Genomic DNA, 144,179 nt, shown 5'->3' with positions numbered 1-144,179 from the left:
ATCCCATTGCAGTGCCCAGCACAGCTGAGGTACTGTCATGTTAAATGCAGGTGGGCTTTGGCCCACACTGCATGCCCCAGTCAGACTGGGGTTCTTTATAAGTAGACACATGCAGTTACAACTCCGTGTGGACCGACAGCATGGGTGGGTGCCAGGAAGCCACCGGCGGTACGTAAATATATCCCATTGCATTGCCCATCACAGCTGAGGTAATGTCATGTTAAATGCAGGTGGGCTTCGGCCCACACTGCATGCCCCAGTCAGACTGGGGTTCTTTAGAAGTGGACACATGCAGTTACAACTTCGTGTGGACCGGCAGCATGGGTGGCTCCCTGGAACCCACCGGCGGTACATAAATATATCCCATTGCAGTGCCCAGCACAGCTGAGGTAATGTCATGTTTAATGCAGGTGGGCTTCGGCCCACACTGCATGCCCCAGTCAGACTGGGTGGGGTTCTTTAGAAGTGGACACATGCAGTTACAACTCCGTGTGGACCGACAGCATGGGTGGGTGCCAGGAAGCCACCGGCGGTACATAAATATATCCCATTGCATTGCCCATCACAGCTGAGGTAATGTCATGTTAAATGCAGGTGGGCTTCGGCCCACATTACATGCCCCAGTCAGACTGGGGTTCTTTAGAAGTGGACACATGCAGTTACAACTCCGTGTGGACCGACAGCATGGGTGGCTCCCTGGAACCCACCGGCGGTACATAAATATATCCCATTGCAGTGCCCAGCACAGGTGATGTAACGTCAGCTTTAATGCAGGTGGGCAAAAAATTAATTGGATTACACTGTAGGCGAGGGCCCCAAAAAATTGGCGTACCAACAGTACTAATCTACCTCAGAAAAATTGCCCATGCCCAACCAAGAGGGCAGGTGAAACCCATTAATCGCTTTGGTTAATGTGGCTTAATTTGTAACTAGGTCTGGAGGCAGCCCAGTTTAAATAAAAATTGGTTCAGGAGCAAGTTTCAATGCTTTAATGAGCATTGAAACGTATAAAAATTGTTTACAAAAATTATATGACTGAGCCTTGTGGGCCTAAGAAAAATTGCACGTTCGGCGTGATTACGTGAGGTTTCAGGAGGAGGAGCAGGAGGAGGAGGAGGAATATAATACACAGATTGATGAGGCTAAAAGGTCCACGTTTTTGATGGTGATAGAGAACGATGCTTCCATCCACGGGTGCAGCTTACGTATTGTTTAGGTATCGCTGCTGTCCGCTGGTGGAGAAGAAAAGTCTGGGGTAATCCAGGCTTTGTTCATCTTGATGAGTGTAAGCCTGTCGGCACTGTCGGTTGACAGGCGGGTACGCTTATCAGTGATGATTCCCCCAGCCGCACTAAACACCCTCTCTGACAAGACGCTAGCCGCAGGACAAGCAAGCACCTCCAGGGCATACAGCGCGAGTTCAGGCCACGTGTCCAGCTTCGACACCCAGTAGTTGTAGGGGGCAGAGGCGTCACGGAGGACGGTCGTGCGATCGGCTACGTACTCCCTCACCATCCTTTTACAGTGCTCCCGCCGACTCAGCCTTGACTGGGGAGCGGTGACACAGTCTTGCTGGGCAGCCAGAAAGCTGTCAAAGGCCTTAGAGAGTGTTCCCCTGCCTGTGCTGTACATGCTGCCTGATCTCCGCGCCTCCCCTGCTACCTGGCCCTCGGAAGTGCGCCTTCTGCCACTAGCGCTGTCGGATGGGAATTTTACCATCAGCTTGTCCGCCAGGGTCCTGTGGTATAGCATCACTCTTGAACCCCTTTCCTCTTCGGGTATGAGAGTGGAAAGGTTCTCCTTATACCGTGGGTCGAGCAGTGTGTACACCCAGTAATCCGTAGTGGCCAGAATGCGTGTAACGCGAGGTTCACGAGAAAGGCATCCTAACATGAAGTCAGCCATGTGTGCCAGGGTACCTGTACGCAACACATGGCTGTCCTCACTAGGAAGATCACTTTCAGGATCCTCCTCCTCCTCCTCCGGCCATACACGCTGAAAGGATGACAGGCAGCAGCATGGGTACCCTCAGTAGTGGGCCAAGCTGTCTCTTCCCCCTCCTCCTCATGCTCCTCCACCTCCTCCTCCTCCTCAACACGCTGAGATATAGACAGGAGGGTGCTCTGACTATCCAGCGACAAACTGTCTTCCCCTGCCTCCGTTTCCGAGCGCAAAGCGTCTGCCTTTATTCTTTGCAGGGAACTTCTCAAGAGGCATAGCAGAGGAATGGTGACGCTAATGATTGCAGCATCGCCGCTCACCATCTGGGTAGACTCCTCAAAGTTTCCAAGGACCTGGCAGATGTCTGCCAACCAGGCCCACTCTTCTGTAAAGAATTGAGGAGGCTGACTCCCACGGCGCCGCCCATGTTGGAGTTGGTATTCCACTATAGCTCTACGCTGCTCATAGAGCCTGGCCAACATGTGGAGCATAGAGTTCCACCGTGTGGGCACGTCGCACAGCAGTCGGTGCACTGGCAGATGAAACCGATGTTGCAGGGTGCGCAGGGTGGCAGCGTCCGTGTGGGACTTGCGGAAATGTGCGCAGTGCCGGCGCACCTTAACGAGCAGGTTTGACAAGCGTGGGTAGCTTTTCAGAAAGCGCTGAACCACCAAATTAAAGACGTGGGCCAGGCATGGCACGTGCGTGAGGCTGCCGAGCTGCAGAGTCGCCACCAGGTTACGGCCGTTGTCACACACGACCATGCCCGGTTGGAGGCTCAGTGGCGCAAGCCAGCGGTCGGTCAGCTCTGTCAGACCCTGCAGCAGTTCGTGGGCCATGTGCCTCTTCTCTCCTAAGCTGAGTAGTTTCAGCACGGCCTGCTGACGCTTGCCCACCGCTGTGCTGCCACACCGCGTGACACCGACTGCTGGCGACGTGCTGCTGCTGACACATCTTGGTTGCGAGACAGAGGTTGCATAGGAGGAGGAGGGTGGTTTAGTGGAGGTAGCATACACCGCCGCAAATACCACCACCGAGCTGGGGCCTGCAATTCTGGGAGTGGGTAGGACGTGAGCGGTCCCAGGCTCTGACTCTGTCCCAGCCTCCACTAAATTCACCCAATGTGCCGTCAGGGAGATATAGTGGCCCTGCCCGCCTGTGCTTGTCCACGTGTCTGTTGTTAAGTGGACCTTGGCAGTAACCGCGTTGGTGAGGGCGCGTACAATGTTGTGGGAGACGTGGTCGTGCAGGGCTGGGACGGCACATCGGGAAAAGTAGTGGCGACTGGGAACCGAGTAGCACGGGGCCGCCGCCACCATCATGCTTTTGAAAGCCTCCGTTTCCACAAGCCTATACGGCAGCATCTCCAGGCTGATCAATTTGGCTATGTGCACGTTTAACGCTTGAGCGTGCAGGTGCGTGGCGGCGTACCTGCGCTTGCGCTCCAACACTTGCGCTAGCAACGGCTGGACGCTGCGCTGAGAGACATTGGTGGATGGGGTTGAGGACAGTGGAGGTGAGGGTGTGGGTGCAGGCCAGGAGACGGTAGTGCCTGTGTCCTGAGAGGGGGGTTGGATCTCAGTGGCAGGTTGGGGCACAGGGGGAGAGGCAGTGGTGCAAACCGGAGGCGGTGAACGGCCTTCGTCCCACCTTGTGGGGTGCTTGACCATCATATGTCTGCGCATGCTGGTAGTGGTGAGGCTGGTGGTGATGGTTCCCCGCCTGATCTTGGCGCGACAAAGGTTGCACACCACTGTTCGTCGGTCGTCTTCACTCTCAGTGAAAAGCTGCCAGACCTTTGAGCACCTCGGCCTCTGCAGGGTGGCATGGCGCGAGGGGGCGCTTTGGGAAACAGTTGGTGGATTATTCGGTCTGGCCCTGCCTCTACCCCTGGCCACCGCACTGGTTCTTCCAACCTGCCCTGCTGCTGCACTTGCTTCCCCCTCTGAAGACCTGTCCTCAGTAGGCTTAGCAAACCAGGTGGGGTCAGTCACCTCATCGTCCTCCTGCTCTTCCTCCGAATCGTCTGTGCGCTCCTCCCTCGGACTTACTGCCCTTACTACTACCTCACTGATAGACAACTGTGCCTCATCGTCATCGTCCTCCTCACCCACTGAAAGGTCTTGAGACAGTTGCCGGAAGTCCCCAGCCTCATCCCCCAGACCCCGGGAACTTTCCAAAGGTTGGGCATCGGTCACGATAAGATCAGCCGGGGAGCCACCACTACCAGCATGCACAGACATATGATGGTCAAGCACCCCACAAGGTGGGACGAAGGCCGTTCACCGCCTCCGGTTTGCACCACTGCCTCTCCCCCTGTGCCCCAACCTGCCACTGAGATCCAACCCCCCTCTCAGGACACAGGCACTACCGTCTCCTGGCCTGCACCCACACCCTCACCTCCGCTGTCCTCGGCCCCATCCACCAATGTCTCTCAGCGCACCGTCCGGTCGTTGCTAGCGCAAGTGTTGGAGCGCAAGCGCAGGTACGTCGCCACGCACCCGCACGCTCAAGCGTTAAACGTGCACATAAGCAAATTGATCAGCCTGGAGATGCTGCCGTATAGGGTTGTGGAAACGGAGGCTTTCAAAGGTATGATGGCGGCGGCGGCCCCGCGCTACTCAGTTCCCAGTCGCCACTACTTTTCCCAATGTGCCGTCCCAGCCCTGCACGACCACGTCTCCCGCAACATTGTACGCGCCCTCACCAACGCGGTTACTGCCAAGGTCCACTTAACAACGGACACGTGGACAAGCACAGGCGGGCAGGGCCACTATATCTCCCTGACGGCACATTGGGTGAATTTAGTGGAGGCTGGGACAGAGTCAGAGCCTGGGACCGCTCACGTCCTACCCACCCCCAGAATTGCGGGCCCCAGCTCGGTGGTGGTATCTGCGGCGGTGTATGCTTCCTCCACTAAACCACCCTCCTCCTCCTCCTCCTCCTACGCAACCTCTGTCTCACAATCAAGATGTGTCAGCAGCAGCACATCGCCAGCAGTCGGTGTCGCGCGGCACGGCAGCACAGCGGTGGGCAAGCGTCAGCAGCCCGTGCTGAAACTACTCAGCTTAGGAGAGAAGAGGCACATGGCCCACGAACTGCTGCAGGGTCTGACAGAGCAGACCGACCGCTGGCTTACGCCGCTGAGCCTCCAACCGGGCATTGTCGTTTGTGACAACGGCCGTAACCTGGTGGCGGCTCTGCAGCTCGGCAGCCTCACGCACGTGCCATGCCTGGCCCACGTCTTTAATTTGGTGGTTCAGCGCTTTCTGAAAAGCTACCCACGCTTGTCTGACCTGCTCGGAAAGGTGCGCCGGCTCTGCGCACATTTCCGCTAGTCCCACACGGACGCTGCCACCCTGCGCAGCCTGCAACATCGGTTTCATCTGCCAGTGCACCGACTGCTGTGCGACGTGCCCACACGGTGGAACTCTATGCTCCACATGTTGGCCAGGCTCTATGAGCAGCGTAGAGCTATAGTGGAATACCAACTCCAACATGGGCGGCGCCGTGGGAGTCAGCCTCCTCAATTCTTTACAGAAGAGTGGGCCTGGTTGGCAGACGTCTGCCAGGTCCTTGGAAACTTTGAGGAGTCTACCCAGATGGTGAGCGGCGATGCTGCAATCATTAGCATCACCATTCCTCTGCTATGCCTCTTGAGAAGTTCCCTGCAAAGCATAAAGGCAGACGCTTTGCGCTCGGAAACAGAGGCGGGGGAAGACAGTATGTCGCTGGATAGTCAGAGCACCCTCCTGTCTATATCTCAGCGCATTGAGGAGGAGGAGGAGGAGCATGAGGAGGATGAGGAGGAGGGGGGGAAGAGACAGCTTGGCCAACTGCTGAGGGTACCCATGCTGCTTGCCTGTCATCCTTTCAGCGTGTATGGCCTGAGGAGTAGGATCCTGAAAGTGATCTTCCTAGTGAGGACAGCCATGTGTTGCGTACAGGTACCCTGGCACACATGGCTGACTTCATGTTAGGATGCCTTTCTCGTGACCCTCGCGTTACACACATTCTGGCCACTACGGATTACTGGGTGTACACACTGCTCGACCCACGGTATAAGGAGAACCTTTCCACTCTCATACCCGAAGAGGAAAGGGGTTCGAGAGTGATGCTATACCACAGGACCCTGGCGGACAAACTGATGGTAAAATTCCCATCCGACAGCGCTAGTGGCCGAAGGCGCAGTTCTGAGGGCCAGGTAGCAGGGGAGGCGTGGAGATCAGGCAGCATGTACAGCGCAGGCAGGGGAACACTCTCTAAGGCCTTTCACAGCTTTCTGGCTCCCCAGCAAGACTGTGTCACCGCTCCCCAGTCAAGGCTGAGTCGGCGGGAGCACTGTAAAAGGATGGTGAGGGAGTACGTAGCCGATCGCACGACCGTCCTCCGTGACGCCTCTGCCCCCTACAACTACTGGGTGTCGAAGCTGGACACGTGGCCTGAACTCGCGCTGTATGCCCTGGAGGTGCTTGCTTGTCCTGCGGCTAGCGTCTTGTCAGAGAGGGTGTTTAGTGCGGCTGGGGGAATCATCACTGATAAGCGTAACCGCCTGTCAACCGACAGTGCCGACAGGCTTACACTCATCAAGATGAACAAAGCCTGGATTTCCCCAGACTTCTCTTCTCCACCAGCGGACAGCAGCGATACCTAAACAATACGTAGGCTGCACCCGCGGATGGAAGCATTGTTCTCTATCACCATCAAAAACGTGGACCTTTTAGCTTCATCAATCTGTGTATAATATTCATCCTCCTCCTCCTGCTCCTCCTCCTGAAACCTCACATAATCACGCCGAACGTGCAATTTTTCTTAGGCCCACAAGGCTCAGTCATATAATTTTTGTAAACAATTTTTATACGTTTCAATGCTCATTAAAGCGTTGAAACTTGCGCCTGAACCAATTTTTATTTAAACTGTGCTGACTCCAGGCCTAGTTACAAATTAAGCCACATTAACCAAAGCGATTAATGGGTTTCACCTGCCCTCTTGGTTGGGCATGGGCAATTTTTCTGACGTACATTAGTACTGTTGGTACACCAATTTTTTGGGGCCCTCGCCTATAGTGTAATCCAATAAATTTTTTGTCCACCTGCATTAAAGCTGACGTTACATTAGCTGTGCTGGGCACTGCAATGGGATATATTTATGTACCGCCGGTGGCTTCCTGGCACCCACCCATGCTGTCGGTCCACAGGGACTTCACAATAGGGAGTTGTACCTGCCTGTGTCTATGAATTAAAAACCCCGGTCAGGTTGAGGCATGCAGTGTAAGCCGAAGCCCACCAGCATTTAATCTGACGTTAGATCTGCTGTCCTGGGCACTGCAATGGGATACATTTATGTACAGCCGGTGGGTTCCAGGGAGCCACCCATGCTGTGGGTGCACACGGAATTCCCATTGCGGAGTTGTACCTGCCTGTGACTATTTATAAAAAACCGCGGTCTGACTGGGGCATGCAGACACCTTGACAGAATGAATAGTGTGTGGCACATAGGTTCCCCATTGCTATGCCCTCGTTTGCAGCTCCTGATGGAGGTGGCACAGGATTGGATTTCTCATTGCTTCTGTACAGCATTGTGGGCTATCGCCCCGCCCCTTTTAAAGAGGGTCGCTGCCTAGCCGTGCCAACCCACTGCAGTGTGTGCCTGCGGTTCCTCCTCATGGCAGATGCACTTATAAATAGACATGAGGGTGGTGTAGCATGAGGGCAGCTGAAGGCTGGGCAGGGACACTTTGGTGTGCGCTGTGGACACTGGGTCGTGCGGGGGGGGTTTGGCAGCATGTAACCCAGGAGAAGTGGCAGCGGAGTGTCATGCAGGCAGTGATTGTGCTTTGTTGGAGGTAGTGTGGTGCTTAGCTAAGGTATGCATTGCTAATGAGGGCTTTTCAGAAGTAAAAATTGTTGGGAGGGGGGGGGTCCCACTCTTGCCGCTATTGTGGCTTAATAGTGGGACCTGGGAACTTGAGATGCAGCCCAACATGTAGCCCCTCGCCTGCCCTATCCGTTGCTGTGTCGTTCCCATCACTTTCTTGAATTGCCCAGATTTTCACAAATGGAAACCTTAGCGAGCATCGGCGATATACAAAAATGCTCGGGTCGCCCATTGACTTCAATAGGGTTCGTTACTGGAAACGAACCCTCGAGCATCGCGAAAATTTCGTCCCGAGTAACGAGCACCCGAGCATTTTGGTGCTCGCTCATCTCTAATAATGATCAACATTTCTATTGTTTTTACTTCCTGCTACAAATTTGCAAATAATAGTCTGCACAGTCTTCTGACTTCAACATTAAATTTGTTATTTTAAGACATTGCTATGCAGCTATGGGTAACTTATATGGAACAACTGCATAAGTGCTCAACAGCCGTCCGATGGACAACTGCCTGACTGCCGCTCCCACGGACAACTGCCGTCCCCACGGAAAACTGCCCAACTATCAGTCTTGTGTTTTATACAAAATCGACAGACATTCAAGTGAATTGCGGTGGAGTGGACGAGGATAATTCTGGCCTCGTACCTTCTTTCTCGGTAAACAGGAGTCGCTCAAATATTGAGCAGCTTCCGTATACATGGCCTAATAGTTGATTGGTTTTTAATTCCGTTAAAAAACAAGCGACTCTTACGGGTGAGCAATTTCTCATTCAGTACCCTGTCGGTAGCCGCATATACATAGGACAATTATTGCCCAAATTTTCTGTTTACAGTGAGAATTCTGGCACTAATAGTTTAGTGTAAAGGTACCTTATACTTCAAGCCATGCCTTCTTTTGAAGACTGCAGCAGGTTTTCTTTCTTTCATTCCTTCGTAAAATTTTAACAAATGAAACTAGATCATGATAAATGTGTCATGGGTTAATAGTAAAACATTGAATTATTGTAAGTTTGCTAACTATATTGAGTGCAGTCTATTTTGTGAAGATTTGCCTTCAATTGGAAATTGAAGGGCTAAATCTGAGTTTAAAGGGGTATTCCGGTGAATCAAAGTGCACTTTCTATGCTTCACATGACAGTTAGCAATATAATGTTATATTATTTTCCAAAGCTGCAGAGGTATTGTTTCACCTCTGGTCTCCCCCCGACCCCTGCTTAGTTCTCCATCAGAACCCAATCATTATGGCCGGTAGGCTCCACTGTTTTACTGGTCAGGCATGTTCAGTACCTTCAAATTCTGTAATGACGACACAGTTTGTACAGCTGTGAATGCTCATTTATCAGTAACTAGCAATGGGGCATTTTGGGAGTTGTAGTTTTTGCACTCCCCAGGGGCTTTTTACAGTGTTAATCATGCAGCATAAATGACACAATACATTTTTTCTGCAGGTCGGTACGATTACAACAACGCCAAGATTTTTTTTTTAGGTTTTCCACTTTTCCGCAATAAAAATCCTTTTTTTAAAAAAATTGTATATTTTTCTAAATTGCTGCATTCAAAGTCCTATAACTTTTTTATTTTTCAATGGATGGAGATCTGTGAGGGCTTGTTTTTTGCACGACAATCTGTAGCTTTTATGGATACCATTTTGGGGTACATACAGCTTTTTTGATCACTTTTATTGCATTTTTGGGAGGCAAAATGAAAGAAAAGCATTTTGCTTCAGTTTTTAGGGTTTTTTTTACGCTTTTCGCTGTGCAGGATAAAAAGTGTGTTTAATTTGTTGTTCAAGTTGTTATGGATACTACGATACCAAATATGTGGGATTTTAATTTTTTTATACTAATAGGGGGAAAAGCACAGAAAGGGTTTTTTTTGCTTTTTTTTATATTCTTTTTTTTTTTTTTTACACAATTGTTATCCTTTTTTTGCACTTTTTATGTCCCTGTAGCGGATTTGTACCATAACACCTATAATCAATATGATAAATTATTGCAGGACTTCTGTCCTGCATTTGCCTTATTGCTAGTAATAGCTATTATAGGCAATGGCAAAGCAGGATGCCTGTATATGGCAACCCATCGTGTAATCACGGAGGTCCGATAACATCACAAAGGGAGCGCCCTTCCTCTGTGAGCCCTTTACATGCCGTAATCTACATAGATTGCTGTGTGTAAGGGGTTAACAGCGGGGGTTGCTGTCCTGATGCAGCGGGAGGTCGGCTATCAAGATCTTCTGATCTTGTGCTATCCACGGGGCGTAAGTGTACGTCCTGTTGCGTTTAGTAGCCCACAGCCAGGACATACAATTACTCCCTGTGGTGTTAAGGGGTTAAATAGCAATGTGGAAATTTTAAAGCCAGCTCGAGTCAGTGGTGGCGCAGGTCAGCAAAAAAGGTATTGTTTCTGGAGTTCAGTTTGATAATTTAGATAGGTGTTTGGAATAATGGCAATAAGTGGAAACATTTGAAAAATTTTGCCCAGTCTTTAGAATACTCAAGTTCTAAAGCTGATCTATTACATGTTGCAGTTAAATTTCAGGAAGTAAGCATGGGGAGGTACAGAAATATTGTACATAAATGAAATATTTAAAAGAGCACAATAAACATGATCATGTATAATAAACATAGCTGTTATTGAAGCCAAGCTAACCGTGAAGCAGCAATCTGTGACTAGTCGTTTCTGATTAAAAGGGTTTCTTTAGTTGATTCTTTTTAAACATTAGGCGTTAAAGATATAACTCACAGAAAAAGAAACCAAATATGCATCACCTGATACTGCAGGGCAGACTCAATCACCCTATTCCTTAGTAGCATGCATTCAACTCAACTCAACCCAAGATTGGGAAGCCCTGCCAGTGTGGCACACTGTGGGGATACAGGGCAATCCACTGCTTTACCAGTAGGGGTTGTATTCCTGTATGGTGTGATGCACGTATCTATGGCTGGCATCCTTGGTATCAGTTCATATTGATCTGGAACCTAATTTCTCCAGCAGGTTCTGGGGTATTCTGTAGCTTTCTAATTATGTAGTATGGCATGCACACGCCTTATAATAACCAGTCAGACACAAGATGTAAGTCTCGGATCTAAAACTGGGTCTGGGCGTACAATGCTTAGACTCTCAGTTTTATTAAAACACGTAATACCTTCCCTTTATGGGTGTATAACATATTACATACATGGTCCATGAGCATAATTATTGGGACTCCAGCTAACTGACTCCCCCCCCTCCTCCTAGCATCCGTCTCTGTAAGACCATGAGGTCCTTTGTTCTAGGAGTTGAGGAGGGGGGGGAAGGTGTGAGATGCCCAAGCTGTTATTCCCAGCCAACTGAAGACCTATGCAATTTTAACCCTAGAGAGGCTGCACTAGAGCTTTACATTAGGCTAATGTTATAGAACACATCTTTCACCATGCCATTGTCCAGCAATTACCATAATAAAATTATGTGGCCATTAGCCTCTACAGAGTTAAAAATCACTACAGCTGCGTAATACATCTAGTTTATACAAATCGATAGACATTTCACGCTAACTAATCATCATTTCTACTACAATATGTGCAGACTATGTAGCCTGCAATCACCCCTCCCCCAATCTTGGGTTGAGTTGAGTGGCTGCACATTGGTCTGCACTGAAAATTTAGCTCCCTCATATTGCAATCTGGCTTTCTGCATGCTACTAGGGGATATGGTGATTGGGCCTGTCCTGCATTATCACGTGATGCATATTTGGCTTCTTTTTCTGTGAGTTATGTCTTTGTACATTTTTTCTCTCAACTTTGTGATTTTATTAGGCAATAATGAAAAGCAATAAAAGAAAATATAGTCACGGTCTCCGAACCCCTACAGCTGCAGCACTGCATCTCCCGTTCTCCCCATTGACTCTGTTTACAAGCTGCAGTCTGGGATGTGGCAAATACAGACCACTGCAGCAACTAATAGGCTTCAATGGTGCAGCCAGCCTGTATATAGAATATCACCTTCTGCAGCTTGTAAACAGAGCATGGCAAGGAGAATGGGAAATGTGGAGGTCCAGAGCTGGTGAGCATAGGTTCTTTAGTTTTTCACAATTGCCTGCTGTTTAAAAAAAATCAACTCGAAAAGCCCCTTTAAGTACATTCATACAGGTGCAATTTATTGAATTTTGCACCGCAAAGCTCAGTAAATTCCACACCAAATTCCACATCAAAATTTGCAGCTAGCCTTGTGGATTTTGATGTGGAATACCACAGCGGCGAATTCCGTTGTGCTCATGTGAAAGGACCGTAAGGAAAATGAGGCTGAACCCTTTTATACCCTTCCTTTTACATGTATTCTAGGATAAATACCATACTATGCAAGTCCCAAGGCTTTTCTGTCTTCTGGCTAGCATAGGAAAAACTTTATAAATGTATTTACACTACAGCTGTATAATGCATTTATTATAGATTTTTACTTAGAAAAGTGAGGAAAAGCAACTTCATTTCTTACCTAACATAGTTTTTCACCTACGGAAGATCAATGAATAGAGCATGCACCCTGTTGATTAACCTAGTGCACGCTGCTCTGGGGGAAGAGACTGGTGCATCACTTGAATGGTACATAAGCATTAACAAATCTCAACCAATACATGTTACTAAATTATTTATTTAAAAAAATACAACAGAGGCTTCTAGGATGTGAATATCATAACTGTTTATGGCACTTTAGGATCAGCTCATGCACAGTATGAAAAATAATGGGTTTAAATGTATAGAACATAGACATAGATGTTCAGTCCTGGTTTACTAAATATGACCCAGTTGTGTCACGAGCAGACATGCTTCCCATGGAACCAAACGTTTTCATCAATTATAGTTTAATTCAAGGCCGCCACATCACCTTTCTGTGAAAAAAGACTTAGGAGAAGAGGGAATTGGACTTCTGATGAAACAAAGACAACCTTGAAATCAAATGGGGACATATCTCTGAACATTCCAAACAGATGAGCTTTGTGTTAAGCATGCTATTTCATGTATGACTCTTCATAGCTCAAGTATCCCAAGATGCATCGGTCATAAAACAATGCCTAGATTTCAAAGCATATTTAGGATGCAAAGTAATCCGTATAGATATAATGGTCATTTTCAGTTGCTCTTCTGTTTTTACAATATTTTTTGCAATATTTTTATATTATACCTTGTAACTTGCTACTTCAAATTAATTTCTCCTGGAAACATCAGAGCTTCAAAGAATGTTTTAATAAATGTTTTTGTCACATTTCCTAATTTAAACCATAAACTGTAAAATGTAACTGAAAAGTGTAGACTTTTTCTTGTGAGGTATTTAGAAATATTAATCAGGAAAGAAAATTAGTATGTATAATCCTGAAACTGGAAATTTAAGGGACTCTCTCGGCACCCATGACCCCCATAAATTACATTATCAGGCTCAAAGATGAGGGAACAGAGAGTCCAGAGAACTGTATTTCATACTTATTGGGCAACCCGTTCCAGTACTCCCTGGACTTCCCAATTTGTGAGCCCAATGACATCGTTTAGGGAACTCAAAGGTGACGCACATAAAACATCTGAAGGAAAGTGCTAAACAAGCAAAATAGAATATTTGTCTAATTGTATGTTTTGTTTGTCTGTTGAACATCTGTAAAGATATGCTCATATCAACCATTAATGGCTGAGAAGGAATAGCCATCTAAATGTGGAGTCAACCAAGGACTGGGATGACAGAAAAAAACTAAACTGGCTGTTTCTGTGCCTTACTTAAAAGAGAATTGGAGATACAAAGACAGAGTAGAACAGTGAGTTATGTTGTTTCTGTAAATTCTGAGATGCAGAAACAGCCTATATTGCTCCAGGCCAAGTTTCACTGCCAGTAATGCTCAGTCTCTGATAGAACAGTTTTCCCTCGCAGAAGAGAACTCCTTGGAAAAGAGGTTGCACAGGGACTTGTAGCTCACTGCTGGAACTAGGGGACATGAGTATTGTTAAAAATACTGCAATAGCAAAAGATATAATGCAATTAATTTGGATATATATATATATATATATATATATATATATATATATATATATATATATATATATCCAGCACCAACATGTTTGTAAAAACCTCAAGACCAAATGTTTGGTTTTCATTATGAAGTATTCAGACAAAATTCAAGCTTAGCATGATTTCCACTGAAAATGTGCCAAAAGCAAACTTTTTCAACTGTAGGGCGATGAGGAGTGATCCCTATTATGTCTGATACAATACCAGCTTATCCTAGTCTATTGAGGCCCTAGTAAAGACATGTGAGGAATCCTACTCGTGCAATGCAGAGTGCTACGGCAGCAGAATGCAGTCCTAAGCTCTCGCTCACGACCTGAAGGTTGCAGGTTCAATGCCCGCATAGTCCAGTTAGCCAGCGCAAGGTTGACTCAGCCTTCTATCCTTCTGAGGTTGGTAAAATGAGTACCCAGCTTGCTAGGGGGTAATAAATAAATTACCTGAAAGCTCTGCGGAATAAGTTGGCGCTATACAAATAAATCCCTCCCCTCCTACATCTTTTTGCAAGGAAAAATGAATAGTTGAGTAAAAAATAGGCTGTGTGTCATAGAAAAAAAATTGCGCAGCTTTAATACATTAACATAGATTAACAGTCTAACAGCAATGGCCCTTCAGCAACTACTGTACAGTGCACAAATGACAGTTCCACCTAGTGCCAAAATCATTCAATTAAACCTTGCAATTCCTAAATGACTGCAATACAAACCAACACCGTTCGAAACTAGCACCTCAGAAATAAACCAACAGTACTCAAGGAGCAAAGATCATGAGCCATGCATTGCCCAAATAATACTCTCATCCTGTGTTAAAATGAAAATGGTTAGCCTCTGTTATGAGTGTTTTATGAACACTTTTATGTTATATATTCTTTATAAAATATAATACATTATTTAAAAAAAACAAAACTCTGTGTTTGCTAATTTTTCCCCCAAAACCATTACTCAATCCTGTGGAAAATTTGTGGCCAAAAAAGCTAATAGCACAGTAAATGGGCCACAGCATTCTCATGAAGGCTCTATTTACTTCATTGTTTTCATAGTCACAGTGCCTCATCACTATGATCTACCATGTCAGGTACTACAGCTCATTCCAGTCTCCTGAAGTTAAACCTCCATCAATCAAACATTGATAGCCTTTGATTTATTGAATACATTTACAGACCATCAATGTTAACATGTAGGATGCCTTTAAACACATTTAATCCCAATGAGATAATTAAAACACTTTAATAATTCATATAAATGACAACAGGTTGAGATAGTGAAGGTACATTCCATATTAACAGTTATGTTTACATTTTGGAGTATACCGTTTCTATTACTTGACTGTGTTGAGACACTAGATTCCCCTTATGATGATCTCGGTGTAATTCTGATTTGCCTAATACTGTTGTATCTAATTCTATACAAGATGATCTTGGCTTGCTTTCCCCCTCAATAAATAGCAACATCTGAATTGAAATAAGATTATAATTATAACCTACATATTCTTCTCATTGTTCTAAGTCACATTTCAAATACAGACAGTAACAATTATTTTGCTGTGGAAGTAACAAAACATTGTCAGTCCCAATGCCAGCCTTGAATTAAGCTATTGTGCAGCTTGAGCAGATACCTGACCCATGAATTAAAGCAAAAAAAAGAGAAACTAAAAGTTTTTCTTATTGTTCAGCTTCTGTGAAATAGTGACACTGTGACATTACACAACAATGAGTTTAATATGCTAATCAAAGGGACTCTAGATGGTTGTCATATCAAAGATTACAAGGACAACACATTTATGTTTCAGTCATACTTTACTAAGTTCGCATTTAAAGATTTCCACCCAAAATGTACAAATCGTTATTTATTTGCAACTCGAAAGATACAGTAGAGCGGTAGTTAAAGTTTGCAAAAGTGACAACAGAAAGTGCAGTCCTATGGGTTATAACTAGAGATGAGCGAACACCAAAATGTTCGGGTGCTCGTTATTCGGAACGAACTTCCCGCGATGCTCGAGGGTTCGTTTCGAACAACGAACCCCATTGAAGTCAATGGGCGACCAGAGCATTTTTGTATTTCGCCGATGCTCGCTAAGGTTTTCATGTGTGAAAATCTGGGCAATTCAACAAAGTGATGGGAACGACACAGCAACGGATAGGGCAGGCGAGGGGCTACATGTTGGGCTGCATCTCAAGTTCACAGGTCCCACTATTAAGCCACAATACCGGCAAGAGTGGGCCCCCCCCCTCCCAACAACTTTTACTTCTGAAAAGCCCTCATTAGCATGGCATACCTTTGCTAAGCACCACACTACCTCCAACAAAGCACCATCACTGCCTGCATGACACTCCACTGACACTTCTCCTGGGTTACATGCTGCCCAACCGCCCCCCCTCCCCCCCACAGCGCACACCAAAGTGTCCCTGGGCAGCCTTCAGCTGCCCTCATGCCACACCACGCTCATGTCTATTTAGAATTGCATCTGCCATGACGAGGGACCGCAGGCACACACTGCAGAGGTTGGCACGGCTAGGCAGCGACCCTCTTTAAAAGTGGCGGAGCGATAGCCCACAATGCTGTACAGAAGCAATGAGAAATAGAATCCTGTGCCACCGCCATCAGGAGCTGCACACGTGGGCATAGCAATGGGGAACCTATGTGTCACACACTATTCATTCTGTCAAGGTGTCTGCATGCCCCAGTCAGACCGGGCTTTTTAATTCATAGACACAGGCAGGTACAACTCCCTATTGTGAAGTCCCTGTCGACCCACAGCATGGGTGGCTCCCTGGAACCCACCGGCGGTACACAGAAATATCCCATTGCATTGCCCAACACAGCTGAGGTAGTAATGTCGTGCTTAATGCAGGTGGGCTTCGGCCCACACTGCATTCCCCAGTCTGACTGGGGTTCTTTATAAGTGTACAGATGTAGTAAAAACTCCGTGTGCACCTACAGCATGGGTGGGTGCCAGGAAGCCACCAGCGGTACATAGAAATATCCCATTGCATTGCCCAACACAGCTGAGGTAGTAATGTCGTGCGTAATACAGGTGGGCTTCGGCCCACACTGCATGCCCCAGTCAGACTGGGGTTCTTTAGAAGTGGACACATGTATTAAAAACTCCGTGTGCACCTACAGCATGGGTGGCTCCCTGGAACCCACCGGCGGTACATAAAAATATCCCATTGCATTGCCCAACACAGCTGAGGTAGTAATGTCGTGCTTAATGCAGGTGGGCTTCGGCCCACACTGCATGCCCCAGTCAGACTGGGGTTCTTTACAAGTGGACACATGTAGGTTAAACTCCCTGTGGACCCACTGCCTGGGTGGGTGCCAGGAAGCCACCGGCGGTACATAGAAATATCCCATTGCATTGCCCAACACAGCTGAGGTAGTAATGTCGTGCGTAATACAGGTGGGCTTCGGCCCACACTGCATGCCCCAGTCAGACTGGGGTTCTTTAGAAGTGGACACATGTATTAAAAACTCCGTGTGCACCTACAGCATGGGTGGCTCCCTGGAACCCACCGGCGGTACATAAAAATATCCCATTGCATTGCCCAACACAGCTGAGGTAACGTCAGCTGTAATGCAGGTGGGCTAAAAATTAATTTGATTACACTGTAGGCGAGGGCCCACAAAAATTGCTGTATCAACAGTACTAATGTACATCCCAAAAATTGGCCATGGCCAGCCAAGAGGGCAGGTGAAACCCATTAATCGCTTTGGTTAATGTGGCTTAAGTGGTAACTAGGCCTGGAGGCAGCCCAGTGTAACGAAAAATTGGTTCAAGTTAAAGTTCCAATGCTTTTAAGCGCATTGAAACTTATAAAAATTGTTCTGAAAAATTATCTGAGTGAGCCTTGTGGCCCTTAGAAAAATTGCCCGTTCAGCGTGATTACGTGAGGTTTCAGGAGGAGGAGCAGGAGGAGGAGGAGGAGGAATATTAGACACAGATTGATGAAGCAGAAATGTCCCCGTTTTGGATGGTGAGAGAGAACGTAGCTTCCATCCGCGGGTGCAGCCTACGTATTGCTTACGTATCGCTGCTGTCCGCTGGTGGAGAACAGAAGTCTGGGGAAATCCAGCCTTTGTTCATCTTGATGAGTGTTAGCCTGTCGGCACTGTCGGTTGACAAGCGGCTACGCTTATCTGTGATGATTCCCCCAGCCGCACTAAACACCCTCTCCGACAAGACGCTAGCCGCAGGACAAGCAAGCACCTCCAGGGCATACAGTGCTAGTTCAGGCCACGTGTCCAGCTTCGACACCCAGTAGTTGTAGGGGGCAGAGGCGTCACCAAGGATGGTCGTGCGATCCGCTACGTACTCCCTCACCATCCTTTTACAGTGCTCCCGCCGACTCAGCCGTGACTGGGGAGCGGTGACACAGTCTTGGTGGGGAGCCATAAAGCTGGCCAGGCCCTTAAAGACTGTTGCACTGCCTGGGATGTACATGCTGCTCGATCTACGCACATCCCCTGCTACCTTGCCCTCGGTACTGCGCCTTCTGCCACTAGCGCTGTCGGCTGGGAATTTTACCATCAGCTTGTCCGCAAGGGTCCTGTGGTATAGCAACACTCTCGAACCCCTTTCCTCTTCGGGAATCAGAGTGGGCAGGTTCTCCTTATACCGTGGATCGAGCAGTGTGTACACCCAGTAATCCGTCGTGGCCAGAATGCGTGCAACGCGAGGGTCACGAGAAAGGCATCCTAACATGAAGTCAGCCATGTGTGCCAGGGTACCTGTACGCAACACATGGCTGTCTTCACTAGGAAGATCACTTTCAGGATCCTCCTCCTCCTCCTCCTCAGGCCATACACGCTGAAAGGATGACAGGCAATCAGCCGGTGTACCGTCAGCAGCGGCCCAAGCTGTCTCTTCCCCCTCCTCCTCATCCTCCTCATGCTCCTCCTCCTCCTCCTCCTGTACGCGCTGAGAAATAGACAGGAGGGTGCCCTGACTATCCAGCGGCATACTGTCTTCCCTCGCCCCCGTTTCCGAGCGCAAAGCAGCTGCCTTTATGGTTTGCAGGGAATTTCTCAAGATGTATAGCAGAGGAATGGTGACGCTAATGATTGTAGCATCGCCGCTCACCACCTGGGTAGACTCCTCAAAATTACCAAGGACATGGCAGATGTCTGCCAACCAGGCCCACTCTTCTGAAAGGAATTGAGGAGGCTGACTCCCACTGCGCCGCCCATGTTGGAGTTGGTATTCGACTATAGCTCTACGTTGTTCATAGAGCCTGGCCAACATGTGGAGCGTAGAGTTCCACCGTGTGGGCACTTCGCACAGCAGTCGGTGCACTGGCAGCTTAAAGTGATGTTGCAGGGTGCGCAGGGTGGCAGCGTCCGTGTGGGACTTGCGAAAATGTGCGCAGAGCCGGCGCGCCTTTACGAGCAGGTCTGACAAGCGTGGGTAGCTTTTCAGAAAGCGCTGAACCACCAAATTAAAGACGTGGGCCAGGCATGGCACGTGCGTGAGGCTGCCGAGCTGCAGAGCCGCCACCAGGTTACGGCCGTTGTCACACACGACCATGCCCGGTTGGAGGCTCAGCGGCGCAAGCCAGCGGTCGGTCTGCTGTGTCAGACCCTGCAGCAGTTCGTGGGCCGTGTGCCTCTTATCGCCTAAGCTGAGTAGTTTCAGCACGGCCTGCTGACGCTTGCCCACCGCTGTGCTGCCACACCGCGCGACACCGACTGCTGGCGACATGCTGCTGCTAACACATCTTGATTGCGAGACAGAGGAGGAGGAGGAGGAGGAGGGTGCTTTAGTGGAGGAAGCATACACCTCCGCAGATACCACCACCGAGCTGGGGCCCGCAATTCTGGGGGTGGGTAGGACGTGAGCGGTCCCAGGCTCTGACTCTGTCCCAGCCTCCACTAAATTCACCCAATGTGTCGTCAGGGAGATGTAGTGGCCCTGCCCGCCTGTGCTTGTCCACGTGTCCGTAGTTAAGTGGACCGTGGCAGTAACCGCGTTGGTGAGGGCGCGTACAATGTTGCGGGAGACATGGTCGTGCAGGGCTGGGACGGCACATCGGGAAAAGTAGTGGCGACTGGGAACTGAGTAGCGCGGGGCCGCCGCCTCCATGATACTTTTGAAGGACTCCGTTTCCACAACCCTATACGGCAGCATCTCAAGGCTGATGAATTTTGCTATGCGGAAGGTTAACGTTTGAGCGTGCGGGTGCGTGGCGGCGTACTTGCGCTTGCGCTCCAACAGTTGCGCAAGCGACGGCTGGACGGTGCGCTGAACTACACTGCTGGATGGGGCCGAGGACAGCGGAGGTGAGGGTGTGGGTGCAGGCCAGGAGACGGTAGTGCCTGTGTCCTGAGAGGGGGGTTGCATCTCAGTGGCAGGTTGGGGCACAGGGGGAGAGGCAGGGGTGCAAACCGGAGGCGCTGAACGGCCTTCGTCCCACCTTGCGGGGTGCTTGGCCATCATATGTCTGCGCATGGTGGTGGTGGTGAGGCTGTTGGTGTTGGCTCCCCGGCTGAGCTTTGCGCGACAAAGGTTGCACACCACTGTTCTTCGGTCGTCAGGCGTCTCTGTGAAAAACTGCCAGACCTTAGAGCACCTCGGCCTCTGCAGGGTGGCATGGCGCGAGGGGGCGCTTTGGGAAACACTTGGTGGATTATTCGGTCTGGCCCTGCCTCTACCCCTGGCCACCGCACTGCCTCTTGCAACCTGCCCTGCTGATGCCCTTGACTCCCCCTCTGAAGACCTGTCCTCCTGAGTAAGCATTGCACACCAGGTGGGGTCAGTCACCTCATCGTCCTGCTGCTCTTCCTCCGAATCCTCTGTGCGCTGCTCCCTCGGACTTACTGCCCTTACTACTACCTCACTGCAAGACAACTGTGTCTCATCGTCATCGTCCTCCTCACCCACAGAAAGTTGTTGAGACAGTTGGCGGAAGTCCCCAGCCTCTTCCCCCGGACCCCGGGAACTTTCGAATGGTTGGGCATCAGTGACGATAAACTCCTCTGGTGGGAGAGGAACCGCTGCTGCCCAATCTAAGCAGGGGCCCGAGAACAGTTCCTGGGAGTGTTCCCGCTCCTGAGCAGGTGTTATTGTAGTGGAGTGAGGCGGCTGGGAGGAAGGAGGAGCAGCAGACAGAGGATTCGGATTGGCAGCAGTGGACGGCGCAGAACTGCGGGTAGACGATAGGTTGCTCGAAGCACTTTCTGCCATCCAGGACAGGACCTGCTCACACTGCTCATTTTCTAATAACCGTCTCCCGCGTGGACCCATTAATTGGGCGATGAATGTGGGGACGCCAGAAACGTGCCTCTCTCCTAATCGCGCAGCAGTCGGCTGCGACACACCTGGATCAGGAGCTTGGCCTGTGCCCACACCCTGACTTGGCCCTCCGCGTCCTCGGCCGCGTCCACGTCCTCTAGGCCTACCCCTACCCCTCAGCATGCTGTATTACCAGTGATTTGATTTCACAGGCAGGAAATAAATTGGCGCAAGACTGCAGGCCAAATATAATTTTTTCCCTTTTTTGAAAACGAAAGGCCCCACTGCCTCTAGTGAATGAATAATCTAAGTTTAATAACTGTGCTGTTTTCCTGCTAATGTGTCACAGAACGTGAGGGTAGCAGAGTTATTAACTGTGGCAGAGCAGGTATTTTTTTTCCCAATTAAGGAAAGCAAATGGCAAAGCCAGGAGTAAAACGTAGCTGGGTGCGTATGATTTTTACAGGTTGCAGACGCAGCCGACACGTGTCCACCGGCGTTAGGACGGACAGAGGCAGGACAAATAGAATTATTTTCCGTTTTTTTGCACCAAAAGGCAGCACTGCGTATATTCTATGAACATGAGAAGTTTAATAACTGTGCTGTTTTCCTGCTAATGTGTCACAGAACGTGAGGGTAGCAGAGTTATTAACTGTGGCAGAGCAGGTATTTTTTTTCCCAATTAAGGAAAGCAAATGGCGAAGCCAGGAGTAAAACGTAGCTGGGTGCGTATGATTTTTACAGGTTGCAGACGCAGCCGACACGTGTCCACCGGCGTTAGGACGGACAGAGGCAGGACAAATAGAATTATTTTCCGTTTTTTTGCACCAAAAGGCAGCACTGCGTATATTCTATGAACATGAGAAGTTTAATAACTGTGCTGTTTTCCTGCTAATGTGTCACAGAACGTGAGGGTAGCAGAGTTATTAACTGTGGCAGAGCAGGTATTTTTTTTCCCAATTAAGGAAAGCAAATGGCGAAGCCAGGAGTAAAACGTAGCTGGGTGCGTATGATTTTTACAGGTTGCAGACGCAGCCGACACGTGTCCACCGGCGTTAGGACGGACAGAGGCAGGACAAATAGAATTATTTTCACTTATTTTACAAGCAAAAGGCAGCACTGCGTATATTCTATGAATAATAACTGTGTTGTGGCCCTGCCTATACAATTCTTTCCCTGCAGTATCAATGGAGGGTGGAATGCTCTGCAGAGGCGATTTTGAGAAGCCAAAAAAAAATGCAGCACAGCTAACAGCAGCCTGGACAGTACTGCACACGGATAAATATGGCCCTAGAAAGGACCGTTGAGGTTCTTGAAGTCTACACTCACTCCTAACACTCTCCCTGCCTATGCAGCACTTCTGTCCCTAATGCCAGGTGCAACGCTCTGCAGAGCCGATTTTGAGAAAAAAAAAATGGCACTGCTAACAGCAGCCAACACACAGCTATCAGTGGCCCTAATAAGGACCTTTGGGGGGTCTTGAAGCCTACACTAACTACCAATTCTTTCCCTACAGCAGCTCCGGTACAAACAGCACTGTCCCTCATCTAACTCACCAGGCATCTGAGCCGAACCGCGGGAGGGGCCGACTTTTATGTTCGGGTGACACCTGATCTTCCCAGCCACTCACAGCAGGGGGGTGGTATAGGGCTTGGACGTCACAGGGGGAAGTTGTAATGCCTTCCCTGTCTTTCAATTGGCCAAAAAAAGCGCGCTAACGTCTCAGGGAAGGAAGTGAAAGTAACCAGAACACCGCATGGTGTTCGTTACGAATAACGAACATCCCGAACACCCTAATATTCGCACGAATATCAAGCTCGGAAGAACACGTTCGCTCATCTTTAGTTATAACTAGAGATGAGCGAGCACCAAAATGCTCGGGTGCTTGTTACTCGGGAAGAAATTATCGCGATGCTCGAGGGTTCGTTTCGAGTAACGAAGCCCATTGAAGTCAATGGGCGACCCGAGCAGTTTTGTATATCGCCGATGCTCGCTAAGGTTTTCATTTGTGAAAAACTGGGCAATTCAAGAAAGTGATGGGAACGACACAGCAACGGATAGGGCAGGCGAGGGGCTACATGTTGGGCTGCATCTCAAGTTCCCAGGTCCCACTATTAAGCCCCAATAGCGGCAAGAGTGGGCCCCCCCTCCCAACAACTTTTACTTCTGAAAAGCCCTCATTAGCAATGCATACCTAAGCTAAACACCACACTACCTCCAACAAAGCACAATCACTGACTGCATGACACTCCGCTGCCACTTCTCCTGGGTTACATGCTGCCCAATCCCCCCCCCCCCCCCGCACGACCCAGTGTCCACAGCGCACACCAAAGTGTCCCTGCGCAGCCTTCAGCTGCACTCATGCCACACGCTGGCCTCATAGCCACACCACCCTCATGTCTATTTATAAGTGCGTCTGCCATGAGGAGGAACCGCAGGCACACACTGCACAGGGTTGGCATGGCTAGGCAGCGACCCTCTTTAAAAGGGGCGGGGCGATAGCCCACAATGCTGTACAGAAGCAATGAGAAATATAATCCTGTGCCACCGCCATCAGGAGCTGCACACGTGGGCATAGCAATGGGTAACCTATGTGCCACACACTATTCATTCTGTCAAGGTGTCTGCATGCCCCAGTCAGACTGCGTTTTTTTATAAATAGTCACAGGCAAGTACAACTCCGCAATGGGAATTCCGTGTGCACCCATAGCATGGGTGGCTCCCTGGAACCCACCGGCTGTACATAAATTTATCCAATTGCAGTGCCCATCACAGCTGAGGTAACGTCCGATTAAATGCAGGTGGGATTCGGCCCACACCGCATGCCCCAGTCACACTGGGGTTCTTTAGAAGTGGACACATGCAGTTACAACTCCCTGTGGACCCACAGCATGGGTGGGTGCCAGGAAGCCACCGGCGGTACATAAATACATCACAGCTGAGGTAATGTCATGTTAAATGCAGGTGGGCTTCGGCCCACACTGCATGCCCCAGTCAGACTGGGCTTCTTTAGAAGTGGACACATGCAGTTATAACTCCCTGTGCACCCACAGCATTGGTGGGTGCCAGGAAGCCACTGGCGGTACATAAATATATCCCATTGCATTGCCCATCACAGCTGAGGTAATGTCATGTTAAATGCAGGTGGGCTTCGGCCCACACTGCATGCCCCAGTCAGACTGGGGTTCTTTAGAAGTAGACACATGCAGTTACAACTCCCTGTGGACCCACAGCATGGGTGGTTCCCTGGAACCCACCGGCGGTACATAAATATATCCCATTGCAGTGCCCAGCACAGCTGATGTAACATCAGCTTTAATGCAGGTGGGCAAAAAATGAATTGGATTACACTGTAGGCGAGGGCCCCAAAAAATTGGTGTACCAACAGTACTAATGTACGTCAGAAAAATTGCCCATGCCCAACCAAGAGAGCAGGTGAAACCCATTAATCGCTTTGGTTAATGTGGCTTAATGTGTAACTAGGCCTGGAGGCAGCCCAGTTAAAATAAAAATTGGTTCAGGTGAAAGTTTCAACGCTTTAATGATCATTGAAACGTATAAAAATTGTTTACAAAAATTATATGACTGAGCCTTGTGGGCCTAAGAAAAATTGCCCGTTCGGCGTGATTACGTCAGGTTTCAGGAGGAGGAGCAGGAGGAGGAGGATGAATATAATACACAGATTGATGAAGCTAAAAGGTCCCCGTTTTTGGTGATAGACAACAATGCTTCCATCCGCGGGTGCCGCCTACGCATTGTTTAGGTATCGCTGCTGTCCGCTGGTGGAGAAGAGAAGTCTGGGGAAATCCAGGCTTTGTTCATCTTGATGAGTGTAAGCCTGTCGGCACTGTCGGTTGACAGGCGGGTACGCTTATCTGTGATGATTCCCCCAGCCGCACTAAACACCCTCTCTGACAAGACGCTAGCCGCAGGACAAGCAAGCACCTCCAGGGCATACAGTGCGAGTTCAGGCCACGTGTCCAGCTTCGACGCCCAGTAGTTGTAGGGGGCAGAGGCGTCACGGAGGACGGTCGTGCGATTGGCTACGTACTCCCTCACCATCCTTTTACAGTGCTCCTGCCGACTCAGCCTTGACTGGGGAGCAGTGACACAGTCTTGCTGGGGAGGTAGAAAGCTGTCAAAGGCCTTAGAGAGTGTTCCCCTGCCTGTGCTGTACATGCTGCCTGATCTCTGCGCCTCCCCTGCTACCTGGCCCTCGGAACTGCGCCTTCGGCCACTAGCGCTGTCGGATGGGAATTTTACCATCAGTTTGTCCGCCAGGGTCCTGTGGTATAGCATCACTCTCGAACCCCTTTCCTCTTCGGGTATGAGAGTGGAAAGGTTCTCCTTATACCGTGGGTCGAGCAGTGTGTATACCCAGTAATCCGTAGTGGCCAGAATGCATGTAACGCGAGGGTCACGAGAAAGGCATCCTAACATGAAGTCAGCCATGTGTGCCAGGGTACCTGTACGCAACACATGGCTGTCCTCACTAGGAAGATCACTTTCAGGATCCTCCTCCTTCTCCTCAAGCCATACACGCTGAAAGGATGACAGGCAAGCAGCATGGGTACCCTCAGCAGTGGGCCAAGCTGTCTCTTCCCCCTCCTCCTCATCCTCCTCATGCTCCTCCTCCTCCTCCTCAACGCGCTGAGATATAGACAGGAGGGTGTCTCAAAGTTTCCAAGGACCTGGCAGATGTCTGCCAACCAGGCCCACTCTTCCGTAAAGAATTGAGGAGGCTGACTCCCACTGCGCTGCCCATGTTGGAGTTGGTATTCCACTATAGCTCTACGCTGCTCATAGAGCCTGGCCAACATGTGGAGCGTAGAGTTCCACCGTGTGGGCACGTCGCACAGCAGTCGGTGCACTGGCAGATGAAACCGATGTTGCGGGGTGCGCAGGGTGGCAGCGTCCGTGTGGGACTTGCGGAAATGTGCGCAGAGACGGTGCACCTTTCCGAGCAGGTCTGACAAGCGTGGGTAGCTTTTCAGAAAGCGCTGAACCACCAAATTAAAGACGTGGGCAAGGCATGGCACATGCGTGAGGCTGCCGAGCTGCAGAGCCGCCACCAGGTTACGGCCGTTGTCACACACGACCATGCCCGGTTGGAGGCTCAGCGGCGCAAGCCAGCGGTCGGTCTGCTCTGTCAGACCCTGCAGCAGTTCGTGGGCCATGTGCCTCTTCTCTTCTAAGCTGAGTAGTTTCAGCACGGCCTGCTGACGCTTGCCCACCGCTGTGCTGCCACGTCGCGCGACACTGACTGCTGGCGACGTGCTGCTGCTGACACATCTTGATTGCGAGACAGAGGTTGCGTTGGAGGAGGAGGAGGAGGGTGGTTTAGTGGAGGAAGCAGATACCACCACCGAGCTGGGGCCCGCAATTCTGGGGGTGGGTAGGACGTGAGCGGTCCCAGGCTCTGACTCTGTCCCAGCCTCCACTAAATTCACCCAATGTGCCGTCAGGGAGATAAAGTGGCCCTGCCTGCCTGTGCTTGTTCACGTGTCCGTTGTTATGTGGACCTTGGCAGTAACTGCATTGGTGAGGGCGCGTACAATGTTGCGGGAGACGTGGTCGTGCAGGGCTGGGATGGCACATCGGGAAAAGTAGTGGCGACTGGGAACTGAGTAGTGCGGGGCCGCCGCCGCCATCATACCTTTGAAAGCCTCCGTTTCCACAACCCTATACGGCAGCATCTCCAGGCTGATCAATTTGGCTATGTGCACGTTTAACGCTTGAGTGTGCGGGTGCGTGGCGGCGTACTTGCGCTCAGTTGCGCTAGCGACGTCTGGACGCTGCGCTGAGAGACATTGCTGGATGGGGCTGAGCACAGCGGAGGTGAGGGTGTGGGTGCAGGCCAGGAGACGGTAGTGCCTGTGTCCTCAGAGGGGGGTTGGATCTCAGTGGCAGGTTGGGGCACAGGGGGAGAGGCAGCGGTGCAAACCGGAGGTGGTGAACGACCTTCGTCCCACCTTGTGGGGTGCTTGGCCATCATATGTCTGCGCATGCTGGTGGTGGTGGCTCCCCGGCTGATCTTGGCGCAACAAAGGTTGCACACCACTGTTCGTCGGTCGTCTGCACTCTCAGTGAAAAGCTGCCAAACCTTTGAGCACCTCGGCCTCTGCAGGGTGGCATGGCGTGAGGGGGCGCTTTGGGAAACAGTTGGTGGATTATTCGGTCTGGCCCTGCCTCTACCCCTGGCCACCGCACTGCCTCTTCCATCCTGCCCTGCTGCTGCACTTGCCTCCCCCTCTGAAGACCTGTCCTCAGTAGGCGTAGCAAACCAGGGGGGGTCAGTCACCTCATCGTCCTGCTGCTCTTCCTCCGAATCCTCTGTGCGCTCCTCCCTCGGACTTACTCCAATTACTACTACCTGAGTGATAGACAACTGTGTCTCATCGTCATCGTCCTCCTCACCCACTGAAAGTTCTTGAGACAGTTGCCGGAAGTCCCCAGCCTCATCCCCCGGACCCCGGGAACTTTCCAAAGGTTGGGCATCGGTCACGACAAACTCCTCCGGTGGAAGAGGAACCATTGCTGCCCATTCTGGGCTGGGGCCCGGGAACAGTTCCTGGGAGTCTGCCTGCTCCTCAGAATGTGTCATTGCAATGGAGTGAGGAGGCTGGGGGGAAGGAGGAGCAGCAGCCAGAGGATTCAGAGTTGCAGCAGTGGACGGCGCAGAACTCTGGGTGGTCGATAGATTGCTGGATGCACTTTCTGCCATCCACGACAGGACCTGCTCACACTGCTCATTTTCTAATAAAGGTCTACCGCGTGGACCCATTAATTGTGAGATGAATGTGGGGACGCCAGAAACGTGCCTCTCTCCTAATCCCGCAGCAGTCGGCTGCGATACACCTGGATCAGGAGCTCGGCCTGTGCCCACACCCTGACTTGGGCCTCCGCGTCCTCGGCCGCGTCCACGTCCTCTAGGCCTACCCCTACCCCTCAGCATGGTGTATTACCAGTAGTGCAGAAACAGAACGCTGTAATTAAATGTGCCGCTTATTGGCCTGTGGTTGGAGACTGACTTCGCTTACGGAACGCACAGCAGAGGCAGGAAAGAATTTTGCGCAAGCCTGTTGTAACACTTAGCTGGCTGCATATGGATTAGGACAACTTCCCCCAGCAGAGACCCAGTACACTTGTGGACAGGAATACAGCAGTGATGTAAGAGGCAACACAGAGGCAGGAAAGAATTTTGCGCAAGCCTGCTGTAACACTTAGCTGGCTGCGTATGAATTAGGACAACTACCCCCAGCAGAGACCCAGTACACTTGTGGACAGGAATACAGCGGTGATGTAAGAGGCAACACAGAGGCAGGAAAGAATTTTGCGCAAGCCTGCTGTAACACTTAGCTGGCTGCGTATGAATTAGGACAACTACCCCCAGCAGAGACCCAGTACACTTGTGGACAGGAATACAGCGGTGATGTAAGAGGCTACACACAGGCAGGAAAGAATTTTGCGCAAGCCTGCTGTAACACTTAGCTGGCTGCGTATGAATTAGGACAACTACCCCCAGCAGAGACCCAGTACACTGAGGACGGTCACAGGCAGCCCAAATAGATTTTTTTTCCCAAATGTTTTTGGAAAGGCCCACTGCCTATATACACTAAATATGTCTTCTGTCCCTGCCTCACCACTACTGGCCCTGGACAATGTAAAATTACCGCAGGATGCAATGCTCTGCACGGCCGATATACCAAAAAAAAAAAAAAAAGTGCAACACTGCAAAAAGCAGCCTCCACACTACTGCACACGGTTAGATGTGGCCCTAAGAAGGACCGTTGGGGTTCTTGAAGCCTAAAATAACTCCTAACGCTCTCCCTATAGCAGCTCCGGCACCAGCAGCACTGTCCCTGAACTATGTCAGAATGCATCTGTGGCGAGCCGCGGGAGGGGCCGATTTATATACTCGGGTGACACCTGATCTCGCCAGCCACTCACTGCAGTGGGGTGGTATAGGGCTTGAACGTCGCAGGGGGAAGTTGTAATGCCTTCCCTGTCTTTCTATTGGCCAGAAAAATGCGCTAACGTCTCAGAGATGAAAGTGAAAGTAACTCGAACATCGCGTGGTACTCGTCTCGAGTAACGAGCATCTCGAACACGCTAATACTCGAATGAGTATCAAGCTCGGATGAGTACGTTCGCTCATCTCTAGTTATAACTTTAAATTTAGCTTTGCAGTAAATGACAACTATTATTTTGCAGAATATGTATCAATAACAAAGTGACCATTTCTGAAAAGCAAATAAATAGTGAAGACCGATAGGGTTGAACCTTTAATGCATAACATTAGAATTATTTTTATTCAAAAGCTTGCAAACTATAAAAATATCAAAACCATGAACATTTAGTCATATACCGTACAATGTATATAAAGTTGAATACACAGTACATTAATATAGACTCCTACCTCCAACGTACACTGCAATGATACAATACATACATATGCAACATAAAAACAAAGCTTTTTTTCCTCCTCATTCTCCTAAATACACAGACATTAATTGTCCCCTTACTCCTAGCCCAGTCCGCAGAGTTGAAAAGATTCCCCAGCGCCACCAGTGAAAACAGCTGTGTACAAGTAGCCAAGAGCTCTACCACTGCTTAACCAAGTATCCACAAACACAACTGTACCAGATTTCAGACAAGAGTTGTGTTATGGAGTATGACATACTTGCATTCACACATCTTGTCCAAGTCAGGTTAATCAATATTCATTAGTTTCCTGGTAAACCAGAGGAATAGGTGTTGTCAGCGGCACACCAAATAAGTCCACTCTGTGGTGAAGCGATCATCAGAGACGCTTGCTCCGTAGTATAGGGCTTTAGACTCCTCAGCCCTCAATATTCCGACCAAGATACATATAGGGGTGCAGAACTCAGGAACTCAATCCAGCATCATGTTTAGTAAATAAATAAAATTGTAGAACTTTAGTCTTCCTCCATAAAATGCATGTAATGTTTCGACCAGTAAGACACCGGTCTTTTTCAAGCATATTCCGCCCAGCTTGTCTCCTAGCACCCAGATTTCTTACCTCAGCGGTCCCCAACTTCAGTCCTCAGGGACCACCAAAGGGCATGTTTTCAGGATCTCCTATAGTAAGAACACCCGTGGCAATGTCTGAGGCACTGACAATAATTACATCACATGTGCAATACTGAGGAAATCCTGAAAACAAGACCTGTTGGGGGTCCCCGAGGACTGGGGTTGGGGAACACTGTCTTAACTGATCTACTCATCAAGGCCTGGTATCATATTTTGTATTTCTTTTTTTTTTTTTTTTTACTTTTGTATATACAGTGTTCCTTTTTATATTGTCTATTTGTACTTTTATAAGCATTTCAATTTTTCATAATAAAATCTTAACCTTTTTTTTATGTTCAGTTTTGTTTGCGCTATAAAATGCCCATAGACCCTGATAATAATGTAAGTTTTACTACAGGAGTGCAGTAAGTGCTTGTACCCTGGTACCTTACCAAAGTATAGGTGGCTGACCTGTCTTACAGTAAAATGGTCACTACTGGCAGAGTATGTTTCAAGGTGTACAGGACTGTTTTAGGATGTGATTTATGCTCCATCTTGCAATAAGCGCAGGATTGAGGGAATAAAAGTAATTCAACCCCAGATCCTCCTCTCTGGTGTTCTGAGGCACTAGATTGAAGTACACAGGGCTGGGGAGGGAATAGCAGTGACAGCCTGGGGTATCAAGGTGGGGCAGTCATAAGAAGGATGTGAGCAGACGGAGGGGTGCAGAACTTGTTTATTAAAAGAGTGAGAAGCAAGGCCTCCCATGTAGAGAAGGGAGCCCTATGGGCCTGGGTTGCAACTGTGATCCCTATAGCTACACCATTATATATACCCATTACTACCCCATACCACATACTACTACCCCTATGTAATAGTTGCCACAAAGAGGTCATGAAAAGTGTAAACGTTTTAAAGTTCTTCTCACCTCAGTACCAGCCCCAATTAATAGTGTTCATCCAGAGAAGCTCCAGTGTAGTAAGCAGAGTTGTTAGGAGAAAACTCTGGTCTTGGGTGAATGCAGACGGCCGAGTCAGATTCCGACTGCAAGGTTCTCGCAGCGGGATGCGACCCGTGCCCCTGCATTGACCTCTCGCTTACTCGTCCGGCGTCTTCTCTCTCTGCTCTGTGATGTGCTGACTGGCGCACAGTAGCACATGTGTAGAGCAGAGCCGTCGCATCAGCGATGACGTGATAGTGTGAGCCTCTGTGAGGCTGACACTGAAATAGGACATGCCGAGATTTTGTTACCGCGCAAGTTTTCATGGGGTCAAATTGTGGCTGTCTGCATAGGATTGCATAAACTAATGCAATCCTATAGCAGCATGCAACGGTGGAAATTCTGCGCAAAATCTCACCGCAGAATTTCCACCCATGTGCATTCAGCCTTAGGATAATATCTAATGCTTTATCCATTAAAAACAGGATGAAAGTAAACAGACCCCTGGTGTACACGCTGTTTACCAACGTATTTCGAACTGAAGGAGTACTTAATGATGGCATCAATTATAATAAATAAATGCCATGATTAAGAACTGCTTCAGTTCGAATTGCATTGGTTAAAACAGAGAGCACACCAGGGGTCTGTTTTTCTTCATCCTATTTTTAATAGATTTTCTAATAAAAGTGCTGGATTTTATCCTGAGATCAAAGTTTTTCTCCTTATAGAGGCGATGGTTCAGTGCCTGTGATGCTTTTAATATTGATTGTAGATTTTTTAATTCTGTTGACTGTTTATGATGATGGTGCGGTAATTTTATCTGAGCTGCATTTAAAGAACCACTCCGGTGACTTGTTTTCATTTATTATGTAACTAGTACCCCAGTATATATAAGTCGTCCAGTATTAGCTTGTTTAGTTATGTTTCTATCTGAAACTCCTGGAGTCCTTGTTCTTAGGTGGGTCATGTTCTCAATTCTGACCAGCTCACATTTACTTGAGATATGTGCTTTCTAAAGCCCCATTTACACAGGACGAGTGTCGGGCAAACGATGTCCGACACTCGTCCCTGTGTCTCCCCACTCTTGTGCTCCTGCATGGGAGCTAGCACACCAGGCTGGTTCATGGAGCGGCCAGCAGGGGGGCGAGGCAGTGCAGGACATTTCTCTCCTCTCACTCCCCCGCCCTCCTCCATTCACATAACACAGCGGCCGTTCACTACTGAACGGCGGCTGTTTAAGCTGAACGATGAGAGATGAGCTTCATCGCTGATCGTTTATGTAGCATGAAAGATTAGCGATGAAGCTCACCGTTCAGCTTAAACAGCCGCCGTTCAGTAGTGAACGGTGGTTGTGTTATGTGAATGGAGGGGGGCGGGGGAGCGAGAGGAGAGAAATCTCCTGCACTGCTTCGCCCCCCTGCTGGCTGCTCCGTGAACCAGCCAGGTGTGCTAGCTCCCGTACAAGAGCACGGGTGTGGGGAGACACAGGGATGAGTGTCAGGCATCATTTGCCCGACACTCGTCCTGTGTAAATGGGGCTTAACTAGTCAGTCTTTCAGACAGCATAACTCTTGTGTGGTAGGCCCTACCAAACATCCTCTTTAGAGGGGGATACAGACACTCCTGTCACACAGTTATAAGGAAGGAAATCATAGCTCAGCTTGCTTATTGTATATTCCTGGTCTGGTTATTTAGATGACTATATAGTATAAAGATGGCAATGGCAGTGTCCTTCCTGCAGGCAGAGATATCTGATATAGGATGTAGCTGCCCCCATAGGAGGAGTGTACGTGGCGTGGCCATGTACTGCTGTCATGTGTGACTCTACCCCACCAATAAGCCAGTACATGCTTAGAACAAAAGAGTTGCTAACAAAAATAACATTTAGCTACTAGGTGGTGTGCTTATTCCAGTAACACAGTTTAGTGGATTAAGACAGCATAGTATGCACAGAGAATACCCCTTTATATTAACAAACAAGCTACTCATTTCCTTTCTTCACAGCCATGGATTTTTTTCTGCCCTGTTCTGTGCTTGAGTATATATGAGTCATCAGGAAGAGTGAGATTCACAGTATATTAGAGGTGGTCAAGACAGAAAAGTCTCTACATGATTCACCCATATGTTTTTTGCTAAAAACAGGCATACTAGATCACAAGGATACAAGGAGACAGTTTTCTAATATCTTTACTGAAACGAGCAAGAGATTAGTCTGATGCTCGCTTTGAACCGGATCAGTAGATTATGATCTACTATTTGGCCGCCACTCCTGTAAATCATAAGCAGACATTACCCTTCTCCGGCACTCCTGATTAGTTGTAATACATTCCTGTTGTCACCATTGCAAAAATGGCCTCTGTAAAGGAGTATAAAATGTCAATATTAGAGATGAGCGAGAACGCTCGTTTAAGGCACATACTCGAGCGAGCATCGCTCTTGTTGAGTAACTGCTTACTCGTCCGAGCAAATGTCGTGGTGGTGGGATGGTGAGCGGGGGGGGGGGGGGGGGGGGGCAGAGAGAGAGAGAGAGATCTCACTCTGCCCCCACTCTCCCCCCCCCGCCACTCCCCCCCCCGCATTTGCTCAGACCAGTAAGCAGTTACTCAACAAGAGCGATGCTCGCTCGAGTACCTGCCTTAAACGAGCATGCTCACTGATTTCTAGTCAATGTGTCTTGGTTAATAAAGCATAATTACCAAACTCTTATTATTGCTCTAACTACATGGCCATATTACTATTGCTTTAACTGCCAGTTTACAAGGGCAATAGGGTCCCAGTTAGACCTATGGAAAGTTTACCACTAGGACCTTCCAAACTGATAAAATTAAAAAATACCTTTTATTAAATTACTTAAAAGAAAAGAAGAACAAAACACACACAAACAATCACAAGAGGAGTTATGATGTAAATAGACACCTATAACTAGTAATCAGAAGGATGTTCGAAACGTAAATTTTACGCTCGACTTGTAGAGCAAAAACACTTGCCACTCGTGTCATATGAACAATGACAGATTAGAGTCATACGATAAGACTCTGTTGATGTAAATCATTGGTCATAGTCCAAGTGAAGGTGATTCAGTCTAATAGGAGGACGAATCCCATACTTGGTCAGGTATAACACCGTGCGTCAAAGGATGGAAATGACTAACACGTGAAAAAATTAGCTCATCAAGAGCGCGTCACCCAACGCGTTTCCCCCACCTAGTGGGTTCTTCAGGGGTTACAGTACGCTAATCCCAACTGATGTGTCAGGTCGTGGCCAAAGTCTACTTATGGAGACCACATAGACGTCCCGAATATAGAAGGCACGCTAGTGGTCGCCAAAAAATGGTCTGTTTGCGTCCATTTACGGATGCTAAGCACCGAAAAGATAAAGGTGCGTTGTAGGTAAAAACAGACCAAAAAAATAAATAAATAATTGACCCTAAGCGTGACAAAAAAAAATAAAAATTTTTTTTATTATTTTGTCACCACTGTGGTCATAAAAAGAGCATAACTATCCTCTTAGTACAAGAAAAGGGCAGGGAGATATATCCCAAGCCCTAAAGCCGTTAGATAGAAACACGATCTGCAGTCCCTATGGTCCTAAAGATAGAACAAAACTACCTAGCAGATATAAACTAACTTAGGTTGCTAGATACATGGATAAGTGCAACCAAAGTAAGTAGTAACGGGGAACTCGCCCCTAAATCAGGACCCAAAACTGAAATCAAATAAAAGAAAAAAACGGCGGCATGTCAGTCCTTGTGGTGGAGTGACAGCATAATGAATAGCTAGTCCAAGGAGCTTTAAATAGGGTTCCCAGAGAAACACCCATGGGCGGGTGTGTAAACACAGAGCCAATCAGAGTTGAATTGGGAGGTGTCCACCTTGTCCCTGGTAGCCATGGCTACCGGTACACTAATGCTTTGTGCTGTTAGTTTAAATGAACCCAGAGTACTTACATCTAATGCATAATGCAGAGGGATATGAAGCGCTTATAAAGCGCCAGCCAGCGATCACATGGCACTGACTGATCCCTTCTGTAGCATATCATAAGCCTCTGAGGTCCGGATTGTAGATGGGTGACGTCATGATGTTAAGGGGGCGTGGCTACGTAGCCAGCGCCGAGATCACATGATGATGCATGTGATATTATACCCGATGCTTTATAGAAGAAGATAAATGGCACTACGGTCATACAGACCGCCAGCCAAAGCATCAGAGATGATAACAGGCATCACAACCAAGGCATCCGTTATCCGGAGCCCAGGTAGTGACGTCATGACGTTCGGGGGGTGTGGCTACGTAGCTGATGTGATCACATGACGAGGTATGTCACTGTCAGCGTCATGTGATGCAAGAGGAGGCGGGTACAAGGTTTAGCTGGACTGTTAACCATGGCAACGTTTGTAATGTTTAACCAGAGTTGCTGGGAGACACAGAAAGGATGTTAATTTGTTTGCACTAAGTCCAGCAGTCATGGAAAGCACTGTTATATGCCAGGAATTAGTGTGGATAATATCCGGATTCCTAGCCAAGGTAACGATTATAGATAGAAATAAGGGCTATTAGAGTAGCATGGAACGATTACTGCTGTTATATTACAGATCCCCATGACGCTGCCGGCTCAGATAGAGGTGAATCAGTGCAAAAATAATTTTGCCTAAAAACGCCACATGGAAATGATGGAACCGCATGTATTTGCCCATGAGTGTTTACTTGGGAAAAAATAAACTGAAAAAAAAAAAACTGAAAAAAAGGGGGAGAACAATCCCCCGAATAACACACCATGATTAACAATAAATATTTAATGGATAAGTACAGGATGTATAAGGCATCAAGTGATAATGAAACCGCATGTGTGCGCCCATATATGTTACTTTGGAATGGACAATTCGTGCTCCAAGCTACATACCATGAAACCAGATTGGTCTCAAATAAATAGTAGTAGAGGACTAGCAAGGGCATTTGTAGCAATAGCAAGCTACACAGAATATCTTGTACGAAAAACGAAGATAGTAATAGTAGATAGAAGGTGTAGCATAATAGCTAAACCAAAAAACAATGTTTAGTTCTCCTGATAAAAAGATACTGTAAGGATATTGAATGCGTCAACACTGGCAGCCATGCATGCTGTTTTTAAATAAAACAATTAAATGACAATTGTTCGTTCAACCCGGTTGGAGACAGAGAGCGTAATCTAAAAATCCAGCTAGCCTCTTTCTGTAAAAGGAGCTGATTCACATCGCCGCGGCGACCATCGTGACGGACCTGTTCAATGCCTTGAAATTGGACATGTGTATCATCACCACCATGTGTATCCCACATGTGTATTGCAAGTGGCGTTTTTTCTTTGCGTCTAATGTTCCCTATGTGGGCAAGAATACGACGGCGAAATTGCTGTGCCGTCTTGCCCACATAGTTAAGTGGACAGGAACAGGTGGCCAAGTAGACGACATTTGTAGTTCGGCAGTTGATGAACTCACGGTTTGTGAATTCCTTGCCTGTATTTGCGCTTTTGAATACTGGACACTCTTTAATAAACGGACAGGCCGCACAGCCTGAACATTTAAAGGTCCCCTTCAGGTTGTGCCTGCCTAACCACATGCTTGTCGGGATTTCACGTGGAAGATGGCTTCTGACAAGCCGGTCGCGCAAATTACGTCCGCGGCGAAAAGTAATCAATGGTGCAGGGGGTATTAAGTCGCTGATATCCTCATCGTCCTTGAGGATATCCCAGAACTTATTTAGAATATTCCTAACGGCAGAGGAGCCGGTGTCAAAGGTACCGACAATCCTAGTTTGGATGGTTTGTTCCCTCTTTCGTTTTTGCAGTAATTCCCCACGATTTTTTTGGGATGCAAACTTATGTGCCTCAAGAATGACTATTTTTATTTCAGGTTCCATCCCTCTTTGAGGGTACGTCCACATGTAATGGAAGTGGTGCAGATTTTCTGCAGCAGAAATTCTGGACCAAAATCTTCATCAATTTCAGCCCCAAAAACTTTGCCAACATCGCACCTGCTTTCATACGGACGGCCAAATTGCGCACTTTTCTCACGATGCAACAGAGTGAGAAATCGCATGTTGGTGAAACCCATGTTTTCCAATGGGTTCTTTCATATTTACGATGTTTTCTCTGATGCCATCTTGCGAGAAAAAAAAATTGTGGCATGCTCAATATTTGAGCGATTTGCCATTTGTTTGTAGTCCATGTTTCCCTATGGAGCCTCTTTGTTTATCGTATAACATTTCACGAACTAGCGATTTTCGTGAGATACATTTCCATCCCCAAAAATAAGCCCTGGCTGCATTCCCAGAAAAAAAAGGAATACTTACCTAACAGGCTCGGTATGGGTCCCCCTGCTGCTGTCCAGAGCTCTGCCGTGCATCCTGCAGTCCTCGTTCGCACACAGAAGATCACTTCCTGGTTGCAGGATTCAGAAATCCCACCAACAGGAAGTGATGGCTCGGATTGGCTGAGTAGCACAGGTTGAAACACTCAATGCAGCGCTCGATAAACCAATGTGAGGGCTGTGATTAGTTCATCCAGCTCTCCATTGATTGGCTGAGCAGAGTTTGAAGAATTAATCAAGTTGTAGAGGCAGTATTAATGAATTGGTCAATTCGCATTGGTTCATCGAGCGCTGCATTGATTGGCTGAGTAGTGCTGGATGAACCAATCAGAGCCATTGCTTCCTGGAGGTGGGATTTTTTAATCCCGCAACCAGGAAGTGATGTTCTGTGGGCGAACGAGGACTACAGGACTCTTGGCGGAGCTCCGGCCAGCAGCGCGAAGACCAGGACTGAGCCAGCTAGGTAAGTATTCCTTTTTTTTCTGGGAATACACCTAGGGCTTATTGTAGGGGTAGGGCTTAACCTTCTCGCAATAAAATCTTGCGAGTTTATCGCAGGCAGCAGTGATGTGCGATTTTCCACAGTTAAACGCATCGCTGTCCCTACACAATCGCGGGGACAAAGCTGCGATATCGCTGCAATTTTGTAGCGGCAATATTACTGTTGCCTGTGTAAAAGAGGTCTTAGAACAGACTTTGGTGCAATTTTTGGTGCAATTGAAAGGGTAAAATCTGCTTCAGATCTTCATCAAAATCCGCATTAAATAGTACTGTTTTTATTGCAGATCCACACCAAAATCCTCAATGTGTGAACATACCCTTAGAGAAATACTGAAAAGTTTGATTTGCACTATACAGTGCTTTTTTTCTGGCTGCAGATACATTATATATCTTTTGACTGAAAATGTTCATAAACAGCCCTGATAATGTCTTTTACTTTTGAACTGAAGCAAGAATTTAATTATGCATTTGTAATGGATTTTATACTACATCAACTACCACCAAAAAGGACTATTACTGAAGCTGGCAATGAACTCAAATTGAGACTCCCACTGTCACTTATTTACCACATCCTAGATTAGAACTGGATTACCTACTAAAAGGGTTCATTAGTAAGAACCCATGCAGATAATTTGGCCTTAGGTGCAAAGTGCACAAGTCATACATCCAAACCTGAACAAAGACCTTGAGGTACCTAAAATACAGCACAAACAAAAGTCTATTTGCTTCAGCTATTGATTCTGTTCAGTACTTTTTGTCAGACAGCTACATTCAGCCCAAGAGAGGCAGAACAAGTTTAAGCCCAGTGTGTATTTATACGAAGCCTTCAGCAAATGCGAATATCAGACATTTTTGCTTGAAATCAACCTCCTTGGCAGAAATGCTTTGGAAGCAAAATATAGCTGAAGAAGATAAGATGCTGCAAAGATGAAACCAGAGTAGCTGTGCGATTTTAATGTTAACAGATTCGCTATGTTGAATCCATATATACATGAGTTATTGTACGGTGTCCGAATGGCTGCATTGACTAACATATGCAAGTTATAGAGATTAGTCTCCTAATCGAGGCTTCCCTCTATAAGCCACAGCAGACAGCTGCTGCAAAAGAGTGGATGCCACTTTGGAAGACTACTTTCTGTATATGTTTGTAATCCAAAAATGTCCATTAATTTAAGTGACCGTCATATTTTCTAGTCTAAAGTATGCATGTGCATTTTAGTGTGTAAGTTTAATAGGGTTGTCCATATTAAAAAAAAATCACTCCAACCACAACAGTCCAGTGTTACTACAGTCCTCTACACTGTATTGAGTCAGTGATTGGCTGCAGTGGTCACATGCTATGTAAACTAGTTCCAGTATGGCACATCATCACTTGCTATGGATGAGGCCATAGCTGCTGGAGAGACAGGAAATTTCATAATATATATTAGATTAATTGGTTCTGGGACAACCATTGTATGTTGAAGGTATTGTTTGCTGAAACCATAACTCTATGGAAAAATGTCAGTTGGTTCCAAAGCCTCCAAAATCTCAACCACAAGTGATTGAAAATGATGATTAAAGTAAATTAAGCTGATAGATGATATGGATAAAGCAAGTCTTGACATATAAAAGTCAAAGTCTACGAGCACTTGGAAACACTGCTGTCATTGAAAGGAATGAAAATGTGGCATGCATATGCGACTGCTGCTTCAGTCATGCAGGAACCATCAGGATTTCTGTTCTTGAGATCGTGGGAATCTCAGCTGTCAGATCCCTACTGATCATAAACTTATCCCCTACTCTGTGGTATCCTCAAAATTGAGGTTCAATCAATCAAATTCAATAGAGCACACAACTACTGAAAATCACATTACTTAATATTTTATCAAAACTAGGCCCAGTGAAGACATTTGGGTAAGACCCTGTATATGGACGAAGAGTATTACTAAACTGCGTGCTCCACTGCACAAAGCCTTATTGTAAACCTCATGTTGCAGTATTATCCACATTTGCAAGGTTGTATAAGAGATATTAAAAATGATTCATCATATTTGATATTCAGAGTGATTCACATTTTGGAAAACCTTTGGACAATACTATTTTTAAACATTTCATTATCTGTTCAAACCTGTTTTTGGAGAATGAAATAAGCTTGAGAGTAACCATAATAGTCTATTTATCCATTCTATCAACAAGACCCTCCATGTTCATGTTTTTTTTTAAGTAACCCTCCAGTTCATAGCAAAAATTTCAGTATTTATGCAGAATGTATAGTTAACATAACTGGTGTCCTCATTTCCAATGTTACTGACACATTTTGTCTCATGCCCAGTCTGTTCTTCATCCATGTAAGATGATCGACCACCAAATTCTCAGGACCAGGTTAACAGCATGTCAGGCCCTAAGGCATAAAGGTGAATTTGTGCACCTCCAAACCAAATATACTTAACACAGTAATTCTAAGTAAATATCAGGTCACAGGTATATTATTAGTACTTAGAATTATTTTTAGCTTATTATTTTTTAGGATTAAATATTCAACTATTATCTATGTACAAAAGAACAGCAGCAGCCTAAGGAGGTCAGGATCAGATCAGAAATGTATTCTTCAGAAAAAAAACATTTTTTAAATCATCTGCAAGTCAACTCTTTTATTGCTTCATCGAAACATTTTAGGTTAATTCCTTATTTTTGGGTTAATAGACAGTACTGTGTCTGACAGATGCTGAAATTATATCTACACTGGTCAGTAATGCTGTACATTGTCTTCTATACTGATGTCTTGTCCCTGTGTGTGCTATGGAGAGTTAGAGAAGAAGACAACATAACAGCAGGATCCCCCAACCAGCTCAGAGGAAACTAAGAATTAGGAATACAGCCTGTAAAGGGAACTGGTGATAAATGCAGGATATAAGTCGTATAATGGCCAGATACAGTATTGTACCACAAGCACACAAAAGGCCGCATACTCTGAAAAGTCATCTCAGAGTTTGTATATGCTTTAATGTTTTATTTATTTGCTTACTGAACTGATTTACTAAGACTATCTGATAGGATGTCCTATGCTTGTTTTTTTTATTCTTACAGACTTGCACACAGACATACCTACATACAGGACAACTCATCAATCCACATATACATGATAATTCCTTGTGGGAAGCCTCATAATTTGAATCTCTTAAAGTGGCGGTTCTTAAAATTCTTATAATTTTTCCAAGAATCTCAATTCCAAAGGTTTCATGCTTTTTATTAAAATTTTGTAAAATAGTATTACTTTTCACAGTTTTTACATCTTCCCAGGGTGTGCCGATTTCTGAGCCCTAGGCATGTGCTTGATTTGTTTAATGGTTCAAAATTTCTGGCTATGCACAGTTTGCTTTAGTAGTCTGAGACACTTTCCCTGGATAGAGCATATTGCTGATCTCATCAGTACTGGTCTATCTGGAGCTGAGCAGTGGGTCTCAGTCTACTGAAGTATAGATATAGCAGCACTATCACATGTTGTGTTAGTGCGCTACTGAGATAATTAGTCGCACTGAACCACGTCTTGGCATGGTTACGCTAACTGCGTAACACCCCCACCAATTACTCTGTGATTCAGGTGTATCGCTCCAAACTTCCATGGGGGTGCTGCTATATCTATACTCTGTGCATAGGTTAGTCTGAGAATCTGGTGGCCAATTTACATATATGAAGAGGAGATTGGGAATAATATAAACTGCTGCAGCAACCTTGAAAAGGACACCAGGCATGTTAACTATATATTCTGCACACACAGTGAAATCTTTACTGTAAACCAGAGTGTCACTTTACAGAGTTTGTAACCACCATGAAAAAGAGCATGATGAAGTTAAGTCTGAAAGCCAAGTGGTCTATCCTCATATTCTAACTAAATGTATAGACCATTTGGAAAACCAAGCAAGAGAAAGACACTGAATTTAACTCTGTATTCTATTGCCTCAAAATATTACAACAATAATGTTAAACTAAAAATATTATAGGAAGCCAGGCCATTATTACATCAGGAGTCGGTCAAACTACTTTTCTCGATAGGATGAGTCTAGTTAAGAAGGCAGCCTAGATGCTGACGTTAGAAAAGTTGCTTGATGATACAAATTTTAAATTATCTTCTGTGAAAAAAGCTAGAAATGCTATAAAGGCACAACTGCAGAAACAGTGATGATATAGAATTCATTTCTCCTTCTGAAACGATTGTGCTATTTATAATGTGTCACTCTAATAACTTTATCAAGAGTAAAAGAACAAAAAAAGAAAAGCTCATTCGTTGATTTTTAGATAGAGTGAAATTCATTTCTTAGCAAAGTACACAGGACAAAATTGCAATAAACCACAAAAAAACAAATTACTTGACGAAGACAAGAAAAAAACAGAGTTGCATATTAACTAGGAACCAAAAGATCTAGATATTTTTACAGTATGTGACAGTATAAATATATATATATATATATATATATATATATATATATATATAATTTATTATTATTATTAGTAGTAGTAGTATTCATTATATAATTGTTGAGGAAGATCATTGTTGACCAGAGATTGGAGCTGCAGCAAGATCATTTGCATATTCCCTGTGCATTCTGGGAAGAACGAACAGTCACTGTAAGTGGGAAGATTGCTGGGATTGGCAGGGTCTAGCTGCTCTGAGGACATCGCCAGACTGTGCGCCATTAGGCGCACAAAGTTGTACACTTAGTAGTAGCTTTTATTCAGTTATATATATTCACTACAATTCTTGACTTTTAGAAGTTTGCAAGTAGACATCAACTGACAACATAGAAAAGTAGAGGAGCCATATGGTGAGCAGCAATGTATGATATATGTTTACAGAGCTACCAGAGGAAAAGCTAAATTTCACCTGCCAGAAATGCAAGCTTGTGTCTCTACTGGAGGAAAAGGTGCATAGTCTTTAGGAGAGAATAGCTACATTGGACCTCTTTAAGGAAGGTGAGGATTTCCTTGACAGAGTAGAAGAAAGTCTTCAAAATGTTAAAGGAAAAGAAATCTCCAGTGTACCTGCAGAAGCAGAGGAATGGAGGCATGTGACCCAAAGAAGCAGGAGGATCAGGAGTCAGCCAGCACCCATACTGCTCGGGAACCAGTACAGGAGAACAATCAAGAAATGACTCTACCCACAAAGAACTGTGTAGTAAGCATGACATCACTGAATGGCTGTGTTTGGTTTATCGAGCGCCGGCTGAGATTGGCTGGCGCCTGATGTAATCCCAGCGCTTACTTACACAGCGCTGACGGCGGGGGAATTCAAAGCCGAGCAGGGAGAATTCTCAAGCAGCTTGCCACAGCGCCAGGGAGACCATCATGCCAGGGACACAGACGCCGACTGGGAGGTGAGTATTGTTTTTTTTTTTACCTAGTATATACTTGAGTATAGCTAGGCTTATACTCGAGTCAATACGTTTTACTAGTTTTTTGGCCGTAAAACGTATTGACTCGGCTTATACTCAGTTCGACTAGTGCTTGAGTATATACGGTATATAATGGACTGCTTGCTTGAGATGGGTTGCACCTTACAAAAACAGGTCAGCATATATTGGGTGGGTGCATTGCTTCACTCATTAGGAGAGCTTTGAACTAGAACAATATGGGAAAGGAAGTGAAAGGTCAGGTAAAAATATACAGCTAATTAATACATTTGAGAACCTTGCTATTAGAAGTGAAAAAAGAACAAAGGCAAAAAATTCTGAAGGAAAGTAGAGGAACAAGAGACACTGATCAGAAACTAAAATGTTTTTACACAAATGCACAGAGAGTGGCAAATAAACTAGGAGAATTGGAGCTCCAGACACAGGAAGAGAAATATGATGTCATAGGCATCACGGAAACTTGGTGGAATGATACACATGATTGGAATACATGGCTTGAAGGATACAACTTATTTATAAGAACAGACCTAAAAAAGGGGAGCAGGTATTGCATTGTATGTTAGGAAAACATTCATTTCCACTGAGATTCAAGCTTCAGAACATTGTAGTTGTGTAGAAACTGTTTGGGTAAGAATACAAGGAGAGAAAGACAGAAAGGACACCATTGTAGGCATTTACTATAGGCCACTTGGACAAGCAGAAGATATTGATGAACTCTTTCTACATCAGAAAGCCAAGCTCTCAAAAACCATGACATAGTGATCATGGGAGATTTTAACTATTCAGACATTTGTTGCGAATTTCTCTAAGGTAAGTGTAATGGATCCAACAAATTCTTATCTGCTCTTGCTGACAACTTTATCTTCCGAAAGGTAGAAGAGAAAACAAGGGGATCTGCTATCTTGGACCTAATTCTTACCAACAGGGAGAGAATGGTTGAGGAAGTAAGGGTGGTCGGGACCTTAGGAGGCAGTGATCATGCTATCCTTGAAATTTGGATAAAAAAGGGAGGAAGACCTGAGAAAACTCAGACCTCAAGGATAGATTTCAGAAAGGCAGATTTTAATGAACTCAGAAAGAGGGTAGGAAGAATCCAATGGCTGGATGTTTTTAAGGACAGAAATGTCCAAGAAGGTTGGGAAATATTGCGAAATGAGATTCTCAAAGCACAATCGTTAACAATCCCTAATGGAAGGAAAAATGAGAAGCATTTAAAGAAACCAGGATGGATGAACAAAGAACTTGCACACATTAAAAATGAAGAAAAACATGTGCATCAAATGGAAAGAGAGGAGAATATCTAAAGAAGCATGTAATGCAGTCTGCAGAAACTGTAGGGCAAGTGTCAGAACAGCTAAAGCTAATAATGAATTGCAACAGAGGCCAAAAACAATAAAAAAGGGATTTTGGGGGTATGTCAAAAGCAAAAGAAAAGTCAAAGATGCTATTGGATGCTTACAAGATGAAAATAGTGAATTGGTTAAGAATGATGTTGAGAAGGCCGGACTTTTAAATTCCTATTTTGTATCTGTTTTCTCTCAGAAAGTAGATGAAACATCAACTGATCTTCCCTGTTCTATTGGGGGAATAAAAGAATGCAGGCTATCTATAAGCAGAGAGATGGTGGGGGAACACATAGCTAACTTAAATGAATTCAAATCTCAAGGTCCAGATGAATTACATCCTAGGATACTAAAGGATGCAGCAAAGCTGATTGCTGGACCACTTGCAATAATCTTTGAAAATTCCTGCAAAGCAGGAGAAGTCCCAGAAGATTAGAAAACGTCAAATGTTGTCCCTATCTTCAAAAAAGGGAAGGAGGTGGATGCCTACAATGGTGTCCTTTCTGTTGTTCTCTCCTTGTATTCTTACCAAAATAGTTTCTGCAGAACTATCATACTCTGAAGGTTGAATCTCTGTGGAGATGAATGTTTTCCTAACATGCAATGCAATACCTCCCCTCCTCTTTTTTTGTCTGTTTCTTATAAATAAGGTTTATCCTGCAAGCCTTGTATTCTAATCATGTGTATCATTCCACCAAGTTTCTATGATGCCTATGACATCATATTTCTCTTCCTGTGTTAGGAGCTCCAATTCTGCTTGTTTATTTCTTATGCTCTGTGCATTTGTGTAAAAACCTTTTAGTTTGTGATCGGTGTCTCTTGCTCCTCTACTTGCCTTCTGAATTTTTTGTCTTTGTTCTTTCTTTCCACTTCTAATAGTGAGGTTCTCAATTGTATTAATTAGCTGTATATTTTTTTTCTGGCCTTTCACTTCCTTTCCGATATTGTTCTAGTTTAAAGCTCTCCTAATGAGTGAAGCAAGGCGCCCACCAAATATATGCTTACCTGTTTTTGTAAGATCCAAACCATCTCTAGCAAGCAGTCCATCATATAGGTATAGAAGGCTGAGAGGAGACTTAATAGCTGTCTACAAATATCTGAAGGGCTGTCACAGCGCAGAGGGATCAGCCCTATTTGCATTTGCACAAGAAAAGACCAGAAGCAATGGGATCAAACTGAAAGGGAGGAGACACAAATTAGATATTAGAAAATCTTTGACAGTGAGGTTGATCAATGAGTGGAACAGGTTACCACGAGAGGGGGTTAGTTTTCCCTTAATGGAAGTCTTCAAACAAAGGCTGGACAAATATCTGTCTGAGATTATTTAGTGATCCTGCACAAAGCAGGGGGTTGGACCAGATGACCCTGAAGGTCCCTTCCAATTCAAACATTCTATATCTTTGGTATGAATATCTATGGTTAAAGAGTACCTGCAGTTTTTTTTATAATGTACAGAATGGACAATTTTAAACATTTTTTAGAATGGTTTTCATCAGTCTATTTTGTACATTTTATTTAGAAAAGCTCTCTTCAGCTGTAGAGCAAGGTAAAGATGGGGCTGAGAAATCCATCCTCAGCTCACTGTATAGCAGTAGAGGGAGCTCCATCCATCTGCATCTGCTGCTGTTCTCTCTATACATGCTGTTGCCAATATACAGTTCCATTTTATTAATAGCTGCATTTAATTTAATGTAATCTCAATTATCCAGTGTTCCTCAATTGTCTGTCCCACTACTGGGGTGTTCTAGAAACCCTTTTGCTCCTGCCACTGCCCTTGGTGATGTGCTGTGTCAGGAGAAGGCATTCTGTTCTGCAGATGGCTTCCCCTCCTCACAGAATGACTGCAGACTGTCAGACCTGATATACTTTCAGGGACTCAGTGCATCGGGTTGTAATATACACTACTGCACACCCAATGTACTAACATGCTGACAGGCGCTTTGTGAGGAGAAGTTATCCACAAGAGAGCACAGTTCAAAAATGAAGTCGTCAAGGGTTTTCAGGAACGGTCTATCGTTATTCTGATAACCAAGATTATATGGCCAATGATTGATATGCCAAACGCGGAACATGTGTAATGCCCAGAAAGATGACTGAGTCTTCAACCTCAGGCTAACCCTGCCCGCTTAATCTAACCACCAATTAAAGGAGGAAGAGACGACACAGCATTGTTTTGTAGGTCTTTGCAAAGCTATAACATTAAAGGACACTAACAGTTGCAATCAGGCTAGACATCATAGACTGGCCTTAGAGAGGAGGACAAAAAAAGGAGACTCACGATTCAGCATCGGCAAATATTAGTCATCTGTGTCCTTGCTTTGATGTGGACTATGAAATAACTCTTACAGGCTTGATATTAGAGAACTCTCATCAGTGAACCCCATATTAATGTAATGGACCATACTTTCCAGTGGGACTTGGATGTTGATCTGTCGGCTTTCAGCCCTTGAGGTCATGCTCACTGTTCACCTATGAATTTCACTACTGGCAAACTGAACTATTGCTGTTGACCTCTGCTTCTGAATAGAAAATTGTTGCAGAAAATACAAGATTATTGCTACTAACGAGTCGACCTATCTCCACATCATTTTACCTATTGGCGGATTATAATTGCCATGGAAAAAGAGAGGTAGATCGGCTGTTACCTACCATTGTCATTAAAGGACAAAATTTGTGACATGATCAACACTCTCCTCTTCTACTAGATCAACTGACCCATTGACCTACTATTGGATTACAATTGTTTTTGAAGAAGAGGAAAAGTATAGCTGCTACCCTTGTGGTCCAGGGACAGAACATATATATATATATATATATATATATATATATATATATATAAAACTTAATATATATATGTGTGTGGGGCAAGGGGGTTAAGCTCGCCTGTGGATTGCCAACCTCAACATATGTAATCAGGATCCAGGAGACTGACTTTTTGAAAGAGTGGCGCCTGCCAGCATTTATTCGCAGCACACGAACGTATTCATCATATCAATGTCCATTATTCAGGGTTCTTTACCTGTAGGGTGGCCGTCACTATCCCCTCCTGGGGTGTATTGAGGGCGTCTTCATCTATCTGACTGTTCCCTAAAACTCACCCGTGCTGAACCTTGGGCTCATAGTCCTGATGGCTGCTCCTACAGCCTTTCTGGCTAGCAGCCCACATTCCACCTCAATGTCACAGGAACTGACATCTTTGACCTTTTGTTTCTGTGACACCCACAGATGTTAACCCTATCTTAGGTTCAAGGATACCTGTCTGTAGCTCTTCTACATATGGCAAATTCTGAACACCCAGAGGTTGTCCTATTGAAGCCACAATTCTCTGTTGAATATAATCATCAGTGGATTATAATTTTACCTAAAAGAGGGTAGAATACTTGTTGTTCACATACTTTAGTAGTTGTAAGCATATGTTCTTTTAAAGATAATCAAACAGTAATTATATGTCAATAAGATAATTGTCGTTTATACATCTATTGTACTAAGGTGATCTAATATCCCTATGTGAAACAAATAATTTCTAATTGAAATATTTTAGCTGTTATAAGAATAAAAAAAAATATCAAACTATTTCTAGAATGAAGGATACAATATGAATGTGGTGCATAGTATTATATAGTGAACAGTAAGAAAGACGTAATCTTATATAACTGGTATATAGATTAAAGCGGACTTATTTCCGCATTAAGTCATTCATTCGTGCAGGTATCACAAATTACATGATATATCTATTCTAGAGTAGTCTGTAATAAAGCTGTGTATTATTAGTTTCTAACTAGTATTATTACTGTTATGCTGAAGACCACCTTTATGTACAAATTGGCTAAATGTATTTTAGATTGATACTATCATTCCCTCCCTTCTAATACAAACCACAAGGAAGTAATTTTACACATTAGAAATACAATTTTATTTTTTACGCTATCATCTCTGTGTGTTATAACTTCTTTGTTTGGTATGTTACACATGGGCTAAACTTATGAAACATAGGGTTAGGGCAAGATCAGCAGAGATGCACAAACCTGTAACAGTTTCAAAGACATAGATGGTTTCAGGCAAAAATGAGAGTTTCTCAGTAAAGAATTGTAGAGCGTGATAGGGAATAAAGGGTTCAGTAGCGTTACATGAGGCTAGAGAGTGCTGAATGCATAAATACTTATAGAACTCCCTGTTGATTACACCAGATTTGGCAATTGATTCTTGGAATATTTAGAATCTACTCTCCTGATGCAAGTCTGCAATAGTAGTAGTACTTGCATCAATATTGATATGGTCCACTATAGTATAGATATATCAGGATTTTATTACATTTAAAGACATAGGGGGGAATGTCAGAAAGTCATAATTTTTTGTGCATGTAGGGTTTTGCTAAAAAATGTTGTGTGGCTAAAATATGGGAGTGGAGTGATGGTTTTACAAACAGTTTTGAAATGCAAATTTTTAAAAAGTCACAAATTTGTTGCAATCTCACTACATTAACTAGTTGGTGCTAAAAATGACTCTGCATCTGTAGACATATTTTAAGATGCTTATAATTTATCATCAGCATGTGAAATTTGATAAATCTATTGCAAATAACGGCAACGTGGCCTTTAGCAAAACTAACTTTAAAAAGCACACATAATAAATTCTACCCATAGAGTCTGAAGTGATAGGGGTTTGGAGGAAATATTTCCAGGCATATAGAGAAGCATTTATGCTCACAATTTCCTGTTCACAATGATGATAAGTGAGGGGGTAATTTTTAGGGTGTAAAGCAGACCATAAGGGTACATCCACTCAGGAAGTATTTTACTACGTTGAGATTCTGTGGAAAGATCTGCAGTGAATACATGGCAAAATCTGGTGTGTTGCATGTGGATTTGCCTCATATTGCCTCTCATACAATTTAAGAAATGAAATCGTTGTTGAAAATCCACCATGCAAATCAACATGCTCTATACTTGAAATCCACACAACAATCAATTTATATAGCGGATTTATTTCTCGCAGTGTATGGACTTTCTGAATCCAGTCCCTTATTTAAAGGCGTGCACTAGATAGCTTTTGTAAGCTACATGAGAGTATGAGTGCTGCTAACAACTGACATTTTTGTAAGAATTTGATACATGGATCCTGGTCAGCGTGCGCTATCTCTAAACATGGAATCTCCGACAAATCCGGTTGACAGCGTACCCCTTTTTCCTGTTCTGGAGCCCACAGTTCCTCGGGTGGCAAACTCCATGGAGAGATACGGGGTAAAATGGAAAAAAATATTCCAGTTTTATCAACCTCTCTCACCCTCAAACCAATCGAAACAGAGAAAAAGAAATTTCCAAGACGTCGAGGTAAAAGGGGCGGAAGGAGGCTTAGGGTACAAAAAAACGATAAAGCTGAGAGCCGTACAGACACCCTAGAGATCGGGAGAGAAGAAGCTAGAAGTATGGGGATATTTAATATCTCCAAATATATATTAAGAAGAAAGGAAGTTAAAATCCTAGCCAAGGGTCTGTCTTTCAGCCCCTCTACGAAAGCGAATCTCTTCGATCTATTTGTGGACTTAAACCATTATGTCAAAAAATTCTCAGTATGTAGACATTTTTCTATACATAAATTTAAGAATGGTGATTCCGATAATAAAATAGAAGAATTATTCCATCTAGAAGACCCGATCCTCACTGATCTCAAACCAAGGAGTAAATTTAACCCGGTAGATAGCCGTGGGATCTTCATAGAAACATTTTACCATAATGTGTTGCAAGATTTTTCAGTGATGTGTAACTCCGATCTGAGTCATCCATATAATTTGACTAGAGAACAGTACCGTACTTTGAAAAATTTAGCATCTAGCAATGAAATTATCAAAAAAGCAGATAAAGGGGGGGGGGGGGCACAGTAGTGATGGATCTTGATTACTATCTTGGGGAATCTGATAGAATCCTGAGTGATAAAAAGTATTATAAAAGATTGAGCTCTGACCCTACAGGTATTCTCAACAAAATTATTTGATTTAGTTGATGAAGCCTTGAGAAATAATTGCCTTGTAAAAAGAGAAAGGGATTTCATTTGTATAAAAAACCCGGAAATTCCTTTTTTCTACTTCATCCCTAAAGTGCACAAAGATATCGAATGACCTCCGGGTCATCCGATAATAGCAGGGATTAACTGTATTACAAGTGCCCTTTCTCATTATATTGATGTACATTTACAGAAATTTGTGGTTTCTCTCCCATCCTTCATTAAAGATACGGGGCATATTCTATCACTTTTTGAACAATTAACCTGGAAGGATTCGTACATCTGGTGCACACTAGATGTCACGTCTCTCTACTCAAACATACAACATCATCAAGGTTTAAGAGCTGTTCAATCGTTTCTCAACGATGAACCTTTGATGCCGGATCTCCAAAATAAATTTCTATTGGAATCTATACATTTTATTTTAAATAACAATTATTTTATTTTTAATGATCAATTTTTTCAGCAGGTTAACGGAACGGCAATGGGGACGCATTTCGCACCCAGCTATGCCAACCTATTTATGGGCGCATTTGAAAAAGAGAATTTTAGCGATAGTCGCATAATATTTTATAAAAGTTTTATTGATGACATCATATTAATATGGGACGGGGATATTGAAGATTTAGAATAATTTATTATTGACGTTAATGAGAATGATTGCCATTTGGAATTCACGGGTAACATCAGCCAAACAGAAGTAATATTTTTGGATTTGGTAGTTTCCATAGGGGATGGTGAAATAAAAACCAAAACGCATTTAAAAAAAACGGATTGCAACAGCTATCTAAACTTTAAGAGCTGCCATAAAAAAAGCTGGAGAATAAACATTCCATACGGACAGTTGAAACGAATAAGAAGAAATTGTTCATCGATTGAGATGTTTAAGGAACCAGCAACAACTGTAAAAACCCGTTTATCGAAAAGGGTTACCCTTTACCTCTAATCGAAGCTGCTTATAACAAAGTTTTATCTGAGACAAGACCCCCTTATATATTTAGAAAGATGAAGGAGACAGATAATGCTATGGATAATAAAAAACTTTTATTTTCGACAAAATACAACACACAACATAAATTAATAGAAAGAATCATCAAAAAGAATTGGGAATTATTAAAACAGGACCCATTCTTACTTAAAGAACTTCCGAACACCCCTAAGGTTATTTATCGGAGGAATAAGACACTCCAGAACATTATTGCACCATCGGATCCATTGAAAAAATTCTTAAATCAGAATAAGAATCGGGACAAATTTCGTGAACAGTGTGGTGATGCTTATAGGTGTAATAAAAAACGCTGTAAGGCCTTAGTCACTCGGGCGTTTTTCCCCGCGATTTGCGGATCGCATGACGGATGCGCATCTGCAAATCGCGTGACCGGGCCGAAAAATCGCCCGAAAAAAATGCTCCTAGCCGCGTTTCAATAAAAACGGGCCGAAGCTGTCCAGTGCATTGAATTCAATGGAGCCGGCAATACAGCAAGCTCCATTGAAAGCAATGCGCTGCGGGCGATCTCACGATGAATTGTCGGGAAGGGCTTAAATGTATAAGCCCTTCCCTGCAATTCATCCAGAAATGTGTAAAAAAAAAAAAAAAAAAAATATATATATATATATATATATATACACTCACCTGGTCCCGACAGCCGGAGTTCAGCCGCGGCCGGCGGCAGTTCTCCTGAACTGCTCTCTGTAGTATTCAGCAGCCGGGGGTTTAAAATCCCCGCCTGCTGAATGAACTGCCTCTGATTTGTCACAGCCTGACCAATCAGAGGCAGCTCTCACTCACACCCATTCATGAATTCATGAATGGGTGGGTGAGTGAATGCTGCCTCTGATTGGCTCAGCGCTGAGCCAATCAGGGGCAGCTCTCAGCTGTCATTCATGAATTCATGAACGGGTGTGAGTGAGAGCTGCCTCTGATTGGTCAGGCTGTGACCAATCAGAGGCAGCTCATTCAGCAGGCGGGGATTTTAAATCCCCGGCTGCTGAATACTACAGAGAGCAGTTCAGGAGAACTGCCGCTGGCCGCGGCTGAACTCCGGCTGCCGGGACCAGGTGAGTATATATATTTTTATTTTTACACATTTCTGGATGAATTGCAGGGAAGGGCTTATATATTTAAGCCCTTCCCGAAAATTCATCGTGCACTCGCCGGCAGCCCATTGCTTTCAATGGAGCCGGCTGTATTGCCGGCTCCATTGAATTCAATGGGCAAACGTCGTTCTTCTCTGCCACAGCTGTTACAGCTGTGGCAGAGAAGAATGATTTGTCTAGTATATGTTCTCAATGGGGTCGGCGCTGCTGCCGCCGGCCCCATTGAGCGCATATAGAGAAGAGAACAGGAATCGCAGATAGGTGCGATCTGCGATTTCTGTTCTGTAATTTATCGGACGAGTGCATAAAAAGCGCTCATGTGTCCGATACCATTGCAAAGCAATGGTTTTATAAAATTGCCGGACGCATGCGCAAATCGTGCGAAAAAACGCCCGTCTGACTAAGCCCTAAATGTTGTTTATCTATTCCTAATGGCAAAAAAGAAGTTTTTGTAAAACGTGAACACAAATCAGTGATTTTAAAACAACATCTCAATTGCGAATCAGCATGGGTAATCTATTTTATTGGAGTGTCCGTGCGGACTCCAGTTTATTGGTCGGACCACTAGGACCTTAAGAACAAGGATAAATCAACACCGACATAATATAGCCTCTGGATTCATTAAACATAGTGTGTTGCGTCACTTTAAGGAAACACACGATAAAGATTTTACTAAATTGGTTGTAACACCACTAGAATCCATCTCATCCAGATCGTTCTCCCGCCTTCGAGAGCGGGAGATGTTCTGGATCTTCTGTATGGATTCACTAAATCCTAATGGTTTAAATGAAACCTTAGAGAAAATATCATAAGGCAATACAGGGAGTTTATATAAGGGCGCCCACCCACTGGCGATTTTTTTTTCTTTGCGTTTTGCGTTTTTTCTCAAGAGCAATTAGAATTGAATATACTCCTGTCCACTGGCGTTTTTTTTTGCGTTGCGTTGCGATTTTTAACATAGGAACTGTCAGTTGCATATGTTTCCTTATTTTTCTCCTAATGCACCCATGAAAGTCAATGGAAATGAATGGAAAAGCCGTGAAAACGCGGGAAAAACGCCGCGAAAACGCTGCGTTTTTCACGCACAAAAATCGCAAACGCCAGTGGGTGGGCGCCCTAAGTCTTATATGAGTTTGTTTTTTTATATATATAAAAATTTTTCTATTTTCTAATTTGAATTATAATTATTTAACCATTTAATTATTAATTGGCCGTATATATCTTGGAAACATTTATAGGAATATCGACTGTATCTATCGAAAGAGTTATTTTTAATATATATGCATCATGTAGATATTGTTATTTATATAGTTATATATTTATGATAATATTAGTTTTATTATGTATTTAATGTCGATGTTTTAATGACCAGATTGATTATATGTATATTTATTATCTATATATAGAACATTTTTAGTTAAGTAAGTGGGGTCTCTTTCAGTTTTATCAGATGAGTATTTGTTTATATTCTATGTATGCTAATGAGGACTCGTTACGGACGGAAAATGTCCACTTCGATATAGTACAAGTTTGTCCTGTGAATGAATCTCCGGAACCCCTGTGCTGACATGCAGCGTGCGTTCCATTTGACATCGTATACAGCGCGCTGATTGACATAATGCAATGATACGCACCGTGTGCTCCATGAGCAGCGTGATGACCTCACTCACCGCGCCCCCCCTTTTTTTGACATAGTGCAATGACGTAGACCTCCCTGCAGATTGTGTAGAGGAGCTCCCTGTGGAACGCAGATGCGTCTCAGCACCCGAAGGATGACAAAAGCGGATCTAGCCCTCTATCCGCTCACCATCTACACACGCTGTAATGGCATTTAGCGTGTACATGGACCGAAACAGATGTCCTGTATATCGTCTTGTAATTAAGGTATGTTTGGGTATATATAGTAGAATGGGTATAATGACTGTATGCTTGATAAAGGTGTCAGATGACGCAGAAACGCGTATATTAGTAGAGGTACTTTAAACCTGTTTTTTGACTGTTTTTTATTGTTATGTTCAATTTTGTATGGGATTAAAAAACTTGGCTTACTAATACCATTGGTTGTGGAAGCTGATTCCCTATTTTACTTGGAGGTCTCTTGACGTAGCGCAGCCAGGAAAAGATTTTTTATATTTTTTTTACTTTGCTTTGTTTGGTATGTTACACATGGGCTAAACTTATGAAACATAGGGTTAGGGCAAGATCAGCAGAGATGCACAAACCTGTAACAGTTTCAAAGACATAGATGGTTTCGGGCAAAAATGAGTTTCTCAGTAAAGAATTGTAGAGCGTGATAGGGAATAAAGGGTTCAGTAGCGTTACATGAGGCTAGAGAGTGCTGAATGCATAAATACTTCTAGAACTCCCTGTTGATTACACCAGATGTGGCAATTGATTCTTGGAATATTTAGAATCTACTCTCCTGATGCAAGTCTGCAATAGTAGTAGTACTTGCATCAATATTGATATGGTCCACTATAGTATACATATATCCGGATTTTATTACATTTAAAGACATAGGGGGGAATGTCAGAAAGTCATAATTTGTTGTGCATGTAGGGTTTTGCTAAAAAATGTTGTGTGGCTAAAATATGGGAGTGGAGTGATGGTTTTACAAACAGTTTTGAAATGCAAATTTTTAAAAAGTCACAAATTTGTTGCAATCTCACTGAATTAACTAGGTGGTGCCAAAAATGACTCTGCATCTGTAGACATATTTTAAGATGCTCATAATTTATCATCAGCATGTGAAATTTGATAAATCTATTGCAAATAACGGCAACGTGGCCTTCAGCAAAACTAACTTTAAAAAGCACACATAATAAATTCTACCCATAGAGTCTGAAGTGATAGGGGTTTGGAGGAAATATTTCCAGGCATATAGAGAAGCATTTATGCTCACAATTTCCTGTTCACAATGATGATAAGTGAGGGGGTAATTTTTAGGGTGTAAAGCAGACCATAAGGGTACATCCACTCAGGAAGTATTTTACTACGTTGAGATTCTGTGGAAAGATCTGCAGTGAATACGTGGCAAAATCTGGTGTGTTGCATGTGGATTTGTGTGGATTTTGCTGTGGATTTGCCTCATATTGCCTCTCATACAATTTAAGAAATGAAATCGGTAGTGAAAATCCACCATGCAAACCAACATGCTGTATACTTGAAATCCACACAACAATCAATTTATATAGCGGATTTATTTCTCGCAGTGTATGGATGAATTTTAGTGTGCTACTACTGTAAATGCTACAAGTTTTGCACACTCCATTCTGCTCTCAAAAGTCCACAGCATTTATGCTGTATGTACACATACCCTAACAGAGCCTAAATCACTTAAATATTTCTTGAGGATCCCCAATGTTATAGTTATTTATGGCTATTATCTAACAGAGGAGTCTGTTTTGGGAGCCTTGTTTTATTTTTTTTAGTTTATAATGGAGCTACTTTGTTGTTGTTTAAATTACTTCCATATTTTTTTTTTACACAAGATCAAACTTAGATACCTCGACGGTTTGTAGATTGAGTCTGAGGGAATGCAATTTGTTTAAGAGTATTGGAGAAGTTGTACAGTAGTATTGTTTAGAGCCTCTAAAGTTGTCAATTTCTATTAAGTACTGTATATATATTTTTAATTTTCAGCACTTGGCTTGAGAGTAGGTGTCTCATACAGGCCTTATATGCACAAGAGAGGATATGACTTTCTCTGTAAACAACATGGAGGAGTAGTGGGGGAGGAGTAGGAGCTTGAAGTTGGGTAGGAATAAGCTGGATCATCTGAGTGCAGTCTTCTGTGCAGCATATCCATACTTTCACTCAGAGGCGTAACTTGAAGCTTCTGGGCCCCAATGCAAAACCTGTAACAGGGCCCCCAACTATAATGCTTTATTCCTAGAACTTGGCTACCTATATGGAGAGGAGAGGCTTTATGGGCCCTCTGAGGCTCCTGGGCCCGGGTGCAACTGTATCCCCTGCACCCTCTATAGTTATGCCCCTGCTTTCACTGCCCTCTTGTGCAGGACTAGCTGAAGGAAATTAGGCTGTAGGCTTCTTTGGGGCATCAATTTTGTCCTTCTATTCCATGAAGGCAGCTGTAGTCCCATAGCTGCCCTAAACAGGGCTACCTAAAACAGGCAAGTTGTGGGCACCCTGCATTATTAATAATATCCATCTAATGCACTCGAATGTGCTACGTAGTTTGGGTTAGATGCAGTGTGAAGACTGTGGAAGGCGATTTCTACTTTCTGTGTGGTCCTGGAGCATGAAAGTAAGGCTTGATGTAGGCCATAGGTCCCAGTTAGGTCTTTGGCTTATGTGCAGCATTTAAGGTTAGTGCTAGATCTGTGGCAGTTTGGGGAGTAGCAGAGAAGTGGCAGATACAGTGTCTTGTAATGTATGCTCTTGGACCTCCAAAAAGTCAGGCTGTAAGCCCAGGGATAGGAGAGGTTTCAGGTTGGGATGTCTGAATAGGCTATGGTATTGTTAGTAGAGTTGCTGCAAGGCAGTATTTCTGGTGATTAAACATGCAGTCCTGGAGGCTTAGACGTGTGAAAGAGGATGTTCTTTAATGAAAGGGTTACAGAGAGTCTAAATGAGTTGGAATTACTTATAATGTGACTGGGATCCGAGCAATCTGTGGACTCAATTAAGATGCCAAACATACCAGTCACACACAAGAAATGTTGCTAGACACATAGCAGGGTTTATTAAAAGCGTAATTATGCTTCTCAGTCAGGTTACATGTGCAGTAAGCTGTTTTATAGCACAAAAATATCAGTATAGCAGACGTGGTCTTCACTGTCCAAGCTCTGCAACCTAGTTTTATACTTTATATTGTTTTCTTTTCCTTATTATGACATACAGTGTTCATTAACATGTCTCCTACTTATGAAACTCACAGCAAACTCTATGGTATCCTTTAATTAAAATTTCAATTCTATTAGTAATCAAATTATAGAAAAACCTAGCTGCGCCTTATAATATCCCAAACTATAATATCTAGATGAGCAAGCACAATAACCACACTGAAAAGGGCGATCCCACACTGGAACCTGACTTGTCTCTCCCAATATATTTCCTAACTAAAAAAAGAGAAGGGGATAAGAGAACGGGGAGGTATTAGATATCCAGGTCAGGAAAAAAAGAGTCTTTGCATAATTGAATGATATCTCAACGCTTAAATATTAGAGATGAGCGAGCATACACACTAAGGACAATTACTCGATCGAGCATTGGCCTTAGCGAGTACCTGCCCGCTCAGAAGAAAAAGGTCGGCTGCCGGCGCGGGTGAGAGGTGAGTTGCGGCAGTGAGCAGGGGGGAGCCGGGGGGAGAGAGAGATCTCCCCTCCGTTCCTCCCCGTTCCCCCGCCGCTCCCCGCCCGGAGCCGGCAGCCGAACCTTTTTTTCCGAGCGGGCAGGTACTCGCTAAGTGCAATGCTCGATCGAGTAATTACCCTTAGCGAGTATGCTCGCTCATCTCTATTAAATATGCATTAAACTTGGAGCAAAAAAGTACTTTACTGAATTCACAAGAGATACAGCCAAATAATCAAATAAATTATCCTTGTTGAAAAAACATGTATTCACTACATTCTTTGTACAGTGGCTGCATCACAGTGCAGGTTTCTTGCATTTGAATGTTTTTTTTTTCTATAATTATAATATGCATTCATCATTAAAACACTAACATGAAGTATATTTTCCATTCAGTTTTCCGTGAATTTGAATTACCATGCAAGTGGAAAGAAATCTGTTTAGAAATGTTGGTTTCCATATAAAAAAATTTCTAACAAAAGAATAAAGTAATTTCTACTTCCCTATTGTCCTGTGTCTTCATACATAATTCATCTCCAAGGACAGTAGCTACTAATTGAATTCATGATTTTTTTTCAGATTTTTGTGTCATCTCTAAACAACTCGGGATTTTCTAATCTCAGCCTTTGTTATTCCATCTCCTGTTTTAACAGAATATAGATTGGCATGCAATTATAAATCTTACCTCATATTGTAGATGCTGAGATACAGAAGGCTTGTTGTTGCTTGAACTGCACGAATCACATTTTAACACTGATACAAAAATTAACACTGTAGGGTTCTATTACTGAGTAATAAGTATCAATGGTTGTCTCAATAGAATAAACCTCTTTCAGAATGTGGCGGACACACCTGACACCCCTAGCAAATGACTGATTTTTCCGGGGCAGCTTCAGCTAGCCAGGCATTTTCCCTGCAGCAGCTACTACAGGCAAAATGTAGTATTACATGATAACCATTCAGATAAATGACTGTCCCTGTAATACAAAGACGTTTTTGCAATTGACCAGAACAGTAGCTACTATCAAATAGCACCTCTTCATTCTGGCTCATAATTTGGGGTCCCAAGCCTGGGTCCTCCTTCTGTGACATCCATATGCATATATGGACATATGGGCAGGGCATGTCTTCATGAGACAACCACTTTAATGTTTATCTTTCCTGTTTTTAAATTATTTATTTGATTTCAATTAGAGTTTCTTAATTAATGCTTATTGATCTATTATTGCTGTATGAAACCAGAATGTGAGATTTTGTGTTCTGGGAACCTCTGATGTTGCAGCGGTTGCTCTGAGGACTCGACGACTGTCAGGAGGACAAAAATAGGAAGCAGCTATTTTAGCTTTTTTTTTTACAAATTTCTGAAGATTCGTGCAGCAGTATTGCAAGTTCTTTTTTTTTAAGTAAAACTTTTATTTTTAGTGAGGAGAGCTATTCAGCTGTAAAATAAAAAAAATACTGGTTTAGGTCATAGGTCATCTTTTAGGTGCATATTTTGACTTAGCTATATAACTAAAACATTCAAATAAATTAGCTGAAGACCCGTTTTTCCCCTTAAATTACATAATCCATCAGTATTAATGTAAAATACATCGCTGTATACATACATGTAAATATGCCATTTATTTCTGATATATTACTAAAACAGTTATGTTAGCTTTGATTTGAAAAAAAAATTCTCAATTAATCTGGAAAAAAGATTTGGACCATCAGGTTGTATTCAGCTGCAATTTCTTAACTGTGCATCTACCACCTGTTCATTACAGTAATATTGACAGCCTCCTCTGACCCCTTTCATCAATGAGTTGTTTAAATCCACAGGATCCCCTTTTGCTGGATATTTTCCCCCAATTGCACCATTCTTGGTACAGTCAACACTGGAAAAAAACTATGAAAATATCTCCAGCACTTCTCAAAAAAATTGAATCTTTATTAGAATATATCTGTAGAAATGTTAAAATGCTCACATGTGCGTTTTGGCATAAAAACAAGCCTTAATCATAGCATACACTGTACAAGAAGCAAGATAGTTAAGAGTAGCAGAATGTGACATGAAAAGCATGACCACTCCTACTAATGAATAAATAATGAGGAAATGGAACATCTGAAAATTAATACAAAAACCATATAAGAGCTTAGTCACATGGGCGCATCTGGGCGGCTGATGCGCCTGTCTTCCTGTACAATAAGACGGCCGCACCGCAGGACGGACGACTCTCTGCAGCGCTGGCAGAAAGAACACATGGCTCCATTGCCGGTGTTGTTTTTTCCTTCTTCCGGCACTGCGGGGAGACGTCCGTCCTGCAGTGCGGCCGTCTTCTTAGTGCAGGAAGACGGGCGCATTGGCTGCCCGGATGCGCCTGTGTGACTAAGCCCTAAACACATTAGTATATAAACATAAGATCAGATCTAAGGTTAAGACCATGTAGAAATCTGGTTTTTAACCACCTAATCCATTTAGCCTCTCTTAAAGGCAATTATTTAAAACTATTCACCTGATCTAAAACATCTAAAAGTGTGTATACCATAAAAGCAGGTCATATGACTGCTAAAGAGCCTTTATAAGGCCTTAGTCAGACGGGCGTTTTTTTCACGCGATTTGCGCATCGCATGTTGCATGCGCATGCGCAAATCGCGTGACCGGCGGCGAAAAATCGCGGGAAAAATCTGCACCTAGCCGTGTTAATCGTCGCAGCAAAACGCCCGTCTGACCGGAGAAAAATCGCCGTGCGCATCAAAATGCGCATGAAACTTAGACTGGCCGGCGAAAAAAATGATTTTGGTGCGCACATAATAGATAGGCGCGATCTGCGAATCGTCGTGTCCTATAATTTTTCGCATATCCGCATAAAAAGCGGACATGTAACCGATACCATAGCGAACCATTGGTTCTATATATGCGCAAATCGCATGCGCAAATCGCGCGAAAAAACGCCCGTCTGACTAAGGCCTAAAAAGGTATCCCAGTCAACTGGACCCATCGCCTTCACTATAAGGTGGCAAGAATCTGTGCAAGACTCCCTTCCCTAGAGTGATTTCAGTGATAGTAAACAAGAAGGTGGTGAGATGTCTCAAAAATCATGGAAAAAAGGTCAGAAACAGCTGTCTCTTCAATCCAGGGTTGCAAACCCCAGCACAGGTCTTTTACAGAGCTGGACTTTCAAAGATAAGAAAACTGGTAGTGTGTTTTCTGCAAGTCGCCATATCAAGTACCAACAATGCCAGCACACTAACATATGCCATCACCATTGACAATTTACATTATATATAAGCATGCTGGTTAACCCCTTCTTGACGAAGCCTGTTTGTGCCTTAGTAACGGAGCCAAATTTTAGAAATCTGACGTGTCACTTTAACATAGAATACCTCTGTAAAGGTTTGGCATATCCAAGTGATTCTGACATTGTTTTTTCGCCACATATTGTACTTCATTTCGGTGGTAAAAATAGACCAATAGAATTTGTGAATATTTATTAAAAGTGCTAAAATTGGGAACACTTTGGAAAAAAAAAATATTTTTTCACATTTTCAACTGTAATATTTTAAATATGTGCAAACATACTGTACAAATTTTTGATAAGATATATTTCAATATGTTTACTTTATTTTGGGTTCACATTTGAAAAATCTTAGTTTTTTTTAACCATTTAGGAGACATACAAATTTAACATTACCTATCAACCTACACCAAGCCAAGATTGCAAAGGCTAATAGGTGTCAGAATGATAGATACTCCCACAAATGACCCCATTTTTAAAAACTACACCCTTAAATATATTCACTGAGGGATGTCATGAGTATTTTGACACCACAGTTTTTTTCAGGAATAAATGCAATTTAGACAAGAAAAAATAAAATTTCATATTTTTGCAAATATGTCATTTTAAAGACATATTCTTTCTATAATGCAAATGAAAATAAGGATTTTCACCCCGAAATGGATATCCCCGTTTTGTCCTGTATTCAGAAACATACCCATTGTGGCCCTAGTCTTATATTTGTATGCACAACAGGGCCAAAACCGAAAGGAGCAGCCGGTGGCTTTCAGAACAGACATTTTGCTTGAAGGTGATTTAGGCCTCACTTTCCCACTTGTAGAACCCTTGAGCGGCCAAAATGACAGAGAAAACCAACAAATGACCCCATTTTGAAAACTAGACCCCTTAAACAAATTTATCTAGGGATGTACTGCATATTTTGATCCCACAGTTTTTGAATGAATCTAAGCAAAGCAAAAGGAAAAAATTTAAATTTTCATTTTTTGGCAACTATGTCATTTTAAAAACAGTTTATTTTGTACAGCATACATATAAAATGAAGACTTTCACCCCAAAATGGACACCCCTGTTTGTCCCGTGTTCAGAAATATAGCCACTGTGGCCCTTATCTTATGTCTGGCTGTACAACGGGGCCCAAACTGAAAGGAGCATTAAAAAGTTCAACTGTTTTTAACTTTTAATGAATAATGGCGATCACGTGACCGGGGACCACTCACCGCGGCCCTTGGTCACTGCTCCAGGCTCTCGGCTACCTTTAGTAGCCAGAAGCAAGGAGATTTTAAATTTCCCGGACCCTCTCCAGCTTTTGCGCTTGTGGAAAGGTCAAGTTGGGGAAAGGTCAGCGGATAAAGATCCCACTGGAGGCCTTAGGTAAGTAATTTCACCACGTGTCACCATTTTCACTTAGCCGCACATGCGCAGAAGATGCCGGAGGATCCATTCCAGACCAGATCATCATGGGACATTGCGGAGGATGGGGGTGAGTAGTTTCAGCCCCCCTCATGGATGTGATCTGTGAGGGGAGCTGAAACTAACTTTTTTTTTAACCTTTTATTTACTTTACTGCGATTGGCGCTATCAATTGGATAGTGACGATCACATTACTGGGGGTGGGAGGTTGGCTTTCTGCGGCCGCCCATGACTGCTCTATGTTATTGGCTATCTCCGGGAACCTACAGCATGGAGCTGTCACGTCCACAGCCCACAAGAATTTAATCCTCAGGGAATGCATGTTTTTATGTCCCTGAGGATTAAAACCCACAAAGACAGGACGTAAAAAGGCAATGGGGTTGTCACTAAGGGATTAAGCAACTTTCCAGGAAAAATTATGTTTATTCCCCCCCCCCCCCCCCCCCCGACCCCATTAGTGCATTGTATAAGCAGTGTATCAGGAAAGGTTTAACATCTGTAAAGTGGACAAGGTTATCCCCCATCATCTTCCTTTATAAGAAAGCCAATATACATTAAAAACTAAATGTAATCCATCAGCCAGATGTAATTAATCTGTTTAGTCCTTCTTGTTTCTTGAAGCCATCTCAGATTGGTCTAAGAGATTTGTGTCATGCTGCAAATGTTTTTCGTGAACAGATCCCAGGTAAGGGGTTCTTTGGATGTCTCAGACATGCAGATTATGCTCTGATAATGCTCTTTTACCATTCTGAACTAGTACAGAAACTCAGGAAAAATAACTGTCCCCATAATTATGTAAAGAAAATAGAAGTAATAAAATGCAGTATTAAAAATAAAAAGATGAGAAAAAAAAGTATATTTCAGTATAGATATTAATTGGTAGTAAAGGTCAGAGACCTAACAAAAATGGATCAACAGGAAAAGTGCACCAAACTTCGCACATCACGAAGACTAAGTATATGCCACATATGTCATGACTAAGAGCCTCGCTTGAAATGCGTATGACAGTTATATAACCTATCTATAGTTTTCTTCCATGATCGTGCACAGAGTAAAGTTTATTTCCAAAATCCGAGGTTCTGGAACTTTCCCTTTGTTTTCAAATTTTTAGACTTGCATCAATTTATTTTTAAAACTATTTTAATTTAGTTTTTAAATGTAGCAACATTCCAGTCTATACAAACATTTTTATATATAGGCTTTATCAGCAGGTTAGAAACATTTCATTGCATTGTTCATTTTACCTCTTGGTTTCTTAAATCCAATTATTTTAAGTTCTGAGAATCCTGGATCTGAATAACTATTCTGTCATATAAAAATGCGTACTTTATGACTAATAACTCAGAGTGACATTTTTTGGTATAAACTTACTATATGAGAGACTATCCGATTTACACTTCTTGACACCGCTGACATTTCCAATTTTAAGCTTCAACTAATTTATGTTAAAATTATATCAGGCATAATTACCATCTTTTTTACCATAGCACTATACAATGCACTATTTTAAAGAAAAAAAATACAGCTGTATGGTTTTTAAGACTTCACTGATAATAATACAAATCATTCAAACAATAAAATACAATCTCTGTAGTTCGATATACAGCAAGTAAAATCTTAAAGGGGTATTCCAATTGTGAAGTGAATTTTCAAACATTCCAGATATGAAAGGTGTTGCCATATTTATCTATCTTCTATCCTGTCCTCCATTTTTTATGTTTCCCCACATCGCAATTTTTCAAGTTAGCCACTGCATTCTTGCTAATATGCAGATTGAAAGTAGATTTATCACAATTCCGCACTCTGTATGTCCTGCTTCCATGCATCCCTGCTAAGCACTATCCTGCTATTGGTCAGCAATCAGGTGGCAAGAACTAAATAGAAAAAAAGCCATCTCGGTTGTTCTTATTGAGATAGCTCCATCTGTAGCACTAGAATGTGATAGGGGAAGGTGATGAATTTTAGAGCTACAGACAAAATCCAAAGTAAAACCACATTGCAAACTTTAATCAAATTTGATTAGCATTCATTTAACAGCAAATTTGCATAACCGGAATACCCCTTTAAATTGTCAGGAAGATACCGAGATCACACATGCTGTACTATATCAAAGCATAGACAAAGTTGAGAGCACACATAGCCATCTGCAAAGGGCGGGGGGGGGGGGGGATTGTTGGAATCGCTCGGGCTGAATATCAGTGAGAGGAAAATATTGCAGACTGCAGTGGAGGAAGGGGAAAAGCCCAGAATACTCAGTATCATTGTCTGTCAGCATAGAGGAGTAAAGCTATGCTTATAAAAGACAGCTACTGAAGGCATCAATATTCTAGGCAAACAAAGTTCACATCCAGAATGATGAAATGTGTGTAAGAACCGTAGGAGCAGACTGTAAGCTGCACAGGGGGTCTAAAAATTAATGAAGGAATGAAGATCACAATCTAAAACTTAGTGCAACTTTTAATCTGAAAAAGACATGTCCATCTAGTTCAGCCTAACCCTTCACAGTTGAAGCCAATTCCCCCCTTCCAATGAGGTTGAAGCCAATTTTCCTCATTTATGAGAAAAAATTCCATCCTTACTTCAAGTTTGGCAATTGGAATAATCTACAAATCAACAACCCTTCTGATGCAATTAGTGACTATAACATGTAATATTGTAACACTCAAGAAAAGCATCCAGGCCCCTCTTAAACATTTTTATTGCCCTCGCGTCCAAGGAGACTGGTTACACAAATATACAAAGGCCTTCTTTTGGAGACCTCATCTGAGAAACCTTGGTGGGAAAGGGAACTAGATTTTAACCTCACCAGAGAAGAGACCCTCAAGGTCTTGAAAAACTCACATGGCTTCTCTAGATGCGTGCGAATCCAAGAAAATTCATACAAAACTTTGACTAGGTGGTATAGAACCCTGGCAACTACATCCAAAACTAACCCTGGGACCTCAGACAAATGCTGGAGATGTGAGACAGAGAGGGGAACTGCACTTTACACGTGGTGGACCTGCCGGGAAATTAGTTCTTTCTGGCAGGCGGTCACAGACTACATTAACAAAATTTGCCACACATCTTTTTCCTTCAGACCAGAAGAGGTCCTGAATTGGCTGCCTACAGACAGATTTAAATCCTCCAATAAAAGCCTGCCCACTATTCTACTGACAGCGGCCAAACCTCTCATCCCCCTTTACTGGAGAGAGAAGCAGATCCCACAGGTGTCCCAATGGATGGAGAGAATAGCCCAAATATTCCGTTTTGAAGAGATACTTGCTTGGGAGTCTGGAACAAGGGATGAATTCACATCCCTCTGGACGCCATGGATTGGGTTCCGAGGTACCAGAAATGACTTAGATAACTATTACAATAGAAAACGCTTACACCTGTATGCAGAAGCTCTCCTCATTTCCCCCATCTGACAAAAAGTCCTTGTGCTTGCCATTTGTTACTTTGTTGTTTCCCTGCTGTTTGCATACGGATCCCCATAAGGATACGGTAACAGATTCTGTTGGCTCTCCTTGTCTCTAGCCTGACAGGATAAAAAGGAGCTCTGGAGGAAGAATATTTATTTGTTCAAAGCTTACGTGGATATGGGGTGTTAGTGGGTCCCTATTCAGGGTCCCACTAAACACCGGGTAAGTCTACAACTTACTTACTTATCTGGCCAAAGAGGCTACATTTATTGGATTCTCTCTGCGAGCGCTGTCTTTATACTTTTTGTATATTTTGGAAAAATTAAGATATACAAGATCAAATGACTCTTCCCCAGTCCAGTCTAGAAATTACCTTTTTGAAGAAGCTGATTAGATTGATTTGACAGGAGCGACCCCTGATAATCAATGATGATATGGAGTTTACAGCTATTTTTATTGAGATACTCCAGGATAGAATCTCTGTTAGAAACCCCTCAAACATTTTACCCATAATAGAGGTAAGACTTTCCAGCCTGTAGTTTCCAAGTTTTCTTTTTGCTTAACAAAATATTTATTGGTTTTATGATGTTTAAAAATATATCAATCAAGAATTACAACATTACAGTCATGTGTAAAGTCCAGCAGCAAGTAGATTGAACAAATAAATCAGGAGTTACACTGCCAGATATAATTTCTGGTAAACATACAAAGTAAAATAAAAGTAAAGTGCCAATCTGCTCTATTTTAATCTCTTTAAGGTGGCTCTGCAATTTTTCTTGGGTTAAACTGGTGACATTTAGTGGAGAGTTTACTTTATCACTCTGCATCTCATCTGTCAATTTCATCTTTATTAGAGATGAGAGAGCATACTCGTCCGAGCTTGATACTCGTTCGAGTATTAGGGTGTTCGAGATGCTCGTTACTCGTAACGAGTACCACGTGATGTTCGAGTTACTTTCACTTTCTTCCCTGAGAAATTTGCGCGCTTTTCTGGCCAATAGAAAGACAGGGAAGGCATTACAACTTCCCCCTGCAACGTTCAAGCCCTATACCATCCCCCTGCAGTGAGTGGCTGGCGAGATTAGGTGTCACCCGAGTATTGAAATCTGCCCCTCCCGCGGCTCGCCACAGATGCTGTGATTGGCTGAAGGCACGTGTGTTTCTGGAGGCGGGGATTTAAAGCCCTTTGTAGAGAAATCAATGCTCTGCCGGGAACCAGGAGGGAGCAACAGCCTGCAGGAGCACCGCATAACACCAGGAGGGAGTGACAGCCTGCAGGAGCGCCGCAGAACGTCAGAAGAAGTAAGTAATAATTTTTATTCTTTGCTCCACTGTATTGCCGGTATATAAGGTGACAGTTTGGGGGGTCGTCTTATACGCCCCGTCGCCTTATACGCCGGTATATATTTTTATTGTAACACATTTCTGGATGAATTGCAGGGAACGGCTTATATATTTAACCCCTTCCCGACAATTCATCCCGCGATCGCCGGCAGCCCATTGCTTTCAGTGGAACCTGCTGTATTGCTGGCTCCATTGAATTCAATGGGCAAACATCATTCTTCTCTGCCACAGCTGTTACAGCTATGGCAGAGGAGAACGATCTTTACGCTGACAGTGGGGGGGGGGCACTCTTGCCGCTATTGTGGCTTAATAGTGGGACCTGGGAACTTGAGATGCAGCCCACCATGTAGCCCCTCGCCTGCCCTATCCGTTGCTGTGTCATTCCCATCACTTTGTTGAATTGCCCAGATTTTCACAAACGAAAACCTTAGCGAGCATCGGCGATATACAAAAATGCTCGGGTCGCCTATTGACTTCAATGGGGTTCGTTACTCGAAACGAACCCTCGAGCATTGCGAAAATTTCGTCCCGAGTAACGAGCACCCGAGCATTTTGGTGCTCGCTCATCTCTAATCTTTATGCATGGACAAGCAGGAGCGGAGTGAAGAAGATGGTGCTTTCTTTGACTGGCTAATTTTCAGTGACAGCATGCATATATGGGCAACAGAAAACCAAGAAGAAATGGTCGAAAATGTCCAGAATTTACTGTAAGTTAACATTTTTTGTGTGCTGCATCCCATTCAAAAGTTTACACGTCATTTGTTTTCATGGGAACACAGTGACTGGAAAAATTTAACTCAACATGCATGGTGAGTGGCTGCTGCTTCAAATACAAGAAGACAGTGCAAACTGCATTTTCATCCAATATGGAGCGCCACATTACTGGCACATGGAGAATCAGAATTAGCTGAATCAAAATGTGCCTCAACGTTGGATTGGCTGCTAAACAGACCAGAACATGGCACTGATATGATGGCCACCACTAAGTCTGGATCTAAGACCTTGTGATTTTGTTCTTCTGGGCATATATCAAAGACAGAGTTTTTGTTCCTCCACTTCCTGAAAGTGTTAATGATCTAAAACAACACATCACAATAGTTGCTACAAGTGTTGATGGGGACATGCTCCACTTACTTTAGTGTGTTTTAATGAATTGGATTATCGTATTGATAGCTAAAAGCAGAGATAAATTCCCAGCAGCACTGCAATAGTCCTCTTGTAGAGTCAGGCAATATAAATGCAAACGCCAGTAAAGGTGCCCAAACCAGACGGGCTCCACAGATGCAGTCCAGATATAAGTAGTAATCACCGGCAGCAGTCAGGAATGTAGAAAGATACAAAAAATGTTTATTTACCCCATTACAGAAAAAGAGTAGCGACGTTTCGGTCAAAAAGACCTTCCTTAGCTTGAGGAAGGTCTATTTGACCGAAACGTCACTACTCTTTTTCTGTAATGGGGTAAATAAACATTTTTTGTATCTTTCTACATTCCTGACTGCTGCCGGTGATTACTACTTATATCGTATTGATAGCGGTCATGTGACAAATAGCTCCCACTTAGGTCCCCTGTCCACGGGCGAGGCGGAATATTGCTAGCGATTTTCCGCCGCCGGCGAGCAGGGGAAAGAACTGTCAGCTCTGCGGTGAGCCTATCTGACAGATTGATTCCCGTGAGTGGAGCCTTTCTCCACTTGCGGGACTCAAATCGTAGCATTCCACCATTCTCTGCGGTGAGCCTATCTGACAGATAGGCTCACCACAGAGAATGGTGGCATGCTACGATTTAAGTCCTGCGAGTGGAGAATCACTTTGATTTTTTGCTCGTGGACAGGGGGCTGCATTGCGTTACTCGCGGGCGGGTTATCGACGCGGGTAATGCAATGCACTATTGTCCGTGGACAGGAGCCAATAGAACATTTGTAACTTAGTTATACAAACCAAGACATATACTAAAAAATATGCAAGCGTTCTGGCTATATCAATAACACTTTGGTTTCCATAAAACGTAGGACTTATCTATTTCTTTTATAGTTACCCTGTATTTGCTTAAAAGTAATTTAGTTGTTTTCGTGATTAGATGTTTATCGCCACTTTCCATTGATATTTGGCATTTATATAAAAATCAAGCAAATATTTCCTGTCTTGTTTTTGCTTGGATGATTGCTGAACTACAAATCAGCAAATGTATACACTGATAATAATGAGACTGTGCCTCTTACTGACTGAAGATAGTAGATCAACTGTTGAAGTATTTGGCAGCTCATTATTTTCAGCAGTTAGGAGACATGTTTGTTTTAATATTTGTCTTTCTTACAATGTCCAATTTTCTTGACTCAAATAACAGTACAGCATATTGTCAAGTGCATGAAATAATTGTGAAAATTAGACATCACTTATTTATTTAATATAATTGTGTGATTGTGTGACACTTCCTTACTTACTCTCTAAGGGGCTCATTTACCAAGCATAGAATTTCTTCTTTCATTGTCAAAATTGTCAGTAGTATCCTCTTATGACAAGGTCAGAATAAGAGCACTGTGGCAATAACACCATCTTATTAAGCAAACAACTTGTCATATACAATGTATTAGAAGCAGCATAACTAATGTTCATTAATAATATTGCTTATTAGACTAGGTTTTATTCCCAAAGAACTGCATATCACAATTTTTTGTAAGGGCTTTTTTTTGTGTAAAACAATTCTTTTCTTGTTAGAAGGATCCCTACACATGCTGGGTCCTCCAAAGTGAGAGAGACTACTTTTGTAGCCTATCTTCTTATTGGTCCTGTATGCAGGGATGTGAGGCCCCTATACTTGTTTTTCTAGCACATCCCACAGATGCATGATTAGATTGAGATATAGTTAATCTGGAGGTCAAGGCAACAACTTGAAGTTTTTGTCATGTTCCTCAAACCATTCCTGAACAATTTTTGCAGTGCGGCAGGGTGCATTATTCTTCTGAAACAGACAACTACCATTAGGGAATATCATTGCTATGAAGAGGCGTACTTGATCTGCCAAAATATTTAGTTATTTGGTATGTATCCCAATAACACCATGAATGCCAAGACCCAAGATGTCCAGTACAACATTTCCCAGAATATCAGACATACAGTATGTAGACATCAACATGATGTGAAAGAAAATGCCATTCCTCACATCAAACCACCTTCTTCTATTTCTTTGTCATTCTTTTTATTCTTTGGGAATAAAACCTAGTCTAATAAGTAATAAGGAATAGAGATGAGCGAGCCTACTGCGATAAAGCAGTTACTCGAGCAAGCATTGATATTAATGTTTTGCAATTAGCCCAAGATGTTGGGTTGTGCCTTTGGAGGTAATGTCTATAATATTGCCAGTACTGTGGCCTAATTATAAGAAGGAAAGATTGCTCAGGATCTACCAACCTCTAGGAGTCACAAGCTCTGAGATCACACAAGCACTTCCCAGACACTACCAGATAGAGATATATATATATATATATATAGTTTAGCTACCTCCAACAATATATAAATGGAGGTGCAGTGATTTTGTAGCTTTTTCTCATTAATGCCACAGGGGGTAGAGGGGCTACATAGGGTCAACCATATTAAAATCCAACATATGTACTAGATTCTTGTTATCCCTAGCAGAAGACATTGATAGACAATTTGGCTAACCTCATACACATTATTTTTTTGCCAAATCCTGTCAACAAATTCAGTAATTAATATGTCTTGCTGGCTTAATTTAGCAACATGTTATTTGACAGTTTTACTCGGGAACAAGCCTACACCAAGTTTTTTCTCATTGTTGGCCCTCACGAACCTTAATCCTCCAACCCTTGAACTTTACTGCTACTCCTAGCCCTAACTTACCATTTAATGTTCTTTCTATAGCCATTCATGCATCTGAAAATAACAAAATACGTAAAAAATTAATTTAATCACAAACTGTAGATTATGGGAGCAGTTTTATGAATGTTTATAAAACAATTTGAATAACCATCACATGCAATATGAAGATATAGACATGGTGTGATAGACAGAGAAAATGGGAAATGATAAAAACAGCCTTGTATATTTGCTAAAATGCTATTAAATATTAGATATGTTGGAATAAGACGCATTCAATTCAATGACATTTATTATAAATGTGTTTCCAACTATTCCACTTTTGGGCTGGAAATGAGTTTTTCCTCCCTCGTTTTCTACTCTCTTCCACTTTAATGATTTTTAAATATATATCTTGTTAAATAAACTATTTTATTAGTTTTAAATATCAACCTACAAATAAACATTATCAATTCATGCTTTGCTATTTAAAAGAGTCTTTACGGCTCCTTGTAGAAAGCTTGCAGCATGGCAGTAACCCCCGATCATTATTATTTTTTATGCCCCCTACCAGGAAACCAATTTGAATCTATCACATTACTATTACCATACTTTTAGAGGCTTCTGAAATATAGCACCATTATTTTATACAGTTTTATAAGGAATAATCCCTTTAAGAGCTACAATTTTATATATAAAAAAGTAATAATGCCATGTAAAGAGTATCATTTGCATTAAATATCCCTAGTATGGCTCTTGATTTTTTGTAGGTTTATGACAATAAGTTGTATTTTTGCATTTTATCATCATTTTATGAACAGCCTTTTATTAAAAAAAAACCACTCTTAAGGCTTTCTGGTGATAAGAAATTTTACAAGTTGCTAAAATTTTCTGGATATTTACAGGAGTTATCGTTTTTTACAGAATGCAAATCCAGGAAAAGTAATGCCTGAATTTCATAAAACTATAATTATATAAATAGAAGGATCATTTGAGCAAGGCATGTGAGGCAGCAGTGTAACAGGTGGATGGTATGTGATGGCACGGTGTTGAAAGATGGAAACAACGCCAGATCGATTTTTTTTTTAAAAGGTTACTAGAGATGAGCGAGCACCAAAATGCTCGAGTGCTCGTTACTCGAGTCGAACTTTCAGTGATGCTCGAGAGTTCGTTTCGAGTAACGAACCCCATTGAAGTCAATGGGCGACTCGAGCATTTTTGTATATGACTGGTGCTCCGCTAAGGTCTTCATTTGTGAAAATCTTAGCAAATCACCAAAGTCATGTAAAAAACACAGAAATAGATAGGGCAGACGAGGAGCAACATGCAGGGCTGCATTTCGGGCTCCGAGGTCTCACTATTAAGCCACAATAGTGGCAAGAGTGAGACATCCCCCCCCCCCGCACTGTCAGCATAAAGATCGTTCTCCTCTGCCACAGCTGTAACAGCTGTGGCAGAGAAGAACGATGTTAGCCCATTGAATTCAATGGAGCCGGCAATACAGCCGACTCCATTGAAAGCAATGGGCTGCCGGTGAGTGCGGGATGAATTTTCGGGAAGGGCTTAAAAATATAAGCCCTTACCTGAAAATCATCCTAAAATGTGTAAAAATAAAAAAATGTATACTCACCTTTCCGCTGCAGCCGGAGTTCAGCCTCGTCTGGCCGGCAGTTCTCCTGAACTGCTCTGAGTAGTATTCAGCAGCCGGGGATTTAAAATCCCCACCTGCTGAATGAGCTGCCTCTGATTGGTCACAGCCTCACCAATCAGAGGCAGCTCTCACTCACCCATTCATGAATTCATGAATGGGTGAGTGAGTGCTGCCTCTGATTGGCTCAGCGCAGGGACCAATCAAGGGCAGCTCTCAGCTGAATGACAAACATCAGTGGGATAGGAGTGTTACTTAATATAAGGATAGATAAAGGGGGAGATATTGGGCCACGACCATACAGAGTTATCCCTTCTCAATCCCCAATGTACCGATCCTAAACTGTCTGCGAGTTTTCAATCAATCTCTGACATTCCGGGGATCTCCTGAAATGTATCCAGGGACTCCATATGCGTATAAACCTCTAACGACCATCCCTCTCCTTTGCCATGAACTTCTCCATAGTCATCAGCTTGTTAACCTTCTGCATCCATTTGACCGTTGTCGGACCTTTAGTGTTTTCCAATATCTAGGTATGACTGAGTGTGCAGCTGTTAGAAAGAAACACAGCAGATTTTTTTTTATGGTAGACACACTGAGCCAGGTAGCAGAGACAAGAGCGCTGTTTACGGAGAGGGAGTAATTGAGCGTTTTGTAATCTCTTTGTAACCATATCCCAAAAAGGTGCAATGTTAGGAGTCGGACAATTCCACCAAAGATGCAGCATTGTTCCTATTTCCCCATCACACCTCCAGCAATTCGGGGAGACTGTGGGGAAAATACGATGCAACATAACTGGACACCTATACCATCTAGTTATTATTTTATGATTCCAATCTTGATCTACACAGACCATGTGCAACTTGTGGGCCAGTAAAAAAGACCCTCTCCCAATTCCCGGGTTCTATTGCACATCCAAGATGCTTTTCCCACTTTTTTATGAAGGCAGGGTCCCAGTCAAGGGTATTCACCATAATCTCTTGGTAAATCTTAGACAGACATCTAGGTGGGGGTGATTCCTTGGTAAGCAAGGTTTCAAAAGGAGTAAGTGAAGTCATGAAGTTTGAGTCATTGGATTTAAGGAAGTGTGCTAATTGCATATATGAAAACCATGACTGTGATTTTTCAGGTTGTGCTGCTCTTTGCTCCTTGTATGTTGGTAACCCCATATTTCTCAAAATCTGATACATTATAATGACATTTGTTATTGACCAATCCAGGAAATTGGGAGTCTCCCTGGGAGGACGAAAATTTGGGTTACAAAATAAAGGGGTCATGGCTCCTTCTTCTTGGCCAACAAAAATCTTATCACTTCATTGTCCCATAAATTCAGGAAATCTACCGCAAAAGGCGAACTCTCAATAATATTGGGTCTCAATGTTTACGCCAGCCATGGTAAACACCCTACTTTTGTTTTCAACAAATCCTCCTCAAATCTCACCCATCGTTTAGAGTCCCTGTGGAAATGCCAGTCAAACAGGTGCATTAATATGAAGGCCATGTGATAAATCCCAAGGTCAGGTAGCCCCGATCCTCCCTTACCCTTGGATCTCATAAGTGTCCTAAAGCCTATCCCACTATGGTTCCCTCCCCACACAAATCGAGTAAATGTTGTTTTAAGTTGCTTAAAGAAACCCTCCAGGGGAAAAATGGGAAGTGCCTGAAACAAATACAGGAAGCAAGGGACAACATCCAGTTTGAGAACTTTAATACGGCCAAACCACGACAAGAAATTTTTGCCATAATTATTTAAGTTCTTAATAGTATGCTCTAGTAGTGGGAGAAAATTTAGTGAATATACTGATGACAAATCTCCGGATATATGTGTGCCCAGATACTTAATACTGGAGTTCCTCCATTTGAATGGGAAACACTGTCACAAACTGGCGACTTCTGCTGTGGTTAGAGACACGTTTAGAGCTTCCGATTTTTACATTAATTTGAAAATTTCTCAACCTGTCCAACCTGCGAATCTCCAGAAGAATCACAGGGAGGGACATACATGGCTGTGTAATATACAATAACATATTATCCACATACAGAGTCATTTTATACTCTCTGGGCCATATTAAAGGACCGTGCACACTGGGATTTTGCTACACGGCAACAGCATGATGCTCCAACACCAGTGAAGACAACGGGCAACCCTGTCTAGATCCGTTAGATATTGAAAATAAAGGTGATAAGATCCTATTATTTTTCACCTGTGCCTTTGGCACGCTATTAAAGGCATGAACCCTCCCTATCATACTCGGCCCCAGGCAAATCTGTTCCAACCAGGCCCTGAGAAAACCCCAGTGAACACGATCAATGGCCTTTTCAGCATCTAAAGAGAATATATACAGCAGGAATTTTTGTTCCTGTCCATTTTTTATCAAAAAGACTGCCTTATTGGTGTTCTCCCTTGCCTCCCGACCCCCTGGCATCCATGTATTCTGGTATCATTTGCCAGTTTCTGGCATAAAATATAAATAAGTATATTGGTCCAGGGTTGCCATACCCCTTTTCAAGAAAGTGACACAGAACGGCATGAGGCTCAAAAAGTCTCACAATTTTTGCGCAAGCATGGTTTACACCAAATTGTACCTCTTTTTTGCGCCAAAAACGCATTGATAAATCTCCCCCACTATTCATCAACAACATTTCTGTAGTTGTTCATTGCCTATCTTTCAGTGCAGCAGCTCTACAATATGGCATGAGATTTACTTCTCCTATTAAGAACCATTAACATATATAATATGCTTTAAAATATCAAGGCATGTCTATATGTTATACTTTACACAAAAGGCATGTCTGAACATCACTCACTATGGCCGGCTGCACACAACCGAGTCGGATTCCGCATGCGGGAGCCCACAGTAGAATTTGACCCTGTGCCCGGTTGGTGTCCGTATGTACCTGTCATTAGGTCTTCTTTTCTGTACTGTGGATGGTCTGCATGGCTCGTCGTCAGACATACGCAGTACAGATTTTTTTTTAAAACCTCTGCTTTTCCCACATCATTGCCTAGTGATGACATGGAATCTGCGACCTTTCGCAAAGTCAATTGTGGAAGGGCCGCGGGTCGGACAGCTTCCATTGACGTCAATGGAAGCCGTCTGTGTGGAAACCCACTCAAAAATAGAGCATGCTGCGATTTTTCTCCACAAGGGATCAGAAATAATGTCAGGATATAGTATTTTTCTGAAGAAAAAAAAAAAATTAAATTATATATATATATATATATATATATATATATATAATGTTTTTTCAAGCTAAAAGTCTATTAATTGCAATGAGTTATAGACACTGAAGTGTCAATACGTACTGTCCAGCCCAAGCCATAGGCTTCATACAAATGTAGCAGAGGTGCATTTATCAATAAACTGTTTCTTTCACCATAAGTCCACAAGCGTGATTTCGCCGGCAGTAAATCACCAGAGAATCACGCCGGCTGAAGCTTTCCATAGCGTTGCTATGGAAAGCGCCGGCCCCCTGTCCACAAGCGTAGAATTATTGCGATTCTCCGCTCGCGGACGGCAAATCGCAGCATGCTGCGAATTGCTGTGATTCTCCGCGGTCAGGCTGTCAGATAGGCTGACCAGCAGAGATTCGACTGCCAGCTTCTGCTCTCCGGTGGCGCCTCCCACGGCAGAGAGCAGGAGCCGCGGGACTTCGCAACACCGGTGAACAAGGGGGCCTAACTCACAAACCTACCTAGCTGTATACAAGGCCCTCGTTAACTCAGCTTTGCAGCATTGGAAAAGCATATTCATCTAGATGTGCAGATGCCTGGTTTAGCTAGAGAAACATGATTACTAGTTGCAGTGTCTAGTAGCACATCCAGAATGAATACGTAGTAAATTAAAGCCAATAATTTTGACAAAAGTAATACTAACCGATCAATGTAAAACAAGCAATCCAGCTGCAAACATGCAGTGATGCGCCTTAAAATGTATAGCCAAATTGCACTGGAGAGACCTATAAAATATAGATATGAGGTTGAAGCACACTTGGGATTGGTAAACTGTATACTGGTATAAATTGAATTTATTTATTTCAAGCTTAGATGTAGGTATCTTATAGCGGCAATGAATTCTATTCCCGGCAGTGTAGGAGTAATTCCAAAGCATGCTTTTCTGAGAACGCAGAATATTTTTGGAACAAAATACTGTATATTAAAACACATTTATGTTATAGGGCCTGTCTGTGTGTGTATGTTTAGATATCACTCATAGTTTACGTCTCTGTTATGGCTGTTAATTTTAGTTAGCAAGATGTATTCAGCTTGTAGGTTGCAGTAAAAATATAGTACATTATTCAAAGCTAAACCCTAACTAGTCTTGCAGGAAATGTAGTTTATGCTACCTTTTTTTGACGTGCAAATAGATATAGCTTCTCATAGCAAGTATAAAAACATGTTCAAACACTGAGACATTTCCAAATGTGCCGCATACAGTATTGTGTGAAAGTTTTAGGTAGGTGTAGAAAAAATGCTGCAAAGTAAGAATTTGAAATAAAGGAGTATGAATGGCTCCAAATTTATTATACAGCAGGACAACAACCTCAAACATACAGCCAATGTCATTAAGGACTATCTTTAAAGGGGTTGTCCCGAGGCAGCAAGTGGGTCTATACACTTCTGTATGGCCATAATAATGCACTTTGTAATATACATTGTGCATTAATTATGAGCCATACAGAAGTTATAAAAAGTTTTTTACTTACCTGCTCCGTTGCTAGCGTCCTCGTCTCCATGGTGCCGACTAATTTTTGGCCTCCGATGGCCAAATTAGCCGCGCTTGCGCAGTCCGGGTCTTCAGCAGTCTTCTATGGAGCCGCTCGTGCCAGAGAGCGGCTCCGTGTAGCTCCGCCCCGTCACGTGCCGATTCCAGCCAATCAGGAGGCTGGAATCGGCAGTGGACCGCACAGAAGAGCTGCGGTCCACGAAGACAGAGGATCCCGGCGGCCATCTTCAGCGGTAAGTATTGAAGTCACCGGAGCGCGGGGATTAAGGTAAGCGCTCCGGTAAACTTTCTTTACTTCCCTGCATCGGGGTTGTCTCGCGCCGACCGGGGGGGGGGGGGGGGGGGTTGAAAAAAAAAAAAACCCGTTTCGGCGCGGGACAACCCCTTTAATATATAGAAGAACAAGGAGTCCTGGAAGTGATGATACGGCCCCAGAGAGCCCTGATCTCATGATCATTAAATCTATCTGGGATTATATGAAGAGAGAGAAGGTTTTGAGCAAGCCTGCATCCACAGGACATTTGTGGTTAGTTCTCCAATATGCTGGAAAAACCTCCCTGCTGAGTTACTTCAAAATTGTGTGCAAGTGGGAGCATGGCCTGCCGCACATGGAGTAAGCAACACTTAGCTATCTCTGCGCTCCTGGGGCCTGATTCAGCTGTAATCGACAGCCTGCATGGGAATTTTTGACTTCTTGGTGTCCCCTTACATCCAGTGCAACTCTAATAGCATGGGGAAGGCAAGAAAAAAGAGCAGCTCTGCCAGACTCAGAGTTTTTCCCTCAACTGCTTTGCAAAATGGCACTGGCACTGGCATCAGACAAGAAGGAACAGGAGGTTAATATGGTTAGATGGAATGGGACCTTAAGTGCCCCTGCAGTTTGCATTATTAATCCTGCAATTAGCACACTAAACAAGCAGCATAAAGCTATGCATCACAGTACTTCTTAGACCCCTACTTCTGCATTAACTCTCTCCTTGCCAGTGACTGAGGACTCACTATGGGATATACTTTCCAATTTAAGAGCTACTATTCAAAAGGACATCCAAACTGCTGTTTTAAATATTCAGACAGAATTTAATGCTTTGAGACAATGCACCTCCAACACAGAGAATAGAATGGCAGAGTTTTCGGTACCATATAATGAACTAGTCGTCCTTAACAATAATTTATAGGAATAAATGAGTGTTCTGCGTTTAAAACTAGCAGATCTGGAAAATTGATCCCGCAGCAATAACATGAAGTTCTGTGGCATCCCAGAAGTGATGAAAAATGAGCACATTGTGGAATTCCTTGTGTACTATTTTGTGGCGCGATATTATCAGTTGCGCCTCAGAGTGATCTCTCCATTGACAGAATACATTGCATACTTAAACAAAAAACTCTCCCACCTCAGTTCCATGAGACATTATTGCACGATTGCATTTCTATAACTTTAAAGATAACCTTATAATGTCAGCTAGAGGAGCTACCGTAATATTTGCCAGAAAGTTTCCAAAAAGTTACCATTTTTGCCAACAAATCTTCAACCAATTTAGCTCACAATCGTAAATTTGCTGCCACTACAAAACTTCTACTCGCTAATAGCATCCCATATAAATGAGAATTCACGGTGAAGTTAGTTGTAACAAAGGGTGGGAAAAGGATTTGAATCTCCTGCGAAATTGAGGCATCTTGTCCAGGAATGGAACCTGAAAAATCCATCATCCATCTCTGTTTCACCCAGGTGAAGGAACTCTCCTCGATTAGAAGAATGTGTGATCAAAACATCTACTTAAAGGGGTTGTCCCGCGCCGAAACGGTTTTTTTTTTTTCCAATAGCCCCCCCCCCCCCCGTTCGGCGCGAGAGAAACCCGATGCAGGGATAAAAAAAAAAACCGGGTAGTACTTACCCGAATCCCTGCGCTCCGGTGACTTCTTACTTACCTTGTGAAGATGGCCGCCGGGATCTTCACCCTCGGTGGACCGCAGGTCTTCTGTGCGTTCCATTGCCGATTCCAGCCTCCTGATTGGCTGGAATCGGCACACGTGACGGGGCGGAGCTACGAGGAGCAGCTCTCCAGCATGAGCGCTCCATTCAACACAGAGAAGACCGGACTGCGCAAGCGCGTCTAATCGGGAGATTAGACGCTGAAAATTAGACGGCACCATGGAGACGAGGACGCTAGCAACGGAGCAGGTAAGTGAATAACTTCTGTATGGCTCATATTTAATGCACAATGTATATTACAAAGTGCATTAATATGGCCATACAGAAGTGTATACCCCCACTTTGTTTCGCGGGACAACCCCTTTAAGTGTTTTATAACTTGGGCTAATTTCACACGCTTGCTTCATATTTCCCTTTTTGGTCTTGAATATACACCCAAGATTATTTTAGGAGGTATTGTATGTTTATTTCCCTCTAAGGCCTAGCATTTTGTGTATGTCCAGTCCCAGGTGAGGTGCTTGCACATATATGAGTTTAGATGTTCTTTTCTAAACCCTCCATGCATTAGTAACATGGCTTAGATGCAAAAATTCTATGTAACTGTTCTTGTTTATGCTGTTCTGAGCATTGTTTGATGCTTTTTGCTTTTATGTCAAGTCTTTAATTTTCACGTGCAAATCAATAGGTATTTACAATTTACGTTATTGCTTTTGTTTGTCCATCTCCTGCTTGCAGGGTCATCACCTCAAAGCTTATATGTCCTCTAATAAATGGTATTTTATAATCTCTTTTAAGCTTACTAGAGATGAGCGAGCATACTCGTCCGAGCTTGATGTTCGGTCGAGTATTAGGGTGCTCGAGATGCTCGTTACTCGAGACAAGCACCACGCGGTACTCGTCTCGATTAAACGAGCACTGACCATTGAATTCAATGGAGCCGGCAATACAGCCGGCTCCATTGAAAGCAATGGGCTGCCGGCGATCGCGGGATGAATTGTTGGGAAGGGCTTAAATATATAAGCCCTTCCCTGCAATTCATCCAGAAATGTGTAAAAATAAAAAATATATATATACTCACCCGGTCCCGGCAGACAGAGTTCAGCCCGGCCGGCAGCAGTTCTCTGAACTGCTCTCTGCAGTATTCAGCAGCCGGGATTTAAAATCCCCGCCTGCTGAATGAGCTGCCTCTGATTGGTCACAGCCTGACCAATCAGAGGCAGCTCTCACTCACACCCATTCATGAATTCAATGGGCTAACATCGTTCTTCTCTGCCACAGCTGTTACAGCTATGGCAGAGGAGAACGATCTTTATGCTGACATATTTTTTTATTTTTTATTTTTACACATTTTAGGGTGATTTTGAGGTAAGGGCTTATATTTTTAAGCCCTTCCCGAAAATTCATCCTGAGATCGCCGGCAGCCCATTGCTTTCAATGGAGCCGGCTGTATTGCCGGCTCCATTGAATTCAATGGTCAGTGCTCGTTTAATCGAGACGAGTACCGCGTGGTGCTCGTCTCAAGTAACGAGCATCTCGAGCACCCTAATACTCGAACGAGCATCAAGCTCAGACGAGTATGCTCGCTCATCTCTAGTAAGCTTATATTAAAAGAGAATATTATAAAATACCATTTATTAGAGGACATATAAGCTTTGAGGTGATGACCCTGCAAGCAGGAGATGGACAAACAAAAGCAATAACGTAAATTGTAAATACCTATTGATTTGCACGTGAAAATTAAAGACTTGACCGGGTGAGTATATATATTTTTTTTATTCTTACACATTTCTGGATGAATTGCAGGGAAGGGCTTATATATTTAAGCCCTTCCCGAAAATTCATCCCACGATTGCCCGCAGCGCATTGCTTTCAATGGAGCCGGCTGTATTGCCGGCTCCATTGAATTCAATGGGCTAACATCGTTCTTCTCTGCCACAGTTGTTACAGCTGTGGCAGATGAGAACGATCTTTATGCTGACAGTGCGGGGGGGGGGGGGCACTCTTGCCGCTATTGTGGCTTAATAGTGGGACCTGGGAACTTGAGATGCAGCCCAGCATGTAGCCCCACGCCTGCCCTATCCGTTTCTGTGTCGTTCCCATCACTTTCCTGAATTTCCCAGATTTTCACAAATGAAAACCTTAGCGAGCATCGGCGATATACAAAAATGCTCGAGTCGCCCGTTGACTTTAATGGGGTTCGTTACTCGAAACGAACCCTCGAGCATCGCGGGAAGTTCGACTCGAGTAACGAGCACTCGAGCATTTTGCTGCTTGCTCATCTCTAAGGCTAGGGTCACACAGGGCGGATTTGCCGCGGTTTTGCCCCAGCAGATCCGCCCGCGGCAAAACCGCCCGCGGCCGCTAATCCCGGGATTAGCCAGCCATGTGGATGAGATTTCTCAGAAATCTCATCCACACGGGACGGCTAATCCGCTGCGGTAAATCCGGTTGAAACCGCGGCTGCGGCCGCCGCAGCCGCGGTTTCAAAAGAAGCAGCATGTCCATTCTTTTTTCCATTCTGCTGCGGCCGCGCTCTCCTCTATGGAAGCGCCGGCCGCAGCGAAAGAGCGAGCGGCCGGGCCGCTTCAAAGCCGCTGCGGCTTAAACCTCGGCGGTTCTCCTGGCGGAAATCTCGCGGTTTTTGCTGCGGCCAAACCGCGAGATTTCCGACGAAAATCCGCCCTGTGTGACCCTAGCCTTAAGCTTACTAAATTGTCTCTTTAAACGCTCCCCAGTTTGGTAGGATGCTAAACAAATTCTATGCAGACTTTTATTGTATTCATGAGTCAAATTTGAACCAGTCAGATGTACGTATTTTGCTTTACAGGGGTTTTCCAGGCATAAATGCAATTAATGACCTATCATCAGGATAGGTCATCAATAGTTGATTGGCTAGGGTCTATCGCTTGGGATCCTGACCGATCAGCTGAGCAGGGGCAAGCTGTCAGCGTTGCAATAACAGAGGTCGGAGCAGAAGCCTCCGCGCCGACATCCATATAGTGGCTGGCGCTTGTAAGTGCAGGCACGGCTCTCATTGATATCAATAGGAGCCGTGCCTGCAGTTACAAGCGTCGGCCACCACATGGGAGGTCAGCGTGAAGGTTTCCGCTCCAACCTCTGTGTATTTGGAGTGGAAGTCTCTGCGCAAATCTCCCATGTAGTGGCCGGTGGTTGACACTGAAGGCTCAGCTTCCATTGATTTCAATGAGAGCCATGCCTGCACTTACAAGCACCAACCACTACACGAAGGTCGGCACGGAGGTTTCTGCTCTGACCTCTGTAATTGCGGCACTGACGGTACTCGAGATCCCGAGTGGCGGACCCCAGCTAATCAACTATTGATGACCAATCCTGATGATAGGTCATCAATAGTATTTATGCCTGGAAAACCCCTTTAAACATAAATATTATCCTTATGAATTTGCCTCTCCTACAATTAATTAGAAAGGGGGTGTGATTATGGCTATTAAAAATACTATAGCATTTTTACTTATCCAATCACGTTAGTGCTGAGGGGAAATATTTTATTAAGCATTCTTAATAATATCACATATACTATTGCAGCCTTTTATGCCCCCAATAAAAAACAAATCAGATTTTTTCACACCACACTGAGAAAGATCAACAAATATAAAACCGGCTCAGTCCTGATCGTAGGAGACTTCAATGGTGTTGTATGGCCTTTTCTGGACTCTTCTGTCTATAAAAGTACAGACAAACTCACTGATTTATATAATTTATTACTAAAAGAAAACCTGATGGATGTTTGGAGCCTTTAGCATCTCTCAGAAAAAGGTTATATATTTTTCTCGCATCCTCATAAGTCAGAGATAGACTTGTATAGACTTGTTTCTTTCAGATGGTCTGCTATTCCAGCGTAGCTTATCCTCCAAAATTGGTACCCTCACATGGTCTGATCATGCACCAATTTCTATTACTAAATGTGAAGTCTTTAATAACCCTCCTTCAAATCCTTGGAAGCTAAACAATTTACACTTTGGTGTGCTCACAAATCATATACTAGAGGTCATTTTATAAACCTAGCAACTGCTCATAGAAAGGAGTAAAATGAACTGAGACTTCACCTTTCGAACAATATCATGCATTTGAGCCGACTAAACAAACTATTGTTCTGCCAGGCTAAGTAAGATATGATATGCAACCTGCAAAACCAACTCCATCAACTAGATTTATATAAGTATGCGGCTCTTCCTAAAATGACAGCTAAACATTTTGGTTATGACCATAAAGCTAGCGCTCTATTAGCTTCACGCCTTAAAGGGGTTGTCCCGCGCCGAAACTGGTTTTTTTTTTTTTCAATAGCCCCCCCGTTCGGCGCGAGACAAACCCGATGCAGGGGTTTTAAAAAAAAAAAACGGATAGTACCTACCCGAATCCCCGCGCTACGGTGACTTCTTACTTACCTTGCGAAGATGGCCGCCGGGATCTTCACCCTTGGTGGACCGCAGGTCTTCTGTGCGGTCCATTGCCGATTCCAGCCTCCTGATTGGCTGGAATCGGCATACGTGATGGGGCGGAGCTACGAGGAGCAGCTCTCTGGCACGAGCGGCCCCATTCAGAAGGGAGAAGACCGGACTGCGCAAGCGCGTCTAATCGGGCGATTAGACGCTGAAGATTAGACGGCACCATGGAGACGGGGAAGCCAGCAACGGAACAGGTAAGTGAATAACTTCTGTATGGCTCATAATTAATGCACAATGTACATTACCAAGTGCATTAATATGGCCATACAGAAGTGTATACCCCCACTTTGTTTCGCGGGACAACCCCTTTAAATCTTAATCTCTCATATCTAAAATTCCTTATATTTGCAACCCAAGGGTGGAGAGGATATTCGATCCTCAGAAGATAGTAGATACCATAGCTGACTAACTCCTCAACCCAAAAGTATTGAAATATTAAATTTTTGTTTATTCAGTTTCACTGCCAAGTCTATAACCACAGCAGCTTGATGTTCTATCCACCCCTATTTCCTTGACAGAAATTAACAGCACTATCAAATCACTCAAAGCTCATGAAGCCCTTGGCCCAGATGGGTTAACAAATGACTATTATAAATGTTTCCTGTCTTCTAACCCTTTTCAATAAAATTCAAGAGTTAGGCAGCTTTCCTAGAAAAATGCTTCAGGCAACAATAATTACTTTACTTTTACCAAACCAGGAAATAGATCAGTGAATTTTCACTCTATTTCACTACATTGTACTAATCTGAAATTATATTCCAAAGTCCTAGCCTCCCATATTGCTGATATATTGCCCCCATTGGTGCATCAAGAGGAAGTGGACTTTGGAAAGGGAAGACTGTCAGTAGATGGCACATGCAGATTCTTTAATATTTTCAATCACGTGGAGGTGGGTCAGAGTCTTCTCTACTCTTTTCATTGGATGCGGAGAAGTCATATGACCAAGTTCATTGGGGTTGCTTAAAGGGGTTGTCTCGCGGCAAACCTCAAAATTTTACCTTACCCATTCCCCCTGTCACCCCCCTGGCATAAAATAGAAAATTAAAGCGGTTTTTAAACCGCTTGCTACTCACCGATCCGACGAAATAAGGACTTTAAAAAATCTTCTCCCAAAGATGGCCACCGGTCCTTTCCCAGGGATGCACTGCGGTTTTCTCCCATGGTGCACCGCGGGTCTTCTCCCATGGTGCACCATGGGCTCTGTGCATTCCATTGCCGATTCCAGCCTCCTGATTGGCTGGAATCGGCACACGTGACAGGGCGGAGCTACGATGACGACGCGGTGACCAGCTCTCCGGCACGAGCGGCCCCATTCAGCAGGCAGAAGACCGCACAGCGCAAGCGCGTCTAAAAAAGCAAGAAGACATCAGAATTAGACGGATCCATGGCGACGGGGACGCTAGCAACGGAGCAGGTAAGTGAATAACTTCTGTATGGCTCATATTTAATGCACGATGTATATTACAAAGTGCATTAATATGGCCATACAGAAGTGTATAACCCCACTTGCTTTCACGGGACAACCCCTTTAAGTGATGTGTAGTAATTAGAGATGAGCGAACGTACTCGGTAAGGGCGATTTCGCAATCGAGCACCGCGATTTTCGAGTACTTCACTGCTCGGGTGAAAAGTACTCGGGTGCGCTGTGGGGCGGGGGGTTGCAGAGGGGAGTGGGGGGTAGCAGCGGGGAACAGGGGGGAGCCCTCTCTCCCTCTCCCCCCCACTCCCCGCTGCAACCCCCCGCTCACCCACAGCGCACCCGAGTACTTTTTCCCCGAGTAGTGAAGTACTCGAAAATCGCGGTGCTCAATTGCGAAATCGCCCTTACCGAGTACGTTTGCTCATCTCTAGTAGTAATTTGATATTACAGGATTAGCTCAAAAATGTATTATGGCTCTACACTCTTTTCCCTCTGCAGCTGTATTGACTTCTAGCGATATATCTAAAATGTTTACTACATCAAATGGCGCTCATCAAAGGTGTACTGTGTCCACTTACATTTTCAACATATTGATGTAAACTTTAGCTGAAAAGATTAAGACAGCTGAGAAATTGGCAGGGCCCTGAAGTAGGTGTGCTACTACCCCTATACAAAACTGCCTCACTGCGCTCAGAGACTACTGCATGAACAGGGAGGAAGATGGCAGCAAGTGGTAGGAATTCATGTGACTGTTCATACTCATTGTGTTGAGGTTGTTTACATTCTTGCCACCTTTTAAACACTTACCACAGATCTTACAGATAACCACTTTTCTATCATCACCTGCGGCAGAACCACTCCTAAGAAACAACAGCATGCTTGCCTTGGCTCCTGCATAACATCGAGACATTGCTTCAATGGGAGCTGCATAAAGTGCCAACTTGGACCATCCTGTACCTTCACCATCACTACCAACATGTCTCCTACCCCTTGCTTTCTTCATGTTTTTGTTCTTTCTATTTTATAAGTTTAATTTTACTTAATTTTTCAGCTAACTTTGTAGTTTGCAGAAAACCACTGGCAGCTGCATCACACATGCTTGTAATTTGGATCGGCCAGTCTTACAACTTTGAACAATGTCGGAGGCCGCAAACACACACTATGTCTTTTTGCTGTTTCCCTTTTTTGTTTTAAATTCACAAAATAACACTGGTAATTACTAAGCAACAATCCTTGGGTGGCATGATATGTGAAAACAGAAGGCCACAGAGTAAATATTGGGCCTTCTGAACTGCCTCTGTTTTGAAGAGCTTCAGTTACTGCCCCTCACCTAACAGGTATCTTTGCCACTAATGCTAGTAATTTGTATTGACCAAACTCGTGACTTTGAACAATATCTGAGGCCGCAAACACAGAACTACAATATAACCACACAACAGTGTAGTTTGTGTCTGCTGCTATATACAGTGGCAGCAGCTGCAATATACACTCTGCAGATCTCTCCCTAAAGTACAGGGCACATGTTGTATAGGCATATAATGTTCATGCAGCTTCTCTGGTCCCTCCAATACAACCCACCTTATCTTCTGTGTTGGTATGCAATATATCCTCTGAGGATTATCTCTCCCTAAGCATAGAGCACATTTTGTATAGACATAAAATGCTCATGCAACTTTTATGTTTTCCTTAATATGTTGCGGTTTCTCTGCCCTGTGCTGAGCTGTAAAATGACTACTACTAACACAGTGCCTGTTATATATGATTGGATCATGTGAAGCAGGCGTTCAATGAAAGTGCTGCTCATATGGAAGACACATTTGGTGACATCATCAAGGCACCCTGGCTTCACACTGACCTCTGTACCAGGTGTTATGGGAAATTTGATTTTCCTATTATTTTGACCAAAAATCGGGTTGCACACGAAATTAAAAATTGGGTGGATTTTTTCACCTTGCCAATCAAGACGAGCAACAGCAATAGTGGATAGTAAGTCAGAAGGATTTTTCAGCACAAAAATGTCATTTTAGGTAAATGAGACTTTTCACTTTTGAAAGTTATCACATTGGCCTTCATATAACCACTAGCTGTTTGAAAACTCAGTGAGCATTTTAAGCAGAAGCTAGACTAGTAAATTAATACATGCCAGTCACATAGTTACAGTGAGTATAAAATATCCAGCACAATATCGTAGCAGTGAAAACTGGCTTTACCTTTTAGCACTGTCTGGGGTTAGTACCTGAAAATAAAAAAGAAAAAAAAAACTTTCCATATTCTTCATTGAAATTCATATAGACAGCCAAAACACTAATTGAAAGAATGCAAAATGAAGCACTTTCCTTCAATTTCTAATGCTCTGATCCATTTGGCAGCTTGCTCTTAGCTATTAATAAACTTTCATGCCAGAGGCCTTTCTGACGAGCAAGAGACACAAACCTATTGCATAGACATAGTTATTGATACAGGGACTGGAAGTTCTTGAGATGAGGAGATAATGAGCTTCAGACATAACTACAAAGCACTGAAAGCTCACAAACCTATTTTACTCACTAAAGGTCATCTCTTTCTCTTTCTTGCCATTGTGCAGCAAAAGAAACTGACATTCATTTTAAAAGGCAGCAGCCTGTAATGATCCGGCTAGATAAGGAGGAAGAATGAAGCATTTGTGGGCTGGAATATTGAAGGTGGATTGTCATCACAACTTGATGACCTTTTCGGTAATGTATGAACTGGCCTAGGAGCGATTCAGTTGTCTGGTATCTGGGACAAGCAAATCCAATACTGTGATTTGTATAACATATTATGGATATTTTGAAAACTACCAATCAATGCACTGATTTCCAAATCATCTACATTGCATTTCATTTATATTGACCAAGTGCCAACTTTTCTGAATCATTTTTTTTATTTTACCTTCATCATTTCTATGTAAAAACATAGAAGATCGGTGTTAGAAAAAGCCCACATGCTCCATCTAGTCTACCCTATTATTTCCTTTCTCTCCTAATATAGATACATCTTTATCCTAGTTGTGCTTAAAGGGGTTATTTGGGACTTCAGGCATTTTTTCTATTGATGATTTATCAATGGATGATTGAAGGGTGGGGGGGGGGGGAGCGGGGGTCTGCCGCTCAGGATTCCACCGCCTTTGTTATGAACAGTGGAAAAAGCAGATTGTGCCACCTGTACTGCAGACTCTTGGGGTAGTAGTGCAGGCGCAGATCTAATTGCATTCACTAACTGCTGCTTTTCCAATCACTACTGGAATCAAAAAGTAAAAATGATTAGAAAATATTATAGTACAGTAAAAAAAAATCACAGACATCTCAGTTTAACTAGATGTCTAACACATCATCGCAATAATCACAGTTATAGGAAAATATAAAAGGGATAATAAAAAATCAATCAGTTTTAATTGCTAAGATAAAATCTTGATTCACAAATTACTGTGTGTAACTTCACGGGGCTGGAAAGTCAAATTGTTGTCACAGAACATTACATCATATCACATCACATGGGCAGCATGTTGGCTCTGTTCTGAGCACTGATGCCTTAAAGTACTGGGGTCTTGGATTACATGAAATGAGCACTAGTGTGTATCTACAAGAGTCCGAGGATTCATACTGAATGTTATAATGAACACAACTTCACTGAGGCCTATTATATACAGTGGGACAATAACCAGTGGCATAGAACTAAAAAAGAAAATAGTTTTTAGCAGTAAGTATTGCATGTTAGAGAATAAAAATATATTTTATATTTACAATATATACTTTTTCTTTTTTAAAAGCTTGAGTGATTTGGAGGCTTTTCCTAAATCTCAAACATCCTATTTAAACCGAATGTGTCATCAGAAAATGACCTCTTGTGTAACCCAAGCTTTTATTGTAAAAAATATTTTTTAAGAATTTTTTTTAATACTTTTTCAAGTTTTTGATATCAAGATCTACCGTATTTTTCTGAAAATAAAAAACTTTTTAGTAAGACAAAATGTTGCTAAAAAGTGCTTGTTTCTTATACAACAAAAATATTTCACAGGAGCAGAGGAATCCAATTACTTATTTAAGACTTATACAGAACAGATCCCTTAAAAAAAACTTTTATTCGATTCTTGGCTCCAAAAAAAGACAAACAAATATGTATATGAATGTACACACCACCTTAAGTCCAGTAGTACTGGTTCATCTATATATTGGGTCCCCTGTTATGTGGTAGATACCCACCCGAAACCAAACTCGTCCCTCTGTGGGTCTAAAGGCCTTTCTTATAAGTTTCCAATGGTATATTCATACAAAGCAAGGTGAAAGCATATGAATGCACCACCTATTCATGGATGTTTGCTATGTAAAAAGAGGGAACCTCATAACCCAAACTGTGGTGTATAAGTGGTGGAAGCACTGTTGTACTCAAACACCTCCACTTGTTAAATGCTCAATCTGGATGGTTACTGTCAGTTGACATGACAGAACTCAAATTTAAGGGGCTCCCCAGCTTATGGCGGCCGGGTCCTGTCCAAAAAGCATCTCTCACCCAAGTCTAAAGCCCAACCTTAGTGATGATTAGTGTTGGATCAAAGACATTTAATAGCATCCATTAACATACACCTGAGATGGATCCAGGTTATTTCTATTATATTGAAGAAATAGATTCATAGATAGATTCTGATTCAAAGATATAGGTTCATGGATAGATACAAATTTAACGCATTTCTGTCGCTTTTGAGCGACTTCATCAGGAACCAAAGTTTCCCTGAACCCAGTCTATAGGTGAGATGTGAAATAAACATGTGCTTGAGTGAGAGGTTTGTGGTCCTTGGTAAACCTCCTTAAGAATCCAGGTTAGCCTCTTAACTACCACACACTTCCTCCATGTTTTCTTTTTTAGTAGGGTAGGTACCCCTCCAATGTTTATTTCAGTAACAATAGGACAGAAGACACAGTACATGAATCCGGAGGTCTTACTAACACATCTGCCTCCTTTTTCAAGCATATCGTACAGAGAAATGTTAACAGTATGAAGAGTTTCTTAGATGCATACCCACACATACATAGAAGTAAAAGCCTGTGTGCCAAAATTACAAGTGACCAAAATACATAAACAAAAAAAATGAAGTAAAAAAAGAACTGAAAAACAAAACCATAGGATCATAAGTAAAAGATCATGTTTCTTATTTGATAAAATTATGTATTAATAAAAATACTAGAGCAATGTTGAAATGTACTGGTATAAAGCCAATCATGGATATCTACGGGGATGCAGATCAAATAGCTTGTAAAATGATAGGACTATTACAAAAAGGCAATAACACCGTATAAAATATTTAAATCAAGATTATCATTAGGACTGTAAAATATTGTAATTTTAACATTTTAAATATTTGTAAAAGATTTTAAAAGGGGGGGGGGGACAACGTAATAGTAAAACTCAGAAACACTACTCTTCACATCCTTGCACAACAGTTATACTTAAATCCTCTATTTCACCCTCTCCACAACTCCAGCCATTCCCTCTCATAATGACCACACACAGTCCAATATTGCCTCATTGACCGTTGAACCCAGCATGAATGTCCCATTCTTCTCCATTACCTGCAGTTCACAACCTGTCCACATCTCTTTGAGCTCAAATAACCCCATACACAGCAATATTCCCATTGTGAATCAAAGTACCTTTAACCCTTACTCAACACTCTCATCGCTTATCCCTGATATCTTGGACCAGCTCACTTACCACCCAGGAACCCATCTCTTTTTTTGGAACAAAGAGCGGGCCTCTCCAATTCATCCACTAGTACCTCTTCCACTCAGAAACTCTAACCATTAACCACTTCTACTTTTCTAGACAAACCTCTACTGAAAACCCACCCAACAACCCAAACACCCCCACTACCCAAAACCAAAATAACAGTTTTACAAACCCTCTCGTCTAACTCCAAGAAAGACCAAAAGCAGAAGTACGAGCAAACAAGGGGGGCAACGTATTAAAAAAGGCCAAACAAAATACTCTTCAGTGTAGTTACCAATGAGGATGCTATAACTTAAGGTAGCTTTAAACTCTCAAGACATTTTAAACAGAAAAGAAGTGGAGATCTTAGGTGAAGGCCTGTTTCTTAGCCGCTCAAGTGATACTGATCTATTCAAACTACTTGTGGTTCTCAATTGATTTATATAAAAACTCACCCTACGCAGACATTTTGCCATAAAAGATCTCCAAGACACTCAAAACCGCTCCCAAACTAACATCAAAAACGAGGTAGAAGGAAATGAGACGGATTGTGAAACAGAGGAGGAATTAAATCTCCTACAGGAACCAATCAGCACTGATCTAAAACCACCAAGTTTCCTCTACCCACTAAAGCACAAGGGACCATACATTGAATCATTTTACGGCAAGGTCACAAATGATTTTAAAATGTTAACAAAAACACACGGGACATCTTACAATTTGACAAAAAAAAGCCACAGTAAAACTACCCTAAAAAATTTTGAATCTTAACACCACTGTATGGGGTTTGGAGTTTTTAGACAGTACTGATGCCAATCAGATGGTTATTTTTAGACATAAACAACTGTATATCAGGGGGCCCCATCCATGTGGGGAGGGCACATCGATGGCATTTTCAGATGTGGCATACAATATTGTAAGTGTTGCCAGAATATTTGCCACAACAGGAAGCAGATATTAGTAGAAAAGGAAAACAAAAATTAATGTATATAAGACTTGTTTAACTGGATCGGATTATATAATTTATCTCCTTGAGTGTCCATGCAGCCTGAAATATGTGGGTTGAACAATAAATACACTACGAATAGAGTTGAGCGAACATCTACTCCCCCTCACTGCATAATGACCTCTGCACAGATCACAAAACACGTCTACAGCAGTCTCCCATAGAAGTTAAGCCCCAGAAAAAAAGGGACGAATGTCTGGCAAACGATGCCCAACACTTGTCCCCGCATGTACTCTCTTTCGCACAGAAGCGAGTATCGTATGGCTCGCAGTGGGGTGGCTGGTAGAGATGTCACTCCTCGATCCTCGCTCTTCTCTGCCCCTCTCCATTCACTTAACACAGCGGCCATTCAGTACTGAACGGCTGCTGTTTACACTAAATGATCATCATTCAGCTCATCTTTTAGGCTGCATAAATGATGAAAGATGAGCTGAACGATGACTGTTCAGTGTAAACAGCAGCCGTTCAGTACTGTCTGACTGCTATGTTAAATTCAATGGAGAGGGGTGGGGGAAAGCGTGGAGTGAAATCTCCTCCACCTGCCCCACCTCCCTGCTGGCTGCTCTGTAAGAGAACTAGCGATTCTCGCTCCTATGTAACAGCACGGGAGCGAGTGTATGCAGGGACAAGTGTTCATTCTGTGTAAATGGGGCTTTTAGTGGGTCTCCTCCTGTCCATTGTATGAATGCCCCATGAGTTCTGCTGTAAAAGCTCTCTAAATGTTGTTTACTATAGCTCAGACATCACGGCAGCTTACATAGTCATGTACAGACATTTAATACAAACATCTACAGTCAGAAAACAAAAGATTAGAAAAACTGAATATATTTTACTATCTGGTTTTAGTTAGTATACCCTTATTGTTGTAATGATCATGATTTTAGTTGTAGAGGTGAGAAGTGTGTATAAACTGCAATGCATACACATAAAGGGCCAATTCTCAAGTTAGATAACTAATAGAGATGAGCGAACGTACTCGTAATGAGTACTTACGCACCCGAGTACCGCCATTTTCGAGTACTTCAGTACTCGCGCGTAAAGATTCGGGGGGCGCCGGGGGGCGGGGAGAGGCGCGGCGGTGCGGGGGTAGCAGCGGGGAACAGGGGGGAGCCCTCTCTCTCTCCCTCTCCCCCCCACTCCCCGCTGCAACCCCCCGCGCCGCCACGGCGCCCCCCGAATTTTTTCGCCCGAGTACGGAAGTACTCGAAAATCGCGGTATTCGGGCGAAAAAGGGGCGGGGCTGAGCACGTTCGCTCATCTCTAATAACTAATTTCACTTTAGAACTAGTGATTAGTGAACTTTTAAAAATTTCGGTTCAGCTGGTTTACCGAACTTTTGTAGAAAATTCAAACTGGTTCGAAGTAGTTCGAACTGAATCATAACTTTATCAAAACCCCTAAAACCATTGCATAACACTGTCTAAGGGTCCTAGAGGACCTGTATAACACTCAAAGTGTTATATGGGGTTTATATGGCTCTTAAATAGTGCTATGCAACAGTGTTCAGGATTAGTGTTGAGTGAACCGAACCAGTAGAACTATGCTAAAAGCTTGGTGTGTGCCAAAGCAAACTTCTAGTAAAATTTGAACAGAGACAGGGTTGTAGTAGTTATTACCAACACTGGGAGAACTAAAAACTGAAATGTTATTGTGTAATATGGTCTTCATTTTTTTCTGTATTAGTTCTTATTAATGAGGCCCACCACCAAGCACTCGTACATACATCTATAAAAATGTAAAATGCATATGTTGACAATTGAAGCAATAAGTTTTGTTAGACTAGCAATATTTTTACTTGTAGAACTTGAGATAATATGTATAATAAGGGAGTCTCCATTTTCAGTGGAACCTTATATAATATATTGCTTTAAGAGATATTAAAACGTCTAAATTCTCAACACCGCCTGGGGCAATGTCTAGCTTCGGGAAGACTCAGATAACTGTAGTCTGTTTTCTATAAGTGCACTTGTCCCGTTGAAGTTTATAATTATTCATGGTTTGTGCTAAAGCCTAAAGGTTCATTATGTATTCTATTTCTCCAGGAACAACAACACTTATTCATTACCCCAGAGTGTTGTGAGTGTGCGGCACATCAAGAAAGAGTTTCCATGATGTAGCACTGGGTTAAATGTATTAGAATTATTTCTCTTTGCATCAGCTTTGTTTGTATTTGTTTTTTCTTGTTAACCATTTCATTACAGGTGTATTTTCTGCCCCTTAGAAACCAGACACAATTAATAAACTATTGTTTTACCAGTAGTTTCCATTCTAGGGAAAAAAAGATAGTTAGGAGATAAAACTATATAATTAAAGGGGTACTCTCATAAATATTTAAAATATCCAGAAGACCCCAATTCTCCTGATCGGTGAGGATCTCAAAGGGAAAATTTGCACCCATCAAGCATTTCTGTCATATTCTGTTATCCATGGGGACAACTTGCACTAATTTCACATGATACTGTTTAGTAAACTGAAGTAAAATATACTGAATTTTTGGCTGCAGAATCCATTGTCGCATGCTCTCATTTTGATCTATTAGGCATGTACACATTAATTGCTTGTGATCACTTACCTTTCCGGACTAGATAGGTTCAGGTAGCTGTGAGTTTTTTCACACAGACCTTCAGTCTGTGTGAAAAAAACCTGTGTAAATAGCCTAATTGACTATAATGTGTCCGTGTGTTGTCCATGAAATACACAGACAGTACCCTGATGGGAATTATGCCCATGTGAATGGGTCTTAGGGCACAAAAAAACATTCAAAAAAACATTCAAATGTAGAAAATAAATCTGGCAGCATTCATGGGTGTAGAAGTCACGAAAGTTTCCTTTATTCTCGCATAACAAAAAAATATACAGGCTACGTTTCGGCCCCTAATTGGACCTGTGTCCGTGTGCTGTCCATGGAATACACAGACAGTACCCTGATGGGAAATATGCCCATGTGAATGGGTCTTAGGACATAAAAAAGCATTGTAAGAACACACGAATCATGTCTTTGTATAGAAAGAAATAACAGCAAAATGTTTACATTGGTGGCCAAATTCTGAAATACACTAAATCTGTAAGTGTTAAATACAAAAGCACGCTGCCTAAATGTCCTTTTTTGTAACTTAAGACATTCTGTAATTGAGCTGTTAATTGTTCATGGTGTATATACACAAGTTTTGCTTGTATGGCTCCTTATTCTTTGATGTCTTGGCTTTCATGAGGAGATTAAATATCCAAGAAAAGAGCTTTGATGAATTGTGGTAAACAGAATAGGTCAAAATACTTTGTCAATAACTTCAATCTAAGGAAAGACTTCAAATCTTTAAGCTAAGTTTGGTATAAACTGTAAAGGTCTGTTTAGACCTGCCAATTTGTCATTTGAACAAGCAAATAAAGTTAGGCCTTATTCCCACAAGCATTTTTACGCGGCTATTTAGCTGCGATAAAACGTCGGAGGAAAATGGTGACCATGTGAAGCATTGGATTCCAATGTGTGCGCTCAGATGACCATGGAACGGAAAAAATAGAACATACACGATCTAAATCGGCAACCGCATTTATATGCTGCCGGAAAAGATAGGTCTTGCCCTATCTTTTGACCGATATACCCTGGCGGCTCCTATAGACTCATATGGAGCTGCAAAAAAAGGGAGGTGGAGGGGATTTAACTGCGTCCAATTTGGGCATTATAAGTAATTCCGAGGATTAATGCCAACCGAGGGATTTCCGGGCTGCGGCGTATTTCTTCACTAATATGTTGCACCCGGCCATGTGAATGAACAAGAAGACTAATAAAGCTCAGGACTTTTCTTCATTCACTCAATTTTCGGCCACGATGCGGTCAGCGTGAAAACGCATATGCTCGTGTGAACAAACCCTTTGTTTGTTTGCTTAGGCAGATAAATCATTGGCTCGTTCAAACGAGAAATCATCAAGTTGTTCACATTCATTGTAAAAGTGAATGAAAACAACTTAACGATCAGTATTTGAACCGAATGATTAGTGAACAAGCCAACAATGATTTTTATGCCTGCATATAATGAACGAAAAGTGAACAGTTTGTCTTTCGACGTTCGATTGTTGGCTGCGTTTACACTGAATAGTTATCATTCATTTTTTGAATGATAACGTTCCCTGCATTTACCCAAATTTATGTGGTTTAAATATAAAGCTCACTTGGTACAGGTGGATTAAAGATTGCACTGGGGCTTAGAAATAACAAGTGTCTCTTGTGTAATTTGTGAAGATTTTAGGTTTACATTCAAAGGGCAACTCATCCTGAAGTTTTTTGCAAATTTGAAGGACTGTTACATGGTTGCTAAGCATGTTGAAGAGGTCATGTAATAACATGTGGAATATTGCTTGCATTAAGAAGAAAGTGACTCTATAAGTAATTGTCAGACTGTGCAGGGAAGAATTTCTGTCAGAAGCCAAGGAATTCAAGAATACCATTTTCTCATCTAATACATCTGCAATAACATTTACAGTATGTAGTTGAGAAGTGGAAAGTTTTGAGATCAGACTTAAAGACCACAAGTGAGTTCTATCCTGAAAGATAGCTGGGTGTGAGAAAAGATAATGGACATATTTTGTTTCAGCATAAGAGATAATTGGAGAAATTAGCACAAAAGTTTTTTTTCAAGCACACACCCCTATATCAACCTGTTGCATTTTGAACTGTCTGGCAGTGAAGTAAATAAAATCTTTGCCCCATTTGTCCAAAGTTTGCCATTTCCACCAAAATTTGCCTTCGGAAATTTCACCTCTTTCCTGTCACTTGTAAAATTTGGCATACAATAGAAGTAGCAAATTTTACTACTAAGATATCACACATCAGCACTTTATACACCAGATTTTGTTTACACCTAAACTTCTTATAAACCTCATAATAAATATTGGCCCAGGAGAGGTCCTAATAATTTGCTCATTGGTGAGGTGCATTGGAACATTGTCCAGTGACCAACTGGATCTTGCAAGATTCTATGGAAGAGACAGAGATAATATATGACCAATGCAAATAATCATTTTGGCTGAATGGACAGAATACAACTTTAAATCAATCAATTTCAAAAGTCATGTCCAGCCTTTATACAGTGCTCACAAAATCCCGCCATATATTGCACAGCAGAGATACAGAATTTAACCATAGAGCCACTTGTTACAATATGGTTCTGTTTTATAACCCTTAGCTGTACAAATATGGACTCTAAATCTCAAAACATATTGAAGACATATTGTAGAAAGAATGTGCTGTGACCTATAAATCATCTCTCAGAAGAAAAGTAGAAAAGCACGCAACTTATTTCATTCTTGGATAAAGAAACATGTTAGTTAGCTTCTGTGTTTCTTCATTTGAGTTGCAGATAAGTAGCGTATTATTAGAGGAGGCCTGCACCCTGATGCACAGTTCTATCCTGATATACAGATAGCTTTGATTTTCAAGAGTGACAGCTGTTACCTCTGATGTTAGTACAAGCCAAACCTTTGGTCTTTCAATGCGGACACGGGGATCACAAACAGATTAAAACAAAAATCTGCTGGTTTCACTGAAGCACTCAGTTTAATGAGTGTTGTTTTGACATGAAAATCCTACTAGTCCCATCAGCAAATATGACTACAGTCATCTGAATAATTTAGTGTAGAGCAGCAGATCCAGCATCTCTTTTAAGATTGCCTGACGGTCACTGAATATTAACTAATGTGCTTTAAACAAGGGACAAAGTGAACCTGCACAAAACTTGTTTTACGTAGAAATGCCAGCATTTTATGATCTTCAATAAAATAAGTGTGGGATACAATAATTGTATTAAATGTATATTACTGATAGGATAATTTATCGATATAGCCGCACAACTTATAGGGATGAGGATATATTGCCTTTATACTTTTATGCATGTAAGCTCTAATTATGCTAAAAGGGCAATAACATGCCGTATTTGACTAGATACTTGAATATACATGATGGAATATGATTCTAAATTTTGTCTCTCTCTATATATATGAAGTCCACCCTCTAAATGCAAATGAATGATAAAGAGGTGATATTTGTTTATATGTTGTTGTTGTTAGCCATTTAGTCGTTCGCTACCTTAAAGGCTCCCTCCCTCCCATGTTTTTCGGTTTGCACTGCTTCTTACAGTTGTGTGGTATCCATGCCAGTATCAGCTTTGACAGTATCGGCCATCGAGTTCTTTGGCGGCCGGGTCTTCTTTTGCGACTGATCTGCCCAAGCATTATAGATTTTTCTAGTGACTCTACTCATTTTACATGGCCAAAATATCTGAGTCTGGTCATCTTTCCCTCCAGTGATATATTGGGTCTTATACGATTCAGGCCTCTCTCTTTGTTACTCTCGCCGTCCAGGGTATACACATCAGCTTTCGCCAGCAGCACAGCTCAAACGCATCAGTCCTCCTATCAGCTGTTTTCGCAGTCCAGCTTTCACATCCAGACATGGCTATGGGGAATACAGGGGTCTGCACTATCCTGCATTTAGTTGCTATACTGATATCCCTACTTTTCCAGATTTTGTCCATATTTAGCATTGCTATCACCCCAGTGCTATCCTATGTTTTATCCCTGGCATAGATTCTCCAGCCTGGTCAATTTTTGAGCCAAAAAAGATGAAGTCTCATGCGCATTCTATGGCTTGTTGTCAATTTTGATTCGAATTTCACCATTTTTTGCAGTTGTCATAATTTTAGTCTTCATTAAATTCAGGTGTAGGCCCATTTTTTCACTTTCAGTTTTAATCTTACATATCAGCTGCTTCAGACCAGCTTGTTTCTGCAAGCAGAGTTGTGTCATCCACATATCAGAGATCATTGACGTTTCTTTCACCTATTTTCACCCCAATTTCCAATTTGTCTAGGTCCATTTTACGCATGATCACTTCCACATATAGGTTAAACAAGAAGGGTGAGGGGATATAGCCCTGTCTAATGCTTTTGATAATCCCAAACTAATCAGTGTCCCCATAGTGTGTTTTTACTTACTGTGGAATTTTGCTTAAGATTTCCAGGGAACCTCTTTAACTTCTTACTGATCAGGCGAATTTTGATCTTAAAGGGTTGTCTCCTTTCTAGCTGTTTTGCTGCAGGAAGCAAACAACTCTGTTCATTGTGTGTGCAGTGGCCTAGGTTGGTTCTGCAGACTACGTACTATTGAAATGAATGGGACTCAGCCTGCAGTACCAACATGGACCACTGTGCAATGTATGGCCCTGTCTGCTTCCTGAAGCAAAACAGCTAGAAGTGGAGCAAACCATTTAAATAGTGACTGACTTTTCAAATAACTCATGCTTATACTATAGCCAATGTGATAATTAGCAAAAGTGCAAATCATTTTACTTACCTAAAACATTTTTGTGCTGAAAAATCTCTTTAAAAAATGCTGGCCACTAGAGTCCTCCCTTTCTTTTCATTTGATGTCCACTTATTCTTAAGTGATGCTCATCTCTACTAACAGGTGGACGAAGGCAATGAGTCATCCTGTTCATTGAAGTCCATGAGAACATAGAGTAGAGAAGAGGAAGATAGAAGGAGAGACTTACACAGATGGGCTGTTAGATCTAACAGTGAGTGTTTTACTGCTATTTTCACAACTCGTATAAGTACATTGTCATAAATGATGATGTTATGTCCTATAGAATTTTAGGAAGACGGAAGGGGGAGGAGGAAAGAAGAGAAGCACAGATTCAAACACATATTTTATGTTGCTAATGGTGAGTTATTTACTGTATTACAACTACTAGAGTCACATCTACACTGCTCAGACTCTCTCTAGTGTCATCCCTGTTGATATTAATTAAATGTGTGTGCACTACAGAGAGTTAGGGAGCAGGATCTACAGTTCTCTGAGCGCACTGTGTAGAAGATATCATAACAGTTAAGACCTCAATTCTCTCTGCACGGTCTGAAAATATTCTAGATACAGCCTGCAGGACACAAGTCATATAATGGCTAGATATAGTGTTACTCAACCGGTACATACACACGGCAGCTAATTCTGAAAAGTTATCTGAATTATGCTTTTAAATCAGTTTTTATTGTTTTTCCACCACTGCATTTTGATGTGCTATAATGATCTGTGAAAGAATGTTCTTAGCTGTAGTTTCTAAAATTTGTTGCCAAGGACCAGATTGGTAGGTCATACAATAAACTTTTAACAGTGCAAAAGTGTTATTTCCAGTAATACAGCAGTAGTTTATTTAAGCACCAAAAACCTTATCCACAAAGAAATTAGGAAAATGTTGCATGTGTGACTATGAAACAGGTGCAGAATATGACGCTGATTACGGAGAGGCTTTACACCAGTTCATTACAAAATATAAGATAAAGAATAACATGGCAAGAATATAGAATAATATTATTTAGTTTCAATGGAAACAGTTTACTAACGTTCGATTCATGCTGTAAGTTGGTCTGTACCTGATGAATTAGGTTCCCTTAATATTGTGCTCCCAATAAAGATTTATCACAGTCAATAAATGGTTTACCTTGGGCAGAGGCAAATAGCTCCACAGATGCTGTTAGAAAAAAAAATATTCTGTGAAGTAACTTAGTCTTGCAGGAACTTCAGTTAACCAAATAGTCAGATCTGGTAATTGAAACATGCAGTCACTATTCCCTGAAAACAATATTAGCACAGTACCTTTAGGGAGGTTGTACAGTGATGAAGTCAAAACAATTTATTTTACTGGTGATAAACCAGGGTGATGGTATTCATGATTACTTTCCACCGAAACTTCAAATCCATATACTGGCTGTCAGTCTGTTCACTTTCGTTGGTGGTTCCTCTTTCCCAGTGAAGGCTCAGTGCAGTCAGCAACTGCGGCTGATTTTTCCTTGGACAATGAACAGATCTTCCTCTTTCAGTCACATTGCAACAGCTGGGTAGCACTACTCCAGGAATCAAAGTCTGCTGCAGCTTTCACTAGCAGAGTCTCTTTTTACTGCACTCTCTGACTCACACCAAAGCCTGCCCTGTATATCTAGTCCATCAGTAGCTTTGGTCCTGTTAGTCCATAGCAGCAAAGTAACAAAAAGACAGTCACTTGACCGCTCTCTGAAGGCTCTGGCAGGAACATGAATAAAATACAGCAATAATATTCAAAGATGTATATATGAACATTTAACCCCTTAGAAATATATACAACAGATACGTATCGTCATACATTTCCAAGAGTATATTTTTTCCATAATAATGGCATAATATCCTTGGTCATAACCCTATAATGGTCTGCAGTGACTTTGCTCATACAAATGTTAGTACTTCTGCTTATCAGTCAGTAGAATGCATGAAAACCATTTTCCCCTGCATTTAAAGTAGTTCTATACTATCAAAAACATTATATGTTAATCCCGAAATGTACTGAGAGCATTCCTTATAGTGTAACAATCATATTTCACATAAATAGTTTCTATATAAATAGCCTCTACATTTCAAGGCTATACGCTAAACCAATATCTCTCATTATTGGTAAAATATTTCCTGTCTGTCAATAAAAATGAAGAAAAAAGAATCCAACAATAATTGGAGTACACACCAATAAGTAAACGGCCATAAACGCATCAAAACTTTTCAAGACATTTATACATGAGTCATCCTGCTAGATCAAGAAACATTTAAAAAATATCAACATTTTTTATTAAAGCTAATCACTTAGATAGCTAAAAGAAAATCAGTTTGTCAAAACTATACACCATACAACACTTTATAGCCACATTCAAACCCCTATACAAGAATATTTGGGGATCAACCAGGTCTTCCACTCCCTATCTCTGCCCCTGTACTCCCCAGGTCCTTCCTCATTTGAAACACTATCTGCTAATAATCCTTCCCAGCAAGAAATCCTCTTGTTCCTGTATAACATACTAAATTAACCTTTTCCCAAGGTTAATTTAGTATGCTATATGAGGAGGTGGGAAGAGGACCTACGGAAGGAGATGACCTCTAATAGGTGGCAGCACTGTTGCTCCACGATCTCCAAGGGTAGTCACCAAGTCTGCCTTATGGAAATCTCAACTAAAATCCTACACAGTATGTATTTAGTACCTCAGAGATTGCACCACCTATACCCATCTTCCTCCCCGCTATGCTTCCGAGGATGCCAAGAAATGGGGAATATGCTTCATGTTTGGTAGACATGTTTGGAGGTTGATAGATTGTGATTGCAAGTTCTTAATCTACTAAATCATTTGTTTGTGGATAAGGTACCCAAATCTCCCACAGTCTTCCTACTAGGAGATTGTCCTCCACAATCCCAATTTCAAACCCATAAACTTATTCAATTCACATGTATGGCCATAAGAATTCATATCACTTCCAAATGGAAATCCTCTACTCTCTGCTTCCTTGAGGTTACCAACAGAGTATCCACAATTATGCTATATGAAAGGATTCATGCGATCAGAACTGACACCATGACCAATTTCTTAAATATCTGGCAACCCTGGATTGACTATCTAGAGGTACCAGGACTATGCTGCAATATATCATCTACCTAACCATCCTCCCAGTAACCAAATCCGATTATGTACTATGGATACTCCTGGAATTTGATATGGATTCTTGATGACCCTTACTTCAACACACTTCGTTAACCCTTTCCAGTAGCCTAAATATATATGAATATACTGTTACTTCAAAGCACAATTATCCCAGCAAGCAATAATTGGCCCCCTGCGAGGGGATTTAAGAATGCTGTAAATCAATGTCCTATTTGCTTGAACTTTCAATAAAAACTCTTTGAAACTAAAACTAAATCAGTTCAACGCACCATAAGAAGACAGATAGTTTCAGGACCAAAAGTGCAATTCATGGTCTACTAGGAATAAAAGCTTAAGCAGACGAATATGTTTGCAGAGGTTTTTGCATTCGTGAAATTTCCTCCTGTTAAACATGACAAAGCAAAGCCATTGATCACAATGGACGCCTTCTTCTGAGCGTGTTTCCCGCATGCAAATTCTGAGCTGAGAAAAGATAGGCCTTACCCTATCTTTCTCCATGTTACGCAGAAAGCTGCACTTTAAATCTACGGTATCTTAAAAAAGGAAGGGGGAGGGAGTTACCCTGTGTCATACGCAGGCAAAAAAGAGAGCTAGCCTTAATTTGGCGTAAAATTTCCATTCTATTCCACAGGAAAGGAATAATACACATGCGTGTGAACTGGCATTTCGAAGCGCAAAAATAGCAGTACTATACGTTGGCATGCCGCCCATTTAGGGCCATCTCCAAACCAAGTTCATGCTCAAATACGCTCCGTACGCATACGTTCGTCTGTCTAAGCCCCAAATCCCAAACCAGCCAGTACTTAATGCCACAGTCCACATGGTGAAAAAGATTACTGCCTGGAAACGACACCAATGGACTCCTAACTTCAATCCAGCCAGGTCAACCCTACCCAGCATCACATAGTACTCCAAAAGCAGGCAGATGTTAGCATATCCAAATGTTCTTTTATTGTCCAAAAAGGCATATAAAATGCAACGGTTCATAAAGCTGAAATGTTGCCCTTTATACACTGTTTTGGGCAATAAAAGATCATTTGGCTATGCTAACATCTGCCTGCTTTTGGAGTGTCTGTTTTTTCTCTTCCATTTTCACGTACGAGAATAGCATACAGCATATATGTATTTCAGAAAGCACGTGGACAATTTGGCGCAACTCGCATATGGATATTTAATTACCACCTAAAGGAGAGCAGCAACCAATTAATCTTTACCATCCTACTCATTGGTTGGTCAGTGACCGATTGACTCTACTAAATGTTGACATGTAGTGTATATAAGTCAACCAGCATGAGCAGACCATAGTTATTATATTAATTGCGCCCTTTCATTGATTGCTCTTCTGTAAGCCTCAAAGAGAATGGAAATAAAGTTTCAATGGAGATTATGTAATAACGCCAGGACGTGTTCTGGAAAGAATGTACGCAGCCATAGTTGGCTTATGTCTTCCAGCTATGGAAGGCTTATATAACACAAACACACACAGGAGGAGCTTTAGACAAGGAAACATTTCCCAGCAGCTAAATCTTGTATGTGATGCTTTACGGGCTTTTTTAATTAACCCTTATCCATGTTTTACTAAAGTGTAATGCAATAAATGTTTTGCACAGGCTATTCAATGCTCAGTATCAATTTTATTGCAATTGGAAAAAAAACTGGCATTGCTCCCAGAAGCTAGTTGCTGTGGCAATGACAGTCTGCCTGGGAACCTTGGAAACAGAGTACAGACCACAGTAAAATAGCACCTCGCTCCGCACTCTAAATTTACACAGTGGTACAAGACAGCAGCAATGTTTTTGCAATACACGAGTGTGCTGTTGTAAAACAGAGAAATATACTGGCTTACCGAGCGCTGCTGCATACGGGACGCTGCTGCACTGGGCAGAGGTTACAAGTCATCTCTTCTTATTCCGTTTGGACTGTTTCTTTATCCCTGCAGTATACTGGGTTCTTTGTTATAGGGCTCCTTCACACGGGCGTATTTGTGCATGCAAAATGTGTGAGCGCAATACACTGAATAGAGCCCAATGGGTTTGTGCACATGTCCCGATTTTGCACGTAGATTAAAATAGAACGTTTTCTATCTTTTTGCGCATTTTCTGGGCAAAGGTCCCCATAGAAGTCTATGGGGGAGTGCAAATGCATGCACAAAATATACAATAGGATGCATGCAGCACTGCGCAATTCCATAAAAAAAGAACTCATTTGGAAATCATTAGGCCAAACAGCCATTTAAATCAGGGCATATTCGTCTGCTGTGTGCAAATAATCCCGCCCTGTGTGGGCAAAATGTGCAGTAATATATTGCGGCATGCACGCAAAAAAGCCTCGTTCATAGTGCTGAAGCATGTGCATTTGTGCATACACATGTCTGAAGGAGCTCTTAGGGCAAAAACACATTGCCGTTGGTGCAATTACGCTCAAACTCTTAGGCCTCATGTCCACTGGCAAAATCAAATTGCGGATTCCGCTGCGGAATCCGCATTCGATTTTGCCCATGGGGATCCATTAGCCATCCGTGGGCAATTAAATTGTAATTTGCACCCGCGGATGGCATTTTAATAGATTTCTGTTTTCTCCCGCACGTGAGCGCATCCGCCGGGCACAGAGGAAGAAGATCCGGCCGCGATGGACAGGAACCTGCAGCGTCCGGACAGGTAAGAAAATTCTATTTTCAGGCCATATGTCCCCGGGAAAGGAGGGTCCCGCTGCGGGATTCTGCATGGAGAATCCGCGCGGGTCCGAATTTCCTAGTGGACATGAGGCCTTATTCTTCGGTTCCTCCTCCCTCGCTGACAGTTTAAACTCCGTGTCAGAGCGCAAGAGTTTGAAAGAACAGGCAGGAAGTTAGGTGCTGCTGATCTTCCCTGCACGATGTATTCACTATGTGCGGGGAAGATGGGGCAGGTCTGATATTTTCTCGGCCGTAGTATTCATGGCCGGGAAATCCAAGCAGTGAAATCGAAATACTGAACGCCTACTGAGATCAATGGTTTCGTTTTGTCACCTTATATGGCCGCAATTATCACGGCTGTATAAAGGGAGAATATGTCCATGTGTTTTTGCCCTTATACTGATCTCTGCCTCATAAAATATAACATGCAGATATCATTTTCTGCACACTTTCAGTGATGATATTAATATGCAAAAACATAAAACTGTAAGCTTAGCAATAAGGAAAACTGTTTATTTTCTCTGTAGTACTAAAGAATTGTCTAGATCAGACAAGTCATTTCACATTGAGTGTCCTCTGGAGCCAAGCCGATTGTATCTGGCAGCCTCACCATCAGCTGTTCCCAAGATATGGCGAGAAAAACATTTCATACCAAACACTGAAGTTTCTAAGGACCCTTTCAGCTTTCTAGAGCTGAGTGCATGTCTTGGCTTTAGCTAATGGGAGGGGTTCTCCCTTGTCTGTGGTTTCCCTCTATTAGCTGGGCAAAATCTGACAGGCAACCCTTTAATAGCCTTCACAAGGGGCTATAAAAACTGATCTTGAAGGGGATATCCAGGCAGCCAAAATACTTACCCGATCTAGTCCAATCCAATGGTGCCAGTGTTATTTTGATTGTATGTTTAATTGTTTTATTCATACAGTGTTTCTTTAAAAGTTTAGTAGCTGGGTGATGAGGTGCATGATGCATGGTAGCTCTCGGGAGCAAAGGACGAGAGGAGGCTATATAAGAAAGGCTCAAGATACACATCATATTGTGCCACAGTCTTAGAGACTCATTATAGCAGAAGGGAGCTGTATCTCTCAGGCTGCCACGGAGGATGATGGGCCTAAGTTTTAAAGGTCTTCTGAACTGAGACTACCTGCAGCTAAGAGGGTTCCACAAAGATTGCTGGGCCATTTTATATGGTGGACTTTTCCGCCTCAACCAAGTACACATGTAACACCATTAATGAATCTCCCATTAGTGGGTTACTGCAGTAGTGAGTCCCAGCTAAGCACGACTCGGCGCAGCTCGCTACTTGTGTAGGATGGCTGCTGTTCAAACTGAAAGGTAGTAGCCACTCTACAAAATTAGCGTTGCGCTGGTTGCTGGCGCCTGGCAATCTGCGATACAGATGTAGAGCGCCATCCTTCAAGGATGGTGAAGCTACATCTGTAGCTGTGATAGACACCATGAGACCTGTACCCTGTGCCATGCACCTATCATTCCACAAGCTGAGCTGTGTTCCCAACTGGGTATTCTGAAGAATAAAGATATTTTGCCATGCAGCGGTTGTTTGATTTCTCCTGATGCATACCGTTCCAGGTTACCAATGACCTTGCTTACTTCTTTCAGCAAGATACCAGCACTTTGACAGTTATGTTAAATACCCTGTTTCTGTGAAAATAAGACATCCCCTGAAAATAAGACATAGCATGATTTTCCAGAATTTTTGAGGATGCAAAATGATTTTTCAGGCTTTTTGAGGATGCTTGAAATATAAGCCCTACTCCAAAATTAAGCCCTGCTAACAGTTAATTTAAAAAGTCAATTTAAATAGTGTCCAGGCAGCTATACATGTAAAAAAGTTAAACCCTTTTGAACAAAACTTAATATAAGACACTGTCTTATTTTCGGGGAAACACGGGTATGTCTTCGAAAAATGTCTCTGTTATTATATACAGTTCAATATACAATGTTCTATTACTAAATTCAGAATGTAAATTTCATATACAAGTTCAATAAAATGCTTTTGAACATAAAATAACTACAGAAGCTGCTTCACTTTCTGACAGCAGAGGGGACTGGCTTAGTTATTGAAATGATTGTACAGCCAGCCCCTTGCAAGGATGTCACTGACAACTGGAAGATGGAGGAAGGCTTGCAACCACGTGACCCGCTATCAGGACTGGGTGGGAACTGGTAGTGGCAACCACTGGATCAGGTATTGTGGTTGCTTGGATAACCCCTTCAAGACATCATTCATGTGTGCAGAGACTGTGCATAGCTATTGTAGAGTTGTAGATACTTCATGTGCCAGCATATGGCGGAGCTCCATAAGTTGCTGTATTAATGAGATATTTTTCCCTAGAAGCAAGGTATATGAAGGTACATTTGGGTCCCATAAAAGTCTATATGCACCATAATATGGGATCTTAATACATATAAGAGGTCTAAGCAAAATGGGTATAGTAGGGCTTTCATTCAAATTATAGCCTCAGGTTATTAGAAGTTAAAGGGGTTGTCCCGTGAAAGCAAGTGGTGTTACAAGCACTTCTGTATGGCCATATTAATGCACTTTGTAATATACATCGTGCATTAAATATTGGCCATACAGAAGTTATACACTTACCCCTCCGGTGTTGGTGTCCCCGTCTCCATGGCGCCGACCGAAGCCTTCTTCTGCCGGGATTAGACGCGCTTGCGCTCTCTGCCCTCTTCTGTCCGGCTCCGGCGTGCTCACGCTGCAGAGGTCTTCTGCGCACGCGCGTCTAATCCAGGGAGAAGGAAGCTTTAGTCAGCGCCATGGAGACGGGGATGCCAGCACCGGAGGGGTAAGTGTATAACTTCTGTATGGCTCATATTTAATGCACAATGTATATTACAAAGTGCATTAATATGGCCATACAGAAGTGCCTAACACCACTTGCTTTCGCGGGACAACCCCTTTAAGAAATGTTGCAAAGTGGATTTACTGATAATCTGGATGCTGAAACACACTTACGCCGTATTCACGCGCTAGTTTTGTGCTTTGTGAGATGCACAAAACTTGCATGGAAATAGAACCCGTTATTTGCAATGGGTGTAGTTACATGTGCAATTTTTCTCTCGCTATGATGCTGCAAGATAGAAAAAACAAACACAGCATGTGCTATTTTTTTGTGCAATATCGCCTATTTTTTTTCTATGGGAGCAAAGAAAAAATTTCCCATTGAGTCATAAAACTGTCACCCTAATATTCTGCCCTTATTAAGTACAAGTAGTTAGCCATTTTTATTAATAAAAAATAAACAAACTTATAAGCAGAACCAACAACTTATTCTGCTAGCCTATGCATGACAGCAGTCCCATCCTATAAAGTTATAGCCTATCCCTAGGTTAGGCCATCCCTTTATGACTGGAGGGGTTTTTACTTCTGGTTCGGAGCAAGATGTTATTATGGACTACATTACAGCGTATTATCCTAGAGAAAAGAAAAAATACTTTAAAATTAAGCTCGCCTTCGGTCCTAAAAAATGCAAACATTTTATTCATTGAGAATCTCGAATGTAGCTACCAATTCAGGAGAGAACTGTTGTAAGTTTTACAGTTTATCCTTGGAAGGAATTGTTCTTTTGTGTCTCTCATTCAGATATCCAAAAGCTTCTTAGCTATACTGCAGAGCCATGTGAGTAGAGGCTGTACTGAGGAACACTGAGTTCCTGCACCTCCATAGTATGGTGTTATATCATGAAGACCTTCTCTGCTGGAAGTACTTCTTCAATAATGTATCAGATGAAACAATTTTATTATGCTGAATTTAAATGGAAGTCAACAAAATATTGGAAGTGTAAGAAGGTAGAGTAGAGCTCCACGGGCTACTGTGGGTTCTGTATTATAGTTAGAGTGTACACTATATGCTCCTACTGAAGAGGAAAAAACTATTCAATACTCTCTATTGCACTTAAAAAAGTGAAAAAAATCTGAATGCAGCCTGTTAAAAGTTTGTGTACCAGACGGCAATTCTAAGTGAAATGACAAAGACTGAATAAATAGTTAGAATAAATAGTTCAGCATTTAGAGTCAGAAAGGATGAGGTCAATTAAAAACATTAGCATCATAAAAAGAACTAGAAATGAGCAAAAAAAAAACCAATAACTACTACAACCACTACTAATTAAAATAACCATTTATTTTCAACAAAGATCCTGAAAATAGGCATTGAAAACTGTAGCTCATTATGAGTCGCAGCAGTAGGGACATTTGGGATCATTGTCAGAGGGAAATGGCTGCAGAATAAAGTGTTAACAAAATTAACAAATTCTTTTATCCATCCTATATTTGCAGAAAAGAAATGTGCTAATTCTGCTTATCATTGAAAATTGATTTCTGATTAAAAAATATTAAAATACAAGAATATGCACAGGCCTTGAGCATTATAGCTAAAGTGCTTTGTATTGCTACATATTTTTGGAATAAAGTGATAATGCAGGCAGCAGTCCTGGCCTATGTCCCTTTTATATATTGCTATTCAGATAGCAAACTCTATGCATATAAAGGTAAACTGTAAGACTGAATTGGGAAATTATGTACATAACTTACATTTGAAGCTGATTTTGTAGAAATACACTGCAGCAGTTTAGGACCCGAATAAGAACATACTATAATAAAACCTATATCCTCTTCGTATTGCCTATTTATGCATAATGTACATTGTAACTCACAGAGATTGAACCCATGGCTCATCAAGTCTGACCTCTCACTGTGGCTTCGGCTTAAGAGTATACACTGCGGTGTTGGAACATATGAAAGGTAAATAAATCTTCTACATTAATTCCAAAAAGTGCCAAAGAAACAATTTCCCCAGAGTACATATTGTAGTCATTGTTATTTGGTTTCACCTTATAAATGCAGAAATAAAGTAAGGCCTGCATGAACACTGCCATTTTTATCACCCAGTTCCCCGAGTAAATTACTGTCCCTGTAATGCATCGTCGTCTTTCTATTTTTATCACCGAGGAACAGCAATATCAGCATGTAAAATGGAAATCCTAACATAGCTGTAATGCAAGATACACAATGTACTTTATGATTGTAAGCCAATTTATAATTATATAAAAAACACAAATAAACAAGCAGGCATCATAACAAGCTGGCACCTGCCGGATCGGGGTGAGTAAAGATTTAAGAATCAGCTGTTGAATTATAGCTTTCTTTGGAAGGTCAGTGCTACAGACTCTCATTATTCCCTTCTGTTTACTGTAGCTAATGAAATGATGTGGTAATTTTTGAAGCAATTTTCGGAGCGGCATCACTCTGTTCATTTCAATGGGGCAAACAGATGGCCAAGCACTGCGCTCAGCTATCTGCTTGCGCTATTGAAAGGAATAGAGCTGCTGCACTGTACATGTGCGATCAGCGGCTCCATTCCCTACTACACTACAGAAATGGGAGACTGTAGCTTGAACTGTGGAATAGGATGGGGGGGGGGCGGGAATTTTTGGGATTGGTGGGGTCCCAGCAGTAAGACCACCACTAATCTATCAGTTTTCACCGATCCACTGAATGGGTAAAAACTTTTTATAATCCCATCACCGGAATATCTCTTTACGTCTGCCTCTGAATGATGTTTTGGCACCTTAAAAAGATACTTGATACACTTTTTGTAGTAAAAAATTAATAACAGCAACACCCATTCCAGTTGTGTCCTAGCTATAGATGCATAGGAGACTCTCCCATTTTTAGACTTTGCCAATATTATTTTTTCATTACAAAGAGTGTCTCAAGTTTCTTTTTAATAGTGTTGAGTGAATCCAGACATGTAGAGCCTCTTTTAGGTAGAACTTTGCTGAAAATTCGGTTCAGCGAGAACCTGAACCTCACACTGTTTGTTTCTGCTAAACAAGAAGTTTATAAAAGCCCCAGAAACTAGTACAGAACACTATCCAAGTGTGCAGGTGGTCCTTCAATGGATATGGTTAGCACTGCTGCCTTGCAGTGTTGGGGTTCTAGGTTCAAATCTGACCAAGGAGAACATCTGTATGGACTTTGTAAAATTCCACGCTGATGTTAGCTTCAGTCAGTACTGCAAGGCAACAGTGTTAACCATGGCGTCACCATGCTTATTTTTTCTTCTCCGGTGAAGAAAGAGAACAAGAAAAAGAAACACAAAGAGAACATACAAACCCCATACAGATGTTGTCTTTGGACAATATCATTACTGAGTCTTACAAAGTTTATTCAAATGTTGTCCTTGGTCAGACTTAAACCTAGGACTCTATCACTGCTAATCACTGAGGCACATCCATTGAAGAACTACCACAACTATGCTCCTAGACAGTGGTCAATAATAGTTTTTTTTGGGGGGGGGGGGGGTTTATACACTACTGGTTCAGTTTGAACTAACTCTTTTTGAGGAAATTTCGTAGATTGGCTAAACCAAACTTTTGAAAAGTTCGCTCATCTTTACTTTTTAAGGTGCAACAACATTAGTGAAAAGTTATCTCTAAAGAACAGCAAACATCAGTCTATTGTGAGGCTCAGTTGGCAGTGTGAAAACTGCAAGATTTCAAGCACTTTTAAGCCTAATTTTTTATTTGACGCCAATTTTCTTTGACTATATGTCTTTTATAAAGCATATCCTTGATTTACTGTTCAAAGTTCAGAAGAACAGCAGCTTAGCCCAAGATAGAGGAAGTAAAGAAATTACGCATCTTCAATCAGGAAATAGCTGCAGAAAAGAAAAAGAATGTTTCAGCACAACAAATACAGACAATGCAATCTCTAAGGTTCTGGGAATCAACATAGCTATTTGTGTGGCAATCCTACTGTGTCTATTAGTTTAGCAAGGTCTTAAATTACGTGGTATAGGATGTCTCATAAGTGTGGAAACACAAATATAGAATGAAAATTGCTTGGCAAATGGTGATCCCATTTTACATTTTGAATGCCGTCATCTTGGATTCAACTCCAATTTTTCCAATAGGAAGGTAGGTGTGTGATATATTATACTGGCAGAGAATTTCACCAGAAAAACAATGATGTGCTTCATTGTAACATAATATATTCGTTCTCATGTTAACACCGTGATTTTTCTTCATAACAGGCAATGTTTGTGATGGCATTATCTCAAGCTGCAATGCTGAGCTGTAAAAGTGGAAAAATACATTTTTCTTGCCCATAAAGCTAAAATTAGTTATATCTTAAGGAGTTAATGAGCTCATTACATTGTGAAATAACCTGAGCTAACAAATGATGATAATTCAGAAAAAAAAACCATTTTACTATTACCTTTAGGAAAAATTTAGTCCAGATTTACTTTTCTAGGTTGCTAGCATAGTCAAGACTTGTTCCTGGCTGTCACATCTATCTTTACTAATTAAGGTCATTGGACATTTAACACTGGCAGCACTGACATGCTGGAGCAAGCAATAGAAGGATGTAATGAGTTGAGCTAGGGGGCAAAATACTGCAAGGATTCCCAAGGGGCACCTTGTGATTTTAAATGATACAGCAATATTTGGTTGAATATCTATAGTATATTTATTGTGAAAAAGCATCAGCTTATTTTTTAGATCAAGTACACAAAAAGCACATCAACGAGTAGATGGAGGATTTTTACAAAATCACTACTTGTATCACTTAAATATTTCAATGTCATGTGCAGCACCTTGTCAAACTAGTGTCACAACTAATAACCTTTATGGGTACAATAGAAGGCAATACAAATGGTACTGTTATATGAAGATGCTACATCTGACAGTTACAGGAGGTACAACTGCAATATAATGACTCTCTGTTGAACACTACTATGTCGCCTGTGACTACATCATAACAGAAAATCTTATGTGCTAGAACACCAAAAGTAGACATCTAAGATGTGAAGCAAAATAGACAGTATGGCATTATGAATGCTGGTAAGTACAAATATATCTTCAAACATGATGTAGTACCCTCTGGAAATGTTGTGGAAAGCAATCGTCTTCAGAAAGACAATAACCCAAAGCACAATGCTGAGAAAGGTCAAAGCATACTTTATCAAATATGCTGCTATTCTCAACACAATGTACTGGCCACCCCGGAATTCAGACCTCTGTCCTCAGTATTAGTGATCAGCGAATAAGGGAGTAATCGGTTTGTGTAAGTATCAAACTGATTTCACAAAAATCATTGTGAATCTGGATGACCAATTCTGACTCCCATTTAAGGCAATGGGATTAAAAATCAGGTTCACTAATTTGCTCTCCAGAAGGTCTGCAATGCAGCCAAAGCACGCCAAATTGCATTGGAACACAGCCACACATCGGGGCAACACTCCTCCCAAAAATTGGTCAAAACTGTACAGTTGCATAGTGGCCAATTGTAGCACATGGGTTTTGCTGAAAACAAAATGAGGCCCACATAGGGTCTCCTAGATCAAAAATTATGCTAAGAAAGACAGCTGGTATGGTGCTTGTTTTAAAAGCAATGTCATAAAATTTGTAAAAAATTTTGAGAAGCATTTTTTAACGCATCGTACAGCTTTTAACAGTATTTTATAATGCACCCCATTGTGTGTGAGAGTGGCTAACATGCTTAAACTTTCTGCACTGTGAATGCTTACTAAATGTGCTCAATAAAGACAGTAACAGTATAAATGTTTGTGTGTTATTATTTTAGTTAAATGGTGATTGTCTATAATTGTGGCTTCAATAACAATCAGATTGTTTTTTATTAGCAAACAATACATAAATGCAGGCAATTCCAAAGGTTTATTCTTGCAACTGTATTATACACACTTTTACCCTATGTGACTTCATGGCTGGCATACAAAACTGTGCAAATATTTTAGACAGGTGTGAAAAAAATGCTGCAAACGAAGAATGCTTTCAAAAATAGAAGTGTTAACAGTTGATTTTGCAAAGTAACAAAATGCAAAGGGAATGAACAAAATGGAAATCTAAATTAATTTATAGGGCATTACTATTGATTGGGGGCATAAGAGAAGCATTATTATTGAGTGGGGACACATTTACTGTGCGAGACAAAAAAAAAAGGACAATTACTATGTGGGGCATACAGAGAGCACAAAATGGGGGTACTATTTCTGTGTGGGTCACTTCAAGTAGCATTAATACCATCTGAGGCACTATGGATGGGTAGATTATGTAGAACTTCAGAAAATGAAGAAGTAGAAGTGTTATTATGCAAAAGTTTGCAAAGTCCCTGGAAAATGTAAGATTCCACGATATCTGCGTCTAATTCTGCAGAGACAAGTTGCATCCAGGAGAAGTCATCATGGTGGTCTTGGCCTGATAAATAAAAAGGAAAAATGAACAACTCAAGTCTGTCCATGCTAATTACAGTGATACTGTGTGTGTGGTTTATTTTTCTTCACTTCTACTGTCAGGTTCTATGGGTTCCAGGAGCATACTGCTGCAGGTGTGGTTGATTTGGAGAGCTAGGTGTGGAGTTTTCCAGCCAGCTAATCACCACTGATCCTCTGCATATAAATATCAGCACCTCTTGCTGGAGGGTACTGGTTAGTTATCTATTTGCCATTTATCCTATTCACTCCCAGAACTCTGGTGCTTGAAATCATGCACGTATAGTGACCTGAAGTGTGACACTACAGTTCAAAAGTACTTAACTACAAGTCAAGAGCAGCTGTCCTAACTACAAGCTCATTTAGCAAAAGGCAGTTGTGCTGGATTTCATTTAATAAGATGGAGTCAGGATAGGGAACTAAATAGTTAATTTAACTTAGTAATTTCACTGTAAAGCAATTGTTTTATGACCTAGGGAGAAACTTTCTGTATGTAGCAGAGGGGACCTGCGGGTAACGTGATCCAACTGGAAGAAAGAAGCTCACTGATTGGTCAAGGGGCAGAGCTAATTGGGGCTGAGCTGAAGCAAGTTCCCTGAGAGGAGGGGGAATTTCCTGTTGCTTGGATCTCTGTCACCTAGGAAAATATAAAAGAGTTGAGAGGGGGAGAGCAGTCAGTGAGTTCAGTCAGAGTGGAGAGAGACGTAGAGGCAACGGCAGGGGGGTAAAATGACTACACCCAGGCTTCCCCCTCCACTGTCCTGTAACTAGAGGTGCTTAATGACAACTTCAAGTAATACTATGTGTAGCTAATCAATCACCCACTATGTTGAGAGAAGCGGGGTTTGTTCTACAAGACTGGAAATCCTTCCAAGCTGTGCCTTTCCTCCATGCCTGACCAGGCACAGTGTCCCAACCTGCAACGATCACAGAATCTCTGGACAGCCACTGAAAGTGAGTACTGGAGAATGTTAGCTTGTGTTTTCAGGTTGGCAAATACCTCTTAGTCTGGATTTAGAGGGGTTTTCAGTTTTTGTCAGTCTCTCTCTATATCTTCCCCTCATCGCAGGTGTTGCCTCCCCAGGGCTTGTTTATCTATGTATCTGCAAGTTCAACTATTTTAATATTCCTGCAGACAGCCACGTTCCACAGTAAATGGTGTGCCTGCAGTTTACTCAAATACGTATCTTAGTCGTATTTTACTATCAAGATCTTTTGAATCAGGCACTGGCGTCATATTCACCTAATTCCATTAGTCTTCCATATCCTGTTATCGACCTCCATCTGTGTTTAAAATTACATAGATTTCCCTGCATTCATCACCACTGTGACATGACTCCTCAGCCACCCCTTAGAAACTGCTCAGATAGTGCAGGCCTCTTCCCGCTTGTTGCATGTTGCACATGTTCTGCTTTGGTGTAAGCTACATGCATGAGGTTCTGGGTGGGATTCCCTTGTCTATTTGTTGGTGTGAACAGCAACGTGTTCAGTGTCTGTGAAGGTGACAAGATATTAGAGGAGAACTGTCCTGCTCAGTTTGTATGTTCTAGTTCCCTTGTTTTGTGTTTGACAGTTTCCATCTAAGGCAAACAAGGCCATTAGGTACCAGTGTGAGGTTGTCCCTATTAGGATGATCATCCTGCTTGCAGGTAGGTCTCCCTTTGGGTTTTAGTTGCCTTCATAGAGTGGGGATTCACAAAGCAATTTAGGACTCTTGACCTAGGCTTTTGAGCTTCTGTACTTTGGCCAAAGCACAAATACTTTGAATTTATTAGTTATTGGTGTTTTGGCCTTCGTCAGTCGAGTTGGATGTCCGCTCGCTCATCCATTTATCTGTCTTAGCATTATAGTTTTGTTGTTGTTGGTTGTTTGCATGCATGTTTAGTTCATCGTTGTTGGGTTTTTGTGTGTATGCACGTCCCATTCTTCTCTCTTTTCCTTCCCTCCAGCCCCTATTTCAGTTGCATCCATGTAGGTCATTGTACCCACAGCCTGTACAGACATAACATCTACAAAATCAAACATTTTTTTTAACTGTATAATTATTTTTAATAATTTTTTTACATTCCAGTATTTATTTATGGTTCAATATATTTTTATTGATTTTTGTCTTAAATTTTATAAACAGTTTGCAAAAATAAATCAGAATTGTTACACGTAACTTGTTGTGTTCCATTCTTTGACGCCTGCTTTCCTTGGAAATCTGCGTTTCTCCGGCGAGTCTCGCCTTGGCGAACACGTTAAATGGTGTCATTGTCAGAAAAATGCAACTTTCATATAAACTAAGAACATACATATCAGGTGTAGCACTGTGTTATGTAACTGTGTGTCATGTGGTATTAATCTTAGTGATGGATTAATTTTATTGAGGAGGAGAGGGGCGAATGAGGTGTTCAAAGTAAAGAGGACAGATGAAGGGAGGGAGGTGGGGGGGGGGACGAGAGGGAGAGATTGATCCTTGCAACCTCAGTTGGTTAAGATTTGTTTCCGACAGCTGTGGGTGTTGTGTCAGGTATATGCTATCAACGCCTGGTGGGTGATGTGGTTCCATTCGTCACCCATGTGGTCACCTCTTGTGTATCTCGTAGCTGAATCCATATGAGCCATGTTGCCAGAAATTTGCTGTACCTCATTTCGTCTCTGGCGTATAGCTCTTCTAGATGTTTTAGGTTGTCTAGTGCCTCTAACCACATTGCTCGAGAGGGTGGGGAAGTAGATTTCCACTTTCTGGGTATCACCTGTCTGGTGGCTAGGATGAAAAATCTCAGCAGTGAGTTTTTGGCTTGTGCTAGGGGTCCGGGGAACATGGACAGCAAAGAAAGTTCCGGGGGTTAGGTGTTTCTGGTTACCACTGACCCACGTGTATAGAGAGCCGATTTCTTGCCAGAGAGGGCGAATCCGTCTGCATGACCACCATATGTGAATAAAGGTCCCTTTCTCTGACAGACATCTCCAGCAGGCATCCGGGTGCTGAGGATAGAATCTAGACAGTCTCTCGGGTGTCCTATACCATCTTGTGATGATTTTATAATTTAGTTCTTGCAATCTACTTGATATATTTATTTTAAATGTTTGGATGTAAGCTTTCCTCCATGATTCCTCTGTGGGTATTTCTCCTAATTCTCGCTCCCAGTCCCTCTCCAAGTCCCTCTCTATCCCCCCGGTCTCCTCGTCCACTAGGAATCTATATAGGTCTGAGATTTTGCTAATTTTTGTCTGGTTACATAAAAAGTGTTTCTCGAAGGGTGTCAGGGGAATGTTTATTTTGTCGGCCTTACCCAATGATCTTATGTAGTGGCTCAATTGGAAGTACTGGTACCATGCTCCAGCTGGGGGTCCCAAGCCCCCAAGCACTTCCTCCAGGGTTTTGAGTCCTGTCGCCCCCAGTACGTCTTTAACCCTTGGTATGTCTACTGAGCATGTCGTAGCTATTATGTTTGTGAGAGATAAACCCTTTAAGGAGAAGGGGATGTCTGTGTTGCCCACTAATGGCGTTAGTGGACCGGGTCTCGTTATTAATTTTGTTTTGGTGGCTGGTCCCACCCATGTTGATAGGATGTTCTCGATGAATGGAGAGATGCCTAGCTTTCAAAAATTTGCCTGCCCTGGTAGCCATAACACTCCCAGTCCCTTGAATGGCATTGCGTCCTGCTCCATCCTCACCCATCTTTTTTGGGAGCTCCCGTTGATTAAGTCTAGTATGCGTCGTGACATGGTGGCCTTATAGTATAGCGCTATATTTGGTATGCCCATCCCTCCTCGTTCTCGCGGGCCAGTAAGGGCTCTCCAATTGCGTCTGGGTCGTCTCCCCGCCCAAATAAACCGCATCATTATTCTCCTGATCTGATTTAGGAAGGCTCCTGGGAGGCGTATCGGCACCGTTTGGAGAGTATACAATAGCCTGGGGAGAACGTTCATTTTGACGGAGCTGATTCTACCGAACCAGGAGAGGGGTACCGCGCGCCATCTGTCCATGTCTTCCTCCAGTTTGGCCAAGAGGGGCTTATAGTTTTTTTTTTTGAAGAGGTCGGCGATATCTGGTGTGATTGTGGTTCCCAAGTATTTTATGTTGTCCTTGGTCCAAGAAAAGGGGAATGCTGTTTTCATGGCCTCCATTTCGCCTACCGGGATATTGACATTGAGGATCTCCAATTTACTTAGGTTTACCTTGAAGTTTGAAAATTGGCCGAATCGGTGAAACTCCTTTAATATGTTTGGAAGGGCAATTCTGGGATTGGTTATATAGACTAATAGGTCATCGGCATATAGAGCCAATTTTTGCTCTTCATTTTTTGTCTGGATCGCCTTAATGTTTACATTTGTCTGGAGGGCGTTTGCCAGTGTTTCCATGACTATTATATACAGAAAAGGGGACAGAGGGCAGCCCTGGCGAGTACCATTTTTATTTAGGATCTGTTGGGAGAGCCTGCCATTAACCCTAATTCGGGCGGTAGGGTCAGAGTACAATGCCATTACCCATCCCAAAAACCTCGGGCCCAGTCCTATTTGCTTGAGGGCCGCCTCCAGAAATCCCCAGTCCACCCTGTTAAATGCTTTTTCAGCATCTACTGTTAGTAAGCATAGTTCTTCTCCTGAACTTTGTGCCCTGGATATGAGCGAGAGGGTTCTTATAGTATTATCTCCTGCTTCCCTTCCAGGTACAAATCCTACCTGGTCCTCATGGATCAGGGTGGGGATATGTGTCTGGAGATGGCCCGCGAGCATCTTAGAAAATAGTTTAGTGTCTACGTTCAATAATGATATCGGCCTGTAATTTCCGCATTGGGTATGACCCTTTCCGGGTTTGGGCAGGACCGTGATCACTGCTTGTAGGGCCTGTTTTGGGAATGGGCAGTCCCTAGAGACTGCGCTAAAGGCTTCAAGTAATATAGGAGCTAATTGTTCTGCAAACGTTTTAAAAAAGCGGGGTGTGAGGCCGTCTGCGCCCGGGCTTTTGCCTGCTTTCAATGACATTATAGCGTCTTTCAATTCTTGTAGTGTAAAATCCCCTTCTATGGCCTGCTTATCTGGATCTGATATGACGTTGGGCGTGTGTGTTGCTATATATGTGTTTCTATCAGTAATTAGTTCCTGTTCTGTGGCCTCTTTTCCTTCTTCCAGGTTGTATAACTTCTGATAGAATGCCTTTCAAGAATTCCTGTGTTGTGGTGCACTAGCCCTTCCCCTGGTTTGTTGATTGCAAATATGTGTGTCTGCTGTGTACTGGGGTTCAGCGCTCTCGCCAGTCCCCTACCGCACTTATCCCCATATTCATAGCACCACCTTTTTAAGTTGTCTCGTTGGCAGAGCGAGGCCTGGTCGAGTATACGGAGTATTTCCGTCCGTGTTGAGGAAATTTCTGCGGTGATGGCATGTGCCTGTGACCTCTTGTTAGTTGTCTCTAGGTCATCTAGGTGTTTTAACAGTTCTTCTAGTTTGGCTGATCTAAGTTTTTTTAAGTCTGGCCCCATGTGAAATAAATATCCCTCGCAAGACACACTTGAGTGCTTCCCACTTAATGGGGGGGGGGGGGGGGGTAGGGTCTGTCGTGTGGTTTGATCTAAATTCATCTATGGTCTGTTGTATTTCCTGCGTCATCTAGCAAGTTGTCGTTCAGGCGCCAACTAAAAGATATGTTGTCCTTACTGCCGGACCTCAGAGACCCCCAGACTGGAGCATGGTCTGACCAGACAAATGTTCCCATTGATGAGGAGGGGGATCTGTCTAGCAACCCATTTGAGCTATACAGATAGTCCAATCTGTGATAGGTATGGTGTGCGGCTGAGTAATAGCTGTAATCTTTCTCACCTGGGTGTAGTGTTCTCCACATGTCCACTAGCTTGAGGTTGGCTAATTCTGTCCTACGTTTGTGTGTGTTGGGTGGGGAAGTCCCCAACTTATCCCCTGATGAGTCCCGCACCGGATCCATGTTTAGGTTAAAGTCTCCTCCGAGGATAATACCGGATCCATCCGCGAAGCCCGCCAGTATCCTCAGCACCCGGATGCCAAACTGTATCTGACCTTGATTTGGGAAGTAAATATTGGCCACTGTTAAAATTTCATTATTCACACAAAGTTTTATGAATGCATATCTCCCATTCTTATCCATTTTGGATGATATGAGTTTGTGGGGTAAGCTTTTGTGAATGGCAATGGAGGTTCCACAGGCTTTTTTAGTCGGGCGGGGGCTGTGGAACCAGGTAGTAAAATGTCGATGTTTACATTTAGGGATTTTTGACTCCTGAAAGTGGGTTTTTTGTAGGAGGGCTATCTGAATTTTTCTTTTATGCAGGTGGTCGAGGATTTGCCCTCTCTTAGCTGGCTTATTCAGCCCCCTCACGTTGAAGTAGCAAAAGTTTAGGTCAGCCATTTGGCTTTGATTTTGAGAGGCTTGCTTGCGGGTCGATCTGGGGTTTTTGGGAGCTGGGTGCGAATTTGGTGAGGAGGTGGGATAAGACATCTAGGAGAGGAATGAGGTGAAGGGTAAGAGAGAAGAAGAGAAGATAGATCCACGACGTGGACCTTGTGCAGCGTAGGGCTGCCGCACTTATCTAGCAGGTGAGATACTGGCCTATTAATTGCCAGTATTTGCACTGGGTGCGTTTAGTCACCTGAGGTGGGAGGCATGTAGGGATGACCAGGGTAGATTTTGTCCCTCCCGCGTCCCCCCCAGGATTGGAGAGTTTTCTATGTCTGCAATAGGCTCCTGCTTTAGGCCTTGGATGTTAACTCATGAGGCACCAGTATTTGTGGTGAGTCCAACAATAATTATAACATTAACTTTTGAAGTGTGGAGGGAAGTAAAGAACTTGAGGACGGAGGAGAGTTCCTTATTCTTGTTTCCGTAAATTCCAAACCAAGGTCCGCCATTAGTGGCAGTCAATCGTGAGCAAGCCGCTCTTATATACCCCTGGAACATAAAAGATTTCATGGAGATCAAAATATGACGTGTCTCAGGGATCAGGTCATCTCCTCAGTTGGCTTCCTTCTATCGCGTCTGTGTCTCTGCTGTATGGTCTGCCATTGCTCCAGAGCCGTGGGAGCTACAACTGTCGGTGTCTCCGGCCAGTCGGGTAGTGATATCATGGGTAATTTCAATACTCCCAGGAAATTCGGCAAGTCCCCTAATGAATGGAAAATGGCAGTTTTTCCATCCTTTCTGGTGGTGAGGGAGAAGGGGAAGCCCCATCTGTACTGGATTCCTTGGTTTTTTAAGGTGGTTAGGAGCGGTCTCAGGGCCCCCCTTAGTCGTAGAGTATGTCGGGCTAAATCTTGCAGGAGCATAATTGGTTTGCCTTTATATTGCAGGTCTCCTTTTTCTCTCGCTTTGCGCAAGATGGTGTCTTTTGTTTTGAAATAGTGAATTCTACATATAATGTCCCGCGGTCTGTTGGGATCTGTGGGTTTGGGGCCTAGTGCCCTATGGATAAGGTCGATCCCAATGGTACTTTCTGGCGGAGAGTCAATTAACTGCTGGAAAAAGGATTGCACCCACTCCTCTAGTTGTTGCCCTTCTATTTCTTCTGTCAGGCCGCGAATACGCAGGTTATTCCTGCGGTTCCTGTTCTCCAGGTCATCAATATGCATAATAATGCTAGTAATTTGCTCGGCTTGCGCCTGTATGGCCTGTCTGTGTGTTTCCAATATGGCTGACGTACTTTCCTGCGTCTCCTCTATCTGAACGATAGGTGGGGTTCATGTCTCTTTTTTTGTGTGTGGGGCGCTCATGGTTTGAGGTCCCACGGTCTGTGGCCATATAGATAGGCTGTTATTTTCTTCCTCTGTAAGGTCTGGGGCTGAGGAGGGCGATGCATGTTGTGGGGTGCAGGGGCTGCTGCCCGTGTTACTCACGGTTTCCCTCTCGGGCGATTCTGTCCGCGCTTCCCCCTCCATTTCCGGATAACTCTTCGGGTCCCCTCTCTTCTTGTCTCTTGTGTCTGACCGCTGTGCTTGGCCTCTTTTCCCCAGCTGGGGCGCCTTATGCTGTTGTTCCCCCTCCGATGGAGCCGGCGCTGCCGCGGCTGCTTTCAGCTCTCGCGAGAGCGGGTGCCATCTTTGTTTTCCCGGGAGCTTCTGCCGGGGCGCCGAGAAATCTGTCCAGGGTGCCCTTTCCTCTGTTTGTCAGCGTTCCTTGGGGTTGCGACTGCCTCCGCTTCACGTCGCTGCGACTCATGGTGAGTTTCTCGTGGTGTCTGGTGCCTCTGAGCTGCGGTCTGGGTGAAGGACACGGGAGCTCGGTCTGTGTGCGACCTATCCCGCCATTAGCCAGGCACGCCCCCCCCCCCCCAGTATTTATTTAGACCCACAATGTGATCTTTGGTATACCATGTGCATCTAAAACTGCAAAGCCACCTATTAGGTTGTGCTGAAGGACCAACCTAATAGGCATTTAGCTGTGGCATGCCTTGGGGATCTTTCCTAGTCCTCTGGCTACCATGATTACCCATCAGTATTGTGCAGTTGCATTTGTGGGATGTTGATGGGGACAGAGGGAGACCCCTCCCTCTGTCTAATCCCCTAGATACCATAGGCACTATTGACCATGGCATCAAGGGAGTTAAATGACAGGGATCAGAATCTTTCTGATCCTTGCCATTATAGTTAGAGCTTGGCTGTCAGTCTGCACAAAAATCATGCGGGCACAGGACACATGACATAACTAAAGATAAGCCATTCTATGATGTTCATTTAAATCATGTAGTCTTAATGGGTTAGAAATGGAGCCTTAATGTAAACCTCCAGTTCTAGTTTGGGCCCACCTACAATATGGAGCAACTTTGTAAATTTATTTCCAGGGCCACTTTGATTTCCCAATCTGCCCCTGTAGCAGGTGTATGATTAACTAATTATACCAAACAGGTGATAATTATCATTTTAATATGTAGGTTGGAACAGTTAATTAACTGAATTAAAAGCAACTGTGTAGGAGGCTTAAAACAGAGTGAGGAACAGCCAAACTCTGCCTTAAAGGTCATATTGTTGAAGACAGTTTCATGTCACAGGGCATATACCAAGACAAGACTGAGCATAGAAACAAGATATAAGGTAGTTATACTTCATCAGCAAGTTCTCTCCCAGGCAAAGATTTCAAACACACAGAAACTGGCAACTTGGAGGACCATAAAACTTAGAGCAGTAGATGAAAGACGCATCATGCTTACTTCCTATTGAAATTGGAAGCTGTCCAGCTGTGCTATCAGCTCAGAACTGGCAGAAACCAGTGGGACCGAGATACACACATCTACTGTTCTAATGTATGATGAGAGAAGAAAAAAGTCCTGTGCTCAGGGTACAAACACACCATATAATGAGTGATAGTAAATCACTGAAGGGTGAGCACTCCTATAACAACCTCCTTGTAAATTCTAGGTGAACAAATTATTATAAAAAAAAAAAAAAAGTGGAGGAAATAAATTCGAATATATTTTGTGTAGAGTTTACTACAATTTATTGACTAATACAACCCAAACAGCAAAGGTGAATAAAGTGCAATGCGTTTAATGAAGGAGGTAAAAGATGATGAAGTACTTGACCCAACATGGACAGACAGGAGGAGTCATGATAGCAGCTCACAAAAGGAGGAGGAAGAGGTGGACATTGCGGGCAGCACCTTGTCCAAGACAGGGAGTAGGGTGTTGCAGGAAAACAAAAGGGCCGTCCCATCACAATCCGCTACTACTAGTCACAGCAGCAGTTATATCCACCCCACAGCTAGTTCTGCTTACAGAACTTGCGCAACCTGGGAATACAATGTATCTCAGGTGATGACAGAGGAGCTTTTAAAATGTGTGAAAAATGTAAACAATATGTATGAACAGCCACAGGAGTTTACACCACCCACAGCCTTGGAGAGACCACCTAAGCAGATAGGCTAGCATGGCAGCCCATAGCCTGCTCATTCATATATTCCTCCTTGATTCAATGTGAAAACATCACAAAGAATACAACAAAAATGCAGTGCACATTTACTGTAAAGTTTTTTTCTGAATGGAAGAAAAATTGATATTTATGACACTAGAAACTGGCTGAAATAATGCCAAACCAAGAGCTTGCTGTTTTTGGAAACATATTCTAGAACGCCTCCAAAAATGTAAGACAAGTGAATAGAAAGACCATGGAAAAAAGCTGTTTGTACTGTAATTAATATCCCCTTGTTGATTTCCAGCCAACATGTGAATATGGTGTTTTTTCTTAAGAGAACGCAGGAAATAGCATCAGGTGAAAATGCCCTAAAAAATGTGGGGTTCGGCACAAAACTCTATGTCTATGTGTGCAAAAGCCCTACAATTTCAACATAGCCAAATGTAAGGTTATAACATAGTATGTAAGGCTGAAAAAAGACATATGTTCACCCAGTTCAGCCTATTACCCCCCCCCCCCCCCCATTTTGACCCACCTCATGTTATTTTATCTCAATTTTCAAGTGCAACTAAAATGGCTTATTATGAGTATTTTTATAATTCAGTATTTTGGACAATGCACAGATAAATAATCGAGTAGGCTTGCTCAACTAAGCATGTGAGACTTTGTTTTGCATATCCTTGTTTTTTTCTGTTAAGTAATGAAAGGATTGATATTCAGGATGACAGCAGATACATTTTGCAGGTTTATTTGATCAGCAGCTAACGTACTATGTATGTTATTCGTTCGCTCCCATAAACAGGGAAATAAATTAGATGTAGCCTTAAAATGACAGATAACAGTCTAAAATTCAACAAGGCAGGTCTCATCAATTACGTCTGCTTGTTTCTATATGAAAATTTATTCTAATATTATGGCATTTTAGGTGTGGGGACCAAGGTCCTTGCTAAGAACCTAAACATACTGTGTAACATATTAGCAAATGCAAAATTAATTTTAATAAATATATTTTTAGTAGGGATCACCAACTTCAGAATTCAGTGTTATCTTAGGTTACAGCAGAATGCAAGTTGATTGATCCATCAACATTAATGTTCCATTTACCGGATTAACTGGGCTGTGTGCAGAATAATTTACAGAGAATCATTAAGTTAATGATAGAGGCTTTATATAAACTGCTTAGCCCGTCTGCAGGAAAATGGGTTTAATAAATCTGTATAAAAATCATGGATGACTCACAAAGCAAAGATGAGGTCCATTGTTTGACAGACTGACGATGGACAAAAACAAGTCTTGTTATTTGTAAGGATTAGAAAATATACTTAAAGTTGGATTACAAGTAGCACTAGAGACTTACCATGATATCAGCTAATATTCTATACAGAACAGACAGAGTGTGATGCAACACAGTAGGATGGTAAACAAACTAAAATATTGCAAGAAAGAGAGAAGAAGCTGTATAATAACTCTTATAAGGTAGATAAAAAAAACATCATAATACCATCCAATCGGAGTATCCTATGCAGGAAGAAGCATTGGAGGTGGAGTAGGGGCCGCTGGCAGGTTTACTGATGGGAGTCCTGCAAGCTTTGCATCATGGTTCAGGGGTCTCTAGTTTCGGCATAGTGGTTACCATTGTCCTTGTTACCACCATGGACTGGCGTGCAACGTTTGATCAAGGAAAGAAGCCTGATAGATACTTTTTCTCCCTTACAGAATCTCCCTGCGCCCCTATTTGCCGTCTTTGTAAACTTTGAACTGCTCTGAGCGCTTGAAGGCGTTCCCAAACACCTCTCATTCACAAGACCATTACATGCCAATCATCACAGTTCAACATTAAACATAATACAAACACTTAGATACAATTATACTTGCCACCTCTGGGTGGTAGGGGTGCTCCATAACAATAACTTTTTCTACATAGAACCAATTTGCTCCACAATTTCAAGGAGCTACAGGCGGGCCCCGCTACACCTGCTCATTCAATTTCTTTTCTGCTGCTTATAAAGCACCAGCACTGTAAAAGATTTTCATATTTCCCATCAGCTCTTGTATCTAATAGGGTTCACAAACTAATTTCTCTAGCTTATACCCATGCACACTAGGGCCAATTTCGTAGAAGGACAATTAACCTATCAGTATGTTTTAGTTTGGGATAAGTACAAAGAGGAAAACTACATAAATATACAAACTCCATGCGGATATTACCCTGTTCTGATTCTGGTCTAGGCCATAGCAGTTACAAACTACCAAGGGTGTGTACTAAAAAAAAAGACTCCTCTCTCCCCGTGGAAATAGTTAGTGCAAACTTATCTTACAAGGGCGAATTATCAGGCTCAAACATTCTGTGAATGCTCATTCACGCGATTATCAGGCCGTATAAAAAGTTCATCAGCTGATTGTCATTTTTTGTGAGCAAAGATGTATGGCCGATCAATCACAGCTGTATGGGGACAAATGGTCGTGTAACAACTGGTCATCCCCATAGAGCAGATAGCTTGCCTATGTGCAGGGAGGGAACAAGCACTGACTGACATGCTCATTGATGGTCAGTGGTTGTTGGCACGGGCAGATCTGCGTGTGTAAAAGAACGTTTACACAGGCAGATAATCCTGACCAGAATGTTCCCGACCAGAAAAGTTTTTCCCTGGTATAAATAAATGAAGCCTTGTTCAACCTGTTTAGCTGCATTTAGACGGGACGATTATCATTCAAATGAGCGAAACTGAACAATAATGGTTTAGTTTAAATGAGAGCCAACGATGAATGCGAATTGTGCGGATCTTGTTCATAGTTCAGTTTCAGCTACCATTAAAATCATCATTGGCTTGTGCAGTTTAAACACTTATTGTTCAGTGTTTCACATAGGAATATGAAACACTGAATAAAAATTCAACAATAATCGTACAGTCTATACAGGCTGCACAAGCGCAAACATGCTGGTGATGACGTCACCAGATAAATTACTTGAGCAAACGAGAATCATGCAGTTCTTGAACCTAAAAGGATCTTTAGATAGATGCTATTGTCAATGCGGGAATTTTTATGACCCTTTTACATGAGACGACAGTCATGTAAATGACTGCATGAGTGCTGACTAGAGATGAGACTGACTAAGTAACTGACTTATCAGAGCGTGCTCGCTCATCTCTAGTGCTGAGGTCACCACTAAGATCTTTAGCGCTGGTGCAGAGCGTTTACAGTGACAGAGTTCACCGCTGGCCCAGGGCTTCTTGCTGGCTTCTCTCTAAGTGCTCTACCGTCTATGTGAAGTGTTGAGCGTTTACACTGAACGACAAGCCTGCCGTCCAGCGATAGATTTTATGCTGACTGAAAGTCCGCGATAAGAACCTGTGAACGAATAGTGAGCAATTTTTTACATTTTTTTTGCATTTGCACGGCACAATTTTTGCTCAAATTTGTTTGTTTGAATGAGGAAGAACAGAAATGCTAAAGCTTAATGCTATTTCAATTCAAACCTAAGAGTATACGTTGCTGACATAACTGTATTGTGTTATAAGTGAGACTTGGGATTAGTGGAATCGGATTCGGGGACTTTGATAGATTCAGTTGTATTTACTGTTTATTTATTTTAATTTTTTCATATACTACTTTAATCTAATCCATTTGTCCGGTCCTCATTTACAATGTGCTCCATGATTGACAATGCCATCCAGTGTACAGCTTGTGCCATGTATGAAGTCAATGAACAGCCATTCAAGGGTGAATACTGTTGTATGAGATGTGAGCACGCTGCGCATTTGGAAGCCCAGATCCTAGATCTTAATGTACCGCTTGCAACACTGAGGGCTTTGCTGCTCACTGAGCAGACACTCGCTGGGGCAGATGTGGGGGTGGATGGTAGTATGGGAGAGCAGGATGATCAGGCAGCTAGTTGGGTGACAGTTGAAAGGAGGGGTAGAGGGAAGAGATCCAGGAAGGCTAGTCCTGAACTGGCACACCCCAAGAAGTTTGCAGAGTTGGCAGATGAGGGAGATGCCATCACAGGATTAGCACTGCTGCAGCACGACATGGCCTCTGACCGCCAGGGGGATGTCTGTTCCAGTAAGAAGGGGAATAGGAGAGCAGGGCAGGCTAGGCAGATCCTGGTAGTGGGGGATTAAATTATTAGGGGGACAGACAGGGCAATCTGCCACAAATACTAGGATCGTTGAACAGTGTGTTGTCTTCCTAGCGCTTACATTTGACACATTGCAGATTGGGTTGACAGATTACTGGGAGGGGCTGGTGAGAATCCAGCAATCATGGTACACATTGGCACTAATGACAAAGTTAGAGGGAAGTGGAAGGACCTCAAAAACGATTTCAGGGATGTAAGCTTAGGGATAGGACCTTCAAAGTAGAATTTTTGTAAATACTTCCTGTGCCACAAAAAGGCGGTAAACAAGTGGCTCCAGAGTTGGTGTAGGAAGGAGGGGTTTGGGTTACAGGAGAACAGGGGTAACCTTATGGTTGGCTACAGGTTCTGCTGTAGGGATGGGCTGCATCTCAATATGGAGGGTGTAGCTGTGTGAAAAGATGGCTAGAAGGTTGGAGGAGTGTTTAAACTAGGGACTGGGGGGAATGGCAACTAGAGAGATAGCAGGGAAGATGGTATAGACTGTGATCTGAGACTAAGTAATGGAAGTGGAGCGGTGGGAGGAGTTAGTACAATTAGAACTGGCAGAACAGTAAGTAGGGATACGTGTAATATAAAAAATAACCGAAACCTTCTAAACAGTATGGTCACTAATGCTAAAAGTCTGACCAATAAAGTAGTTGAATAGAATAATGTCTGAGAAAGACTACGACATATGGGTGGTGAACATACAGGGTTAAAGTCTGTTCGAAAAGGTTCATAAAAACTGGAAAGGGGGATGTGTTTTTTTAATGTAAAATCCTGTTTAATGGCCACATTACAGGAAGATATGGGAGGGGGATGAACATGTGAAGCCTCTATGGGTGGAAATACATGGACAGAAAAACAACAATAAATTCATCATAACTGTTTTAAAAAAAACACCAAATATAACAGAAGCCACTGAAAATATATTATTGAAGCAAATAGATGAAGCAGCAAATCCCAATGAGGTAATTATTATGTGGGACTTTAACTATCCGGGTATAAGATGAGAAGCCGAAGACAAAACCTGCGGATCTTGTAAAGGTAACAAATTTCTGTCAATTATTAAAGATAATTACTAGAGATGAGCGAACGTACTCGGATAGGCACTACTCGTCCGAGTAATGTGCCTTATCCGAGTACCGCTGTGCTCGTGCTCAAAGATTCGGGACGCGCTGCGGAGCGGGGAGCTGCAGGGGAGAGCGGGGAGGAACGGAGGGGAGATCTTTCTCTCCTTCTCTCCCGGCCGCTCTGCCCCGCTCCCCACTCCGACTCACCTGTCAGCAGCGGAGCGCCCCGAATCTTTGAGCACGAGTACAGCGGTACTCGGATAAGGCACATTACTCGGACGAGTAGTGCCTATCCGAGTACGTTCGCTCATCTCTAATAATTACCTTACCCAGCTTGTACAGGACCCAACTACAGGGATGGCCATTTTGGACTTAATACTAACCAACAGATCTTACAGAGTAACAGGGGTGCAGGTTGGGAGGCACCTGGGAAATAGTGACCATAATATAATACATTTCAGTTTTATACAAGAGCTACAAAAATACTTAACTTTAGGAAGGCCAAGGTCAATCAGTTTAGTGATGCCCTTAAGCCTATAAATTGGGTTAATGTCCTCAAAAATAAGAGTACAAACAATAAATGGGAAACATTTAAAAACATCCTAATTACTTATGGTGAGCGTTTCATACCTTACAGGAATAAAAGTCTTAGTAATAGGAGAAAACCAATGTGGCTTAATAAAGGTGTAAGGGGGGCAAGAAACAGCAGAAATAAAGTGTTTAAACCACTAAAACAAGAAGGCAGCTAAGAAGCACTAAAAACCTATAAAAGGAAGAAAATAAATTATGTAAAGAAAGATCTGATAAAAACAGAAAAGATGAAAACATTTAGACTTATTGCCAAATAGAATAAAACTAACCCTAAACTGTTCTTTAATTATATAAATAGTAAAAGATTAATACTGAAAGTGTTGGCCTTTTAATAAATAATGTAGGAGAAATTGGAGAGGGTGATGAGGAGAAAAAAAAATCTATTAAATAGATTTTTCTCCAGTTTATTCAGAGGAAAATGAAATGACAGATGAGATGCAGAGTGATAATGTAAACTCTCCATTAACCCCTTGAGTGGCAGGTTTCCTACCACCCTGTCGTGCCCACCAGGGCAGGTTTTTTAAAATGGTCTAATCATTGAATTTCAATTAGTTTTGCAGTTGCGTCTCAAGAGCCATAACTTTTTCATTTTTCCATTGACATGGCCATATGAGGGCTTGTTTTTTGCGGGACAAGTTGTGATTTTTTAAACAGGGGGGAGGAAAAAAAGAAATGGGGAAAAAAGAAAGAAAGGGGCCATGTCATTAAGGGGTTAAATAATGTATTAACTTCCTTCTCTGGGTCATTACGACGCACACGGATACCACATGTGTGATTGTATTTTTTATTTTTTACAAAGTAAAGTGGTTTTTTTATTTTTTTAATAATTTTTTCAATTTATTTTTTTTACATTTTTTTCAATTTTTTTATTTTTTTGTCCCTTTAGGGGACTTCCACAGGGACCCATCAGTACCCCTGATCACATTCCGGGGGTCCGATGGTGACAGCCCTTTACATGCTGCAGTGACAGCCCTTTACATGCTGCAGTCACATAGACTGCAGCATGTAAAGGGTTAACACAGCAGAGATCGGAGGTTTTCTCTGATCTCTGCTGTAAGAGCAGGTACCTAGCTGTCCTCTGACAGCTAACAACCAGCTCTCCCTGCCACAGAGACCATCGGCTTGCTTCTGACAAGCCGATGGTCTCTATGGCAACTTGTAAACAAAGCAGGACATTGCCGACATGTCGGCAATATCTTCTGCTGGTTTTTCAAAGCCCTTGCACTGCTCTGTGTGGGTCTGTGCAGGCAGAGCACACTGTCACAGCTTGTGGCATTGTGCTCTGCAGCTCCCATAGTGATACATAGCCCGGAAATCTTCCGGGCTATGTTGCTATGAGCAGTGGAGCTCGTCCCCGGAAATTTTCCGGGCGTGCCACTCAAGGGGTTAAATGTCACCAATCTAACCCAGGAAGAAGTGCAGAGCATCTTAAAAAGATTAAAATAGACAAATCGCCAGGTTCCGATGGCATGTACCCCGGGTTTTAAGGGAATTAAATAATGTGATAACCGACCCTTGTTTTTTTTATTTAAGGACTCTATAGTGATGGGATCTGTTCCATTGGATTTGCACATAGCCAAATGTGGTGCTGATATTAAAATAGGAGTCAAAAAGTGAACCTGGAAATTACTTGCCGGTAAGTCTTACTTCTATTGTGGGTAAAATGATTGAAGGGTTTCTAAGAGATGCTATCCTGGAGTACCTCAAGGAAAATAGCTGTATAACACTATCAGCATGGGTATGTGAGAAATCGCTCCTATCAAACCAACTTGATCAGCTTCAGCGGGGAGGTAAGTTCTAGACTGGACCAGAGAGAGTCACTAGATCTTGTGTGTCTGGACTTTTCCGAAGTGTTTAATACTGTGCAGCATAAAAGGTTGGTATGTAAAATGAGAATGCTTGGTCTGGGTGAGAATGTTTGTAAGTGGGTAAGTAACTGGCCCATTGATAGAAAGCAGTGGGTGGGTATAAATGGTACATACTCTGATTGGGTCACTATTACTAGTGGGGTATGAACCTTTGGGTACGGTTTTGTGCTCTATTCTTTTTAATATAGTTATTAATGACCTGGTAGAAGGCTTGTGCAATAAAATATCAATATTTGAAGATGACAAAAAACTATGTAAAGATATTAACACAAGAGAGGACGCAAGGAAATTGCAAGAGGATCTGAATAGGTTGGGGGCATTGGCAGAAAAATGGTTGAGGAGATTTAACACTGATAAATGTAAGGTTATGTACATGGGCAGATGAAATAGATGTCACCATTACACATTAAATGGGAAACCATTGGGTAATCCTGACATGGAGAAGGACTTGAGGATTTTAGTTAACAGTAAACTTAATTTGAGCAACCAGTGTCAGGCAGCTCCTGCCAAGGCAAATAAGATCATGAGGTGCATCAAAAGGGGTCTAGCGGCAAATGATGGACACATTGTTATTCCTCTTTACAAATCACTGGTTTGACCACACATGGAATATTGCGTATAGTTTTGGCCACTGATACTCAAGAAGATCATATCAGAGCTTGAGCGGGTACAAAGACGGGCAACTAAAGTAATAAATGGAATGCGTGTACTACAATACTCAGAGAGGTTATCAAAATTGGGATTATTTAGTTTAGAAAAAAGACGTCTGAGGAGCGATCTAATAACTATTAGAGATGAGAGAGAACCAAAATGCTCGAGTGCTCGTTACTCGAGTCGAACTTTCAGTGATGCTCGAAAGTTCGTTTCGAGTAACGAACCCCATTGAAGTGAATGGGCGACTCGAGCATTTTTGTATATGACTGGTGCTCCGCTAAGGTTTTCATTTGTGAAAATCTTAGCAAATCACCAAAGTCATGTAAAAAACACAGAAATGGATAGGGCAGGCGAGGAGCAACATGCAGGGCTGCATTTCGGGCTCCGAGGTCTCACTATTAAGCCACAATAGTGGCAAGAGTGAGACCCCCCACTGTCAGCATAACGATCGTTCTCCTCTGCCACAGCTGTGGCAGAGAAGAACGATGTTAGCTTATTGAATTCAATGGAGCCGGCAATACAGCCGGCTCCATTGAAAGCAATGGGCTGCTGGCGAGCGCGGGATGAATTTTCGGGAAGGGCTTAAAAATATAAGCCCTTACCTGAAAAAGAAAGATTTTAGTGTAAAAAAGAATAAAAATGCAGGCATTCTCTTCAATGGAGCCGCTGCTGCATCCGGCGACTCCATTGAAGACAATGGTCCGCTGGCACACCTGAATTCTTTTTCAGGGAAGGGCTTTACATATAAGCCATTCCCTGGAAATGAATTAAAAGTGATTTAAAAAACAAAAAAAATAGATACTCACCTCCCTTCAGCTGCCGGGGCACAGCCACGTCTTCTCCTGCTGTCCCCTGCACTGTGGTGCTGAACTGCTGTCATTCAGCTGAGAGCTGCGCTGAGCCAATCAGAGGCAGCACTCACTCACCCATTCATGAATTCATGAATGGGTGTGAGTGAGATCTGCCTCTGATTGGTCAGGCTGTGACCAATCAGGCAGCTCATTCAGCAGGCGGGGATTTTAAATCCCCGGCTGCTGAATACTACAGAGAGCAGTTCAGGAGAACTGCCAGCTGGCCGCAGCTGAACTCCGTCTGCCGGGACCAGGTGAGTATATATTTTTTTTAATTTTTTCACATTTCTGGATGAATTGCAGGGATGGGCTTATATATTTAAGCCCTTCCCAAAAATTCATTGTGCGATCGCCGGCAGCCCATTGCTTTCAATGGAGCCGGCTGTATTGCCGGCTCCATTGAATTCAATGGGCTAACATCGTTCTGCTGGGACAAGGTGAGTATTTTTTTTTTTTTACTTTTTACACATTTTAGGATGATTTTCAGGTAAGGGCTTATATTTTTAAGCCCTTCCCGAAAATTCATCCCGCGCTAGCTGGCAGCCCATTGCTTTCAATGGAGCCGGCTGTATTGCCGGCTGTATTGCCGGCTCCATTGAATTCAATGGTCAGTGCTCGTTTAATCGAGACAAGCACCGCGTGGTGCTTGTCTCGAGTAACGAGAATCTCGAGCACCCTAATACTCGAACGAGCATCAAGCTCGGACGAGTATGCTCGCTCATCTCTAATAACTATGTATAAATATATCAGGGGACAATATAGAGATCTTTCCAACAGTCTATTTATACCCAGGACTATAATAGTGACAAACAGGCATCCTCTATGTCTATAGGAAAGAAGGTTTCTGCACTGACATAGAAGGGGGTTCTTTACTGTAAGAGCAATGAGACTATGGAACTCGCTGTCTGAGGACGTGGTGATGGCAAATTCAATAAAAGAGCTCAAGAGGGGCCTGGACGTCTTTCTTGAGTGATACAATATATATATTATATGTTATTAATAGCTTCAGAAGGGTTGTTGATCCAGGGATTATTCTGATTGGTTTCAGGAAGGAATTTTTTCCCCCTTAAATGGGAAAAAAATTGGCTTCAATCTCATTGTTTTTTTTTTGTCTTACTCTGAATCAACATTGGGGAGGTAGGGGGGATAATAGGCTGAGCTAAATGGATATATGTTTTTTTTCGGCCTTGAGGTACGGTCCTTCTGTAAATGGCCCATTAGTCTTTCCATACAGTTATCTTCAAACCAAAAGCAAATAGCAGCCAGATTTGCAGTCATTGTTTCAGCTACTTAATTCTCACTACTTATGTCCTTTCTGTCATGGTCATTCGGGGATGCAACACATTATGGGCTCTGGGCAGGTGAAATACTCAGATTTATATATTACCTTATCGGTAAATGTGGTCTGCCTCTGAACCTGAAGACAATGGGATAGGTTGATACATTTCATTCGTATTTGTTGCAACCACTTCTGCTGTATATTGTAATGCGTTTTCTTTTAATCTTTATACTCTAGAAAGGGCTCAGGACGCATATAAGAAGTTATCCTATGCAAATTATATGTATTTGTTGCACAAAAAAACCCGCAGCATTTTTACTGCATAAGCATATGCATTTTACTGCATATTTGCTGCACATACATATTTTCTGCGTACATATTGCCTGCATACATAATGCAAGCAGGCTGAAATGATGTCAGAGCTGTTCCAACCCACTGAAAATGCCCATTAAATGGCCACATGACCAGAAAGTTACCATTTTCTTGTGCTTCCACTGCTTTCCTGTATTTCTTTGTGAGTTGTAAGGTAGTTTCGGTCTTGAGATGATGTATTCTCTGGAAGATTACATTCTTTTGGCTTAGCTACTGTCTTTCACCTTTGGAGAGCCAAATTCAATGCTGGAGGAAAAACATGGAATGAAGAGGTGGAGGTTCTGGGTTCACCCTCAGGTGTTCCAACATGCCTGTAAGGGCCATTTTGGAAGCCTCTACAGCCACTTGAAGCAACATCCTGACAAGTTCACTCCTGCTGTCTGTTAGGCACATCCTTTGGTGGGCTGCAAGAGAATGCGCATCCTGAACTGAGCTACGCTGACATGAAGAACGTCTCCTTATCACCCTGAGGTAAGAACATGGAGTTTTGTATTTTGTAATGTTACTATGTCTCTCCAATGTAATAGTACAGTGTAGAGTCCTATTTTTCCTGGCATGCTAGCACACAGGTCAGTGTGTTATGTCCCCTTATTAACTTGTTTTTTTGCTGTTTGTTTGAGATTCCTCGTCAACAGGAACTCATTTGCTTTGCTGCATTTCAATTTTCTGTTGGGTAGCTTCACCATTTTGGGGATCGCTAGGAAAACTTATGGCATGATTTGGCAGCAGCTGAAGATGTTGGTGATGGCTCTGCCCTCTGAGGAAGACTGGATGGACATCGGTGATGGTTTTCAAGCTGCAGCACAGTTTCTGAACTGCAAAGGTGCACTGGATGGCAAGCACATCTGTGTGAATAAGCCGCTGTACTCAGGGTCCTGATATTACAATTATAAACAGGATTTCTTGGTAGCTCTGTTGACGTTCACTGATAAAACAATTTATTGGTTTATAATTGTTGATATTGAGTCCCATGGGAGCACAGCGCATGTTTGCAGTTTCAGGGCTTCCATAATTGGTCAGCAGCTTCTACACAACCAGCTGTCCCTGCCAGAACAACACATGCTTCCTGGTTCTTCAAGTCCGCCACCCTCACTTGTAACTGCGGCGGATGAGGGCTTTGGCTTGACAACCCATGTGATGCTCCCATTTTCATCCATAGGGTTGAACATCAGGAGACATATTCTTAATGACTATCTCACAAGTGCTCAACATTTTGTCAAATGCGCCTTTGGGATTCTTACCAGTAAGTGGAGAGTATTCCAGGGCCCTATTCAAATGGAACCTGAGAATGGGTGTGTGTGGTGATGCAAGCCTGCATTGTTCTAAATAATTTTTGCAAGGTGAGTTACAATATGGGAGAGGATCAACTTGTAAGCCAATACTTCATTATATTTTTTTTTGTGCAAAAATGTGTCTAGTTTCTTTCTCTACTGATAACATAAATGTAATAAAACATTTGTTAAAAACAACAGATTAGCTCATGTGTTGTCACCCATCACCAAAGTTATGAGACAAAAGGTAAAGTAAAGACGCGCACTGTAACCCGGCAACCTCTTTTTTGTGCCACTGCTAGGCAGCTAATTCGCAATTTGGATCATAATTTGATTTATGGTGGCATACAATAGAGGTATCCAAATAACAGAGCACTGTGCTCTTTGTACTGGCAGCTTACAGATTTTTGCATTACAAGGAGAGTTTTTGGCTTGCCTGCAATCAGATGTGGTGTCGTTGGAGCAGACAAACAGCATTAGGCTTTTTCTTTAATGCAAATAATGTTCCATGGAATGAATGTCTGGCTCAGAAGCTTCTGTCCGCCATCCCACGGCTGATCGCTTTAGTGCTTTCACACAGGAGCAATCACTGATTAGCGAATGTAGGCGGAGCGGGACTTATTCAGTCTGCCAGAAACCATTCACATAAAACTGGCATTCATTAATAACTTAACGACTTCCTGTTTTACACTGGCACTTCATGGTATGGGCCCTTTTACACTAAATGATTATTGTTCAGATTCTCGCTGGATTGAGGGAATCTGAATGATAATCATTCAGTGTCAGTGTCTAAATGATCTGTACAATGAACGATAACTAACTTGTGGTTCAGATTGTGTAGGCATGCAAAATCAAACTATCTGTTCTTGTAAACAGGCAGTCATTCATCTATAAACGACAGCCTGTTTACTGTGAATGGAGGTAGGTGGGCTGAACTGATACTGTAAATGCACAGGAGCAATCATTGCTGGGACGACTGAGGCACATCTGCGCCCGACAGTTCCATGTAAAAGATCTTTTTGTTCTGTCTGGATGATATGAAAAATGAACCAATTAGGGTTTGTCATTAAAATCATGCATAATTTTTCACTAAATGAGTTTTGATTATCTCAATAAAGCAAGAAGTTGAATGAAGATTGTTAAGTGGTTAAAGGGGTAGAAGACAAAACTAAAAGTGCAAAGATCGTACACCAAAATCATGAATTGAGTCACATATTAGCCCAAACTTTTCGAAATTACAAACAATAATTACAAAAGACTATATAAAAAAAATTAAAGCTCAGTAGAACAGGACCCTAGGTGAGATGACTGTACGGATCCAAGACTAGTTTCTTGGACCATGTTGCCAGAATAATGTTGGCCTTACAATTGGGCAGTTGTGGAGTATCTTTCCCCTACTGCTGGGTCCGAGGTAGCTTGCCCATGCATAGTGTCGCCATATCTATCACCATATTGTGAAACATGTCCCTGGTCATGAAACACAAATCTGAAGGTAGGTCAATAAATTGACACAGCTAGAGGCTGGAACCGAAAATGATGGCAGTTGTCTATTACAGCAAAAAAGTTAATGGGGCACATGAACTGGTGGAGTACATAAGTCCAAAACAGTCATCAGGGCTCTATGTGCGGCTATCACATATTCCTCTGGAATTATGTGAAGACTTTTGTTCACTGTGCACCCAAATACATCGGATCAGTCCTCATTCTGGTAGGACTTCAGCAATTGCAAGACCCACATCTGCATCTGAGTTGCCACAGTGGCGGCAACTTTGGATGCTGCAGAACTTCATGAAGTAGACGGCCGTGGTCTTTTCAGAGCTCCAAGTTGGGTAGTAGCCATCTGCAAATTGGGGACTAATGTAGTCTGTGTTGTCCTCGGGGCTTCATCAGGGCCATAAGGAGAAGTTGTGGATACTGTTCCTGGAGAGGTCACATGCTCCATTAAAGTTTCCTCCAACACTCCTTCAGTTTCCAGACTGTCGCTTGTGCTAAATGTGTAAAGCATAAGGCCGTAGGACATATGCTTTTTAAAGGGTGAATTTAGATTATGTTGTTTTTTTATAATGAAGTATGAATTCTCAAAAATGCTTGCCTAACGTTTAGACTGGCAAGCTAAGTGCTCTGCTACTGCAAAATCCAGCATTGTTGGTTTAACAATGGAAGGATTGGCCAAAAAATGGAAGAGTGTTGGCCGAAATTTATAAAGAAATGCATGCAGTCAAATTGAACTTAAGCAGCGCCTTCCACTTTAAATATTTGTTTGAGATGTAAAATTGGGGCAGTCTTTTTAGCTCTGTTTGGCTTTTATTTTTTTATCATAGTTTTTAAAAATAAAGAAAAGCAAAATAAAATGCAGCTGTAAGTTAACAACTTTTCTTAAAAACATAAGCATAAGTTGATGGAGATAGAAAAAGGTCTCTTTAGTTTTCTCGTAGCCACTGGGTTCTTTTTCGGGATAATCGCACCAAAATTGGTCCCAAGCACTTCACCACTTTTCTTCAACTCATCCACTGTAAAATGATTGTAAAAGAATGCAGCAAACATTAGGATATGTGGAATATTTTCTAAGTAATTGCATCACAATAACTAAACAAATGTTTTCACTTTTTGAAATAACTAAATAAAAACATCAAACAAAAGCAAAGCATGAAGTAAAAATTAACAGACTCGCTAATTTAAAAACCGGTGCAAGAGACATCTTAACGTTACTGCAGTGCCAAGACATCTGGCACTGGCATTGCAAACATATGCAAAATGTTGAGAGATACAAAAAATAAAGCATAGATAGTACACATATTTAAAATACTGACATCTTTTTTTTCAATGCTGAAGCCAACTCACATTCGTTTGGGTGTGTCTTTTTGGCTATATCAGGCATGGCAAAGACTGGGCATCGCATATCTTGGTAGCCTTGGCAGTTGAAATGCCAAACAAAATGTGCTGCTCAATCACAGCAATCAGTTTGCCCATGTCTGTATTTCCTATTGTTTTATCACTTCTCTGTGCTGCACCTCATTTGTACAGTCTCAGAAATTCCCACTTTTCGTATTTTTCCCCTCCTCCTCTGGTCTTCTAGTAACCTGTGTAAAATATGCAGAAAAAAAATATATAATTGCATATTTTACGCACCTATAGACTAGAATAGGCATATTACACAAATAATAGGCACCAAAATAGGACATGCTGCTATTTTTTTCATGCACATAGGAAATATACAGGTTTGAATATGGCAATAAATGTCAAGGCTTATGCGCTCCGTATTGCGTAACAAATATGCACGTAATGTGGACCAAAAATATGCTTGCGTGAGTGAGGCTATAGCCTTTTTGGAAGCCATAAACTGTTACTACCCTGTTTCCCTGCAAATAAGACATAGCATGATTTTCCAGAATTTTGGAGGATGCAAAAAGATTTTTCAGGCTTTTTGAGGATGCTTGAAATATAATCCCTACTCCAAAATTAAACCCAGCTAACAGTTAATTAAAAAAAAGTCAATTTAAATAGTGTCCAGGCAGCTATACATGTAAGAAAGTTAAACCTTTTTGAACAAAAATTAATATAAGACACTGTCTTATTTTTGGGGAAACGCGGTAGCTCCTGAAATAGGGCATTGAACAAATTCACCATTCTTATAGTGTAGAACCATTTATACATTTGACAATTTAGCTTTTTCTCTAGATAAAAGTAACGCCCCCTTGTCTTCTGATGGGATTTTACATGGAACAGCTCTTAACCATATTTGTAAAATGTAGGGGCAAATGGGGGACTTTTAAAGTGGGATTACCAATTATAATGTAATAACTAGAGATGAGCGAGCACCAAAATGCTCGGGTGCTCGTTACTCGAGTCGAACTTCCCGCGATGCTCGAGGGTTCGTTTCGAGTAACGAACCCCATTGAAGTCAATGGGCGACCCAAGCATTTTTGTATGGGACCTATGCTTCGCTAAGGTTTTCATTTGTGAAAATCTGGGAAATTCAAGAAAGTGATGGGAACGACACAGAAGCGGATAGGGCAGGCGAGGGGCTACATGTTGGGCTGCATCTCAAGTTCCCAGGTCCCACTATTAAGCCACAATAGCGGCAAGAGTGGGCCCCCCTCCCTCCCAACAATTTTTACTTCTGAAAAACCCTCATTAGCAAGGCATACCTTACCTAAGCACCACACTACCTCCAACAAAGCACAATCACTGCCTGCATGACACTCCACTGCCACTTCTCCTGGGGAACATGCTGCCCAACCGCCCCACACGACCCAGCGTCTGCTGCACACACAAAAGTGTCACTGCACTCCCTTCAGCTGCCCCCATGCCACACGCTCACTTCATAGCCACACCACCCTCATGTAAATTTATAATTGCCTCTGTGATGAGGAGGAACCAGAGGCACACACTGCAGAGGGTTGGCAGGGCCTGGTAGCGGCCCCCTTTAAAAGGGGTGGGGCAATAGCCCACAATGCAGTTGAGAATCACTGACAAATTGACGTTCGATCTTCATTCCAATCCCGTGCCACCTCCGTCAGGAGCTGTAAATGTCGCCAAGAGTTACGTAGCGATGGGGTATCCATGTGCCCACACAGTGTTCATTCTGTCTAGGTGTCAGGTGGCTCAATCCACACTGCAAGGGGAAAGCCATCTGCACTATGCCCCCTTTCCAAGTCACTCAGTGTATTAGTGGCAGACAGGTAAAGCACCGCGATGGGAACTAAATGTGCGCCCACAGCAGGGGTGGCTCCGAGGAAGCCACCGACAGTACCAAAAAAAAAAATACCATTGCAGTGCCTCCCTTAAAGCTAAGATAACGCGAGAAGAAAGGAAGGTTGGCTTCGGGCCACACTGCAAGCCCTAGTCACGCAGGCTGGGTTATTTTCATAGTCACAGGTAGGTAGAACTCCACTATGGGAAGTCTGTGTGCACCCACAGCAGGGGTGGGTCCCAGGAAGCCACAGGCAGTACATAAATAATTCCCATAGCAGTACCCCTCATAGCTGATGGCACGTCAGAAGAAATGCAGGTTGGCTTCGGCCCACACTGCATGCCCCAGTCAGTCTGGGTAATTAAGATTTGTCACAGATAGGACGAATTCCCCTATGGTATGTCTGCGTGCACCCAAAAGGATGGGTGGCTCCCTGGAACCCACCGACGGTACATAAATATATTCCATTGCAGTGCCTCCCTTAGAGCTGATGGAATGCGAGAAGAAATGCAGGTTGGCTTCGGCCCACAATGCAAGCCCTAGTCAGGCTGCGCAGAGGCTAGCATTAGCAGCATTTCAGTAGTAGCAGAATAGACAGGCCTCAGTAACAATTCCGTGGCAGCAGTATAGGGAGAGCCTAGTATTAGTAATATTTCAGTAGTAGCAGTATAGAGAGGCCCCAGTAACATATCACTAGCAGCAGTATAGGGGGAGCACAGTATTAGTTCCATTTCAGTAGTAGCAGAATAGACAGGGCCCTGTAACAATTCCGTGGCAGCAGTATAGGGAGAGCCTAGTATTAGTAATATTTCAGTAGTAGCAGTATAGAGATGCCCCAGTAACATATCACTAGCAGCAGTATAGGGGGAGCACAGTATGAGTTCCATTTCAGTAGTAGTAGCAGTATAGAGAGGCCCCAGTAACATATCACTAGCAGCAGTATAGGGGGAGCACAGTATGAGTTCCATTTCAGTAGTAGTAGCAGTCTAGACAGGCCCCAGTAACATATCACTAGCAGCAGTATAGGGGGAGCACAGTATTAGTTCCATTTCAGTAGTAGTAGCAGTCTAGACAGGCCCCAGTAACATATCACTAGCAGCAGTATAGGGGGAGCACAGTATTAGTTCCATTTCAGTAGTAGTAGCAGTCTAGACAGGCCCCAGTAACATATCACTAGCAGCAGTAGAGGGGGAGCACAGTCTTAGTTCCATTTCAGTAATAGTAGCAGTCAAGACAGGCCCCAGTAACAATTCCGAAGCAGCAGTATAGGGGGAGCACAGTATTAGTTCCATTTCAGTAGTAGTAGCAGTCTAGAAAGGCCCCAGTAACATATCACTAGCAGCAGCATAGGGGGAGCACAGTCTTAGTTCCATTTCAGTAATAGTAGCAGTCAAGACAGGCCCCAGTTACAATTCCGAAGCAACAGTATAGGGGAGCACAGTCTTAGTTCCATTTCAGTAATAGTAGCAGTCAAGACAGGGACCGGTAACAATTCCGAAGCAGCAGTATAGGGGGAGCACAGTATTAGTTCCATTTCAGTAGTAGTTAGAAAACACTGCTGCTCAGATAGCACCAAGGGATTGGAAGCAGGTTACCCATATCACTAGCAGCAGTAGAGGGGGAGCACAGTCTTAGTTCCATTTCAGTAATAGTAGCAGTCTAGACAGGCCCCAGTAACATATCACTAGCAGCAGTATAGGGGGAGCACAGTATTCGTTCCATTTCAGTAGTACTAGCAGTCTAGACAGGCCCCAGTAACATATCACTAGCAGCAGTATAGGGGGAGTACAGTCTTAGTTCCATTTCAGTAATAGTAGCAGTCAACTCAGGCTTCGGTAACAATTCCGAAGCAGCAGTATAGGGGGAGCACAGTATTAGTTCCATTTCAGTAGTAGTTGCAGTCTAGACAGGACACAGTAACATATCACTAGCAGCAGTTTAGGGGGAGCACAGTATTAGTTCCATTTCAGTAGTACGGTAGTAGCAATTAGAGATGAGCGAGCACCAAAATGCTCGGGTGCTCGTTACTCGGGACGAAATTATCGCGATGCTCGAGGGTTCATTTCGAGTAACGAACCCCATTGAAGTCAATGGGCGACCCGAGCATTTTTGTATTTCGCCGATGCTCGCTAAGGTTTTCATGTGTGAAAATCTGGGCAATTCAAGAAAGTGATGGGAACGACACAGCAACGGATAGGGCAGGCGAGGGGCTACATGTTGGGCTGCATCTCAAGTTCACAGGTCCCACTATTAAGCCACAATACCGGCAAGAGTGCCCCCCCCCCCTCCCAACAACTTTTACTTCTGAAAAGCCCTCATTAGCATGGCATACCTTAGCTAAGCACCACAATACCTACAACAAAGCACAATCACTGCCTGCATGACACTCCGCTGCCACTTCTCCTGGGTTACATGCTGACCAACCCCCCCCCAGCGCACACCAAAGTGTCCCTGCGCAGCCTTCAGCTGCCCTCATGCCACACCACCCTCATGTCTATTTATAAGTGCGTCTGCCATGACGAGGAACCGCAGGCACACACTGCAGAGGGTTGGCACGGCTAGGCAGCGACCCTCTTTAAAAGGGGCGGGGCGATAGCCCACAATGCTGTACAGAAGCAATGAGAAATATAATCCTGTGCCACCGCCATCAGGAGCTGCACACGTGGGCATAGCAATGGGGAACCTATGTGCCACACACTATTCATTCTGTCAGGGTGTCTGCATGCCCCAGTCAGACCGCGGTTTTTAATTCATAGACACAGGCAGGTACAACAACCTATTGTGAAGTCCCTGTGGACCGACAGCATGGGTGGCTCCCTGGAACCCACCGGCAGTACATAAAAATATCCCATTGCATTGCCCAACACAGCTGAGGTAGTAATGTCGTGCTTAA

This window comes from Eleutherodactylus coqui, chromosome 5, assembly GCF_035609145.1.
Source record: "Eleutherodactylus coqui strain aEleCoq1 chromosome 5, aEleCoq1.hap1, whole genome shotgun sequence".
NCBI classification, from domain to species: Eukaryota; Metazoa; Chordata; class Amphibia; order Anura; family Eleutherodactylidae; genus Eleutherodactylus; species Eleutherodactylus coqui.
Note: the sequence above shows the minus strand (reverse complement) of the source record.